Source organism: Schistocerca piceifrons, chromosome X (genome assembly GCF_021461385.2).
Source record: "Schistocerca piceifrons isolate TAMUIC-IGC-003096 chromosome X, iqSchPice1.1, whole genome shotgun sequence".
Lineage (NCBI taxonomy): Eukaryota > Metazoa > Arthropoda > Insecta > Orthoptera > Acrididae > Schistocerca > Schistocerca piceifrons.
In genome coordinates, this window is record NC_060149.1 from 669404877 (window position 1) to 669549055 (window position 144179).

The following is a 144179-nucleotide window of genomic DNA, read 5'->3' on the forward strand; positions in this document are numbered from 1 at the left end:
ACATGGTGAACAGTGTGTGGAAGGCGAGAACACAAAGATGTGATTATATGGCAGTGATAAAATTGGTCGCAATACCAGCGCGAAGATCGACAAATCGTAAGTAATTAATTTTTTACAAAAAAATCGCGAAGTGAACTGTTTAATAATCTAAAACTAACAAAACTGTATCGTTATAGATCCGACTGATGATGCCTTAGAACAGGAGAAGGCGAAACGCGCATGGGATAAATAAAGTAACTAGAAACACGAAAAGGCAGTTTTATTTACTAAACAAGTATTTACATGCTTGCTGCGGCGGATGGACACACAAACAAACTTGTTAGTAATTACCGACTTTCAACATTCAATAAAAGCACAGAGAAAATAGGATTACGAAACCCCCATCTACTGGGGAAATGCAACTAAAGTGTCGAAATATCGATATTATTTCCACAAAATATAGATATTTCGCAAACGTGGATATATCGCTGCTATCTCCATTGCCGACAGCGGACCTAATCATTTGTGACGCCCCTGAAATTTCTATGACGGTACACTCAAAATTAGTCTACAGAAATCTCCGTCGTAAGTGCTCTGTGTAATATATTTTCTAACACTTGAATTCACTGCATAGAGATCAGAGCCATACAAAGCTAAAGGATAATTCCAGCGTATCAGACTATCTTATGTTTGGTTAGTGATGCTGTACATGTTTTGTCAACAAAAAATGCTACAGTTCCACAGCATAGCTGATCCACACGGAGCCTTACTCTTTGAGATTTTTATTGCCTTGGTGCTAAAGTATTTAGGGAAATTTACAGAATTTTAAGATATTAAAGTTCTCTGAAATTGTAACTTTTTTCTCTTTTGGCTAGGAGTAACTATCCAACTGAAATGACGGCCACGAATAACCCAGTTGAAAGTAAGTGATTAAGTTTTGTATTGAACTGAGAATAGTGCAAGTTTTACCTCCTTCGTCTTTTTCAGCGGCGTTCTCCCTCCCAGTTCCATCTCATTCAAGAATGCCTGGACTGTGGAATGCGAAGAAGACCCTTTGAAGCCTCACGTCTGACGGCAGAAAGAGCTACGCAAAACTTTTGGAGCAGACAAAACTTGAATGGCTGACTATAGAGGCCTGCTTTGTCTCGAGTCTTTTAATTTCGCGCTGTGTTTGGCGCCCCGCATACACCGCTGTCACTACGGAGAAACTGACGTCTTTCAGTCACCAATTCAAGGGAAGTACTAAACTGTATGTTGAACATAATTCATCACTGACACACTGCAACTGAAGTAAACGTCTACTAATTATAGAAGTAACAGATATTTTCTACTTACGTATCATAACTGCAGTTTTTGCTATTTCTGGTGAAATATTTTCAGCATCGGTTCCCGAAAAAGACAAGAGTTACAATCACTATCTGCTGATATCTCTGAAGAGATATCTTACAAATCTCCCTCCCACTTTTCCTTATTTACAGGCGAGATTGTTCCTTTGAAAAGGCTGCAAACAATTGCTGCCCCATCGCATATCGTTCAGCTCACTGTTGACTTGTTAAATTTTAGCCTTCCTTCCTTTTTTGAGTAATTTAGAATTTTACTGATATTAAAGACCTTTCCAAGCAAGCAGCAGAATAAGACTGTTACATGGATTGAGAACTAGCAGATGCAGGGATATTCAGGCAATATTTATCAGTATCTCAAGGACTCAGTATTTTAATATTCGACGAAAGTCTGTGAATCTTGAATGGCGTTGCTCACTATACAGTTTCCCCCAGACCGTAACAAAATGCTTGAAAAATGGTACGGCTTAAGCATTTGATTGGTGCCACCTACTTCTTAACAGGAATTTCTGCATACCATTACATAAAGAAAGTAAGAACAAACAATTTGTATAGTCCTAGAATCTCGCCACTACTGCAGAAGAAGGAAGATGAGAAGCATATGCTACAGTTGAACGAGAGACACTCACGAGACCGATATGAGGCGTAGTAAACAAAGTAACAGCTTACAGAATATCGGATCAGTTTTGAAAATGGACTGAGAACTTCCTAGCATATCCACCCCAGTACGTCATCCGTAACAACGAGAAACTGTCAGATGTTAAAGCAACTTATGTATACACCAAGGGAGTGTTACAGGGTCGTTGTTCGTCATACATGTAAGTGATCTGTTGGAAAATGCATGAAACAGCGTGAGGATGTTGGCCCATGATACTGATCTGTATAGCGAAATCGTAAAGCCAAAAAATTATAATAAATGCAGGAAGATCTGTACAGGATCGGCAGTTTATGGAAGGATTATTCATTCATTTATTTAACCCGCCGTGAATGAGGTGAGAAATTGTTACACCAGCTAGGAGGTGGGTATGAGATACCCAAAACTCTGATGACGAATTTTTGATACTTTAATCGTGTATTAAGTATATTTTTACTTGGGATATTAATAATTATGTCTATTAAACAAGATGAATAAGTAAAATACTATGTTTAAGGTATAAAACCTTTTTTTGTTGAAATAATGAAGTATCCATATTTCTCAGAAAAAGTACAAGTTTCAGACGTTTAACAGTTTTTCATAAAAATTCGAACAAAATTCTAGTTCCTTTGATTAATTAACATAATGATATTATCTTCTAATACCTTTTACGCCTGGAGAATTGGTAATAATATTCTCTGAACGAACACTTTGGCTAGGACAATCCTTCATCCATTTTGTGCCATCTTTGTACGTATAAAAAATCCCACGTCCCTCAGGTGACTGACTAGGAGCCGCTAATGTAAATTTTGGCTCTTCCTCGCTCTAGGAGTTACAGGTCCTAGGATTTGAACAGTTTTCTAAAACTACTTCCAGTTGTTCTTGTAGCAGACGTTCATTTTCTTCATTAAGACATCCTGAGAAATATAAAATCTAAAAATAAATTAAAGAATACTGTAAATAACTATGTATCTCACAAATATGGCGACAGCTCAAAAATGATACACCGACTACGAGGTCGAGTGTGACGTACCCTAGCCACCTTAGCACACGTGTCTCTCCCTCTGACGCTGGCGCAACAAGAAACTCAACACTGCTTCTTGTCCCCCTCTCCATACCTCCAGCTACTGTGACAGCAAGATTTGTGTGGCAGCCATGATGTTCAATAATCAGCTCCTCAAAACACCTCGACTATGACATATACGACCTCACTCACACCGGGTTAATTATTGCATCTGCAAACTAAACCTGTAATTCCGTAACCTGGTGCGCGTTGTAGAATACTCGTGACGGGCGGTCGCACTCTCCAAGCGGCCTGGCATAAACAGCATCAGTTGCGTAACACTACTTCTTGTTTTGGATGACTGAAGTGCTTTTCATATTTTAAGGGGAGTAGCTAGTTGATACTGTTGTTAAAATTATCGTACTTTTTTAGTTCTCATACGTTGCGTGCCTTTTGTGATTTAAACCTTACATTCAACGAGCATCTAGTGTTCTTATGTCCACCTGCGCCTAGAAATTACCTTCACAACTCACCAAAAATAACAAATTATTACTTTATTGAATATCAAGTGTGTGGTAATCCTTTTTATTTTACTGTAAAAGCAGCTTCATGCGTTAAAAATGTAGATGTTGCTGTAGGTTAGTTAGTGTGAGAGAAACATGTCAAGACTGTGGAATGATGTTTCACTGGGGTAATTGTAACGGGGAAGCCGAAAAGTGTCACATAAGGGTCTCTCGTGCAGTTGTAGATTATGCAGTCCGGTCAAGAAAATTGTGGAACAGGTATGAAAGATTTGTTTCAGCCAGAATTAGAAATGGAGTAAAAACAATTAGGTACGCTGGAGGGGGAAAGAGACAGTGAGAGTTGGGAAAAGTGACAAGTAATAATCAAAAGGAGAAAACTCGGACGTAACATTTCAAAGTCCGTCAGGAATCAGTCTGACTTTTTACCTGAAATAGCAGAAGAGGATCAATCATTCTTTGAGGAAGTTATAAGGCAATAGACTCGTAGGAATAACTTTAAGGCTGGGTTGGTATGAAAAAAAAAATGTTCAAATGGCTCTGAGCACCATGGGACATAACACCTGAGGTCATGTCCCCTAGAACTTAGAACTACCTAAACCTAACTTACCTAAGGATATCACACACATCCATGACCAAGGAAGGACTCAAACCTGCGACCGTAGCGGTCGCGCGGTTCCAGACTGAAGTGCCTAGAACCGCTCGGCCACAGCGATCGGCGGTTGGTATGAAATTCAAGTGGAAAGATGAGTGTCCTGCTGCAAGGTACAGTCACAGGACGAGTATAGGCCAAATTCTACACGGAAATCTAGATATAGAATACCAGGGCACAAGCATCACAAAGACCTACGCATTCATAAAACTGATTCGCCTCGATGGGTAATGAATCCACCACCTTCAGTGTGGATGCACCTCCAGGAATCTCAAAGTAACGAGCGTGGAAGACATGGAGAGGACTGTGGATACGTGGCGCTAGGTGGGAGGCTGGGGTGCCAGAGAGGCGCGCCGAAATAGTTCGCGCAATTCCGATAAACATTGTGTCCGGTGGCGCAGCGGTTAAGACAACTGCCTAATAAGCAGGAGATCGTGTGTTCAGATTCCAATCCGGCACACATTTTCACCCGTCGCCGCTGATTCCGCATTAAGTCCCGATGCAGCCCACATCAGAGTTTTCTTCCTTTCCTTTCTCTCCCCTCCAATTTACATGAAGTGAAGCCAATTGCCAAAGTTAGCAAGGTGACGGAGAACAGAGATTTTGATGGAGAGCATCAGGTACTTAGAGTAGGAGGAGCAGAAATGACCTGGCTAGCACTTTAAAGCGTAGTGTTAAAGGTGACTTGGAGGAAATACACTCGTGTGGCGTTTGTGGATGTTCCACTGCACCAACGCCAAAACCTCGGTTGACACGGCTGTTAGCCATGTAAGCAAAGTGCTGGTTGGAATGCTTTCGACTGAAACAAAATCTCATATCCCTGCTGCACCTGTTGCTGCAATTGGGAGGTGAGGAGGCCAAAATGAAGGTCTGCACAGGGATAGGAGGGGGAAGGACGGATTAGCTGAGCATCTTACAGAAAGTTTAGTGGAGGCCATAGACACACAAGACAAACTCCTTGTTATTTCTGGGGTGAGGGATACATATGTTTTATGTTAGAGTCAGTTTACAGACTGACGGAACTTAAAAAAGTTAGAGTAAAACAGAACCGTAATATATACAACAGTTTCTAGAAGACTGGTCAGTCAGTCATTGTACAAGATACCATAACAGTTAAACCAAATGACAATGTTGTGACTGATAACTCAGAAGTTGAAAAGTATTTTTAACAATCACATTCTAAATGTAAGAAGAAAAATAAGATTAAATAGTTCAGTTTAAGAAACATAAGAAGCAGAGAAAATATCAGAAATGTAGTTCCACAGAACTTTTTAGCAAATACAAGTACCATCAACATTATTTGTTGAAATTATTGTAAAATGTCGATATGCTGTTGGCGAAATTTCAAAAAGAATTCTGAATGGTTTTTCTAACTTAATAAGTAATACAGAAAATTTTATTAAATAGGGAGAAACCACAAAGGCATTCCCAAAGGGTTCAATTTTGGATCCACTTCTATTCCTCATAGATGTGAATAACCTTCCACTTAAAATACAGCTATTTGAGTGGGTACTTTTGCAGTCGATAATAATGTTATAATAAATATCATTAGAGAGAAAGCCACAAGAGAGATCTGTTAAAATGTTTCTCAAGGAATCATTAAGTGGATCTTTGAAAATAGGCTCTTCCTAAATTTTGAGGTAACACACTATCTTCAGTTCTGCACCACAATTAGTCAGACCAGCCTTTAATGTATCACATGAACAGGAGTCAGTAAACTGGGTAGAATTCTCCAAATTTTTGGGTGTACATACTGATGAATAATTTAAACGGAAGAAACATATTACTGAGTTTCTCAAATCACTAATTTCAGCCACTTCTGCTCTTCGTATAATTGCAAATCTTGGAAACAAATGAATCAACCTTCTGACTTAGTTTCCATATTTCTACTAATAATGTGTTATGGAATAATTTTCTGGGGTAAATCATCGCTTAGAATGTACTGACTGCACTAAAGCGGACAGTAACAATAATATGTGGTCTTTACCTGTAGTCGTCATGAAGCATTCATATGTACGTATAAAAATAAATATGTATTACAGGCCACTGGAGATACTTCACAAATAAAGGAAGCGGAACGTGTATGTCAATAAACAAACTGCCTTCAGTTAGTAGCATAAACATAACATTCAGCCTCGAACTTTTCAAGGAGTTGAGTAATTTAACTAGACTATCAAAACACATATATTCGTTAATGAAATTCGTCATAAATAATGCATTCCAATTTTAAAATACTAGTGATGTCCGTACCTACAACACTAAAGGAGAAAATGACCTTTATTACCCATTTTTAAAGCTCTCATTGGCTGAGAAAGGGGATAAATATACAACAACAAAATCGTTTGATTATTTCTACTTACAAACTAGTACCATGTAAAAAATAGCTTTTCGTATGAAACCGCCGATGCTATGGCAATACAAAAATATCTGTACTGAGGTACTTCTACGAATGTAGTACGCTGTTCCAATCACTTGCAGCGTTCAAAGCAGTAGTCTGTGCGGAGACTGTACTATGTGATAGGCTGACCAGACATCCCGGTTTTCGCATAAATGTTCCGGTGTCCCGAGAAAATCATTCGTGCAATAATATTTGTCATTTAATTAAATATTTGTGAAAAACAAATTTCGTAGAAGTAGAGCATACAGAAATATATATTTTAACAATATATACCGTATTTGGTTTAACTCGTCTTATGCCTAAAGAAAGAGTAAGAGATATGTTGAAAAGAAAAGCAGGTATTGTCTACCACCGTCGGTCGCCCCTAGCTTGCCGACCTTCCACAATATGGCTCTCGAGACAGGTAAAACCGAATGAGGCATAAAGTAGCACCACTTAAATCATTTCTCCTAATCGGAATGCAGCCATACGGTTGTTAATTTTTTGAAGAATGTGAGCGATACAGCATGTGTTAGCAGTGCTTATTGAATACTGTTCGGCATGTATGCACGCTGCAGACGCAAAAGTAATGCATAAGTTGACCGATTTCACTAACTCAGCGTCCAAACTTCAAGTCTATCGATTTTTGAAACAACTGACAACAGCTCTGAGTTAGAAGTTAAAGTCGGCGGATGTTCAGCTGTGAGGAAAAAGTTACTACTTGCTGTAGTTAGTAGTCAGTGAATGTGAATATTAACCTCAGAAAGTCTGGTGCCTGGAGAAAATGACCAAGCAGAAGTGTTCATTTAATGATACATTAAAGAAAGAATTTCCATTTCTAAAGGAAAGTGACATAAATGATACAGTTGATTGTATGGTATGTAGAACGGTGTTTTCAAAAGGTCACGGTGGAAGAAGCGACATAAACAATCACTTCCAAAAGAAGAAGTACAAGGAAGCGTCATCGGCGTCTACAGATAGCAAGCAGACGTTTTCATTTTTGAAAAAAAAATGGCTCTGAGCACTATGGGACTTAACTTCTGTGGTCATCAGTCCCCTAGAACTTAGAACTACTTAAACCTAAATAACCTAAGGACATCACACACATCCATGCCCGAGGCAGGATTCGAACCTGCGACCGGAGCGGTCACGCGGTTGCAGACTGAAGCGTCCAGACCGCACGGCTACACCGGCCGGCATTTTTGAAAGAAACACACCAGGAATGCTGAAGCACGTACGTACGCGTACCGTGCCATCTGTCACAATCACAGCTTTCGATTAAATGACTGTACTTCTCGCATGATTCGTAAGTTGTTCGACAGACCTAAATATTGTTGTCTTAGAAATAAAAGAAATGAAGCAATTGTTGTTAATGTGTTCGCCCTCCATGATTTTACAGTAACTGCGAATTAATTACAAAGAGCAAAATGTTTTTCTCTACTGACTGATGCATCAGATCACAAAGCAAAAACAAGATTCCAATAACATTACGATATTTCAGTATTAATCTCAACACAAAAATCACAATTTTGGATATGTGTGATGATCCAAACGGAACAGCTCGTACACAGATTCAATTTATTGAGTGTGATTTGTTTAGTGTGAGGGAATTTCATTTTCTGCAGGCAATACCAATTTTGTGTAACCCAAACGTAATGGAATACATAATGTTTACCAGAAACTTAAATTAAAATTAAATAAATCACGTATTAGTGTAGAGTGTGGTGTTCACGTTTTGCACAATAATGTTCAGTCAGCAAAAGATGGTCTGCCAAATTACAAGTATTTTGAAAGGTAGCCTATACTGTTAGAAAGCATCCCCTAAAAGACTCTTGTCACGTAACAGAAAGATACGTTGGCTGTCTCTTTTTCCTGTATTGCAGACGGCCCTGGATACTGTCGAGGGCCGTAAGTCATACTTTTTGCTCTTTGACAACCGCCTACAAAGTTTGCTAAATTTCCTCTCTAACAATTCTTTCCCATTATGGTTGAGTTTCTTAGCACATCAGTTTGAAGTTTTTGAGTTTATGTTGCTACTACGAAACAAATTAAGAGTCAAAATATATCACTCATTAGAACTTATAATCTGACTGACAGTCTGATACAACTCACTCATTGGAACTTCTTGGTTGACAATCCTACGCAAAAGTTGATTTCCAGGAAAGTCAACAGATTCATAACAACAGTAAAACAAATGTTGAAAACTCTTGTGGAAGAAGGAATTATTATAGAAAAAGTGTTGAAATCATTCCATAAATTTCTGATGACTGCGTGAATTATATAAAAAAGTGGACCTTCTGACAGTTTTCAGAAATTCAGGATCTATACATGATTCGTTGCGCAATCTGTCTCACTCCACTCATGTTCTAGGTTATCTTAGGGTTTTGGCTTGAGTACCACTCCTCTGCTGTTCGATCGTGTGTATCGGAGAGCACCGCATTACGTAGGGATCCAAAGGGAACGGTGATGGACCTTAGGTACAGAAGAGACTCGAACAGCACATTACGTCCACATGCTAACACATTTTTATTGGTCTTTTTCACTGACGCACATGTACATTACCATGAGGGGTGAGGTACACGTACACACGTGGTTTCCGTTTTCAATTACGGAGTGGAATAGAGTGTGTCCCGACATGTCAGGCCAATAGATGTTCAATGTGGTGGCCATCATTTGCTGCACACAATTGCAATCTCTGGCGTAATGAATGTCGTACACGCCGCAGTACATCTGGTGTAATGTCACCGCAGGCTGCCACAATACGTTGTTTCATATCCTCTGGGGTTGTAGGCACATCACGGTACACATTCTCCTTTAACGTACCCCACAGAAAGAAGTCCAGAGGTGTAAGATCAGGAGAACGGGCTGGCCAATTTATGCGTCCTCCACGTCCTATGAAACGCCCGTCGAACATCCTGTCAAGGGTCAGCCTAGTGTTAATTGCGGCATGTGCAGGTGCACCATCATGCTGATACCACATACGTCGACACGTTTCCAGTGGGACATTTTCGAGCAACGCTGGCAGATCATTCTGTAGAAACGCGATGTATGTTGCAGCTGTCAGGGCCCCTGCAATGAAGTGAGGACCAATGAGGTGGTCGCCAATGATTCCGCACCATACATTTACAGTCCACGGTCGCTGTCGCGCTACCTGTCTGAGCCAGCGAGGATTGTCCACGGACCAGTAATGCACGTTCCGTAGATTCACTGCCCCTGGTTTGTGAAACCCGCTTCATCGGTAAACAGGTAGAACTGCAACGTATTCTCTGTTAATGGCCATTGACAGAATTGCACTCGATGATTAAAGTCATCACCATGTAATTGCTGACGTAGCGACACATGAAAGCGGTGACGATGCAGTATGCGCATGGCACTACTTTGACTCAGTCCACCGGCTCTCGCAATGTCCCGTGTACTCATCTGTGGGTTCATGGCAACAGCAGCTAACACACCAACTGCACCCGCTTCTCCTGTGACGGGCCTGTTACGGACCCGTTTGCGTGCTACGACCATACCTATTGTATACAGTTGGCGGTAGATGTTTTGCAATGTGCGGCACGTTGGATGCTATCTGTCCGGGTACCGTTCTGCATACACCCTGCAGGCTTCAGCTGCATTTCGTCGACACTCACCATAAATGAGTATCATCTCCACCTTTTCAGAGGTCGAATACACCATGGTCACAGTTCCTACAACACTACATTATCACAGACGTCTGGTAACACGGTGTACTACAGTTGGTCTGCGTGCGGAGACGAATGCAGATTAACAATAGCAGCAAGCGCTACATGCGGACACTGCGACAGCTAGAACAAACCACAACAGTGCACTACAGCCACACTCGTAAACACGGTCGTCATCGTAAACATGTCCCTGCAGATGCTGCTCGCCGACCGTGGCCCGTGTTTGTTACCACACGCAACTGAACGTCGGAGGTTTCAAGCGTCAACTTTAGGTTACAATATCTCCGGATGTAATTAACATTTTACAATGCAACAAACGGCACTAATTACGTATTTGTTTATATGTTCAGATGTGCTAACAAAACTAACGTGGTTCCATTAAAAAAAACGTAGGTTTGTGTTAAAAAACATACTTCCTTATATTTGTATATTTTTGTATGGTTTGTATTAAACAATTACACTAGCCCCTCTCCTCACGTTCGGTCTGTGGAAGCGGTTCGTCAGTATTTGATGTGGTTTACGAAATACATCCAGCGGTAACGTTAGGTGACTCACCCTGTATATTCAAGATAACACCTCCGGGCCATGTCACTATCCACGTGGTTTTAAACTCCTTTATCGGAAGAATAACTGATATCGCAACTAAGATATGTAAAGTGTTTTACTTGTGCTTTATTTTCATCGTTAACAACAACTTAAGTGCGAAGAGAGCTTCCGCATGTGAAAACCATAGTTTTTCTTCTTTAGGGGTCAAAATTTTCATTTTATTTTGGGCACATATATTCTGAAATAGAAAGAGACTCATTTGCATATTTACAGTGTAAAAGCGTCAGCATCATTCGGCATTCAGGAATCATTCAGCTGCATCCCCACATCAGTTATAGAATAATATCTGTGTTCTGCATCTCCTGTTTATGTAAATTACCGGAGATAGAGTGCTGCCTCACCTGTAACATTTGTTTACTGGTGTTAGCCCAGTTAACTTCCATCAACACCCACTAAATTGTTGTCTTTTCATAAATACTATTCACTGATAAATTGACTGCTCATATATTTTAAATACTTCTGCTGCAAATTCATCTACTTAATCTTTGTTTGCAGTTGGTATCACGAGGAAGGTCTTATGTATTGCAGCTAACAAATAAATAAAAAAATAAATAAAATCAGCCACCTGTCTACAACACCTATCAACAGTAATGAAGTACTTCCTCAAACAGGACAAGTATTCCCTTCGAAACAACACGAGAACTTTTGAACAGGGTAGTCACCGGCGTTTGTGGCCGAGCGGTTCTAAGTGCTTCAGTCTGGAACCGTGCTGCTGCTACGTCGCAGGTTCGAATCTTGCCTCGGGTATGGATGTGTGTGATGTCCTTAAGTTAGTTAGGCTTCAGTAGCTCTAAGTCTAGGGGACTGATGAGCTCAGATGTTAAGTCCCATAGAGGTCAGAGCCATTTGAACCATTTGAACAGGGTAGTCTAAAAGAGATGGAGGATGCTTGTATGCAGCTGGTCTCACGCCTGCGGGTTACGTATGCTTCAGTAGCACCGCCTCCTAGGCAGGTGCTGCAGTTTAGAAAATTGATTCTCGCAGCTGGATTGTCTCTTAATAGATCCACCTAGTTCATTATCAGCTTCTGCTACGCATTATCCGTGTTAACTGTTTTGTGAACTGATTTATTTTCTTGTGCGACCGTAGAGATTTAAGTTATCCTTGGGTTCTTTAAATCCCTTAAGGCAAATGATGGAATGATTTCTTTAAAAAAAAAAGACGTTCGATTTCGTTTCACTGTCCTTATCCTATCGGTACACATACTCAGTCTCTAAGTGCCCGTCTTCCTTCCTTCCTCTGCAGTGACAGAAGGAAATGCTCCTAGATTTCCTAGTACTAATGTTACTCAAATGATCCATGATTATATCGAAATCTTTGGATGGGGATGCCGATCTGTCTCTGAGACGCACTCCATTTGTGTGGCGATAGTGTCCGTAGTTGCTTGCCAATTGTTAGAGTTATTTAGCGTCAAGTAATGAGTAGCGCTGTAAGCTAACGTGAGATTATTCAAAAAAGAGCAGTGCAAAACAAAGGAATCTCTCAAACGTGCAAGCAGATAACGCTTCTTAATGTAAGCGAAAATCAGACTTTGAATTCTTCTCCTTCTTCTTCACTTCATGTATCAGGCAAATTGCCTGTTATGGTATCCCATCTCTAGTATGATCTTCCTACATTTCTTCTAGTTCATTTATAATTGAGAGCGTTTACTGGGAGTATTTCTCCACCCATATGTCTTCATGTTCGTTCTATTTTCTCCTGTTTTCATTTATGTTTTAGTTTAGGTAACATATTGGTAGATCTTTCCTTATATCTTCCTTTCTTTTACGATCTCCCCTTGCTCATCCCTCCACTCTTCTTAGAAACCTCACTTCTTGAGCTCGTATTCTACATTCTTAGCGTCTTGCTGTCGACTGTGCTTCACTTCAATAAGTAAGCGTTGATGCTCTTATGGTTTTATAAACCTTCAGCAGAGTTTCTTTCTTGGAGTTATTCTGCAACTTTTTACCATTTTTCCACATACTGAATTAAATTTATTTAACTTTTGGTCCACGTCACGGTTGTATTGGCAACTGATGTCACATCCTAGAAATTTAAATGTTTTACGTGGTGCAATATTTAATTATTTACTACAATTTTAGATATTACTGGTTATATGCCCTGAAATGCTATCACTCCCGTTTTGGATACAATCTTAGGTTGTAATCTGAAGGTATCTGCCACAATCTATAGCACCTACATTCTCTGCAATTAGAGTCAAGTCATCTGCATATAAAGTTAGCTTTAGTCTAGTGTCACGATCTGAACACATTCCTTTTTTTATTCAATATTTCCCATTTACTGATCACTTCATCTACGTATAAAGGGTGTCTCTCCTAAGATTCGTCTGGCAAATTTTCTATGGTCTTCCAGCAGATATTTGCAGTTTAGAGTTTGCGCTGTAGCGCAAATAAATAGTGCTCATCACGTTCTTTCATGCGACGTCCAGTGTCGAAGGGAAGCGACGGTTTCTTCTCCATCACAAACAAAATGATTTTTAAAAATGAAATTTTACGCGGCCATTCGATAGACCGGTCCCAATTAATCTAATGCCTTATTTGTGTTATCGATATGTATTAACAGGGGCAGTAAAACTCGAAGAATAGTGAGTGTTCGAGCAGCGACAGCACTGCACTGGCCCTCACTGACTGCTACCCTCAGGCAGGCAGCGGTACTGAGTCGCTGCTGGACTGCTATCTATTCTTGTTTTACTGTCCCTGTTGAAACATATCGACAAAACGAATATCGGAGTAGACGAATTTTGGAGCTCTCTATCAAATGGGCAAGTAAAATTGCGATGTAAAATTATTTTGTTTGTAACGGGAAACAAACCGACTCTTTCTGGTTATACAGAGCGTCGCATGAAAGACGTGACAATCAGTAACTGTTTGGGCTGACTCCAGTTACACAATGCAAAAGCGATATTGCAAATATCTGCGGAAACACCAGAGAAATTGGGTCTGACGACTCTTGGGACAGATACCCGTTATATTGAAGAATGTCGGGAAAATACAGCATCCGTGTAGTTCGTCTTTGTTTTTGTTCAGTAGCTTTGAGGATGTGTTTCCCATATCTATAACTGTTACGGTGTTTGTGTATAGACTACCTATAGAATTTATGAGGTGAGGTGGATAATCCCGTTCTGTCTTTGCTTTCTATATCGTGTTTCACATTGTCACATGCTTCTTCAAAATCTATAAAGGCTCTAGGTTTCCCTATTGAATTCTGGTTTCTTTTCTATAACTTCTTGTAGTCTAGAAATAACGCGAATTGTTGATCGCCCCTGTCTGAAACCGAATTGTTCTTCAGATACTATGCCGAGCGGGGTGGCGCAGTGGTTTGCACACTGGAGTACAGCGGTTCGAACCCGGGTCCGGCCATCCTGATACAGGTTTTCCGAGATTTCCCTAAATCGTTGGAGCAAATGGCGGGATGGTTCATTCGACAAAGGGCACGGCCGATTTCCTTCCCCACCCTTCCCTAATTCCAGCTTGAGCTCCATCTGTAATGACCTCGTTGTCGACGGGAAGTTATTCTCCTCTTCTTCAGATACTAGTTTTTCCACGCTGTTTTTTACTCTTACATTCAGCATTTCGGCATATAATTTATAGGCTGAATCCATGAGCTTACACTTCTATTGTTTCTACATTTATCTAGTCCGCCCCCGGTAGCTGAGTGGTGCCGACACGGTAGCTCAGCGTGTTCGGTCAGAGGGTTAGCTGCCCTTTGTAGTTAACTGATCAACAACGAACTTAAACGGATGTCTTACGACGTCTGCCCTGAGCAGATGCAACGAACAAAATGAACAACATGAGATTTTTTAAAAAAAGTGGTCAGCGCGCCAGAATGTCAATCCTATGGGCCCGGGTTCGATTCCCGGCTGGGTCGGAGATTTTCATCGCCATCGACGCGCAAGTTGCCAAAGTGGCGTCAAAGCGAAAGTCTTGCACCCGGCGAACGGTCTACCCGAAGGGGGACCCCAGTCACAAGACAGTTATTTTTACTTTTATCTATATCTCCCTTTTCAAGAACGGTAGTTACTTCGGCTCTTATCCAGTCTTTTGATACCTTCTTATTTCTCCAGCACTGATTAAAGATGTGAAGAAGCCTTAGATGCAGGAATAGCCTACCACATTTCCACAGTTCCATATTAGTACCAACTAAACCAATGGCTTTCCTGTTCTTCCTAATTTTTAAATCTTCCGTCAGTGCTCTCATATCAGTATCGTCCTAGTCTTTTGTAACATTTCTGTGTCATTCAGACATCAAATACCGTATGTAAAATTACAATTTAAAATTTTTTTAACGAACTGTTTTTAGATCTAGAAAGCAAACTATAAATTAAATATGTTTTATTATAGACCACTGATGCTGTTTTAGGTCAAAACGGAAAGCGTTTGATACGTCTAAGCTCTTAAGTAAGTTCACCTGTTCAATTACCGTAACGCGAAGCACACAAATTTGCGAGATAGACAGTTTTGTCACAGTCGGATCTAAACCGCGCAGGTGGGTGATGCACCGAACAAAGTGAGTTGGGATTTTAGACTATTTCCCCCGCTCTTTCAAGTTGGTCATCACTTTCCGTCTTAGAGAATACGATACGCAAGCCGTTACATTACGATAACATACAGAACAAAAACATCACAAATCGGACAGGTGGTGCACACGACTACACTCCCGCGGGTGACTGACGACTGCGGCAACAGGAAGAGCATCCGGCGGAAAAGTAAAGTATTTCTTCGACAAATTCAGTACTCCGGATCCCGTAGCTAGGTAGGGTAAAAGAAGAAGAGACTATTGAAGTTTCGAGAACCAGCATTTACGACAGACTGCAGAACAGTTCTACTGCCTCTCGTAAGGACCGTACGGACAATATAAAGGAGAGTAAGGATAGTACAGATGTAAGTGGAACAATTAAGTAAAAGACAAGCAGCGGTACAGAGTAATCTGCGGCACGTATCGTAGAATGGCTTGTGGGATACGTGTGAGATGCAGTACAACAGAAATAAGACCTCTAGACGACGTGAAATAACGTTCAAAACTACTATTGAAATAACTGATGAGATTGCCAGCATATATAAATAGGGTTCTGAAACTCGTTAATCACGTCACTGATGAAATGAAACAACAATCTTGAATAACATCGCACGAGCTAATCACCCTGGTTCCATAAATTTTATAACGATTTCGTAAAATACAACGAAGTCTTTCCTCTTGTTTTAATATACCTCGAGACGCCATTCTGCGTAAAAATGAGACGAGGGATTTTCAGTTTTAAATCGTTTCTGGTTTTTTGCGGACAGGCGGCAGTGGCGCCTTCGGCGTCGTGGCGGCAGCGCGCAGCCGCATCGGATTACCCCGGCGGCTGGCGGGCCGCTGCTATTAAGTTTCACCCAGGCAATTAACTGAATGGCTCTACTTTGTACCGCGCCCGTGTCGCCTTCGCTTTATTTGCTCTGTCTGCCGCTGGAGTCGCTGCGATCGGAGAGACAGCTGAGAGCCGACGATGATGCAAATCCCTGGAGGGAACTCTGCTCTGATGTGCCAAGAGTTACCACTCCATCTCGAGGGAATTCACTGTGTTTTCTGACACGTATTGATACAGACCTAACAGGGTAACCTTACAAGTTCATTACTTTGAGATTATCTGATAAGAAAGTTATTGTGCCACCTTCTTCACTTGCAAGTTTTCTATACTTTTTTATCGACAACCTCTACTTGATGGCTGGCGACGGTGCACACTAATTCAGCCCTACAGATACAAAGGCGATATGGATGACTGCGATATCGCGAATAAAACTGACACTACAAACACTGAAGGAGTGAGAGAGAGTGTTTTTCAACAATTTAAACAAGGAAACAAAAATTACGTTCAATCATTCTGATTTTACCAGCGGAGTAGGCACTATAGCTGCCATTCATACCGTTAAAATCTTAATGGAAAAATAGAGAGATCTCAAGAGAGACCTCCATGCTGTGTTTACTTACCTCGAGAAAACCTACGACCATGTACCAAGAAAGCTTATATGGTAGGCTGTCTGAGCAGAATGTGGCATAGAATACTGTACCTGTGTTTTCAAAGAAGTGTATGAAAACATAAGAAAAGCTGTAAGCCTTGCAAGTGTAAGGGTAGAATTCAAAGAGAAAGTTGGGGGTCCAGTAAAAATTTACTTTGAGTCTATCACTATTCGGTCTGGTCATGAACTGTGTCATAGAACGTCTGCGGAAACCAACTCTACGAACACTTCCTTGACGATATAGTTCCAATAGCGGAATCACTACCACAAATTCAAGACGAACTTAATGCTTAGTGCCTGGATCTAGAACGTAGAGGACTTACAGTAAGTAGCAGCAAAACGGAGTATATGTACTGCAACTTCTGAAGAATACCAACTACATCCCAGCTACATCTATGCATTGCGCTTATAGCACCATTCGATCAGTTCAAGTACATCGGACCCGTAATAATATCCACAGCTTCCATGGATAAAGACATTGAAAATCGTGTTGTTGCGTCCCACCTGGCTTGTATGACGGTGTGGCCAGCGGGGCGCAATCAGGACGTTGACGACACTGTGAGCTAAGAGCGGCTAATTCCCCTTTAACAGAGTGAGAGGGAGACATTCCCCAGGATATTTATCAGGGCTGAAGCTGAAAAGGAGAGAAATTTGTAGAGGGTGTAATGGCGTAAACACTTCTTAATAGGACTGAAGAACACATTTTTCAGTATTTCAACCATACCCGGAGAGGCTTTTTATCCATCGGTGATTACATTCTACCCTCATGCGACTCCCAGTTCCTGAGTACTACCTTTTACTACCAGAGACGTGTGCTTTGCTAACGACCGCTTCCGATGATACCATCAAATACTGTAATCAAGGCAAGAGACGTGTGCGGGACAGCATTCATTCCTTACTATACACAGAAAACTACCAATTATTCCCACACTAGGAGAGAAGTGTAAGGCGGCACTTTTTGCGCTGTGTGTTATGATACACAGAAGTACTATTTAACTTCGCTACTACAACACTGCTGCTACGGTCGCAGGTTCGAATCCTGCCTCGGGCATGGATGTGTGTGATGTCCTTAGGTTAGTTAGGTTTAAGTAGTTCTAAGTTCTAAGGGACTGATGACCTCAGATGTTAAGTCCCATAGTGCTCAGAGCCATAACTTCGCTACTTCTAGAGACAAACTCTACAGAGCTTGTCCTTTACAAACACGTAGAAAACACAGTGTAAGAACGGTGGCTGGATGCTTTTCAGAAAATCAATGCCTCCCTTGATGGTGAACATCCTTAGCATAATTTACTGCAGGATCATCGACCTGTCACTTTAAACTGACGGTTCCCGACAACAGCTGCTCCCTGGGGATGACTGCAGCTCTAACTGTGTGACTCAGTCGCTAACTTTCTCACTGCTTAAGTCACCTGCTACTGTCGAGAATGCCTCCGAGTGAGGTTTATACAATGTTTTCTCAGGGTCTTGGGGAAGATTCCCCTGGCTGTGTTGCTTTCCTGTGATTCCCTTGAAGGTCCTTTTAGTGAGTGAAATCTTTACATAAGCTTCTCTAACCTCCCTGAACAGTCTAGAAATGACCCACCTGGGCCAACACTTCATTGTTTTGGCCCCAGTCATCTGGCCATGGCTATTTCCGTTTCTTGCAGCATGTTGTCTTCCTGGCAGTGACCACGACTTCGGCGGCATAGCACTTTTCCGTGGGGTGTGTTAACTATTACGCTCACTTGATCTACTTCCTGCTGGTCATACGCAGCACGTATCTCTAGTGTCATGCCTACGACTTACTACTGAATAAAGTTTCAATTCTTTTCATAGTGTCCATGACACCTCTTCTATCAATAACATTCGACCTCTTGTGGTAATTAACCTTGACAGCCATGACACCTGCCCACAAAACTTAATTCATGAGCACTGATCCAGTGTGCCATCAACTGCTTTGAATTTACAGATGCATTTATTCTCTCTCTTTTTTTTCTTTTGCGTGATGTTCTTTAGTATCTAGTTACACGTTATCCATATTTTTTTATACACTTTATTCTTTAAATACACTTATCTTCTTCTTCTGGGGTATTTCTTTAATAACTGACAATGTCATCGGCCCTTCTCAATCGAGTAGGCTTGGGTGTATTAACTGCAGTATGACATGCATTATGACTGGCAACATTTTCCACCGTTAAAACAGTATGTAACGAAGTTAAATGTACAATATGGGTAACGCAAGCAACTGCAACCTATAACTATTGTTACATTTAAGATTAAGCCTCTGTAAGTAGCTATAGAATAATCTTGGGCTTTTCTCTCATAGTTCTTCTCCATTTCCTGTTTATCAGTCAGCTGTTCGCCACACTCCAATCATCTCCAGCTACCCAAAGTTCATCAAGCGTAGTCAATACTTGTCTTAAAGGTAATTCTAATGGTACCTCTCATATGTTTAGCTTGTGATCCAGTTCTTCACAATAATCAATTTCAATTGTAATGATATTATTGTGTATTATTCTATTCTAGATGTACATCTGCGATCCGTAACCTTTGTATCGAACATCGATAGTCCGACATCCTGTTAGTGAATATCACCGGAGGTCTGCTTCCAACACAAAACGGTCATACTTTCTTGCTTTGAGCTTATTTATAGCGATTCATTATCACTAATATGTGTTCACAAACTTTTTTAAGGTAATTAACTTTTGGTCTCAATTCCTTGAAACACCTCTACTTTGTATAATTCACTTCACACTCATTCTGATGGAACATCGATAACATTGCAAAGGTCTGTTTACATATCTGTGGTATTCCGGGCCAATGAGGTTGAAAGCTCGTCAGAACGCATGGACCTAGACGAGAGCCACTAGGCGGCACCTCTAAAATTCGCGAGTGCTTCAGTCACCACCTCAGAGCTATTTGCGGGCCACGGCGCGAGCGCCAGCCTATCAGTGCTAGTGGCTGCGCTATAAAGATAACAGCACAGGGGCCCGTAACTCAGCCGTGTTCTGACTGCGCTCTCTTATTGTTCCTTGTACTCAATGTTGTTTGGTTCCTGAAGTTGTTACGTTTAGGCTTTCGATTCGATTCACTCCGCAAACTTGTCGTTCTGCCGTGTTATCTTCATTGTCCTACCATCGCTGTTGTTGTCTTTCTGTGATTTTTCGCAATTCACCGTCGACTCCCTCGGCCGGTGGGCTATTTGTCACCTGGTTGGGTCCGATTCCGGTTATCATAATTGGCGATGAGGTAAGAGATTAACAGTGACTTATGGATGTGAAACTTGGGCAACTCGTGGAACAGCAACAGGAAAAGCTGCTCCTACAACAGCAATTGCAATAGCATTTCCAACAGCAGTTACAGCAGCAAAACGACTTGTCGCATCAGGAAATTCAGCTTTCGTCAGAACGCTTGCAGGTTCAGGGTGCACAACCCGTCCAGGCCGTGGTCACTTCCCCTAGATGGTGTCCCGCCCATGCAAAATTCCGCCATTTAATAACACCAAAGAAGATTGGGTCACGTATTTGCAGCAGCTGAAACAGCACTTCGCCGCTTTTTGGGTTTCTGATGACGTTCTTCAACGGTCACTCTTCCTTTCTAGGGCTTTCCCAGACACATTTTTCATACTAAAGAAGTTGGCTCCTCTCTCAGATCTGGCACATTCAGGGAGATATATTCGTTGCTGTTGAACTATTTTTCACAGTGATTCCATGTGCTCGCGTTACGCCTTGACCTCCTTTAAGTTCAAATGGCTGTGAGCACTTTGGGACTTAACTTCTGAGGTCATCAGTCCCCTAGAACTCAGAAACACTTAAACCTAACTAACCTATGGACATCACACACATCCATGCCCGAGGCAGGATTCGAGCCTGCGACCGTAGTGGTCGCGCGGTTCCAGACTGTAGCGCCTAGAACCACTCGGCCACTCCGGCCGGACTTCTTTAAGTGATAGAGAGTTAGACACCACATATGCGGCGAGCAAGGATGAGCCATAATGCTAGGTACTCACCCTATACATTCAAACAGGGATGTAATACATCTCGGGATTACGAAATTTTAGAGAAACCTCATATTATTCAAAATCTCAAGTCCTTCCAAGTATTGAAGGAGAAACATACGTCAAACAATCATATATGACTAACGCACATAGGAAAGGCAACAGCTCAAAAGGGTTAATAAGATGCTATAACAGGAAGAACTGAAATAATATTATTAAATCTGCTTTAAATGTTATATGTGGCACAGGCGATGGCATTGACATTCAGCATAAAAGACTGAATAGTGTATCTCTGGAAAATATATACTACGACTATTATAGATACATAATGCAAATTTGCCTGGGTCCTCCCTGTGAAGCTAAAGACAGTAATGTAAGCAGTTTAGATGTCTGAGCAATTGATGCAGGAAGAGATGAATTGATGTCCTGATAGTCTTAAAACTGCCGATGGAGGTAAATTTCACAACAGATATTTCAAGCCGACAGCGGAACAACACGGGATAAACCACTACTTGACATTCTACCACATGAAGGCAAATATTTTGGAACGTTCGAGCAGTAGATAAAAAAAGTCATATGTGGATGAAATTTAACCTTAAAGGGTCATACAAATAGCGAGACATTCTTCCAGGAATAATTAAACAGTATAACTGTACTAGACATATTACAATTAAGATGAAAGCTATTGATGTACATGATAATCGCCTTCTGAAGTCAGTATACAATGTCATTAAGATGGTGGATCTGTGCAAGTAGAAATTTAATGTGGGTAATTTGGTACGTGTTTCGAAATACAAAACTGCATTTGGGAAGTATTACTTCACTGTTTCAAAAACCTAAGGCACAAACCTGGGAAGTAGTATCTTAAAGGCCAGCAATGGCGAAGAAATTACTGGAAGTTTTTACATAGAGAAATTACAGAAAGACTCTGAACCACATGTCTTTCTTATGGAGCGTGTTATCGGACATCGAAGAAACAAACCTTTAGTTAAGCGGCTGGGTGGCCATAAAGGAATAACAGAAGGGTGAACATTCTCAGTTTGATACATAAACAGGACACAAAACCTGAAGTCATACAATAGCTTGACAAGAGTGCTATGAAACAAATCAGAGGCTTTGACGGTATTCCCTTCTTTATAAATTACTAGTGGAATTGCAATTCCATGGATGCAACTACTGTGGACCTGGAACGAAACAGAAGCAGCATTCAGCTCATGGTGATAAGGGAATTAATATACTGGATGATGTTTGCAAGAACATGATATTGCTCACACCACAAATAAAGGTTGTCGTGCTGCAAATCAAATATTAGCTGATAAAGCCAGGCAAATATGTGGAAAAAAGGACATAGCCATAGGACGACGTATTGCAGCATTCATATTTGATTAAGCAATGAATGCTAAAATTGAACTGAATGCTGGACAAATTATGAACGCAGCCCATAGTACACTAAAGAAGAGAGAACCTGTAGGATGTATCAAAAAGAAATTGTATCTAGTCAGCACTGACAGTGGCTAGAAGTGCTTTGAAGGAGAAAGAAGGGCGGTAAAATGTTTCCTGTATAATTCCTATAGAATTACTGTAGAATAATTCCTGTATAATTGTTCCTAATTCCAGCGCTCGTGGGGGTTTCAGCAGTCGGTTCTTTAGCTGGAGGGGCTTCCCCCTTAGCTCGAACAGTGAAGAATGTCCAGATAGTAGTGGAGCAAACGCAGGAAGCTAAAAGGCATATTACGACAACGGAGACCAGGAGACCATCGCTGTCAGTAAAGGACTATATTTAAAACCATACGAGAAAGGACTTGGATTGTTTATAAAAAAATCTAACTATTCTACCGTACAAACCATTTACTAATAAACACCTGTTTAAATCCATCAAGAAACTCAAAGCCCCAAGATTTTGTCGTGTATTTATATGAGATTCGTTGTCAAAGATGATGTGGAAATGACGGGAATGTGGAATTGTCAGTTTAGATGTTGTAGGTGGATATGACACTCACTGGGTTGCATACGTTAAAAAAAGATGAAAATACTATCTACTACTTTCACTTTTACAGTGATTTGAGACCACATTAAGAATTACGTCAGTACTTTGCTGACAAGAACCTAGTGTTCAAACAATTTCGACGGTACCAAGATCGCAGTTCATATCTCTGCTGTCATTTTCGTTTAATGTCTGTCCTGGGACACATATTAAAATAAAAAGCATGCATATCACTACATCATTTGAGACTTAGGTGTTATGTTATACACTCGTTTATATTAAGATCGAACGACTTTTTCCTAGTAGATTTAAGAAGGAGGGAGTGCACTATTATCAATATATCTATGGAAGAGGGAGTGGAGTATTGCATTGATAGGTCCTGAAACATATAACAGCATACTTAACTTCACTGAGGTAAATAATAAACTACACCTATGAAGTGGTGATGTTGTGGAAATACATCCTGGCTAATCTGATACTGACATTTTGCATGCATATATAAAAGAATTTGTGAAAGGCCTTACGTTATGTGTAAACGTAAATATTCTTCAGTGAGAGGCAAAAACAACAAAATGGACAATAGACATAACCCACAAAGGTTCAATAGGATCGTTACTAGATTTCATGAGGAGACAAATGATGGTAGATAATGGTGATGAAATTTACGATTCTAATCAATAAGTGAATATTCTGCCCTTTGGCACGATCATTGTTGAATGTAATATTCCAACGAATTCATATCCTAATGATAAATTAATTCACAGTATCCACAGATTTTTTTCCACGGAGGGTCCAGATTACAATACTGTGGAGATGCCTGCAATCCAGTATATCTCCCAGTGACTTTTCTGACATTAGACCATCCCAAGTTGAATATCATGGATCAGAAAGGGAATGTAGCAGATTTTTGTTTTGAGGAAATTACAGTATGTTTTCAATTATAGGTTTAGAGAATAAATATAGGGGATACAACCATTAGAAGACCACTTTACAGTGGAAGTAGAACGCGCTAACACGTGAGAATCGATAGGGCTGAGATCTTGCAATGGCGACACTCGATGTAACAACTCCAGTTCAATATGACGACCGAATCACTCATCAGGGATATTTCTCCCACAAACCGTTTGCTTCAAAAACCTTCAACAATGAAGGTGAGATAAGAAATATTACTCAATATCAAATCGAGCTAACACTACCAAGTAACAGTTTATTATATTTGGAAGGAAGATTCATGACCATTAAGAAGGATGGAAGCTCTTTGCAAACAGCAACACTGCAACTGACACGTAATCCATTTGCCTTTTTGTTTCAAGAAATAATGTATGAACTTATGGAATCAAAGAATGAGATTTTCACTCTGCAGCGGAGTGTGCGCTGATATGAAACTTCCTAGACTGCCCTAAACCTGGTAACTTCCGACCCTAGGCGCGCCTTTTGTACTCCGTATATTGAAATATATCCTCTTTATTGTACTAAATTTCCTGTTTTGTCATTTAGCGGCAGCCCTGGATGCCCACTATCAAATCCTGGCCATTCGACCTCCTGCACACTGCCGCCACGAGGCATATTTAACAACCTTCTTCCCTTTTCCCTGCCATTTTATACATTAACATTGGTGTCAGAAGTTTGTCTTCCCATCCCCAAACCACGTACTCTTTTACAATTGGTGCTAGAAGTGGGATGTAACAATTATATACCCCTTCCCGCCACGTACTCTTTTACAGTATGCAAGATTCCATTCTTCTTCGTATGAGTGTGATGAATTTGGATGCATGCTCAGTCCTCAGAAGCTTAAAGAATTAGCTCCCATAGTGGTGACTGATTGCTCCAAGAAAAATGAGGTCATTAAAAGTGGTACTGCAGATATGCGTATTGAATCTGAATCATTTCAAAACTTCCCTTAAAGCACTACAACGCATGCGTTATTGCTGCATGACTGTATAGTAAAAGACTCACCTGGTACAGGAAACTTGCAACGTGTGGTATAAATGAAAAGATACTCCACCATCCGTGTCAAATCTCACAATGAAGTCTCAGAGTGCAAATATCATTGGGAATATGGGGGGGGGGGGGGGGGGGTTATGATGAGTGTAGGGAATTTGTGTTTATAGATCTTGCATTTATGGCTTTCTACAGTGCTGCACAAGTATTAATGAAGTATTCCGCCATCATTGCCTCGCCCAAACCATTTAGTACAGTACATGTGCTAAGACTCGTCAAAAACCTGCATGGCTTACTCTCTATCATCATGAAAAATGGCGGGATAACGAAGAAGTGTCGTATGAAGATGTGGTGTCATCAGTTTGAAAAAAATGGTTTAAATGGCTCTGAGTAATATGGGACTTAAGTTCTGAGGTCATAGGTCCCCTAGAAATTAGAACTACTTAAACCTAACTACCCTAAGGACATCAGACACATCCATGTCCGAGACAGGATTCGAACCTGCGACCGTAGCGGTCTTGCGGTTCCAGTCTGAAGCGCCTAGAACCGCTCGGCCACACCGGCCGGCCATCAGTTTGAAGTTATGGCCATAGAGACAGCATAGTTTACATCACAGGTCATTGAAATATATTGTGACTGCATGATTTCTTAAGAGTGCATCAATATGCAATCTCGAGGAGTTCAACTGCCAATCAATTCGAAGACTCAAGCAAATACTTAGTGATAATAACAGCAGCAGTCATATGTGTGCTTCAGAAAATGTACAAATACTTTTAAGTTGGATTATCAGTAAACAAGTTGTTTTTTCAAAACAAATTTTCTCTTTATTGATTCACTTGATATTTTTCCAACACCTTACTTTCAGGCTTCGAGTAAGTATTTAACAAATTCCAGCTATGCTGCCCGTGAAGAGTCGAGGAAATAAGTTTCAAGACTTTGCCTATATGATGTTGAAATTGGAGGCAGTCCACGGTAGCCAGCTGCAGTATTCCAATGTAGGCCCCTTTGTATGCAGTAAAATAGTAATCTCCAATCCATTAATCTATGGACACACCTCATCTCTAAAGTGAACTCTCTTCGCCATGCTCTGTACTGACAGGTCCGAGCAGACGTACAATGTGTGCTCAGTGCAGATAGTGCGGGACGACTGGGCTCCTAGATTTGCGATATCGGATGAGGAATACAATCAGAATTGCTCCGAATTTTCTTCATTTTTCTGTTTTCAGTAATTCTTTGCAATAGAGTTTAACACTTTGATATTATTCTGCAATGTATCGACATCAGTTTCTCCGTGATGCAATTCTGACGATTCCTCGAATTAATCTGGATGCTGTTCGTTCCAAAGGGACGCACATCGCTCAGTACGCACCAAACATTATACGTTATGCTAAGAATTACAGCTGGATATCATCATGTTGCTGGTTAGACGACAAATATCTTAGCGAAACGAACTACAAGTGTGTTTCGTAACAGTCAGGCTGCGGAGAAAAAGTTGAAGGTCACGGGTTCTAATCCCACCTTGGGCGCGGGTATGGGTTTTAAATTATTTGTTGCGGTATATCTGCCTTCATTAGTTGCTGCAAGAACGAAAGAAATAATGATACGTGAGCGCTTAGCTGTAGTTGTCTTTGGTTTGCTAAGCACAAAACTAAGCAGTGGGGGCATTTTTATTGGACAATGTCATGATCATCTAGCCCTTGTACCGTGTGAACTATTCCGAGACAACGGGGTTAGCTGTTGTTCCGATACACGTTAAAGATTTCCTTGAAACTGCTCTTTAGGATCATTCGACAATCAGAGGAAGAGTATAATAATTCCGAAAGGATGACGCTTAATCAAACACTATGCAGTTGAAACTAAACTCTTTTTTCAGTAACTAAGTTAATTACTTTCCTGTACGAGTCTAGCTTCATCCATCTTACTCTGCAATGCCGCATTTAGGGAACCATCGAAACTTATGCAGTAGTCTTGAACTTCTCCCCTATGAACGTGCTGAGAAACAGAGGATACCAGCCACCTCGTTTTTGTTGGCTACATCAGTTTGTTCCAAACAGTAGAGTACGGATAGTGGAAATGCCAGACGAAACTATCAGTGTTTACCGAAGATGTGTGTAACACTCGATTGGTTGATCGGGTTACTTTTTCTTATACCCAGTTACCCTGATTGGCTTTAGACAAGTGACGCACTTTTCACACACTCTGCATCTTATTTACTGGGCTCCCCAGTATTTTTTCATATCAGATACCTATCATGATCCAAAAACTGTAATATAAAGTCTGAGACGTGCAACATCTTGGCTGTATGTACTCGTAACTGTAAATGTATCTCTATCTTCTTCATTTGATCCATATGTGTGTGAAAGAAACTACCCAGTAACCTACGTCTAATCCAGATTTACACTGCATTCTTGTGCAGATTAAAACCTTTCCTGTTATCAGTGGCACAGCTTTCCTCTAATCAAATGGCAGCTGTCTTTCTACTACCAACAACAAATCCAGTATCTCTGTCGCACTGTCAGCATCCTCCCTCTGAGATAAAGAGCCTGGAAGGTAGCCCGCGTGACGTCACAATGTGAGTGTCGAGCCGCGTGGTAATTCCTTAGGTTTCTGGCTTGGGATTCATGCGTTCGGTAAACCTTTAGCGACAGTGTGAGGATTATCGAGTAGATCTGGGCTTTTCTTGTGTTGAATATGTCTCAAGATTTGTGTGTCTTAATACTAGGAAACATTCCATCAGCCGACGGAGGTGCTAGGTAAGTACAGCCTTCGATTAATCGTGAGTTGCATGTTTTTCTTGCTGCTGAAAAGGATATATCAATCTGTTACTTACTAGTGTTGGAAACGGGACGTACTTGCTGTTAAGCAGGAAGTTCTGTAACTTACAGGACGAACGAGGAAAGTAGTATTTCAATATTTCTATTCCCAGAAGACGCAAACATTCGGGCTAAGTGCTTGCGGGCAGTTCATCGCGCAAATTTCACACATGGGAAAAATTCTGTATCTTGTGCTAAGCATTTCGCCGAGCAGCACATAGTTACTGAAGATAAAATAAGGACAAAAATGGTTCAAATGGCTCTGAGCACTATGGGACTTAACATCTGAGGTCACCAGTCCCCTAGAACTTAGAACTACTTAAACCTAACTAACCTAAGGACATCACACACATCCATTCCCGAGGCAGGATTCGAACCTGCGACAGTAGCGGTCGCGTGGTTCCAGACTGAAGCGCCTAGAAACGCTCGGCCACTCCGGACGGCTAAAATGAGGACAATGCCGGCCGGTGTGGCCGAGCGGTTCAGTCTGGAACCGCGCGACCGCTACGGTCGCAGGTTTGAATCCTGCCTCGGGCATTTATGTGTGTGATGTCCTTAGGTTAGTTAGGTTTAAGTAGTTCTACGTTCTAGGGGTCTGATGACCTCAGATGTTAAGTCCCATAGAGCTCAGAGCCATTTGAGGACAATAGATGGACTCGTGCTATAACAGCTCGTAGGACAATTCCTAAGATGATTTCAGACGCTGTTCCTTCTTTGTTTCCTGGACAACCATCCTACATATCTGTTCACATTTCTGCCGAAGGAAAACCGCCGGAGAAAGAACTAAAAAGATTTTAGTATAAGGTGCGAGCAGGATGAGATCACAAACTGTGATGATTTCACGAAAAGAGAAGAAGAATTACGTTAGAGTTAAATTTTCTTGTAGATTTCCATGGATATCGCATTATTTTACAGACTTTGTGTCGAAGTCATTCAATTTGGTTTCCGTTCTATGAAACCTTTAGGAGACTTCTGTATAGAAATACAGTACACTGATCAGCCAGAATATTATGACCACAGACCTACTATCAATACAAACCCATCCAGGCAATAGCAGCGTGAAGTGGCGAGGAATGACTGTTAGACACACGCACGGTTTGTGTAATATCAGGGAGCATGCTGTCTGTGTGTAGAATGGGGAAGGCGCGCGATGCATGTGAGTTTCACCGAGGGCGGAGTGTGACGGCCCGGAAGCTTAGCACAAGCATTTCGGAAACTGCACGACTTGTCGGGTGTTGAGGAATGCTGTGGTGATTATCTTCAACACGTTGCGAAACCAAGGTGAAACCAAGTCCAGATGTCTTGGGGTTAGGCGGCAAAACAAGACAGGCAGCGAACTGTATTGGAACTAACATCAGATTCTGATGCTAGGCAGAGTACAAGTGTGTCTGAACACACAGTGCACGAAATATTCCCGGCGATGGGCTTCCGTAGCCGATGACCCATGCATGTCCCAATGTTACCATCACGATATTGGTAACTACGACTGAAATGGGCATCTGACCATCGGCACTTGACGTTGGTGCAGTGGAAAAGCGTTGCATGGTCTGATGAATCCTGACACCTTCTTGGGAGGGCACGAATCCTTCGTCCTTCAGAGGAACACCTCTTAGACACCTGTACCGCGGGACGGAGACAGGCTGGCGGCGACTCCATTATGCTCTGGAGTATATTCACGTGAGCATCCATCGGTTCAGTGGGACGTGTACAAGGATTCGTAATGGCCAAGAAGTCTTGTACAGTGCTTGTAGACCACATACCCTCTTCCATGCTGATGATGTTTCCCGACAGCAGTGGAATTTCTCAACAAGATAATGCACCATGTCACACGGCCAGGAGTGTGATGGCGTGGTTCGAGGAACACAGTGGCGAGTTCCAATTGATGTGCTGGCGCCCCAACTCGTTAGACCTGAACCCAGCCGAACACATCTGGGATGTGACTGAATGTAGCATCGGAGCTCACAGCTCTCCTCCCCCCCCCCCCCCCTCTTTTCCACGGAATTTACGGGATTAGGTGACTTGTGTGCGCAGATGTGGTTCCATCACCGACCAGCGACCTTCCATGGCATCGCTGCTTCAATGCTTCGACACATCGTCACTGTTATCCATGCCAATAATATACAAATCAGGTATAAGGTAGGTGGTCACATGTTCTGACTGATCAGTGTATATCTGAATAACAGTAAGGTGCCTTCCAGCCACTACAGTTGATATTAATTGATTCTCTGCTTTGATCATACGAGTAGCTTTCAGAACGGTGACTGTGAGGGTATTAAAGTCAAACTGGACAGTATTTTCTGCACAACGGATCACTGCATTAGTGACTTAAAAAGTGATAGTGATGAGTTAAGTATTACTTGAAAGCTACAGTTTGCGAAGGAGCAAACTGAAAACAGTTTACGTGCAGTAACAGCAATTGAACTAAGTTGTATTGATACAGCTAAACGTGATTATCACTTTAATTCATCCTTCTCCAGGTCCTCTACAACTGTTACTTAATCTACGTGAAATATACCTTGTATGACAGTTTAGACATTTGCACCAACCTTTCACACTAGAAATCATACAGCGAACTGCTAGCCCGTCACATCTGTGTCTGTGCCTGTGCGTAGCACTCACGCTGAGATTTCACTGTAAACATATATAGTTGCAGGCCAGAGCGCATTAGTAGCCAGTGCCACACTCTGCCAGACTGTACTGGTAGGCCTGCACTGGCACACCTGCGGTGCGGGGTTCAATGCCTGCCGCCTGTCAAATGCTTGTTTCACGCGCGCTTTTCTACGTCCGTTAAGACTGAGAACAGAGAATTCTGACGACATTGGGCTGCCTTTATCATCTACGCCTTCACACACTTCCAGCAGAAAGCCGCTTGCCCAATGCATTCTCCCCAACACCAGTGCAAGTGAGTTAAGGACTATTCCACCCTCTCTCGTTCTCGTTAAGAATTCCGCTTTAATTACATTGTCCAGCGTCGTCTTTTCACATAGTATTGCGCCATTAGAAAGCTTTAGCGGGTCGAGGTATAGTAGTAAGACAATTTGTCCTTATCACCGTATTTGTACCAAGTAGGGTTGAAATTGCTCCAGGTGTTTGAGAGTTCTGAGTTCTGCTTGATCACACACACTTTTTTATATAGGTAGACAATTTCTAATAGAAGCCTGGAAGGCCCTAATCGTGCAAGGTGAAGTAAATGCATTAATAACTAGGGTAAGTTCGGAAGAGTTGCACCACTGTTTTTCTTAAGCATGAAATGTATGTGTTTTTCAATCTGTTTTTTTTTTTCTGGCGGCCTCTTCGTATAGTGTCATATAAACATAAGTGCAATATATTAGCCGGCCGTGGTGGCCGTGCGGTTCTGGCGCTGCAGTCCGGAACTGCGGGGCTGCTACGGTCGCAGGTTCGAATCCTGCCTCGGGCATGGGTGTGTGTGATGTCCTTAGGTTAGTTAGGTTTAAGTAGTTCTAAGTTCTAGGGGACTTATGACCTAAGATGTTGAGTCCCATAGTGCTCAGAGCCATTTGCCATTTTTTTTTTGCAATATATTATTGAGGCACTGTCACTTAAAATACAATGAAAGTACAGATGAGTGGTGCATCTCATTCAACGGTGTATGTGTAAGATGGACCAGTGTACTGGGAGAGATGGACCATATAAAAATAGCTATACATGAAGAAGAGTCAACTAAAATTTCATATTTTTATTTGGAATACAGAATTATACTATTAAATATTTTAGTGCAAAACAGTTTCATAAGTTTATATCATAAATCTTGATTAAACATTGGCTTTTCTAATGAGTTGTTGGTTTTGCTGAAGCATCAGCCTGTCTTTGTCTCACAGCAGCAGTTATACTTACTACCAAATATTGAATAAGATCCATGTGACCACCATGAATATGAAACACACTGAATCCAATTGTCAGTTTTGTAAATTTTGTAATAGATTTCACCTATCCCAATACAATCATGCTCATCCCATTCTTCAAAGCTATTTTCATGATCTTCTGCAATATCTGCATCTGATGAGCAGGGTGAGCTATTTGCTTGTTTTTCCTTTTTCAGCTTCTTCAATTTGCTTTTCCCTTCACTAGTATTTCCCTTTGGTGATCTGTTTTGTGCCTTTTTTCTGTTTCCTTTCTTTTCTGGTCCTCCCTTTTTTTACAGTTTCAACATTTTCAGCAGAGTTTGGCAATTTCAATACGGCTGCTGCCTTCCACACTTACCCCCAGTGTGTAGGGCGAGCCGGTGCGCGCTGATGGCACAGCCTGCGGGCTCTCCAGTCGCAGCTGGGGAACACTGTGTTCCCAGATATGGTGGCAGGCTGCTCCAGGGTTTCCACTCACTTTAGGTTGAGGACTTCCTCTTTCCCAAGCAGCGACCGTTTGAAAAAGCGATCTGGAGAGTTCTCTGGAATTTCGTTGTTGCTCCAGGGCAGTTCAGTCTTTCCTTGAAATACGTTTAACAAATTGCATGAAGTAACTTGTTCTTGTCTTTTGTCTATGTGTGACTGATCTCCACAGACTGGAGACAGTATACCAATGCAACCAGAAGGATCTCTTTGTGGACCGTCAGCAGCAAGATACAACAGACCTCTATCCCTGCCTATGGTGGGGAGAGGGATGGATGAGAGGTGGAAATGGGGAGACGGTAAGAGTACCTTAAAGTTGGTTGGTTCGTGAGGGCCCATTGGGGAGGACACAGTTGCAACTGCTGCTTCTCTGCAATCTTCCAGGGTCGGTTTTCGCAGTAGTTGTGTTATTACAATGATTTTTTCCCGATCCCCAATACATGTGTAACATTATGGCCCATTGATTACGAGTGTTGGTCTTATTCACGACAATTTCGATGTGTCATTGGAAAATTTGATGCATTTTCCATCAGTTGTGGTGGCGTGTATTGTCGAGCATGCGTCGGATGCGAACTCACGTCGAACAGCGATACATACAGTCCTCAGCTGTATGCTTACTGGTAATACACTTATTAAAGTCATCTCCGTTCAACACCGGCATCTCGTCGGTTGAATATACACTCCTGGAAATTGAAATAAGAACACCGTGAATTCATTGTCCCAGGAAGGGGAAACTTTATTGACACATTCCTGGGGTCAGATACATCACATGATCACACTGACAGAACCACAGGCACATAGACACAGGCAACAGAGCATGCACAATGTCGGCACTAGTACAGTGTATATCCACCTTTCGCAGCAATGCAGGCTGCTATTCTCCCATGGAGACGATCGTAGAGATGCTGGATGTAGTCCTGTGGAACGGCTTGCCATGCCATTTCCACCTGGCGCCTCAGTTGGACCAGCGTTCGTGCTGGACGTGCAGACCGCGTGAGACGACGCTTCATCCAGTCCCAAACATGCTCAATGGAGGACAGATCCGGAGATCTTGCTGGCCAGGGTAATTGACTTACACCTTCTAGAGCACGTTGGGTGGCACGGGATACATGCGGACGTGCATCGTCCTGTTGGAACAGCAAGTTCCCTTGCCGGTCTAGGAATGGTAGAACGATGGGTTCGATGACGGTTTGGATGTACCGTGCACTATTCAGTGTCCCCTCGACGATCACCAGTGGTGTACGGCCAGTGTAGGAGATCGCTCCCCACACCATGATGCCGGGTGTTGGCCCTGTTTGCCTCAGTCGTACGCAGTCCTGATTGTGGCGCTCACCTGCACGGCGCCAAACACGCATACGACCATCATTGGCACCAAGGCAGAAGCGACTCTCATCGCTGAAGACGACACGTCTCCATTCGTCCCTCCATTCACGCCTGTCGCGACACCACTGGAGGCGGGCTGCACGATGTTGGGGCGTGAGCGGAAGACGGCCTAACGGTGTGCGGGACCGTAGCCCAGCTTCATGGAGACGGTTGCGAATGGTCCTCGCCGATACCCCAGGAGCAACAGTGTCCCTAATTTGCTGGGAAGTGGCGGTGCGGTCCCCTACGGCACTGCGTAGGATCCTACGGTCTTGGCGTGCATCCGTGCGTCGCTGCGGTCCGGTCCCAGGTCGACGGGCACGTGCACCTTCCGCCGACCACTGGCGACAACATCGATGTACTGTGGAGACCTCACGCCCCACGTGTTGAGCAATTCGGCGGTACGTCCACCCGGCCTCCCGCATGCCCACTATACGCCCTCGCTCAAAGTCCGTCAACTGCACATACGGTTCACGTCCACGCTGTCGCGGCATGCTACCAGTGTTAAAGACTGCGATGGAGCTCCGTATGCCACGGCAAACTGGCTGACACTGACGGCGGCGGTGCAAAAATGCTGCGCAGCTAGCGCCATTCGACGGCCAACACCGCGGTTCCTGGTGTGTCCGCTGTGCCGTGTGTGTGGTCATTGCTTGTACAGCCCTCTCGCAGTGTCCGGAGCAAGTATGGTGGGTCTGACACACCGGTGTCAATGTGTTCTTTTTTCTATTTCCAGGAGTGTATTTCCCACAAAAGAAAGTAAAGATAGAACCGTACTCCCCAGTCTTTTTCCTGACAGCTTGTATGTGAAGGGTAGAGTTTGAGAACATTTGCCACTAGTTTCAAGCCGTATTGTGAAATTTTCTCCTACCAGGATAATACCAGTTGTACGGCATCGCCAATTTTTGAGCTGTATTGCAATTTTAGGTAGTCATTGTGTGGTGCTATGCATATAGCTATGTAATTAGGGCCGATTTTTTTGATTCATTATCTAACTAAAATGAATAAAATACCCTGAACTAACCTTCCTCTCCTGCATCTGGGCAGTTTCCATATGTTGGAGGGGTGCATTTTCGAACAAGAAGTACCAGGCTGCGAGTCCCGGAAAGGGCACAGTCATTTTCTATTTTACCCCCAATTCCAAGCGCCTCTGCTGGTATAATTGTGTTAGGGGGTGCACTTGAACTTACCATCCAGGAGGACCAAGATTTGAGTCCCAGAAAGGGTATCGCCATTTTGAAAAAAAATGGGACTTAACATCTATGGTCATCAGTCCCCTAGAACTTAGAACTACTTAAACCTAACTAACCTAAGGACAGCACACAAAACCCAGTCATCTCGAGGCAGAGAAAATCCCTGACCCCACCGGGAATCGAACCCGGGAACCCGGGCGCGGGAAGCGAGAACGCTACCGCACGACCACGAGCTGCGGACTATCGCCATTTTGAATTTCCCACCAATTTCTGTGGGATGTTGGGGGATGAGACGTTAGCAGAGCCTTGAGACAAAGGAATTCCCGCCAAAATTCTAAATTCCCGCCAATAGGGTATGTGTGGGAGATGTAGGTGGAGAGGTTGGGAGTGGGGGGGGGGGCGGGGATCCATATGGAGGCTGAAGAAAACACGCGGCAACATGGGAGATGGGGGTGGGGGTGGTCGGGGTGGTTATTAATTGATCCATTTAATTAATCTGCACATCAATTTGATATCAAATTTGCTCTTGTGCTGCTCCTACCCTACTACTCAGGTTGGCTTCAGAGTAGTCAGTTTTTAGGTGCTGATCTGTGAAGTCTTAGCCGGCCGGGGTGGTCGAGCGGTTCTAGGCGCTACAGTCTGGAACCACGCGACCGCTACGGTCGCAGGTTTGAATCCTGCTTCGGGCATGGATGTGTGTGATGTCCTTAGGTTAGTAGGTTTAAGTAGTTCTAAGTTCTAGGGGACTGATGATCACAGCAGTTAAGTCCAATAGTGCTCAGAGCCATTTTTTTGTGAAGTCTTAGGTTTAGTAGGAGTGGATTCAGAAGTTGTGACAGTGAATGAATTAGACTTGTGCAAGTAACTCTGCTCTTTTGATACTCCTGGGATTAGTAGATATTTTGATGAGCGTTGAAATGCTTGATTGGCCTGTGTGTGAGGTGTGTGAGGGTGCTCCATCTCTCCCAAATAACACTGGTCGGTTGATTGTCTGGCAGAGATGGACCACTCCGACTTCCATCTCTAGTCAGTAGTCCAACTCTCCCGGACTTACGATAAATATGTTTCCATGATGAAATGTCACTTCTTCTAGCTATCTTTCACGTATACTTTATTACAATAGAATTACCGCGATTTAATGGTTCTATACGTACTCACGATTTGTATACGTATTCACCTGTAACAATAAACAAAACCTATTAATTTTGGAACAATATCAGTTCACGTACTGTTCACGTGTGTAAGGTTCTATAATAAGCAAGACAGAATGTGTGTGAGAGAGAGAAAGCAGAGAGAAAGACAGTGAAGGAGCGGGTATGTGTGTATAGATATATACGAGTACAGTGAGTATAGAGTTAACTTTGCGAGCCTCAGATGTGAAAGACCTAAATTTGAAACACAGAGTTTAGCAATGTCTAGTGTAATATTACGTGTTTTATGTTGTCAAGGAAAATGTAGCATGCTGCAAGGTTGGACGTCAATCATTTTGTAAAAGTAAAAGATATACAGTTCTCCCGAGTATACCTACAGCGATTTACTGGTCCCTTATGACTCGGTAATCTCATTAAGCGTTTCGCTTAAATAACCACTACGTGACGTTAACCGCTTAGAAAGATAGTGTCTTTCACGATCAATTCCTTGCATTGCAAATAAAACAGACACAGTCAACAGCTACACAAACAAATGAAATGCTAGTAAAAGATTTCTGTTCCACAAAATTAAATTGCCAGGAATTCTTTGCGTAGGTCTAATTTCTTTATCTGTCTTCTGAATTTAACTTTTGTCATAATATCTAACCGAAACTGGGAATATAGGAACTTTGCTCCTTTTTTAGAAAGATTTCATGTCCCTTTAAAATTGTGGTCTTTAACGACAGACCACGTGATATATCATATATGACTGGAAAACTCTCCTACACTTTCCGTATTTCCGTTTTAATAAACATACGTAAATAAGCTATTTAATCTTTATTTTCAATTATAGATGCAATGTATGTGTATTTGCAATAGTATTCTGTAATACTATGTAAAATGATGTGGAAATCTGATATCTCCTCTCTCGTCAGCTGGGCTATTTTTGTGTCTATCTTCTCGTGTGTGCTTTGTATCGTATTTATCTTACATGACTTATTGTGACTCCATTTGTTAATTTTTGTATTAGATCGTGATACAAGCACTGACGGAATAATTTTAGATTTGCGTCTCAAGAGTGAGATTTGGTGCGTAGCCGAGGTGAGTGTGGTGAGTATACATGTAGATAATTCCGCAAAGAAAAGAGACTCACTGAACACAAGATAAGAATTTGCGACTTTCAAAGGCGCAATGAGAATCAGAGAGGTTAAAACTGAAAACAACGGCTGTGTGAAATGTGAAAAGATGAGAAGTAAGCGACGGAAAGTGAACAACATTAAAAAAGTTTCGATCTTCTAGTAAAATTTAGCTGCTACAGAACGGAGAATTTGATCAAGCTGTAGGAGAAAGTACGGCGCAGCAAACTACAGGGAAATAAAGTAAGAACTATCAGGACTGAAAATAAAGTATCGACAGCCCTAAAGAACTTTACCCCGTTGACAGTAGTTTCACATGCCACTCGCTTTCTGTATAGCATACAGAACACCATCACTCATAGCTGTATGTATTGCACTGAATGTTAAGAATGGAATATTAGAATTTAATGTCCCGTCTACTGCGAAGTAAGAGTTCGAAATGGCTAAAGACAGAGTAGGTAGTCAGCTGTATTCTTGTTACAGGAACCATCCTAGCATTTGTGTCGAGAGATATGGGGAAACGCTGGAAACGTAAACCCGGATGCATGAACGAGGATTTGATCCCGGATTCTCACATGCGAGACCATTGTCTTACGAACCACTTCGCTTGGGACGTCCATTTGTTACATTGCAAGTCTGATGTTAGTTCGAAAATGAGCTCTTGAATTATATTTTCTTGTCATATTTATGTCGCATTACGTCTTCGGCACTTTGGCTAATTATCATTACATTCGACAAATAACCGTTTGATTGGCCAGTAACATGATGATTTCATCTTGATTTGCGGGAACCAATGTATTTTTTCCGTGTTCTATTCGTGTATTTTGTGTCAACTAGTTTCTCGCTTGTCTGAACCTTATTTTACTTACGTCCAATATCTGTAGAGTGTTCCTACGGATTAGATGTCTACAACCAGCACAGCTGCTTATTATGTCAGTTTCAGGTAACTGCCAAAGATCAGACTGCAGGTTCGCAACTTCAACGATGTTAACATTGAGGTTTGGTTCTAGTAAGCGATAGTGATTCTGCTGAAATACTCTATCAAGTAATTGAGTTCACTGTTACAGAAAAGAAACACTGTGAATCATTGGAAGACAGAGTAAACGTCTCACTTATCACATACATTTTTATGAATATTAGAGATACGATTAGATGTAACTTTAATTCCAATTGATCCAAAGTGAAGAGATTCTCTGGGATGTGGAACAAGTCAGAAAACAAGAATACACAATAAATATTTGCGAAATAAGAAGAGATACGCTGATATACCTTCCACAGATCCCAAATGAAATTGCTTTGGGAATGTGGAATCGGTAAAATAAAAACAAACATTTTAAGAAATTAGGCATATTTACATTAAAAGAATATAAAACTTGTCGCCAAACATTAAATGTTCAATACACTTAGATACATATGATAATTCTTAAGTTACTATAGCTATAAGCTATAGTAACTATAGCTAAAGTTATACACTATATACTATAGCTTAAGTTATACACTAAACAGATTCAGAAGGATGTAGGTTGCAGTAGGTACTGGGAGATGAAGAAGATTGCACAGGATAGAGTAGCATGGAGAGCTGCATGAAACCAGTCTCTGGACTGAAGACCACAACAACAAAGTTATTCTTATTTATAGTATTGTTTCCATGAACTGAGCTATTGGTTTAAGAGAAAGATATCTTTTTAATGAAAAATTTCATTAAGGAATAAATATATTGCGAAGCAATAGTAGCCTCAGGTCCTTAGACAGCCCTCTGCAGGACGTTCTTGTGTTCACACCACAAATAATTCGTATTCCACGTTTCTGGGCTCGAAAAACTTCTGCTTGGCTTGATGATTTACCCAGAAAATAAACTCATATATCATTACGGAATGGAATTACGTATAGTACGCTAGATTTTTTACTTTTGTGTCACCTATGTCTGATAACATTGACATATCAGATAGAGGTTTGTTTAGGCGCCTCAGTAGTTCTGTGGTATGCTCCTTCCAGTAAAATCTATTATCAAGCTGTAATCCCAAGAATTTAACACTGTCAACTTCTTCTATCAGCCTGACGTCATATTTTCGCATATACTGGCAGGAAACATTTTACAATTTCTGAACTGCACATAGTATGTTTCTTCAAAGTTTGGTGACAGAGAATTGGTTAGGAACCATTTACTGATGAAAATTTCAGTAGCTGATCATTCTGAGGCTACACTTGATTTATTATATATTGCGGTGTTTGTATTATATGCAAACAAAATAAACTTGTCAGCTTATAATGTTACCGACGAAATATCAGTGATATACACAAGGAAAAGCATGGACACTAAGACCTTGGGGGACACTGTACGGTATTGGTTCTTAGTTGGATAACGCTTTAGAGCTTAATACCTGTTTCTTTATTTGACACTTTTTCTGTCAGAGATATAGGATTTGCACTATTTTGCATCATTTCGTGTTGCACGGAAGTATTCTAATTTACTTGAAAGAATATTGTCGTGCATTTGACAGATCACAAAATATACCATTAGCCCGTAATTTACTGTCTAATGAATTAAGTACATTCTCACTGTATGTGTAGATAGCCTTCTCAATTTCGGAACCATTTAGAAATCCGAATTGTGACTTGGATAATGTTTTATTTGTGGTCAGATGGTTAAGAAGACAACTGTGTGTTATCTTTTCTATAATTTTTGAGAATGTAGGCGAAAGGAAATTTGATGGAAGTTTGATGGTATTTCTTGATCTCTTTTCTTGTACAAAGGCTTAACGTCAGCATATTTCAACCATTTAGGAAATGTTCCCCCGATAAAAGACTGGTCACACAAATAACTTAAAAAGTCGCTGAACTCAGACGCACACAGTTTAATCACATTTGTTGATATATTATCATTGCCACTAGAATATTTTGATTTTAAGGATTATATGGTGGATATTACTCTACTGCTATTGTGAGAGTCATACTCAAGTCATTGTAGTTATTTATAGTGACTAGTGTGAGATATTTCATGGCAGCATCTACTGAACTTGACAACCTAATGGTTTCAGTAACTGTTATGAAGTACTAATTGAAAAGTTTAGCAACACTGCACACATCTGTTACGCATGTATCATTTACCCTTAATACTATGTGCCCCTCTTCATCTCTGGTTTTACATGTCTCTTCCCTCACTATATCCCATATTGTCTCTGTTTTATTGTTTGATGTGAATATGATTTTCTGATAATACATTTGCTTTGATGTCCATATTTCTACCTCCAATATTTTGCAGTATGTTTTGTAATGATCTACAGCATTTACATGAGAGCTGTTTCTGACTGATAGGTATAGTTCACTTTTTGTCTTATGAGATACCTTTATTCCTTGACTAATCCGTGGCTTTTTTATCGTCTTTGGTCTAATCTGGGTTAGGTTTGGGGGAAAACAGTTAAAATAAGTTAAGTACACTAGTAATAAAAGTGTTACATTTATCATTCATGTTATGAGCATTGTACACAATTCCTAAAACAATTTTTGCCGTTTACCCTCTTCAACTCAGGTTTATTAGAGTTTATATCCTGACCAGTATTAAAATTTAGTAAAAGGATCTGCATTGTCTGAGAGGCTACTTATTATTGGTTTTATAGTATAATTTTGTTTATTACGCATTTCTATAAATTTATTATCGGTGTCTGTCTTTCAACTCTTAACTGTTGTGATAGGAACGTTAACAGTATGAACTAAGCTGAATGACGATTCTGCTGACTGCAGTAAGTTCTTTTTAAATAGTTTTCAAGAAAATATAAATTAAAATCACCAGCAACGACTAATTCTTCCTGTTTTGTAGTTAACTACGCCAAAGAGCTTCAAGGTGATTTATGAACACGCTAAAATTACTCGCTGGTACTCAGTGTACACTTACTATTATGAATGATTTATTATGAAGTTATACTTTTGTGGCCCATGCCTCTGCACGCTGCTCTAGGCAAAATTTATGAATGTCTGTATTAGGGGCCCGGGTTCGATTCCCGGCTGGGTCGGAGATTTTATCTGCTCAGGGAATGGGTGTTGTGTTGTATTCATCATCATCATGATCATAATCATCATCTCATCCCCATCGACTATCAAGTCGCCGAAGTGGCGGCAACTCAAAAGACTTGCACCAGTCGACCAGTCTACCTGACGAGAAGCCGTAACCTCACATTTCATTTCATTAAATGTATGGCAATTCCTGATGAATGTGGCAACTCCTCCATCCTCCATTTCTGTCATACAAAAGTGAGAAACTGACCTAAATTTTGCAACACTTAACACTTATATATCAGTGGTCACATGACGTTCAGAGGCAGATTTTGTCAAATGAGTTGGATGACTAATTCATCAATGCAGGTAAGTGGTTTATTAAGTTTACTAATCAGCCGTGGAGAATTTTGATGCACCAAACTGACAGCACACTGAATGAGATAGAACAGCCGGCCGGAGTGGCCGAGCGGTTCTAGGCGCTTTAGTCTGGAACCGCGAGACCGCTACGGTCGCAGGTTCGAATCCTGCCTCGGGCATTGATGTGTGTGATGTCCTTAGGTTAGTTAGGTTTAACTAGTTCTAAGTTCTAGGGGACTGATGACCTCAGAAGTTAAGTCCCATAGTGCTCAGAGCCATTTGAGCCTTTTTTTTTTTTAGATAGAACTGGGTGGAAATAAAATTTCTGGTGACTGGAGAAAATTTTTAAAGAACAGCTGTGTTCGCTGATCCAGTGTTCCATAATTATGCTGATTAGTTTCTTTCTAAAACTGAAGGTTAGTTTCAATCCTGACCTCTTTTAGAACCTGATATCTTTCTGTCCTACCTACCCCAAAAAAGATTTTGCACCAACACCTGCAACCACTGGTATTTTACCTGTTATGTCCTAGCCAGTAATGCCACCCGAGCCCGCTGCCAAAAGGTTGGCAGCATCACAGTCCGGACGCCATCCGCATAAGCAGCGCCAGCGAGAGAGAAAATCGCCGCAAGTCTGCGCGCGCCACCGCTGGCTTCTGGCTTCTTAAGCGCTGGAGTCGCGAGCGCTAGGACAGTTCTGTATTCGCCGCTCAGTTGTATACTCGCCACCGAATTGTGTACTTGCTAGTCAGTTGTGTGTTCATCGCAGCAGAGTTGTTGTTTGTCGTCAGCCGACGCTGACCTAGCCGCTCCGACTCGAACTAGACAGATTTCTGTAGACACCGAGTTCACTACTGTGTTTCTGTATCTTCATGAATAAAGATAAGTACCGACTTTTATTTAATCTGAGTGTTTGGGCTTTCATCTTTCTGTTCACTGTTCCAGCGGACCGGTCGGCCCGCTATTAAAAGTGTGGCGGTGACTTCGTAAGCCATTTCTACAGCCAAGTGTTTGTCGCTACGAACACCGCCACAAAACTGGCGACGAGGTCTTCCGAACTCGTGTGCAGGGCTGGTTCAACTTGTTCTTGTTATACTAATTATAGCGATAAACTTTTGGGGGCTGGTTTAATTTGTGTTCACTATGTCTGCCGAATTACAACAGTTGATCTTGTTACAGAGTCAGCAAATACAAAGTCTGGTAGAAGCAATCGCCAAACAAGCGTCTAATCCTCCAACACAAAAGGAACAAGCACAGGCAGCACCACAGTTCCGGGCTTTTGATGAATCCAGAGAAGAATGGCGAGAATATTTCGCGCAGTTGCAGGCGCACATGACAGTCTACAAAATCACAGGTACTGAGCGGCAGCTTTATTTAATTTCCACTGCAGGCGTGGAAATCTATCGACTACTTTGTAAGTTGTTCCCGGAATCCCAGCCAGAAGCTTTAGACTATGACGTTGTTGTTAACAAGCTTGCTGAGTATTTCGAGTCGCGAGTTCATGTGGCAGCAGCCAGATTCAAGTTCTTCAGATTAAAGGAACTGCCACATCAATCTAATAAACAGTGGTTAACAGATTTACGGGGCCTCACCCGTCAGTGCCGGTTTAATTGTGTGTGTGGAGCTTCCTACAGTGATGTCATGTTACGAGACGCTATTACTCAAAACATTGCAGATTCTCGTATTCGTGCTGCTATCTTAAAGTTGCCTGACCCGTCATTAGAGACTGTGATGAACATCATTGAAGCCCAAGATACTTTTGACTATGCTGAGTGTGAGTTAGATCAGCCATGTATTTCTCAAATTGCCTGTGCTAAGCAAGTTACGTCACGCCCGCGGCCCCACCGGCAGAGTCAGACTGTAAACACTAGCCGGCCGCGTCATGTTAAACACATTCGTCAGCCGCGTGTGCAAAATGATAGAGTTAAGTCTTGCCCTAAGTGTGTTCTTGCTCATCCTCGTGAACGTTGCCCGTTGAGAAACGCGGTTTGTCACTTTTGTCAAAGGAAAGGACACATCCAGACTGTTTGTTTGCGTAAATGCCAGAACAATTCTAGTGCTGCCCAGCCCATGGATATTCATGTTCTTCAAAGCCAGCCCGCCCAGAAGGTCGCGTTTAAAGACTCTTCCACGGTTCGTGTGGGTAATAAACTTGTTCGCAATAAGCCACCCACCCAGCCCTCTGCTATGCGACCCAAGCGTAATTCCAACGCTGTAAACAGTAATGTACGGACTGCAAGTGAAGCGGGAGTTGTTGTTCCACCCGCCCAACCCACGAGTTGTCGTAAGCAGCGAACACGCGCTAAACGCGCTGATTTTGTGTCTTCCGCCTCCACTGCACCGATCCAGAGACAGTGTAATAAACTATTTGTGAAGCTACGCATCCAGGATAAGACCTTCAATTTTCAATTAGACACTGGTGCGTCTGTGACTCTCATCAATAGTGCTACGTATGCGGCTATCTGCCCCCTAAACTTTCAGCGGCAAAACATTCTTTGGCTACTTACAGTGGCGAACAAATTCCTGTGTTAGGTGTATGTAGCGTGCCAGCCACATTCCGTGGCAATACAAAAACAGTTTCATTCACAGTGCTCCGCGCTACAGACAGTGTAAACATTTTCGGATTGGACTGTTTTGACTTGTTTGGCCTGTCTATCCAAGACAATGTGTTGCAACTTAATTCTGTTGTTGTTCCTCAAGACAGCATAACCGATTTGTGTAAACGATACAGTGACATATTTAAAGACGAACTAGGTTGTGCTGCGAACTTTGCCGCTCATATTACGTTAAAAGATAATGCTCAGCCTCGATTTTGTCGTGCTCGTCCAGTGCCTCACGCCCTCCGGGCACCTGTAGAAGATGAACTTCGTCGTTGGCAACACAACGGTGTTATTCAACCCATTTCAGCGAGCCAGTGGGCTTCTCCCTTAGTTATTATAAAGAAACCGTCTGGCAAGTTACGTTTGTGTGCTGATTTTAAGTCGACAGTTAATCCTCAGACTGTCATTGATTCTTTTCCTTTGCCTAGACCGGACGAGCTGATGGATAAGTTAGGGGAAGCTCGTTTCTTTTCCAAAATTGATCTCCGTGAAGCATATTTGCAATTGCCCCTCGACGAGCAATCACAACAGTATTTTGTCATAAACACGTCGTTGGGGTTGTTCCGTTTTCTGCGTTTGCCTTTTGGTTGTTCGTCAGCTCCAGCTGTTTTTCAGCGTTTTTTGTCACAACTTCTGGCTAATGTGCCATCGTGTTGCAACTATTTAGACGATATTGTTGTGTCCGGTCGGACGCCTGCTGAACATTTCCGTAATTTGGAGTGTTTGTTTAAAGTGTTGTCTCAGGCAGGCCTACGTTGCAACATCGATAAATGTTCATTTTTCCTTACGGAGCTGGAGTATCTGGGACATGTTATTAATGCTCAAGGCATTCATCCCTCCCAGTCACATTTAGCAGCTATTCGTGATTTGCCTGCCCCTCGCAATCTGCATGAATTGCAAGCAGTTCTTGGCAAATTGACGTATTATATTAGGTTTATACCTAATGCATCACAGATTGCTGCACCGTTGCATCGTCTCCGCCGTAGGAATGTTCCGTTTGTGTGGTCAGCTGATTGCCAATCAGCCTTTCAGCAGCTTAAAGAGGCTTTATTGAATGATCGTTGTCTGGTCCATTACGACCCTCACAAGCCTCTGGTGTTAGCTTGTGATGCCTCTTCTTTCGGCCTCGGTGCTGTGTTGTCTCACCGAGTCGGTAACACCGAACGTCCTATTGCGTTCGCATCTAAATTGCTAAACAAAGCTCAGTGTAATTATAGCCAATTGGACAAGGAAGCGTTGGCTATTGTGTTCGGTGTCACAAAATTCCATCACTACCTCTATGGTAGACCATTCTATTTAGTCACAGATCACAAGCCCCTGACGTCACTGTTTCATCCGTCTAAACCAGTTCCTTAGCGGACAGCTCAGAGACTACAACGTTGGGCTCTTTTGTTATCACAATACCAGTATGAGATACTGTATCGCCCTACAGCTCAGCATGCAAACGCTGACGCGCTTTCTAGATTGCCGATTGCTGTGGATGATGTCTTCGATTCCTCTGAAGACTCGTGCCATCAAATTGACGCCGATGGGCATCAATCCCTCCGGGATTTTCCGATTGATTATCGTCAGGTGGCACGTGAGACAGCTACGGATCCTCATCTGAGTTTACTATTACGTTTTGTTCAACTTGGTTGGCCGTCCAAGGCAAAGGACATATCGGATCCTGTGGTTCGTCGCTATTATCCGCAACGTCATCTGTTGTCTGTTTCGCACGGAGTTTTGCTGTTACGCACCGAGAATGACCAGCTTCGTGTAGTGGTTCCCCAAGTGCTCCAATCCAAGGTCCTCGACTTGTTGCATCAAGGTCATTGGGGAGTGGTCCGCACCAAGCAGCTTGCCCGCCGTCATTGTACATGGATCGGCATTGATAAGCAGATTACGCAGATGTCTACAGATTGTTCGACGTGTGCCGAACACCAAGCTGCTCCGCCTCAACGCTATTTTGAGTGGGCACGCCCTGCCGGTCCCTGGCAGCGAGTACATATTGATTTCGCTGGTCCATATTGGAATTCTCGTTGGCTCATCGTGATAGATGCATTTAGTAATTTTCCGTTTGTTGTGCCCATGCAGTCTACAACGTCTGCACAAACTATACAGGCGTTGACTTCAATTTTTTGTATTGAGGGTCTTCCAGAAGTTTTAGTGTCTGACAATGGTCCACAATTTACCTCTGCTGAATTTGAACGTTTTTTTTCTGCCAATGGCATTCGCCATGTTCTTACTCTGCCGTTCCACCCTCAATCGAATGGTGCAGCGGAACGTTTTGTACGCACATTCAAGGATCATATGGACCGCCTTCGTGCTACGCACTCTCGTCAGCAGGCCCTCATCACGTTCCTGTCGTCGTACCGGACCACGCCACGCGACGGCCCTTCGCCTGCGGAGCTTCTCCACGGCCGTCGTCATCGCACCCTACTACGGTTGTTGCACCCCCCGGATCGACCCGCCGCTTCTGAGCATCGCACGCGTTTTCAGCGCAACGACGCCGTTTTTTTCAGAGTTTATCACGGTCGCCATCGTTGGGAACGTGGTACCGTGATAAGTGTCCAGGGTCGCGGTTTTTATACTGTTCAAGGTGCTACTGGGGTGCACAGGAGGCATCAGAACCAGTTGCGCCGCGCTGGCCGCCCGGATTCTGCCGCTCGTTCTTTGTCCACAGATTTGGTCCGCGGCGGGTTCCAGCAGCGCCTTCCGACTTCGCTGCCGCCCCCAGGGCAGCAGCAGCAGCCATCGCCGCTACCACGCCGACAGCCCGTCCCGTTGATGCCTCCCGCGCAGCTTCATTCGGGAGCGCCCCGGGTGGTCGCTCCGGCGCCTGCGGTCCCTCTTCAGTCGCCACCGCCTTCGGAGCTGATGGACGTCGACCCCTCAGCCGGGCCGCCTTCCCCAGCGGTGGCTGTGCAGCCTGTCCTGCAGCCGCTTTCCTTGGGCACCCCCAAGGAGTCTGACACCGCAGCGCCTTGTCCGGCGCCCACTCAGCAGCCGTCGACGCAGCGTCAGGAGACGCTGCCTCTCTCCGTGGGTCCCGACGCCCCGTCGCGTCCAGTCCCAGAAGCTGCGCCCGTGGTCACAGGCGTGCACCCTGACCTCGGTTTTCAGTCGGTGTTTCCCGAGGCCCCGCTCGGCCAATGCTGGGGTGCGGACCGGGGACTGCCACCGACAACAGTCTCCGCCCCGGTCTCTTCTGCTACGCCTGCGGCCAGACCCCTCCCCCGCCGTCGACGCTCGCCACGTCATTATTCAACGACGGTGCGGCGATTTAGGGGGGAGGAGTGTTATGTCCTAGCCAGTAATGCCACCCGAGCCTGCTGCCAAAAGGTTGGCAGCATCACAGTCCGGACGCCATCCGCATAAGCAGCGCCAGCGAGAGAGGAAATCGCCGCAAGTCTGCGCGCGCCACCGCTGGCTTCTGGCTTCTTAAGCGCTGGAGTCGCGAGCGCTAGGACAGTTCTGTATTCGCCGCTCAGTTGTATACTCGCCACCGAATTGTGTACTTGCTAGTCAGTTGTGTGTTCATCGCAGCAGAGTTGTTGTTTGTCGTCAGCCGACGCTGACCTAGCCGCTCCGACTCGAACTAGACAGATTTCTGTAGACACCGAGTTCACTACTGTGTTTCTGTATCTTCATGAATAAAGATAAGTACCGACTTTTATTTAATCTGAGTGTTTGGGCTTTCATCTTTCTGTTCACTGTTCCAGCGGACCGGTCGGCCCGCTATTAAAAATGTGGCGGTGACTTCGTAAGCCATTTCTACAACCAAGTGTTTGTCGCTACGAACACCGCCACAAAATTACCAGTCATGTTAACGCCGCCTCCGCTTAAATTTCCTACTATTAGCACGGCGAGTTTACCCCTCCCTCTCCCGTTGAGGTGTAGGCCATGCCTAGCGTAATTCCACCCACTGAGGGGATCAACATGAACAACACCACACGACCTGAACAGGCGTTCCGCCTCCAAATTAAATCTCCTGACAGAAGAGTTAAAATGAGATCGGTCACGGCGTCTCAGAACAGACACAAACTCTACACCAGTATCTCTCACCAGTACGTCTCACCAGTATGTCTCACCAGTATGTCTCACCAGTATGTCTCACCAGTACGTCTCACCAGTTTTACCAGGTCACACACTACATTGTACCCAGGATCTCTGTCAGTACTGTTGCACGGCACACCCACAATAAATGGTTAAATTGCTCTAAGCACTATGGGACTTAACATCTGAGGTCAGCAGTCCCCTAGACTTAGAACTACTTAAAGCTAACTAACCTAAGGACATCACATACATCCATGCCCGAGGCAGGATTCGAACCTGTGACCGTAGCAGCAGAGCGGTTCCGGACTGAAGTGCCTAGAACCGCTTGGCCACAAAGGCCGACCACCCAAAATAATCGCCGTGTCTTCCTTGGTAAATTCTTTACAGAGCAAACCTAAATCCTCTATCACCTGAGCCAGACCGTCACTTCGTTTAAAAAAATGGTGACATAGTATTCTGATCCTAGTTCATCCTGCAGAAGTTGACCTACACCTCTGGCGTGAGAACTACCTAACAGCTAAAACTTTCTTTCTCTTTGCTGACTTACCTACATTCTTACTCAGTTTTCTACTGAAAGTTGTGAGGCTCATCAGTTTCTGATTGAAACAAGAGGTCAAACTTTTTTCACATTCATCACAAAGCTGACTGACGAAGTTCTAAGCGTGTTCCTTTTGTTACACGTTGCCAGTTCCCTCCTCTCTTTACCCTTCTCCCTTCGTAACCTGTCTAGATCTTTCTTAGCCTGATCTAACTCAGCCTGAAGGGCAGCAATTTGCCCCTACTGTTCCACTATCTTCCTATCTCAGCTACATTTCCTACAGAACCACTGATGAGTCTGATTCACTTACCCAGTTCCCACACCACTACAGTGACACCAGTGGAAAGAACTACTGTATCCATCACACGAAACCCCGGAGGTAACAATTCTGCGGCAAGTCAAGCACCTTCCACTAATGGTAAAAATAATACTCTAGTGAGAAAAATTCAAGTAAATTTCCGAAAAACAAGAAAACTCCGTTCCGAAAACTAGGCCTAATCACAACTACATATAAACAAAGTTTCTAGATCCAGCAAATGAAATATTCGCTGCGTTTCGAAAATGCGAATTAAAACCATGAAGGAATACCCTGTACCTAACTTGCTAAAAGAAGAAGGAACAACCGAATGAGATTCTTTCAGTTTACTGCGCAAAAACGTAATCCTCTTTCCTGGAATAATGCGCAAACAAAAGTGAAACCTTTTATGGTAATCTTGAAAAACACACTAACATACGTACTTAATTAGTTAACGGCGTTAAACTAAGCTTTATTTCAGTGTAAATCATTTAGGTGTAGAAGAGCACAAAACTCACGCGTCTTGCCTGGCGCAGCTCTACACAATCCAGGGCTTCACCCACAGAAAGTAGAATCGGTGCCCGATAAAAATAGAAAAAACGACAGCATAACGTCCATCATATTGTTCATCACGTATGGAAAACTTCCAGAGAACGAGATAAAATAGGATGTTACTCTGTTGAAATATCGTGCAGTCAATAGATGACGTTACCCAGCCACACTTCCGGCAGGCGTTTATACAGATCCCCCTTCGGCCAAATTAACAATCCACAACAAAATTGTTGTCCATCGCCTGCTCTGTATAAACTAGCAGTTACTAGTCTCTCTGCGGGCGGCATCGCTAACATGCAGAACACGACGGCGCTCCAGTGCGAGAAAGGGCTCGAATCCTATTGTCAGCATTCGCTGACAGAAATGGAAGTGTTACACCAAGAAGCACCAGTCCGATACTTACCAAACTTTGTGGAATTGTTCTTTACAAAACGAGTATTATACCGTTGAGCTTTCATTCCATTCCGTTAGAAGCTAATTCCCATCATCATCAGCACCAGGTGTGACACCCACGAGCATGAATACGCACTTGTAGCTATTGAAGCAAGGAAGCACACAGCCTCTGAATGTCATATTGAGGAACTGCTTGTCACGCCTGAAACGGGTGTTGCATCAGTTCATAAAGATCTGCATCTACATACATACTCCGCAACCCACTATACGACGTGTGGCGGAGTGTTCTCTGTACTACTAGTTCCTTCCTCTCCAGTTTCATTAGAAACAGAGTGAGGAAAAACCGACTGTCTCTGTGCTCCGTATGAGCCCTAATTTCTCTTATATTCGTAGTCCTTACCTGAAATGTGCATTGGTGGCAGTAGAATCCTTCTGCAGTGATCTTCAGATGCCTGGTCTCTAAATTTTGTCAATAGTATTACTCGAGAAGTATACGTCACCTTTCTTGTAGGGATTCCCATTTGTGTTCCCGAAGCATCTCTGTAATACTTCCCTGTTGTTCGAAGCTACTGGTAACAAATCTAGCAGTAAAACCCAGAACTATCTGAACTGCTTCGATGTCTTCCTTACCCATTTGCCACGTTAAGCCTCGATATTTAATCGAGGTGATTCAAAGTACCCTCCGCCACACACCGCAGATGGCTTGCAGAATATGGATGTAGATGTAGACTGTCAAGCAGCACACTACTAACGCTTTATTCATGGGTTTGTTTTTCCTACTCGTCTACATTAACTTACATTTTCCTACATTTAGAGCTAGCTGCCATTCATCACACCAACTAGAAATTATGTCCAAGTAATCTTGCATCCGCTTACAGTCACTCAACGACGACACACTCCTGTACACCACAGCATCATCGGTACACAACCGTAGTGAAGTATCTGCGATAGCAGAATAGAAATGCGGAAAACACAAGTCCGAAAACAATTTATTGGACTCACCAAAACGAAACAATAATACAACCTCCAAAATAACAAACGACTCGATCCGAACTGCGGATCGACACAAGTACAAAATAACAAATAATAATAATAAAAGAAAACACCCGACTCTTCACTGGGAGCGAACACAATAAACAATTCTCCAATGTCAAGATGTTCATCGACTATACCAAATCCACCTACAAGAGATTGGCCAGCTGGAACAGACGTCTGGCCATGGCTGCCACGGCGGCAGCTCTGTGTCCTTTTGTTGCCAGTGCGCCGCCTTATAAAGCACGTTGGCGGATGTATCTGACGGAACTATTTGCTATCACATGCCTGGGGTATCAAAGTAGTTCCTGTGCTAGCTGCGACCTCCAGTGAAGCTGTTCTGTAGTCTCTGCGAACGGGTAGCGGTCCCTGGCGGCCGTTGGTAGAGACCTGGTGTTGTGTTGTTTGTTTTGACAACAGACGACATAGGTTTTCCTGGTGAATATACTCCCTGTGATGCAGGCAACCCGTGTTTGTTGGACTTGAGGTGGGATGCCGATGCAGTAGGTGCTATGATGTATGAAGTGGGCTGCCACAGCACATAGATTGTTGCTCACCCTGTCTGCCAGATCATTTATGTAGAAAACATCAGCGATCCTATCACACTTCCCCGGAGCGCTCCTGACGATATTCTTGTATTTTATGACCACTGGCAGTCGAGGACAGTGTGCTGTGTTCTCTTACTTATGAAGTCGTCGAGCCACTCACATATCTGGGAACCTATTCCCTATGCTCGTTCCCTCTTTAACAGTCTGTAGTGGAGGATGGTGTCAAATGTTTTTCGGAAATCTAGGAATATGGAATCTGCCCGTTGCTCTTCGTCCACAGATTGGAGGATATCATGTTGCCCTGGGCGGGGGATTCGCCATAACTGAAAGCAGAGCAAGGGGTCAATGCCATAGAGTACTTTGTAAAACCGAATTGGGATTCCATTCGGACCTGGCGACTTACTTGTTACCAACTCGTTCAGTGGTTTCTCTACACCACAGATGCCTGTTACTATGTCATCCTTACAGGAGTCTGTGTGATGGTGAAACGACAGTATGTTTTTATGACTCTTCTGCCTGAACGATTTCTTAAACTCAAAATTTAACACGTTGGCTTTCTTTTTGCCATCTTCTATTGCCACACCAGACTGGTCAGCGAGTGACTGGATAGAAGCCTTAGAGTCGCTTAGCGATTTTACGTAGGATCAGAATTTTCTCGGGTTCTCGGCAAGATCTTTTGATCAAGTACGACGGTGGTAGTTTATTCTTAGCCCGTTGATCTCTTTACAAACGTACGCATATCTGCTGACTACATTCTGCAGTCATTGATTCGTTCTCTATTGAACCAAGAGTTGCAACAGCCTTTGCTTCCTTACCATTTTCCAAATTTCGTTGTTAACCCACTGTGAACTTTTTCAGTCATTAATCCTCTTAATCAGCACATACGTCTTCAGAGCACGACTTACAATCCGTTTAAACTTTGCCCATAATTCCTCTATATCCATTATACTGGAACTAAATTATGTCAGTTCATTGCTAAGTGAGATGCTTAAACTACTAATTCGCTCTTTCTAGCAGAAATACCCTCCTAGCCTTCTTGATTGGTTTATGAACTTAAGTAGCCGCAGTCGCTATGATGACATCATGGTCACTGATCCCTGTGTCTATACCGATGGTGCCGATAAGGTCAGGCATGTTTGTAGCTACAGGGTCTAAAATAATTTCACTGCATGTGGGCCGTCGAACCAGCAGCTCAAGACAGTTTTCGGAACACGTTTTCAAAAGTACTTCATACGACCGTCTGTACCTCCTACAAAGAATCCATAGACGTCCTAGTCTGTATTCCGTAGGTTGAAGTTGATCTGGGTATTTCCGCGCTACTCACCGTAAATTATCTTTGAATGATTCAAAAAGTGTCAACATAGAATTTGGTGGCCAGTAAAAATATCCAACAATTAACTTGATTTCACCTACACCTGTTATACGTGACCAGATGACATCACTGTCAAACTCAAATTTAATCTCAGTAAGGACAATACTTTTGTCAATCTGTAGTGAAAATCCCCTGTCCTGTGGCGTCTAATCTTTCTTTTCGATATGCGAACCATGGATCGCTAAATATGTCAGAGCTTTCTGCTTCGGGATTGAACCAGCTCTATGTCCCGAGAATAACTTGAGCTCGAAGACTACTGTCTCGGGGCTGTATCAAAATATACGTATTCCCATCGCATCCCAGCTTTATCAGGGGACTGGGAGGGTAAGTCAAGGATCTGTACATTCCTCAAGGCGTTTGTGCTGTGAGCTGTTGTGTGGTGCTTTTCATTATCGTTCTAAAATATGCCATTTGGTACCCTGGGCATCAAGATTATGACAACAGGGTTTACCGTTCTTGCCACTTACTCGTGAGGATTCAGCCTCCCTTCATCAGCTGCTAGATCAGTCCTGTTGTCATACCCAGTGGCTCTCCACACCATCATTCCAGGGGTTGGAGACGTGTGGGTCTCGAGAATCGCTGCTTCCTGTGACTGTTCCTGTTTCCTGTGTCCGCTACAAACAGAAGCGAGACTCATCGCTGAACACTACAGAATGCCACTCTACATCCCAGTTGACTCTTATTCTGAACTGTTCTCTATGGAACTGTGTCACTAGTAAAGGACGTAAGACAACTCGGGATCTGAACACGGCTTCCAGTAACCCGTTCCTGATGACTCGTGATGACACTCTGGCTGTAAGCTTTGCCCGGATATCAGCTGCTGTTATCAACCATCTACTCGTCAGAGCCAGTCGAACAGACATAAGTTTTCTTGCGGTAGAGTAATTCTGGAATGATCTGTGTCTACTCTTCTTGCCACACTGCTACCCTGAGTCAGACTCATCACCACTCATACTACAGGCATTGCAATGCAGACTATTGCCTGTGTGGTCTGTCGGTATGGTGCTCTCATGTACCTTATGGCAGCGATTCGACCTTCCTCAGAATCCGAAAGATGGGAGATAAGCTGCACGAGCATGTCCCCGGGGTATACTGCATTACATACATGCACACGCACACGCACACACATTCCACTCAGGCGCGTGCCTATAGAGAAAATCAGCTCGAATAAGAGTAATATTTTAATCAAAACATACGACAGTCTGACTGCATTCAGTCAAACTGTTCATGGTGTAACACTTTTAGTTTCCGTTTGTATAACGGGACATAGCTTGCCTTTCCTGTCTTTTCTTCATTCTTTCTAACCTGCTCTTAGCACAACTGTTTTTAGAGGGCGCCTAACCAGAATTAGTTGTAGGAAAGAACTTAGGTTCTGAGATTCAGATCAAGACAGAGTCTAGTAAGTTAATTATTTACTCTAAGATCTCGACGCATTCCAAAAAAGAAAAAAAAAATGGCTCTGAGCACTATGGGACTTAACTTCTGAGGTCATCAGTCCCCTAGAACTTAGAACTACTTAAACCTAACTAACCTAAGGACATCACACACATCCATGCCCGAGGCAGGATTCGAACCTGCGACTGTAGCGGTTGCGCGGTTCCAGACTGAAGCGCCTAGAACCGCTAGGCCACACCGACCGGCGACACATTCCACATAAGATGACAGAGAATAAATTTCCAACGAAATGAACGTAACATCTCGTAATCCTGAGAAATTACTCCAACACAATAAGCACAAAGTCATCTAAAATACTGAAACACAGATCTCTCTAGAAGCTCAATTTAATCATCAATGTCCTGCTAACACTATGGGAAGGTACCTCATCTACATGAAAGCCTCCTTGCAAACTGCTATAAGCTTTACTAATCTGTACAGCTCGTAAATGCAAAGTAATAGAGTTTAAGACCATGAAACAGTATAATTAACAGAACACCACAATTTGTAAAGCAAATCCCACAAATTGTGAGCTGCTCAGAAAATGGATAAAACTAATACAAAATGCGACATTTATTCAAAACCCGGCAAACTTGCGTCCCCAATCGGCACCAGGGCCATAAGTTTCTTTCCCTGTGGCAGGACTGTAAATTTATCTCCCTCAACGGCAGGACAGCAAGTGCCCAAAATTATCCTCCTCGAAACCAAAAACACAACTTTTTTAAAATTCTACACGGGGGAAGGATACCCAGCCATTTCCACAGTGACCAGCTAGAATTTCGCTTTATTTGCACGAAAACCGGGGAACCGTGCAAAAATTATCCATTTTCGGCAAACAGCATGCATCTTAAGAAGCAAGAGATTGATATCGGCTTATAGCCACGTTCCACTCATTGGTCGAGGCATCCAAACATAAGCACAGGTGCGGGCATGACTCATTTGATTAGATAACAAGATTTGGAGGGAAAAGCAACCAATTTTCGCACGTTGGCTGAGCAGCGCCGTGGTAGTCCGTTCTTAGATCTGCGTACATCTAGGTGAATTCGTCACAAACAATTATACTTCAGAGATCTGTAGCGGCTAAGCGGCAGCTGTTTAAAAAAGAGAAAACCGCATTTCCCGCGAAATTGTGGAGCAGGAGCTTACCACCACTGCTTCCCCTGACTGTATTGCCCTGGGGAACCACTTCATCTTCTATGGGATGAACACCTGGGCCAACCCGTTTCTTAACAAGATAATTTGAAGCCTTCTTCCTGAATCAGCAAGGATGGCACTTTTCTTAAAAATAGCCTATAAATGAGCAGGAAAGTAACCAAATATCGCTCAGCGATCTGTAACTGTCATGTCACGTATTTTTTATGACAAGAGGAACTTCCTGTCTGTGCGACGTTATAACTGGGGAAATCAGAAACCTAGGCTCTGTCTTTTACAGTGAGGGCGTACGACGATATTTATGACAATCCGTCTGACGGATTGTGACATTAAGCTCAACAGCCTCATTCCTTGTATGCTACATGCCAGCTCCAGGTACTACCCACTACCTTCTTTCGTGACCATCTCCAAAAAACACTAAAAATACTGTAAACAACACGTATTGCAAGATCCGTGAGTCGTCGTGTTTCACACCTAACTGATGTTAATGAAACAGTTACAGAAACAGATCGCTCCCTAGGAGCCAGTGCAGATTAATTAAGTTACGCAACGGAATTTAATAAAACAAGATCTATTATGGAGCCATTAGTACTGTATCCTGAATGAGTCTCTTTGAAATTTCTATTACTCCTTCCTATGGAGATGTGATTCATGGACTATGAAAGGAAACTCGTCGAGTAAAGTATATTTATAATTTATTCCACAATTGACACATTAATTCTTGAAGGGAATAAACATTCATTGCTAACACTTTCAATTCAAGTAGTTCATGGATGGTCGGATTAATGACAGTACTTGTTGTTGGCAAGGTTCTCAGACGGATAGGGGTGGCAATTTGGTTACAATGATTAACTATCATTGGTAATAATTCCAGAAGTTATATGATAGACATGCAGTGATTGGGAGGTGCAAGGATGACAACTACTGAAGACAACTGGCGCAGAGTGCCCGATAATTGGTTCGCCGTTTCTTTAGAAATTAACAAGTTATCACTATCTGTCGCTGCCATGGTGGTGCTGCAGTGAGTTCTTACCGAATGCAGCGGTGAACGGTGTCGAACCTAGCAGCGAGGAGGCCCTCCATCTCTGCCGGTTGGACGTGCACTCCACTGATTCCGTCCGTCTCCGAACCTCCGGCTCAAAAAATCTGACCCAAAATTTATCTTGTTCCAAACTCGAAGACCGGATGTATGCAAATGTACTAATCCAAACTGCTCAAGCTCAATGCCTACGACTGTCCTGTTTTGCACTCTGTACCCGAATGTCCCTACAAAAAAGCACTCCTCCATGCCAGGTGACAGTTTTCCGCGTGCCCAGAACTCCTGACCAGTCACCCAGTGTGCCATCAACACTGGCCAATGGTATAATTTTGTAATGCCTTTCATCCTGCCTCCAGCAGTTCCATAAAAAACTGCTCTTCTAATCAGTCGTCTTCCTCCAGCAGTTCCGTAAAAAACTACTCTTCTAATCAGTCGGTTTATTTTTGGTACACTTTCTAAAGATGCTATCTGCAGCTGGAGCCTATGATTTTGCACACAAAAAATGGCTCTGCGCACTATTATCAGTCCCCTAGAACATACAACTACTTAAACCTAACTAACCTAAGGACATCACACACATCCATGCCCGAGGCAGGATTCGAACCTGCGACCGTAGTGGTCGCGCTGTTCCAGACTGTAGCGCCTAGAACCCCTGGCCACTCTGGCCGGCTTTTGCACACACAGATTAACATTTCTCTGAATTCTCTCATACCATAAGGCAAGTTTTTCTCGTTAACCTGAGGGCGCGTTGTACGGCCCATGGAATGGGGAGGGGGGAGGGGACAGTCGGAGTTGAAGTTTTAGCACCGCGTCTGCGTCCTCGCTGCTGGTGGTATACAGACTGTCTGGGGACTTTCCAGTCTTCTGCACAAAGCCCCATTTCTCCGCTTTCCCTTGGCCATGGGCTCACTGTCTAGCTTGTAACTCGACACCATCTTCTACATACTTAGGGAACGCCGACGTGGCACCCTCTTGCTCTTACTAGCATGCAAGTTTGAAGGACACTGCATAGTAGACCGTTAAACACAAACACTGCAAATAGTATTTAGATGCCTAGGCAAAGGGTGCGGAAACAAAAAAAAAATAAGTCTCTTCCTGTGTGTGAAGAACAGCGATTGTACGAGTAAAATATGTCGTGTGACTAGGGCCTCCCGTCGGGTAGACCGCTCGCCGGGTGCAAGTCTTTCGATTTGACACCACTTCGGCGACTTGAGCGTCGATGGGGATCAAATAGTGATGATTACGACAACACAACACGCAGTCCCTGAGCGGAGGAAATTTCTGAGCCAGCCGGGAATCGAAGCCGGGCCCTTAGGATTGACATTATGTCGCGCTGACCACTTTTTTTTTTCCTCATTTTGTTCTATATTGGTCGTTGCATTTGTCCGGTGCGGATGTCCCATGACACCTGTTCAAGTTCAGTGTTGAGCCGTTGACTCAGTTTTTTATTGCAGAGGGCAGCTAACCCTCTGACCAAACACGCTGAGCTACCGTGCCGGCTACCACTCAGCTACTGGGGGCGGACATTGTACGAGTGCAGGACGTGAACACAGGGTGACATTAGGAGGTTTTGGTCAGGCCTGTAAGTGCGCTCGAATAGACGAATGGTTGGGCGCAGCCCCGAATCCTCCCGCGGTCAGAAAAATGGTACCGAATCCTCCCAAGCCCGCAAGGGTCTGAAAAACGATGGGACCGAATACTCCCGTTTGAAGCAGGCAGCAGTTCTAAACGTTATGAATGCTCCAAGCAGGCAAAGGAAAGCACATGAAGTTACAGTAGACGATGTAAAAGTTTTTCGCGTGTATTGTATGCTCAGAAGTTTTGTCCTTTATCTTATTGAGATATAGTCCAGTCTGCACAGCGCCAGCGACGAAGTCCCGCTCAAGATCATAAGTGAATCAATATTTTTTGATTAAAACATGGGAAGGGTAGGGGAAGGAGATAAGGAATATGGCAGAGATAATTATATTATTGTCTATAATACAACATACAATGTGTCAGTTTGAGAGGATTCGGTCCTGTTACCTGCTTACCTACCTGGCTTCGGGAGGATTCAGGGCTGCGCCCGAATGGTTAAGGCGACTGTTCACCTAAAGTGGGAAATCTAGGTTCGAGCCCAGCACAAATTTTCATATGTCGCCAATAAATTGTACACCTGGAGTCTCACCGAATTAGCAACTGTGAATACATTTCTCGTGTCATCTCTGTCAACCTGTGTCTGTCTCCTAAAGTTAACAAAGTGTATCTTGGCCTTGTACTATCAGTGCATGTTAAAACGACATGGGCCATATATTTATGCTGTTGTTCTTAACTTCATTGTATCCCTGAATTCGTTTTCATTTCGAATATTCCTCAAATTGAAACTGTTTTACATTGAGGCGTGCCATGACACTCAACACATTCAACAGCTGATTAATAAGCCTTCCTGGAAGTACAACGTAGCCATCTGATGATGAACAATATGTAATATACCGGTAATGGAAGGAAATAATAAGACATTTTAAAGATAATTCGTCAATTTAGTGGTTAGTATCCGTTCGTAACGTATCTTACCATAGAACTACAGTGGTCTAAAAACGGCCATTTACTGGCAAAATAGATTTTTGTTTCATGCATATGTCAGTACATCAGGTGTCTCGTTAGTGGTTAAAAGTTTTACATTGAGGCGTGCCATGACACTCAACACATTCAACAGCTGATTAATAAGCCTTCCTGGAAGTACAACGTAGCCATCTGATGATGAACAATATGTAATATACCGGTAATGGAAGGAAATAATAAGACATTTTAAAGATAATTCGTCAATTTAGTGGTTAGTATCCGTTCGTAACGTATCTTACCATAGAACTACAGTGGTCTAAAAACGGCCATTTACTGGCAAAATAGATTTTTGTTTCATGCATATGTCAGTACATCAGGTGTCTCGTTAGTGGTTAAAAGTTTTAGTTTGGTATGGATCACTTATATGTTAAAATTTCTAACTACTATGGTAAAAAACAGTTATATGTGCCATATGCAGAGTAACTACCAGTGTAAACTTCCAAGACTGTTGTTACTTTCCACAACAAAAATTTCTGGACATCTGGTAGCGTCTGGTTGTTATAGGGAACAACGTTTCCGCCACTGTTGTAGGTAAACTTCAGCAGCATGGTATTACTTACAATGGAACCACTGATATTTCAACTTTTTACTTTTTTTATTTCAATCTTCTCGGAAGAAGGAAGATTAGTTTTTCAAATGCCGTTTCAAATAGATGTGGAGCAAAACTTGCGTTAAGAAAGATCAGGGAAGGAAATCGGTAGTGCCCTTAGAAAGGAACTATCCCGGAATTTGTCTAAAGCGATTTAGGGAAATTACAAGCAATCGAAGTCAGCACAGCCAGAGGGAGATTTGAACCCTCGTCCTTCCGAATGCGAATACGTGTGCTGACCACTGTACCACCTCACTCGCTCGTTTTACTTACACTAAAAAGTTGAATGATGTGCTCTGGTGAAAAATGCATTTCACCTCATACTTCTATGTAGTAATCTTTCTCTCAGCTTCTATTAATACTTGACAAGGATGTTACAAAACACGAGTTACGATGAGATAATGAGGAAGGGGAGAATTGTGATCCCTCTCTACAGCCCAGGACGGAAAGCGCTGTAACGGTGGGACGCTTAGCTATCTTAGTCGCCTGTCGTACCTTCCTCTTGAAGGTAAGAGGCTGCCTAGCACGTGAGGTTTCCCTGAAGCCTATAGGCCTGGCGCAGTAATACTGGCGTTATGCCGTCGCAGATTTGCTGTGCTTTTGGAACTGTATGTGGCGCTTGTGTTCCACTGTGCAACATGTCGCATCGTTTTACCAATCTGCACTGATGACCAGGAAATTAGAGGCGTGCGTCCCAACATGGTGATAATTTCCCGCTGGGCGTAAAATTAAATTTTCTCAGTGGGTAAAAACAAAAATGATATGATTACAGTGCAGTCATGACACCAAATTAATTTAAGAAATGTATACTGTAACTAATTATTATTTGACCGTAGTCATCGTCATCGTCGTCGTCAACGTTATAATCATCAGATTTGACATCTACTCCTGAATAAAGGTTTCTTCCAGAATTTTTCATGGATTACGGACTTGAGTGATACTCACCCACGTTGATCCTACATATTTTCGTTAGGCGTTTCACATTATGTGGTGGTCTCAAATTTTTCTTTTGTATTGAATTGCAGCAAAGAACTTCCTTAGCCCACCAACTATCAATTTTTATGCCTACTCACTTTCATTTCATTTTCACTGCGGTCATAATTAAGTATTTCACTTCAATCTGTTCCATGATTCATGTTCTTTCACATCTCTGCTAGTAACTGACATCATGCATCTATATCTATCCATTGCTTGCTAAGCAACCCTCTGCTTTGAATGGCTTCTGTGTTTTAATGTCTACTGCTTCATAAAAATAAACTTTTTTTTATTGCGAACGTGCGTCTACAGACTCGCTGGAAGTGTAGAAGATATGGGTGTTCTCTGGTACAGGTTCATAAGGCACTTTGTGACATAATCAGTTCTATGACAGCATAAGCCTTTTGCTTATTTCTCAACAGTCTATATTAACAACTCGTGGCCCCACCCGAGGGGGGGGGGGGGGGGCGGTGGATATCGGACTGGGCCAAGAAGAGCTGTCGTGAAGATGCCAGTAGCTGCAATGCCAGCTCGGCTCAATGACGGGCTGACCTTGTGACGCTAGCATTCTTGGCCAGGCAGCTGAGCTACCTCAAGAGCTGACGCGGCATACAGGTACGGCTAGGCCAAGCAAAGGACGTGCCGAAAGCCTGCCCTGTAGTGATAAGCGACTGTAAGTAGGCCTCCAGATTACGAACCCTGGTCCGGGGTCTGGCTGGTAGCTTCTGGCACTCGTGGGCGCCCAGCGGCTCGGTGGCTGCGAGGGCCCGATGGACCCTCGGGCCATCAGTGCTGCGGCTGGATCCCTAGGCTGACGGATTTCTCAGGATGATGGCTGAGCTGTGGCTCCTTCCCAGCAGAGGGCCACACTACAGCAGACGCCAACTCGATGACTCGGCGATGCATCACAGTCAGGCCAGATGGTCACGGAGTGACCACCGAAAATGTCACGTACGTAGTGTGCCGAAGCGTGCCTGGTTTCAGCAACTCGCTGGTCACCAACAAGGCATGCGGGATGCGTCAAGACGAGCAGGGTGGCAGAATACGCCCCAAAGTATTACGTCAGGTGGCTCTCCTTTGACCACGAGCCCTTGCGTTTGGCTGACGCCTTTACACAAGCTAGGTTCTGAAAAATATTTAGTTTGTCGGCGGTAATTCAGAAAATGAGTACTATTGCAGTTACAATGACGGCAAAAATATCACAACACCAAGAAGGAGCTGTACTGCGCCTACCAAATTGGTAGGCGTGTCTCCACATCCTAAAGATGATACCTGTTCAAATTTCGCGCCAATCGTATAAATGAGGAGCTAGTAGCGAAAGTACGAACATGCAAAACAGGTTTGCTTCAAAAACACGCTGAATCGGTTTTGAGCGTTAGTTACCTCTGAGACTGAAAGTGGTGAGCCGATGTTAGTCAAAAAATCTTTAAGGCGGTAAAGACGCCATTATCAGTACCTTACTGAGTTGGAACGAGGTAGTGTAATAAGACTACAAGAAGTCGGATCTTCCTTCTGCGATACTGTAGAAATACTTGGCAGAAATGTAGCCAATGTACTTTATTGCTGGCGGTGGTGGTCACGGGAATGTTCGGTCGCAAGGAGAGTGGGCTCCAGACGGGCACGTGGTACTGCCGAGAAGGAAGACCATCATGTTCGGCGTATGGCTGTGGCACATCGCACTGCATCTGCAGCTGCAATTGGAGTAGCAGAACAGTTGGCCATACAGGGACACAACGAACAGTTACAAATCGGTTACTTCAACGACAGCTCCGAACCAGAAGCCCTGTAGCGTGCATTCTGTGACCCCAAACCACCGCCATTTGCGATTTCATTTTTGTCAAGCGAGAGCCTTGCCGGAGAGCAGGGTGAAGGTCTGTAGCGTCTTCTGATAAAGCTGGTTCTGCCTCGGTGCCGGTGGTGAGTTGGTTACAAAGCGGTCAGTTGAGGGCCTTCAACCCACCTGTCTTCGTGCTAGATACCCTGGGCCTTCTTCTTGAGTTATAGTCTGGCGTGCAATTTCGTATGACAGCAGAAGCACTCTCGTCGTTATCCCACGCACTCTAACTGCAAATCTGTACATCACTCTGGTGATTCAACATGTGGTGCTGCAATTCATGAACAGCACTCAAAGGGGTGTTTCCAACAGGATAACGCTCGTCCACATACCGCTGCTGTAGCCCAAAATGCTCTATAGACTGCCGGCATGTTTTCTTGGCCTGCTCGATCACCAGGTCTGTCTCCAGTCGAGCACATGTGGGACAACATCGGACGACAACTCCAGCATCATCCACAACAAGCATTAATCGTCCTTGTACTGACAGAGCAAGAGCAAAAAGCACGGAGCTCCATCCAACAAACTGACACTCGGGACCTGTACAACACAATGCATGCACGTATGCATGCTTGATTTCAACGTTCTGATGGCTACACGCTTATTAATGTACCACCATTTAACATTTGCCGTGGATTATCTCGCACTTAATATTAATCTGCGATCTTACCTAGACAAACACAGCACTGGCCATTAAAATTGCTACACAAAGAAGAAATGCAGATGATACACGGGTGTTCATTCGACAAACATCGTCTCCGAACTGATAGTCCATGCTGCTGCAAACGTCGTCGAACTGCTCGTGCAGATGGTTGTCGTCTTGCAAACGTCCCCATCTGTTGACTCAGGGATCGAGATATGGCTGCACGATCCGTTACAGCCATGCGGATAAGATGCCTGTCATCACAACTGCTAGCGATACGAGGCCGTTGGGATCGAGCACGGCGTTCCGTATTACCCTCCTGAACCCACCGATTCCATATTCTACTAACAGTCATTGGATCTCGACCAACGCGAGCAGCACTGTCGCGAGACGATAAACCGCAATCGCGATAGGCTAGAATCCGACCTTTATCAAAGTCGGAAACGTGATGGTACGCATTTCTCCTCCTTACACGATGCATCACAACAACGTTTCACGAGGCAACGCCGGTCAACTGCTGTTTGTGTATGAGAAATCGGTTGGGAACTTTCCTCATGTCAGCACGTTGTAGGTGTCGCCACCGGCGCCAAGCTTGTCTGAATGCCCTGAAAAGCTGATCATTTGCATATCACAGCATCTTCTTCCTGTCGGTTAAATTTCGCGTCTGTATCACGCCATCTTCGTGGTATAGCAATTTTAATGGCCAGTGGTGTATATTCCCGACATTTTATTACTCTACATTAATAATTTTTTATCGTTGCGACTTTTTCCGTCATTCTACTTGTTTCGCTAACCAGTCAGTCTCAATTGTTAGAAGATTTTCATCAATAGTAAACTACTAATCACTATTTTTATGGTATTGAAAAGTGACACATAAATATCATTAAAGAAACTATTGCAATCAGCCACACTTCTTGGATGATTTACTTCTTCGTGACAACTTTTGTGTCTGAGCCTACCTTTAGACAGCAACGAGGATTTCATGTAAAAGTTTCACATTTTTGTAGATGCCCGGTTTCTAAGATCAATTTCAGAGAATAAAGCCATATTTCCTGCAGTAAAATTAAAGTTAAAACATAGTCCACATAGCACGCAGGCTGCCAATATTTTCTCAAATTGCTGGAGTCTATTCAGCATTTTTGTAAGCCAAAGTCTTAAGAACAGCTCTTTTAGTCACAGCAACTTACTGATGTAGCAATAAACTTGATACTGTGGCAGCAATGAAAGCAAAAGCGAGGAAGCGAGTGAACATAAAAAGTGTGCATCGGTTGACAGCAAACTGAATATGAAAACAGTAATTAGATATCAGCAGTACCAACCGTCTGGAGGACTCATTGTTTCATGGTTTAGTAAAAAAAAATCTACGAAAGCTTATGAGTTTCATTTCAGTAAATGTTAACTCCCTTTCGTAACATGTATCTCGTTCATGATTTGGTAACTTTATTTTACTTAACCTGGTTCCGATGCCTCTCCTGTCATCACAGTAGGAGATTAACAGAAAGGAAGGAAGTCGTGTCCGCCAACTGTTTGTTAACCGTGCAAACTTTTTTCTGTGTGTCATCGTGTTTTAACTGTTTGCGTGTCGTATTCTCTGTAGGGGAAGGGGGGTGCAGCAGAGTGTTTTCCTAAATGGGCGTGGATGGTGGTGGTGGTTAGTGTTTAACGTCCCGTCGACAACGATGTCATTAGAGACGGGGCGCAAGCTCGGGTTAGGGAAGGATTGGGAAGGAAATCGGCCGTGCCCTTTCAAAGGAACCATCCCGGCATTTGCCTGAAACGATTTAGGGAAATCACGGAAAACCTAAATCAGGATGGCCGCAGACGGGATTGAACCGTCGTCCTCCCGAATGCGAGTCCAGTGTGCTAACCACTGCGCCACCTCGCTCGGTATGGGCGTGGAAAACTGCCTAAGGACCACACTGTCTGATTTCTAACGCACCGCTCTGATTCGGTACGTATCTCGCTTACCTCATTATCTCGCAGCCTAGCACACTGAGCTTTATTCTATATGAGCATGGCTTTTGAATGTTAACTGAATATTACTTATCATTCGACACTTCAAAAATAAAAGTATGAATTGCAATTTAGTCTGGAGCTAAGCTATGTTGGGAGGACTGGCTGATATCCGATCTCGATCGGGCGTAATGGTCTTAATAACTTAATAAGCTTGGGAGGGGGGGGGGGGGGGGACGCTGAATTACAGACACAAGTACCTACTAGCGTGCAGGAGCTTTCTACGTCCTGAAGAAGGCAGTGATGTTTCGTGACATGGAATCCATGTGAGACTTAAAGCGTTAAGCCCATAACCGCTCAACCGCCGGCAATAACACACGGAACTTGGTCTGAGCGCCGTTTCTTCAGGGGCGCAAATTAGTGACTGGCGGGAAAAAATTAAGAAGGTTAAAAGAAAAGAAGAGTAGGGCGACATAGGAGGAGGAAGAAGAAGACTGGAATGTATTGGAGGCCATTAAAATGGGAAGAGGACCGGGACATATGAAAGGAAATCATGAGGAGGTAATACGACCTAACTTTCTCTGGTACGGAGACGACTGTTTCTTGATTTTGGCGACTGGACGAAGCCACTCTAGTCACACTAAGTGAACCAACGTAACGAAAGTGCAAAGACTATATTTTGCATTAGGTGTTTGGTTTCTTACGGCTTTGTATTAATTTACTCCTGCCAGAAGCCGACGTTTACCACACACCCAATATAAATACATATTTACGAAACAAAACAAAAAATAAATCAGAAAGTAGGTTGTCCTGAGAAACCGCACGGAGTTACGTTTCAATACAATCTCATAAATATGCATTTCGAGTACATTGACTGAACTTACGTTACATTTTTTTCTCGTTTCTGTGTATTGTGGTTGTGGTTGTAAAACTTGTTTTAGATCGGTATCAGTTCTTTGTTAAACCTATGTAACTTCGTACCATGGTACGATTTAAACAGATGACTACTTTGAACAGTCAAACCGTAATGTGTAATATAATATTTCCAGTGTTGAGGTTGCTGTATGGGCACATACCGAAAGCGAATAAATCAATAAAAAAATACATCCGTTGTGATTCTTTAATTCAGATAAATCATTGTTTCCAAAATACTTCTAGAGTAATGGCATAGCCCAAAATTATATTCTTGAAAACATGTTAATGGGAACTTAACATTGTTTACTTGCAAACTGAGTTCACTGAACATGGGTTAGCATTGACTTACTACTGTTTACTTGCTGGGCGAGTTAAAGAAACATTAGTGTGAAACTTCACAAAAGACAAATATAAGAGGACCGAATTATTTCAGTTTATGATTCTAAGATTTGCATTAGCAATTTTTTCAATAATATAGCGTAACAACCTCAAAAATTAATCCATATTTCAACACAATACAGAATTAATTTTAATATCGTCTTGCTACAGAACGTAATGAATGTTAAATATGGCACTTAACATTTATGCTATCACACTGTCACGTAAATTCAGGTTAACTATGGCAAGAGACACAAAATTTTTTGCTTGCTTAAATAATTATTCACATTTAACTTCTTAGCAACAGCTGTTTGAGCGGATTTGCGTCCAGGAACATACTCAATATCTCTCTCTGAGTCCTATTTATCCACATTATCTTCGGATTTGTACAAAGTATCCTCGAAAAGCATTATCCTCACTCGAACGCTGCTCGCGTTACTACTACTAGCAGCCACGTTTTAAGCACTTACCACTGTTTACATGCATACATCGTGACAAAGTTGCTGCTAAAGAAGATTTGAAATTAGAGATAGAGCTACCATTCCTCGGTTTATCGTGAAACAATTAGCTAATATAGATAAACCATATCACGTAGTCCGCAGCTCGTTGTCTCACGGTAGCATTCTCGCTTCCCGAGCACGGGGTCTCGGGTTCGACTCCCTGCGGAGTCAGGGATTTTCACCTGCCTCGAGATGACTGGGTGTTGTGTCGTCTTCATCATCATCATTCATCCCCATTACGGTCGGAGGAAGGCAATGGCAAACCACCTCCTCTAGGACCTTGCCTAGTACGGCGGTGCGGGTCTCCCGCATCGTTCCCCTACGCTCTGTCAAGGAGTATGGGACTTCATCATATCACGTAACTTGTTTAACAAGGAATAACCTTGTTTCTCATCGACTACCGTTTAGCAATGTTTGCAGTTGACGTCTTCAAATATCATCGTTCAGTTTTGCAAACAAGATTACATTTGTCCTGAATTGACTCACACCTTGTTCAGTATCGTTTGCAAGCGTAAGACCCTGCACTGAACAGGTAAATAGACATAAAGGGCAGTGGCAAAGGTGTTTCGCAGTTTGTTCTTCTCCACGCTCACATGTGTCATCCTCCGACACGAACACCCATAGTTTAAGGGTAGGCTTCGCCCAAACGACACCAGTTCTTAAGAGGTCAAGGGACTTCTAAATACTCACTTCTTGTGGTCTATTGGGAGATGTCCTCGCACATCCATCAAATCTTATTGTACGGATTCTCATCAAAAAAGTCTTGTCTTGTGTAGAGGGAGTCTCAAAGGTTCTGCTATTCGGAGGTAACTTTTAACTGGATTTTAGCCTATGCTAAGGTAATTAATGGCCAAACAGTGGGCGATAGTCAACGTCCTTAGCCTTCAGTCGCTCATAGTCCATAGTCAATGGCAACTTCTCGACGAATATTTGGAGTTGAGATACCGGCAAGATACCCCATAATCAGCCTACAAACCTCGTTCAGGGTAGGTTCCACAGTTTTGGCATGAGATGATTTATACCAAATAGGGGAGGCATACTCTGCTGCAGAATAGCACATAGTAAAAGCAGCAGTTCTAAGAACTTGTGGCTTAGCTCCCCAACCTGAGCCTCTTAGCCTTCTCAGGATGATATTCGGAGAGCCAGTTTTCTGTCTGACGTTAGGGCAATATTGCCTGTAAAGAAAATGGCTGGTCATTAGCATAAATATCAAACAGCATCGGAGCCAGCGCGCTTCCTTGTGGCAGACCATTTTTCTAGTTTCCCCACTTATTTTGTTGCACTTGAAAATCTACAAGAAACCTATTATTATGCAACAGTGTTTATATCAGCCTGGTAAGTTTTGTATCCTTGGTGAGAGCCATATATTTTAAAAGAACATGATGGTTAACCGTACCGTATGCAGCACCAAGGTCAACGTAAGTTACTCCTGTGGTTCGTCTGTTCTCGAAACCATCTCCATTTTGTTGAGTTATGCTGAGGATCTATGAAAGAACGCTGTTGCCTGGTCGGAAACCTGCTTGTTGTTGGATGAGCTGTTGGTCAACAGCCTGAATGACTAGGACGAGTTCCGTTCTTTGGAATTTCTTGTAGAACTGACACAGGAGAGGTCTTTAGTTCATGAAGTGCCCGCTATGTTTTCCAGAATATAGAACTGCTATAATCCGCCATAATTTTGGGATACTGAAACTCCTTAATCAGTTATTAAAATGTTGTATCAACCATTCATAGGGGCCTTACCGATGTTCTTTATTTGTTCTGCTGTTATATCATCCAGCAGCTTTCTCTGGTTTGCAGTGGTTTATATCATTCCCCAGAACAGTGATGTCAAAATCTTGCATAAGTTCAGATGTTTCCCCATTCTTCTCTGGACGTATCTGACGTGCAGGTCTCTTCGTTTGTTTTGATGCTTTGTTTTATTACTTATGAGAAACTGATGCGTAATCTGATTAACCGTTACATCCGAGTGGATGATGCTTAAGCTGCATCTCCGTTAAGCTGCTCTAAGAGCCTCCAGTCTTTCTGACTACTTCAAGACATGTCCAGTTGTCTTAGTAGTTTTCCCCAACTTTCGCTATTTAAAGAAGCTGTTAAATAAGTTCGGATGTGTGCTGCACTAATCGTTCAAAATGGCTCTAAGCACTATGGGACTTAACATCTGAGATCATCAGTCCCTAGACATAGAACTACTTAAACCTAACTAACCTAAGGACATCACAAACATCCATGCCCGAGGCAGGATTCGAACCTGCGACCGTAGCGGTCTTGCGGTTCCAGACTGCAGCGCCTTTAACCGCACGGCCACTTCGGCCGGCGGGTAGGATTTCCAGGACCTGCTCGGCATATTCTGAAATTGCAGTATCCGGGAGTTAATCTCTAGGTTCGTTCGCGTGAAGGTATCACAAACGATTGCAACTGTTTTCAAACTGTCTCTACTGCGGAAATCGCTAAATGAGAGGCGTTGTGTGTCACAGAGAGATTTTTTGTTGAGCTTTCCAAGTACGTATATTCGAAGTAGGCTCAAGCAACATATTACTTTCTCCCACAAACATCCCGTGAAATGACAACGACGAGAAAATCAGGAAAGAGCTGAGACAGAGGCTTACCAGCGGTCGGTCATTCCACTCGCCATTCGCTACTGGAACAGGAAATGATGCAAACGGCAGTGTTTATTCTCCAGACACCGTACCTTGTGGAATATAGATGTAGATATCAATGTCAAGATGAACGAAAATTTTGACTTGCTAAGACGAATACAGTTATGCCCTATAATTTTCTGCATAGAATCACTTAAAAATGAAAAACAGCCCCCATATAGAAAGAGCTTATTTCCCCGAAAACAAGCACTTTCTAGAGGCCTGGGACCGGCGGCGCACATTTAGGGTAGCGACTAAAAATACAAAATCGAGCACCAAGCTTTAACAAGCTTTAAGTTCGTCGTGCCTTAAGTGAATGCGAATGCCGGAATGGTTCTTCAGCAACTACTCGGCCGACATCTTGCAACATTCTTGTCCACTGCGAGCTTCTGTTCTGGCTCTACTTACGTCAACATGGGCAAATTACTCAACTTGACGTTTATTAATTTTCCTGTTAAAAAAATCAGCTTAGCGGCAGTTAGAGCGGTGCTACTGTTTCATAACGATGTTTTGAAAAACAACGTTGTCCCAATAACCTTTATCACGATAAATTGTATTTCTTTTTTTACTTGTAAAACCGTACACACACACACACACACACACACCATTTCCATGTGCAGCTGTGTGGTGACAAAGGCCAAAATTTGTTCTGTGTTGGATCAGCGGCGAGAATAGCAAATAACACTTACCTAAAACAATACACTCTCGCTTTTCGGTGTCCAGGCTTTTCGGTCAATGTTAGCAGTGAGGACGTTGTTTTCCGCTTTAGCTGAAAATTTTTTCTGGGTGACTACCGTTCACAATCTCCTCTATTTACTGACCGATGCGTATTTCTGGTTTAATCTTCTGTGCAACGTCCGATTTAATGTGTGAGTGAAACGCAAATTATATATAAGGCCTCCGAAACATTCAAACACAAACCACAGTTTACGTTACGCCTGAGATACAAAATCTCGCTTTGTTCGAGAGAGAGAGAGAGAGAGAGAGAGAGAGAGAGAGAGAGAGAGAGAGAGAGAAAGAAAGTAAGAGAATCTTCCAATTTTGGAAAAACGAGGCCTTAAGTATGACTAACTTCTTCTGTGAGGAATGTGCGTCTGCCTAGATTATAATGCAGCTCAAAATTTAATTTGCATTTTGCTGTTCACAGGAAACAGAAGACAGTGGACTTTTCATTGCTGAGATGATGATAAAAAAAATATTATGAAGTCTGAAAATATTATTTGCGAATAACAACCCTAGTTGCGCAACTGCCCATGAATTTGGCATGAGAGAAGCTGCTGGTATAGTTTAGCGCGGTACAAGCTGGCTTACAAGCCAGTGAGATAAAGCAGACATGCACTGAATCTGTGTAGCGGCTGGAATCCACGTGGTGGAATACGATCAACCATTTTCACGGGCGTATCATGGCCATTTCCTTCACCAACCTATGTTTCGTTCCCCCTTGTCGTACTTAAAAACACCTCAGACACAAAACACAATCACACAGTCTAGGTTTGCACGATTCACAGACAGCCTACATTTGCCCTCCCAATATGGAAGTGGAAGAGGATGTACATGAAGATGAAATGGAAGATATGATACTGCGTGAAAAGTTTGACAGAGCACTGAAAGACCTGAGTCGAAACAAGGTCCCCGGAGTAGACAACATTCCATTAGAACTACTGACGGCCTTGGGAGAGCCAGTCCTGACAAAACTCTATCATCTGGTGAGCAAGTTGTATGAGACAGGCGAAATACCCTCAGACTTCAAGAAGAATATAATAATTTCAATCCCAAAGAAAGCAGGTGTTGACAGATGTGAAAATTACCGAACTATCAGTTTAATAAGTTACAGCGGCAAAATACTAACGCGATTTCTTTACAGACGAATGGAAAAACTGATAGCAGCCGACCTCGGGGAAGATCAGTTTGGATTCCGTAGAAATGTTGGAACACGTGAGGCAATACTGACCCTACGACTTATCTTAGAAGAAAGATTAAAGAAAGGCAAACCTACGTTTCTAGCATTTGTAGACTTAGGGAAAGCTTTTGACAATGTTGATTGGAATACTCTCTTTCAAATTCCAAAGGTGGCAGGGGTACAATACAGGGAGCGAAAGGCTATTTACAATTTGTACAGAAACCAGATGGCAGTTATAAGAGTCGAGGGGTATGAAAGGGAAGCAGTGGTTGGGAAGGGAGTGAGACAGGGTTGTAGCCTATCCCCGATGTTATTCAATCTGTATATTGAGCAAACAATAAACGAAACAAAAGAAAATTTCTGAGTAGGTATTAAAATCCATGGAGAAGAAATAAAAACTTTGAGGTTCGCCGATGACATTGTAATTCTGTCAGAGACAGCAAAGGACTTGGAAGAGCAGTAGAAAAGAATGGACAGTGTCTTGAAAGGAGGGTATAACATAAACATCAACAAAAGCAAAACGAGGATAATGGAATGTAGTCGAATTAAGTCGGGTGATGCTGAGGGAATTAGATTAGGAAATGAGACACTTAAAGTAGTAAAGGAATTTTGCTATTTGGGAAGCAAAATAACTGACGACGGTCGAAGTAGAGACGATATAAAATGTAGACTGGCAATGGCAAGGAAAGCGTTTCTGAAGAAGAAAAATTTGTTGACATCGAGTATAGATTTAAATGTCAGGAAGTCGTTTCTGAAAGTATTTGTATGCAGTGTAGCCATGTATGGAAGTGAAACGTGGACGATAAATAGTTTAAACAAGAAGAGAATAGAAGCTTTCGAAATGTGGTGCTACAGAAAAATGCTGAAGATTAGATGGGTAGATCACATAACTAATGAGGAGGTATTGAATAGAATTGGGGAGAAGAGGAGCTTGTGGCACAACTTGACTAGAAGAAAGGATCGGTTGGTAGGACATGTTCTAAGACATCGAGGGATCACCAATTTAGTATTGGAGGGCAGCGTGGAGGGTATAAATCGTAGAGGGAGACCAAGAGATGAATACACAAAGCAGATTCAGAAGGAGGTAGGCTGCAGTAGGTACTGGGAGATGAAGAAGATAGCACAGGATAGAGTAGCATGGAGAGCTGCATCAAACCAGTCTCAGGACTGAAGACCACAACAACAACAGCAACTTGGACTTGGCAGGAAATTAATCCGGTCATAGAAATAATATAATTGTCAAATGCACAATAAGTTATTTCTCATCAGTCATCACTTATGGATCCTGAAAAAAGATCGATGTTCCGGAGGAAAGATTGTCATATGAGTATTTTTTAACCTGTGGATGCTTTCCAGTTCATTGACATGCTGCCACTGATAGTGTTTCAGATGCTACAACTTGATTTTCTTATGGAATGTGTATATGTTTAACATCTCGCTATTGTCAATCTTTGTAGTTATTTCTGTCCTATAGCAGACAATCGGTTTTTAACTAATTTTTACTTTTCATAAATATTTCTTACGTGTCTGAGCAATAGTTATGTATCTTTTAGGAAAGTGTGCACTACAGCAGTATTAGTCAGATCGGAATAAGAAAATATAAAAAAGGTGCACCTAGAACCTAAATCGAACTCTCTAACTCGACTATACTGACGCAAAACTCTGTCCGAAGCACTAAGTGCCCAAGGCGGCTGCGCACCATGAATGGAAATACTTTTGCATATGATTTCAGTTTTGCCAGATTTCCTTTATTTAATGTCCATTTTCTACCGAAAATATGAACGGTATGAAATTTTAGTCCATTCATTTTTGTGCTATTAGTATGAGAGGAATCGCATTGTGGTATCAAAGGGCTCAAATTTTGGTTTACCCTATATAATCTACTTTGTCTGTAGATGTCATTACGAAGGTTACATGTAGGCAATATAAGATATGTTATAGAAACATCTGACAACTATTAAACTGATCATATTTTTTTAAACACATTTTGTTGTTCCCTGCCATTATCGGTTTCTGACAGATGGTTGCATTTTATTTACAAGACGAACTGTTAATCTAATGCTGATTTTTTAAAATGCCATTGTGTCCTACGATAAAAGCCTTCAAAATGATAAATATTTTAAAAGAAAATGAAAATCGTGTATAAAAATTTGTAAATTGAATTATAAACGTATATTATATATTCTTCAACGAATGTGTCCTAGTCCCTTTTTTTCATATAGCACGAAAATCTGTCCTAATAAACGTATCACTGTGTTGTATGTTATTCTAACCGCAATCCCGAAGGCACAGAGTAAAAGTGGAAATCACTAATGGACTGATAAACTGATCAACCTGATTTTTCATTAACATCACAGCAAACGCGCTACAAAGCAAAGATACGTGTTGTGTACATTAGGGGTCAAAGATGATTTTAAAGACTCCCAATAATATCAATATGTTCTCGGCAATAACGAATAGATAACATATTGAAATTAACTAAACATATACACTCCTGGAAATTGAAATAAGAACACCGTGAATTCATTGTCCCAGGAAGGGGAAACTTTATTGACACATTCCTGGGGTCAGATACATCACATGATCACACTGACAGAACCACAGGCACATAGACACAGGCAACAGAGCATGCACAATGTCGGCACTAGTACAGTGTATATCCACCTTTCGCAGCAATGCAGGCTGCTATTCTCCCATGGAGACGATCGTAGAGATGTTGGATGTAGTCCTGTGGAACGGTTTGACATGCCATTTCCACCTGGCGCCTCAGTTGGACCAGCGTTCGTGCTGGACGTGCAGACCGCGTGAGACGACGCTTCATCCAGTCCCAAACATGCTCAATGGGGGACAGATCCGGAGATCTTGCTGGCCAGGGTAGTTGACTTACACCTTCTAGAGCACGTTGGGTGGCACGGGATACATGCGGACGTGCATTGTCCTGTTGGAACAGCAAGTTCCCTTGCCGGTCTAGGAATGGTAGAACGATGGGTTCGATGACGGTTTGGATGTACCGTGCACTATTCAGTGTCCCCTCGACGATCACCAGTGGTGTACGGCCAGTGTAGGAGATCGCTCCCCACACCATGATGCCGGGTGTTGGCCCTGTGTGCCTCGGTCGTATGCAGTCCTGATTGTGGCGCTCACCTGCAGGGCGCCAAACACGCATACGACCATCATTGGCACCAAGGCAGAAGCGACTCTCATCGCTGAAGACGACACGTCTCCATTCGTCCCTCCATTCACGCCTGTCGCGACACCACTGGAGGCGGGCTGCACGATGTTGGGGCGTGAGCGGAAGACGGCCTAACGGTGTGCGGGACCGTAGCCCAGCTTCATGGAGACGGTTGCGAATGGTCCTCGCCGATACCCCAGGAGCAACAGTGTCCCTAATTTGCTGGGAAGTGGCGGTGCGGTCCCCTACGGCACTGCGTAGGATCCGACGGTCTTGGCGTGCATCCGTGCGTCGCTGCGGTCCGGTCCCAGGTCGACGGGCACGTGCACCTTCCGCCGACCACTGGCGACAACATCGATGTACTGTGGAGACCTCACGCCCCACGTGTTGAGCAATTCGGCGGTACGTCCACCCGGCCTCCCGAATGCCCACTATACGCCCTCGCTCAAAGTCCGTCAACTGCAGATACGGTTCACGTCCACGCTGTCGCGGCATGCTACCAGTGTTAAAGACTGCGATGGAGCTCCGTATGCCACGGCAAACTGGCTGACACTGACGGCGGCGGTGCACAAATGCTGCGCGGCTAGCGCCATTCGACGGCCAACACCGCGGTTCCTGGTGTGTCCGCTGTGCCGTGCGTGTGATCATTGCTTGTACAGCCCTCTCGCAGTGTCCGGAGCAAGTATGGTGGGTCTGACACACCGGTGTCAATGTGTTCTTTTTTCCATTTCCAGGAGTGTATGAGCGCTGTTAGCGCGATATCGACAGAATTTTTTGTTATAAGCTGTAATATAGTACTCGTGTATCTTTCTAGCCACAGTGACTTTGATGTGGTTGTTGTATATGTGAAATTGCGAAATGTATGTCGCTATTTCTTTATTGTTGCTTTTGATTTACATTAGGTATTACATATTATTTTCTGGTATGAAATTTTTCATTGTAGGCCATGATGGCATTCCAAGTTGGTTAACAGGTCGTCAAGTAAATTCAGTACAACTATGCTTTTGACATTCTTTGAATCAGACGTCTAGAGGTGATAGAGCATGTGATGGGGAACAACTGTTGTTAAAGACAAAATGTTCGGTGACTCTTCCCGGTAAAGCTAGGCGTCCTTTAGTATTCCCCAGTCCTGGGACGACGTGATTTCATAGAACTAACAGGGTCTTAAACCCAGGTGGGCTGCTTACTACGTACTCCAGAAAACTGATGAAGTGATTTTCAAGAAGAGAACCTAAAGAATGAGTGTGTGTAAAAGGAGAAAGGTATTTTAAACGTGAAATAGGATCGTTAACTTGCCTGGGTCTACCGCCTCTCAGGGCCATAGCCAGTACAAAAAGATGCCTAACGGTCCGGAAAGTGTCACCGAACATTTTGTCCCTAGCAAACTTTCTTCCCCATGACGTTATTTATCGCCTCTTGACGTTGGATGCAAAGACTCTAGAACACCCTGTATATTTGCGACATGTGAGTTTCTTCACAGGCGACTCATTTAAGTACATGGAGGTGATATCGTTGGAAACATACCTACAAAATCCAGAGAGACCAACAGATGGTCGCTGCCTGGTACAAATATTATCATCTGCGCATCAATGTAAATAAATGTAATGTAAAGAGTGTAAACACCTGAAAGTGTCCATTGCCGTTTGACAACGTGATCAGCGGCCAGCCTCAGGAATCAATCACTACCTCCAAATATGTGGGGGATTCCGTTCGGTGTGGTTTGAGAGAACTGCTACATAAATGTAATGTTAGAGAAAGTAGTAGTCCCAAGGCAGTGCTATTCATGCTTGAAAGAGGTCCTTACAGAACCCTTGCTCGACCAGTGCTTACCATTTGGATTAACGAATGAGACAGGTAAGATACAAAGAAAGCTGTTAAATTCGTCACGGATTTGCTTAGCCAGCATGAAAATGTCTTGCAGACACTCAACAAACTGCATCGACATGTGTTGCGATAAAGGCGTTATAATTCGTTGTTCAAATGGTTCAAATGGCTCTGAGCACTATGGGACTTAACATCTGTGGTCATCAGTCCCCTAGAACTTAGAACTACTTAAACCTAACTAACCTAAGGACATCACACACATCCATGCCCGAGGCAGGATTCGAACCTGCGACCGTAGCAGTTGCGCGGTTCCGGACTGCGCGCCTAGAACCGCTAGGCCACCGCGGCCGGCTATAATTCGTGGAGAGATTTACTGACAACATCCCCAGAGTTCGTGGTCCAAAATGAAATAAGACACGTATTACTTCCTCCAACAGATAGTTCACGTAATGACCACGACCCTAAATTTAAAGAAATCCCGATTCACGCGGAAGGGTACTGATTGTCTTTCTTCCCATGAAACACCCATTAATGCAACAGTAAGGGGGAAAATTGTTATGGTACACATGTACTTGTGAACAATATCTACTGGATTCTTCATTCCGATTTGAAATTGACTATTTATCACTTAGAATCACACTTAATTTGTTCTAAAACTTGAAAGCTGTAACTATGCAGAGTGTTTCACAGTTCCTGTTACAGACCTCTAGGGGTTTTCAGAGAGTAAATAAGGGTTTGGTAAGAAACCTATGTGCGGAAATGTACCGTTCTGATGTAAAATAAATTTGAAGATCAACTCACTCTCAAATCTCCGGCTTGAGCAGCACGTGACGATAGTGGTGGTCGTTACACAAGGTGCATCTGCGACGCGTGATTTCATACAGACGATCTACGAACCCTGGTGCATGTCCGTGGAGCACCTCATAGTTGCGAACGTACCGATTTCTCGGATGTTGTTGAGGTATATGATGGACTGAGGGGATCCTGAAAACGTTCTCGCTACATGCGTTTTGTAGTTCTACCATTACGTGAAGCCGGAGGTTTGAAAGACACACGATCTCCAAACCTATTTTATATCCAAACAGTAGATTTCCAGATCTAGATTCCCTATCAAAACTTTATCTACCGAGAGTCATCTACAACTCTTAGTAGGCTGTACTAGTAACTGTGAGACACCCTGCATAGGAAGCGAGGATTGTTTTAAAGATTTGTGGTATGAGCACTTTTTCCTGTTTCTCTCATAATGATGTAGGGTATTTCTTTGTTTTCCTTCCTGTTTTTATACAGAAAAACTAGTGTATCGATATTTCAGTATTGACGCTTTCGCACTGTTTCCTTTGCGAAATTGACATAATATATAGAAATAACTGAACACCACAGGGGAAAAGAGCAAATGTCAACATCGCTGTAGAGTTGAGCTTGCTGTGTGGACTGAGACAAGTTACGATTGTCAGCAAAATGGCAACAAAAGAGAATGTGAATTCTGGAGTGTACGACGTACTAATGTGGATAAACGCCAGTTGGCTCCAACTCCTTCGTCTCACGCGAGTTGCTTGCTAGACTAATGACTATACTAACTCACACTCCTTAAAGTTAGCGCCATGTACTTTATGTAACGTGCTTGCACGGATCCAGGCATACAAGTAAGTACCTCTATAGTCTCCCCAAATGTAGACTGAGAAACATGTTTCGCCACTGTGTGAAGACAGGTGAGCCGTACTTTTAAAAAAGGAAGATAAACATGACCAAAAACATGCCCATACTCAGTATTATACACCAAATAAAAAAGCTATTACGTTGATGTGTTATCAGATACTCGTTTGGTTTGATACTAAACTAACTACGTCATTTGTAGGTGAATCCGTATATTACTTATGTCACATTCACCTTTGTAATATTTTTTGCCTGTATGTGGTAGAAGGTGATATCTGATACGTCCAAAGAGTCGAAAAATGTATGTTGCCAGTGTAAATTGTGATTTATTATGACTTTCAGATTACATGAGTGTTAACCTTAAAATCGTCGAGTGATAATCGCTGGTCGTAGCTTCAATTCATAACTAGTTCTTTTATTAACCCGTGAACGAGATACAACGGGTGTAATGAGTTCTCGTATTAACAGTTGTAATCAAACCTTAATTCGCAAAGCCAAATTATCTTATTACCATAGAAAAGATTTATATTTTCAATCAGCATTAAATCTCGTTTGGTACTTCTTAATGCGCAGCTGAATACTAGAGCTTTATCTTTGTTTTTACGACATCGCGGCACAATATTTTGCAGACGAAATAACTTTTATCTTTCTCTTTTATGGAAAAAATACTGGTTACTTGTCTATAATATAACGCATCTCATGTACCGCTTGAACTGACACTGAAATAAAATTCTTTCCCTTAAAAAATATTCCATGTTAAAATCAGCGTCGGTGACAAAATAATTTCCTCATCTAAGCCTAGGCGTATAGTGGGAATGAAATAACTCTGTTAATCGGTGTTTTAAATTTCCTTTTTTGCGAGTAATTAATTAATATTTATTATTATCTCATTTTTTAGACGTCTGTCAAATTAAACACGTAATATAGTGGAACGACATGCATTATTTGTTATGCGAAGTCATGCACTGTTTAGCGTGGTGTTGAGTCAAGAAAATCCCTTTAAATTCAGTTAATTCCCTAGTTGTATCTAATCCACGCTCAGTACTCAAAAGAAATAAAACAAAAATTGCAGCAAAGTCCCACTAGGCTCCCCCACTTTTTCTCCTACCAGACACATACATAGGCCTTTTACTCCGTCTAGGCATTGTCTTGTACTCTGTACCAAAATCTTCCTTACTATTACTTCACAATTTTCCGCAACTAAGACACAAGCATCCACGCCAACCGGATGTTTCTTCGCATACGTTACCGTAGTATAAATTACAGTACCAGCTCCTCGTACATTCTTGATTAACATGAAATCTCTCATGTAACTACTAAAACGGATGAAGGAACAGTGACTTTATTCTCTATAATGATGGCCTTCAGTTTTAGCGGTCAGCTTACTTACATATTTTATTATTTTAGTTTTGGCTGCAGCTATCGAGCGATGTCGTTGTCAGGCAGCATCCCTGGCATATTTTAAAAACACCCTCGTTAGATGACATCACCATCCTGTCTGCTGTCTTATGCGTCGAAATAAACCTCCAATATAACATATAACGCCAACGGCCTTGCCGCAGTGGTAACACCGGTTCCCGTCAGATCACCAAAGTTAGGCGCTGTCGGGCTGGACTAGCACTTGGATGGGTGACCATCCGCTCTGCTGAGAGCTGTTGGCAAGCGGAGTGCACTCAGCCCTTGTGAGGCAAACTGAGGAGCTACTTGATTGAGAAGTAGCAGCTCCGGTCTCGGAAACTGACATACGGCCGGAAGAAAAGTGTGCTGACCACATGCCCCTCCATATCCGCATCCAGTGACGCCTACGAGTGAGGATGACACGGCGGCCGGTCAGTGCCGTTGGGCCTTCATGGCCTGTTCGGGAGGAGTTTAGTTTTTTTTATATAACACATAACAATAGTGAATATACATTTGAATACACAGTCGTGAAATTTACATAGGTTTGCTCTGGAAAAGTCTTTAATGAGTTTTTCGACATTATAATGAGTGGAAATGTGTAGCAGGTTCAAAAAATATCTCTCGCAGCTAATGTTTTTATTTTCCATAGTGACAGAAGATGATAGAGACGTCAGCTGCTAAGAACATCGCGGGGCGTAATTAATACACTTTGTTCTCTTCTTTTTATTTATATATCCTTCAAATTGTATTCATTGTTTCGAAACAACAAGCCTCCGTCTTCAGGGATAAAGATGCGGAATCGATGGACATCCGCAACATACATCACGCAAGGAAAGCATAAGGAAACTACTGATCAATCCATGTACGAATGCACTTCAACAGACAGCAAATGCGTCGATTTCCAAATCCTTGTGCCCGGATATGGAGCCTTGCGGCTTAGAAATAGATGACATTGAAACTAAATACAATAAACATAGCTCAAATAAAAAGGAAAGAGAGGGAATGCAATGAAGAACATTCAGTTTCACCTGGTGAAAACGATCAGTTTATGGACTGAAGAGAATTTATCGACTGTAGTAAAATATCCTGTGTAATACGCACCCATTCTGTATTAGGGCCATTCCCTCTCTCAAAAAACCGGCAATCATGTTGATGATGTACAAGACAAAATTCAACAGATTTCATAGCATCCTGATTATCGAAGGCAGAAGAACATACCATTCAATCTGCGAGGATAACCAAACATGCCGGTTTACACAGCTCATGACGGGTATTTCGATTCAGTTACCTCAAATTACAATAGCGGTTTATAGGTTGTAGAGCCAAACACCGTCGATAAGTTCGCAACTAGACAACAACAATGAAAGCAATCATGCATCCAGCACCACCTTGTCAGTATGATGTACGAAATCCTCCATCCCAACAGACAGGAACAGAGCCTCAAAACACGGTTCTTGTGCTACTATAGTGGGCATATTTCAAAAGCACATGTTTGTTTATCACTACGATAAAATTATTAGTTTAATGAAATACATTGTTCTGATACTATACCACAATGGCTTATTAAGTCGACGTATACGTAATAAGCAGTCGTGTTATTAAACATATATGACTTTATCTCTTCAATTGATGTATGATTTTACTTTCAAGCACGTTATTCATTTGCTGATCAAAGGAGATAATTGCTAGAAAACCGATCCGAAAGCTATTTTGAGCTGAGAAAAATAAAAAGGTAATTATAAATATAGTGAAAGTATCAGCCAGCTACGCTGGTAGTTCCTGCTCACCTATACTCCCACACCGGTTAGTGTTTCCGTGTTTCCACTAACGATTTTGAAATCTGTGAAGTTATTTTAGCCACAGACGTAATACTGCTTGAACTATTACTAGATTTTGTAGTATTGTGTGTTTGAACTTTGTCTGCTGTTACCTAGCATATTAGTAATTGCTTCATTAAAATATGAAAGCTGCTTCAAAGTGAACTCTAAGAAAACTGGTAGGCAATAATATTAGAAACTGAAATGTCATATGTTCTAAGGGCCATACATCACATTAGTCAGGAGAATCTAAAAACAATTTATTACTTTTGATACACAATTTCTTTGTATTCAAAAGCCGGCCGGGGCGGTTCTAGGCGCTACAGTCTGGAACAGCGCGACCGCTACGGTCGCAGGTTCGAATCCTGCCTAGGGCATGGATGTGTGTGACGTCCTTAGGTTAGTTAGGTTTAAGTAGTTCTAAGTTCTAGGGGACTGATGACCTCAGAAGTTAAGTTCCATAGTGCTCAGAGCCATTTTGTATCCAAAAAACTGAGACGTACTTTGATACCACAGAAGTGTTCTGTTCACTTAGCCATTGTGAAAATTATGAGACAGATTAGAGAATAAATAATTTATTAAGAATGTTCCATGTCCCAAACCAGGCAACTTGCTCGTTCAAAGTACCAGTCAGAAATTTTTGTCTCCAGTGCTATTAACAAAATGGCTCTAAGCAGTATAGGACTTAACATCTGAGGTCATCAGTCCCCTAGACTTAGAATTATTTAAACCTAACTAACTTAAGGACATCACACACATCCATGCCCGAGGCAAGATTCAAACCTGCGACCGTAGCGGTCGCGCGGTTCCAGACTGTAGCACCTAGAACCGCTCGGCCACACTGGTCGGCCTTTGAATACAATTTTGATGTACTAGTTACATTTCATATGCAGCAGTGCAAAATCTAAAGTGAACCAAACGCAACGTCTATGGTATTTATTTTTACCACTGCAAACTCTTAAAATTTCTTGCAATGACTTTTTAATTATAATCTGTCATACACTGAAGAGCTAAAGAAACTGGTACACCTGCCTAATATCATTAAGGGCCGCCGCGAGTACGCAGAAGTTCTGCAACACGACGCGCGTGGACTCGACTAATGTCTGACGTAGTGCTGGAGGGAATTGACACCATGAATCCTGCAGGTCGGTCCATAAATCCCTAAGAGTACGAGGGTGTGTAGATTTCTTCTGAACAGCACGTTGCAAGGCATCCACCAGGATGCCTTGTTCAGTGATGATCATGTCTGGGGAGTCTGGTGGCCAGAGAATTGTTTAAACTCTGAAGAGTATTCCTGGAGCCACTCTGTAGCAGTTCTGGGCATGTGGGGTGTCGCATTATCCACTTGGAATTGCCCAAGTACGTCGGAATGTACAGTGGTCATGAATGGATGCAGGTGATCAGACAGGATGCTTACGTAGGAGTAACCTGTCAGGGTCGTATCTAGACATATCAGGGGCCCATATCGCTTCAATTGCACATGCTCCACACCATTACAGGGTCACCACGAGCATGAACAATCCCCTGCTGACATGCAGGGTCCGTGGATTCATGAGGTTGTCTTCATACCCGCACACGTCCATCCCCTCGATACCATTTGAAAAGAGACTCGTTCGAACAGGCCACATGTTTCCAGTCATCAACAGTTCTATATCGGTGTTGACGGGCCCAGGCGAGGCGTAAAGCTTTGTATCTTGCTGCCATCAAGGGTACACTAGTGGATCTTCGGGCTCCGAAAGCCCATATTGATGATGTTTCGTTGAATAGTTCGCACGCTGACACCTATTGATGGCCCAGCACTGAAATCTGAAGCAATTTGATGACGCGTTGCACTTCCGTCACGTTGAACGATTCTCTTCAGTCGTCATTCGTCCGTTCTTGCAGGATCTTTTTCCAGCGTCAGCGATGTCTGAGATTTGATGTTTTGCTGTATTCCTAATATTCACGGTGTGCTCGTGAAATGGTCGTACAGGAAAATCCCCACTTCATCGCTATCTCGAAGATGCTGTGTCGTGCGTCGACTATAACACCACGTTCAAACTCATTTAAATCTTGATGACCTGCCATTGCAGCAGCAGTATCCGATTTAACAAGTGTACCAGACACTTGTTGTCTTATATAGGGGCTTCCGACAGCAGCGCCATATTCTGCCTTTTATATGTCTCTGTATTTGAATACGCATGCATATACCAATTTCTTTGGCGCTTCAATGTGGATCCCTTGACAAGGAGCGGTGCGCAGTGGTTGGAAGAGAGCACACCTCTTTGAGAAACATATCAGAAGTGAATCACAAAACTTGCATCCAATATCCTTGAGACCCATTTGCTGTAGAATCTTAGAGCATATTCTTAGTTCAAACGTAATGATATATCGAATGGATTCAGAAAACATCAAACACGTGAAACCTAACTCGCAATTTTTTCACATGACATCCTGAAGTCCATGGATAAGGGAAGTAGGTACAGAGTTTCGCGACTTCCGAAAAGCGTTTGACTCAGTATCACATGTACGTTTACTACGAAAGTTACGATCCTATAGGGTATCAAGCGAAATTTGTGACTGGACTGAGAATTTTTTTGCTTGGGGCGGCGCAGCAGATTATCTTGGATGAAGAGTCATCAACTTATGTAGAAGTAGCTTCGAGCGTGCTCCAGGGAAGTTTGAGATTCCTGTTGTTAATGATGTATAGTGATGACTTTTCGAGGATTATGCATTTACCTCTGAAAACAGCTGCACAAAGATTCAGTTAGATCTCGATAAGATTTCAAAGTCGTATGAGAATGGGCAAATAGGTTTAAATGTTCAGAAATGTAAAATTGTGCACATGACAAAACGAAAACAGTGTAGTACCCTACGAATACAATATCAATGAGTCAGTATTGGAATCGGTCAACTCAGTCAGATACCTGGGGGTAACAATTTGTGTGGATATGAAATGGAAGAATTACATAGGCTCAGTATATAAAGCAGGACGTAAACTTGGCTTCATTGCTAAAAAATAAATGTAAATGTCGTGTGACTAGGACCTCCCGTCGGGTAGACCATTCGCCGGGTGCAAGTCTTTCGATTAGACGCCACTTCGGTGACTTGCGCGTCGATGGCGATGAACTGATGATTAGGACAACACGACACCCAGTCCCTGAGCGGAGAAAATCTCCGACCCACCCGGGAATCGACTAGGGTCCTTGGGATTGACGTTCTGTCGCGCTGACTACTCAGTTACCGGGGGCGGACGCATCATTGGTAGGATGCTGGAGAAATACAATCAGTTTACAAAGAAAACTACAGACAAAAAGCCCGTGCAACCCATTCTAGAATATTGCTCAGGTGTGTGGGACGCGTACTAAATAGGACTAGCAGGGCATATCCGACGAAAAACAGAAATGCACACTAATGGTCACAGGTTTATTTCACCAGTGGAAGAGTGTCGTCGAGACGCTGAACCTCGACGCAAACTATTCCAAGGAAGCCTAGTTAGTAAGTTTCAAGAACTAGGATTAAACGATGAATGTAGGAATGTACTACATACTCCACAAATTGTTCCCCTAGGGTTCACGAGGACAGGTTTAGACTAATTACAGCGCCCATTGAGTCGTTTAAGCAATCATTCCTCCCGAGCTCCTTACGGCAATGGAACATTAAGAAACATTAATAACTGGTACAATGGGAAGTACCTCCATCACGCACTTCACAGTGGTTTGCACAGTATGGATGAAGATTTAGAATTATTATTATAAGGAACATTATTCTTATGTTTTTAAGTCCCCTTTGGAGCACGCGCACACGTAGCTCCATGAGTGGGAGAAGAAGCCCCATACAGCTCATAGCATCTATGCAGGAAGAGCCAGAACTCCGTCAACAAAACTTCGGAGGTTGTTCAGAGATACTTTCTGAGTAATTTGGTGTAAGGGATCCGCGGTCTGCGGTGGCTCGTCACAGCGTAATAATGTTATTATGACTTATTTGTCTTTATCACCAGAATTATTTTTGTTTCTGTAAAAATACTTTCACAATAGTGAAAGAGCCTGTGCTATCGAAACAGCAAAACATAATAACACGTAAGAATCCCGTTTTTCGTCGACGCCTATGCGCAGATGCAAAACTTGTTTTACATGGTTGTCGTCTCTGCAAGGACAGCCGAGCATATCATCGTTATCTACATCTACATCATACTTCGCAAGTCACCTAATGGTGTGTGGCAGAGGGTACTTTTTGTACCACAAACTGAGCTCTCCAACCCTGTTGCACTCGCGAATAACGCGTGGGAAGAATGATTGTAAGCTTCTGCATTGGCTCTAATTTCTCGAATTTTCTCCTCGTGGTCGTTACACGAGACATAGATGGGGAAAAGTAATATGTTGTCCGACTCTTCCCGGAAAGTTCTCTCTCGAAATTTCAATAGTACGTCTCTCCGTGACGCACAACGCCTCTCTTGTAACGACTAAGTTGGATCGTCTGTATCTTTTCTATCGGTATATCTGGTAGGGATCCCAGGTAGAGCAACAATACGCTATAATCGGTCGAACAAGCGCCTTATAAGCCACTTCCTTGGTGGATGAGTTACATTTCCTTAAGACTCTGCCGGCCGGTGTGGCCGTGCGGTTTAGGCGCTTCAGTCTGGAACCGCGTGACCGCTACGGTCGCAGGTTCGAATCCTGCCTCGGGCATGGATGTGTATGATGTCCTTAGGTTAGTTAGGTTTAAGTAGTTCTAAGTTCTAGGGGACTGATGACCACAGATGTTAAGTCCCATAGTGCGCAGAGCCATTTGAACCTTAAGACTCTTCCTATGAATTTGAGTCTGGGATCTGCTTTTTCCACTATTTCTATCATGTGGTCATTCCACTTCATATCGCACTGGATAGTTACTCCTAGATATTTCACGCCAGATACAATTTCCAGTGGTTTGTCGTCAATAGAGTAACTATAAAATAGTGGATTCCTTTTCCTATATATGCGCACTATGTTACATTTATTTACGTTCAGGGTCAACTGTCACAGCCTGCACAGTTCATCTACATCTACATGGTTACTCTGCAATTCACACTTAAGTGCCTGTCAGAGGGTTCATCGAACCATTTTCATACTGCTTCTCTACTATTCCGCTCCCAGGGACGCGTGGGAAAAAGGAATATGTAAATCTTTCCGTTCGAGCTCTGATTTCTCTTATTTGGTTATGATGGTCATTTCTCCCCACGTAGCTGGGTGTCAACAAAATATTTTCGCATTCGGAAGAGAAAACGTGATTGAAATTCGTAAATAGATCTCGCCGCAAAGAAAACCGCCTTTGTTTCAGTGACTACCACCCCAATTCGCGCATCATATCAGTGACCCTCTCACCCCTGTTGCGCGATAACACGAAACGGGCTGCCCTTCTTTGCACTTTTTCGATGTCCTCCGTCAATCCTATCTGGTAAGGATCCCATACCGCGCAGCAATATTCCAGCAGAGGACGGACAGGTGTAATATAGGCTGTCTATTTAGTGGGTTTGTCGCGTCTTTTAAGTGTTCTGTCAACAAAGCGCAGTCTTTGTTTCACCTTCCCCACAACATTATCTATGTGGTCTTTCCTATATAAGTTGCTCGTAATTGTAATTCCTAGGTATTTAGTCGAATTGACAGCCCTTAGATTTGTGTGATTTATCGCATACCTAAAATTTATCGGATTTCTTTTAGTAACTATGTGGATGACCTCGCACTTTTCTTTGCTTAGTGCCAATTGCCACTTTTCGCACCATACAGAAATTCTCTCTAGATCATTTTGTAATTGGAATTGATCGTCTGATGATTTTACTAGACGGTAAATTATAGCGTCACCTGCAAACAATCTAAGAGGCCTGCTCAGATTATTACCTAGGTCATTTATGTAAATCAGGAATAGCAGAGGCCCTATGACACTACCTTGCGGAACGCCAGATATCACTTCTGTTCTACTCGATGATTTACCGTCTATCACTACAAACTGTGACCTCTCTGAGAGGAAATCACGAATCCAGTCACACAATTGAGACGATACTCCATATGCACGCAATTTGATTAATAGTCGCTTGTGAGGAACGGTATCAAAAGCTTTCTGGAAATCTAGGAATATGGAATAGATCTGAGATCCCTAGTCGACAGCACTCATTACTTCATGGCAATAAAGAGCTAGCTGTATTGCACAAGGACGATATTTTCTGAATCCGTCTTGGTTATGCATCATTATGTCATTTTCTTCAAGGTGATTCATAATGTTCGAGTACGGTATATGCTCCAAAATCCTACTGCAAATTGAGGTCAGTGATGTGGGTCTGTAATTCAATGGGTTACTCCTATTTCCTTTCTTGAATATTGGTGTGACCTGTGCTACTTTCCAGTCTTTAGGAACAGACCTTACGTCAAGTGAGCAGTTGTATATGTTTGCTAAGAAAGGCGCTATTCTTTCTGCATACTCTGAAAGTAACCTGATTGGTATACCATCTGGACCGGAAGACTTGCCTTTCTTAAGTGATGTGAGTTGTTTCGCAACACCTAAGATATCTACTTCCACGTCACTCATGCTAACAGCTGTTCTGGTTTCGAATTCTGGAATATTTACTTCGTCTTCTTTCGTGAAGGAATTACGGAAAACTGTATTTAGTAACTCCGCTTTAGTGGCACCATCATCGGTAACATTTCCATCGCTATCACGCAGTGACAGTATTGACTGTTTTTTGCCACTGGTGTACTTTACATACGACCAGAATCTCTTAGGGTTTTCTGCCATATTTTGAGACAATGTTTCATTCTGAAAACTATTAAAAGCATCTCGCAATGACGTCCGCACTAAATTTCGAGCTTCTGTGAAACTTAGCCAGTGTTGAGGATTTTGCGTTCTTCTGAATTTGGCATGCTTTTTTCGTTGCTTCTGCAACAGTGTTCTGACGTGTTTTGTGTACCATGGTGGATCAGTCCCGTCAATTCTCTGGGGGTAATTCTGCAAATCGTTACTATCTTATGGCGTTGCTACTTTCTTATAGACAACCGCATCACCTGTGAACAGCCTTAGAGAGCATCCGACGCTTTCTACTAGGTAATTTATATATATTGTCATTATTCCATTTCATTCAGTGGACCCATAGGCGAGATGCATATCGGCCGATTCTTCGTCTGTAAACCTATACATATTGTGGTGTATCACTGCTAACATACAACTAACACTTCCGGAAAAACTATCCCGAGACTGGACCGAGCAGTACTGAGCTCAAGCTTGTGGACCAGGAGTAAAGCAGGTCATACTGCTGTCAGCAGAAAGTACGCAAGTTTGTTTCGAAACAAGACACATAGCGCACGCCGTCTACATTTTCACTGTTGTGCAGATATTTTCAATGCTGTACCGATACAAGGGGTAAGAATTCAAACGAAATGTAGTTACTCTTTAGTGAGCTACCGTAGACCATGTCTCCCTTACACAAATTACTCGTAAAAGATTCCCGGACAACATCTGAAATTTTGTTGGTGTAGTTTTCGTTCACTCTGTGTACACGCATAATGGCATTTTCGTTAGAATGACAACGCACCTTATGCATTTTACGTGTTCAGTACCGTGATCCATGGGCATGCACAATATTTTACTTTAAAGTATGCTTTGTCAAATAGAAGAGATATAATTTTTAATATTCGTCTTTGTAATTCGGTTTTAATTTTTTTACAACGTATTTTCTGAAGATCTGGTCGTAGGTTAAAAAATTATAAGCACTTCCGATTGTAACAATTTTGGCGTTACAGTTCTTGTTCGAGTCTCTCCAGTGCTCTTCACCAGCACAGCACTTACGGGCAGGCCGGGGCGGGCCTTCGGTTCACTTACCTGCAAGGCAACTCACGGGGTTGGGGAGGGGGTTAGTGGGCCCTTCTTCGACCTTTTATGGGTGCAAGTTTCACTGAGTGCAGATTTCACTGGGTGCAGTTTACAGGACACCCCGACTATATGTCAGCATACCTTCTCAACGAAAGGTGCATGAACCTGTAGTGGTGTGAAGAAGGGATTGAGCGGGGTTGTGAGTGTGGGGTGGGGACTGGAGGACGGCGGGTTTTCTGTCGATAGGGTATAGGCTAGAGGGGGCTGGTGGAAGGTAAACACTCCGTCTACCTTGCTGCTTGCAGCATGCGCTCTCCACGTCTTTGTCTGTTAGCCCGTTTCCCAAATGTCTCTTTTTCCACGACCAGCACACTATCATCTCGACCTGGCACGAAGCAGGGGAAAAAGAAAGGAAGAATGGTTAAGTTTAAACGGGTCGTCGACGAAGTAGTCTTCAGAGACAAAAGCACAATCGCGAATTTGAGTAGGAAACCGGCTCGGCCATTTCAAAACGAACCATTCGACCATTTGCCTTAAACGAACCCGGGAAATAATCGGAAACCGTATATCAGGACGGGGGAAGAGCCAGCGTCCTCCCGAATGCGAGCCCAGCGTTACCTTGCTGGGTGGAAACAGCGAATTCCCTTAGCAGATTGGCAGATCAGTATTTCCAAAAGTTATTCGAGTACGTCAGCTGCTCTGAGAATCGTTGTTCATACTGCGCTGAACTCTTAGGAGAACATCACACTTAAATTTATCTTCTGCCGTTTTTCTTGTTTGTGTCGCTTATTAGCGGAATGGAACGTTCTTATTGTGGTTATTGTTCTACCGATTGCTTCTGAGACGCCCGGTAAATCACGCAGGTCTAACAGATAGTTAGGATTGTGGAAAGGGCCAAGGGGGTTGCGGTCGGATTCTTTTCACAATTGCAATTTATTTTCATTTAGTTCACAAATACACTTTTGAAAGAATTAGATTTGCTTCGCTGCTGAAGGCCTCCAAACAGAATAAGTTCAGTTTTGAAAAGACGTGACACACAGTTAAATTTACGAATAAGATAAGTCGTATACATATATGAGATAAGTATGTGGAGCGTCTGAAGGCCGCCGGATTAAATCTTCAAAATTCCAAATACACTATGATGATTACTGAAGGCAGAAGGCCACAATGTTTGAAGATGCTAACAGGGCTGATGGCCCACAAGTTGCACAGAAAGAGATAAACAAACGCAATAAGATGGCTGAAGGCCGCAAAGTTAAATTCTGCAAATTAGGGAAATATATATTGCAACAATCAGTAAAACAATACATTAAGTTTAAAATTTCCTTTTTGCAACACCAACCTCGGAAGGCCCCCAATAACGTGTAAAATCTTTCAGAGGAAATTACAATAACCTTTCGAGAGCAGAAAGAGATAATGTTTGGACTTGAAAGAAATTCTGAGAACATGTTTCCAGGGCTAAAGGCCCACAACTAACCTTGCCGAATTAAAAATATAAACTAAAGTTAAATTACAACAACATTAAGACTGCCATAAGGGTAATTGAGAGAACGGCACTCAGGAGTGTCCAGTGGATCGTTCTGCCCTCGTTCACTTAGGCAAGACTACACTTCATTCATGCGAATCCAACCGAGGGACAGCCACTGACCAACAGACACAACGACTTTCTTCCCATCAATCAGTAAATGAGAACTCAAACACAGAAGGTTACGAACGTCATAATCCACAATGGAGTATGTATCAGCTGTCAAAATTACACACCATGTTGGACAGCGACAACAGGTGAGGAAAGGACGCTGCCTGAAATTACGTTGGTGGCCAGGGTAGGTAACCGGAACACTAACGCACACAAGGCAGAAAATTCCGCTGGTACACTTGAATTTGGTTAACTCAAAATAGTTAATTGCACCGCATGGCGGCAAAATTTCATCAATCCTCCCCATCAGCAAACCACCGAAACGAACCACCACAACATGAATGGACGTGGCTTGGGTAGTTGAAACCACTACTCAGCTTTGACGTCCTGGGTCGGTGAACCACGAAGCTTGTAGCGATCGGACAGCTCCACACACGCTCCGGCACTGCGCAGGGACCGGCAGCGGACCCAGCCGATCGCGCCGCATGGAGATATTTTCCCTGGTCCGCAGCAACCGACCGACTGCCTGCTGGTCCGACCGCGACTGCTGTTCCGTCGCGACTCCACTGCTTGTGCGTCTCCCACTCACATCCAGACACACGACGGCAAAAATATTGGCTCGGACCCAACCATGCAGAGGAAACACGTCAACTGGCCTAAACGGCATGCCTGCACCAGGAAAGGACCGACCCAAGTTCTACAAGATGGTAATGGAAGGGGCCCAGAAGCGCTCGGAGAACCAGTTACACGTCGCCAGATGAGACGACCGACCTTTCAGAGGCAGTATGCCGACAACATTTAAAATAACTTGTCAAAGGAAATAACGCCAACTACACACACAACCTGACAAACACTTGCACGAAGACCTGAACGATATGCAACAGTAACTAAGCACACAAGAAGACAAAACGGGAGTCAATACACACACACACACACACACACACACACACACACACACACGCACACACAGCCGACTCATGATCGATCGGCGAGCCAAAACGTGTCGTCCGGCAGGACGAGCGACCGACGATCCTCCAAGACCGTGGCCCGGCTCAAGTGATGCGTGGCGGCAATGGTCGGGCGAGCCATGTCGACACAGACCTCACAGCTCCAACCTGACTGCACCAGTGCCGCATTACAACTCCCCGACTGGCAGGTCCGGACTGCGCTCCACACGCGTTCCAACTGACTGGCAGACCCAAACTCGCGACCCGAAATCCCAACCCGAACTGTAGTGATGGGGAGCTCGCGAAAGAGTCGTTCAAATGAACGCTTCACTCCAGTGAACTGTGAACTAACCACTCAATTTCAATGAACTGGTACTTCAAACTTTTCACAGATAACACACTCCACACTTTTTTCTAGTTCACTCACTCTCTTCCCCTCTCCCTCATCCCATTGCATCGGCGCTAAGTCACTCATTCTCCCCTCTACTGCCTGTCGACGAATCGCGCGGCGTTTGTGGGAAACGATACGTTTGCGATGGGTTGTGGATGTGAGGGGCGAGGGGAAGGCAGCGTCAGCTGCTTCCTGCAGTGCTGACATCATTACCCGTGACTTTTTGTGCAGTTCAGTTATACTTCGCGTCTACCGGTAGCCTACCGTTGGCAGCGCTTGCGGACAAATGAATATTACAGATACAAATGAAGAGGCTGACTGTGTGAGCACGCACAGCCAACACGAAAATAAAAGGTTTGTTAATAACACTCAACGAGGGATTTTACCTGAAATCGTGATAATGACTACAGGTGACAGTTTACGTTTTGAATCTGGAGGGTTATTATTCTCAACAAAAATAAAATCTACAGGAAAACTTGTGAATCATTACTTAAGGTAGATATATAGACTTTGTGACAGTGGTAACCATACTCATTCTATTTTGGATTAAATTTTAAAAGGAACATAAAATTGGACTGCATTTCGTTGGTAGCCCTAGTTTTCAGTCCATGAATACAACAAATAATGTTTCACTTTGCAGATAAAGACTTTTTTGGGCGCTTCATGAGAAAATGTCGAGCAAAATTAAATGTAATACCTTCTTTATATGTGACAGGCTTCTCTGTTTATCTTTCCTTTGTCCCCTTCGACCGTCCCCTTCGACCATGCTCTATTTAAGTTAGCTCAGACTCTGTAAGAGTGTAAAACGTTTCGTGCACGTTACTGCATAGTTCGGCCATCTGTTGGTAAAATTATGAAGTATTACGAAGCTTTATTGTACGAGCGAGGCGAAGCGAGCGTAGCCGCGGCGAACTGGGCAACTTCGCCAGGCTTCCGTACTTCATGAATGAACTACTTCATTTAAACGCTTCACGGCAAAGAGTGAAATGAATGAAGTAGTTCACGGGAATGAACGAGTTCGACCCATCTCTACCGAACTGGCTATTCGCACTGGCTTACGACAGACAACGATCAGGAAGTAACAGCAGTCGAGCAAAGATACTACGAGAGGGGATATATCAACGAGTTAAAATTTCATAGAGTGGCTGAGATACTAGTTACAGCGCTCCTAGCGGCAACCAACGCTAACTCGGCCGCCATGTTCTCCTTAGTCAAAACATTAGGAAAGCGTTACTGTTGTTTGTGTTGGAAGTGTGTCAGCTGTTGTGATATTACAGCAATATTTAACTTTTCTAGTTGACTTTTTTGTTACAAAATATAAAGTCAACATGCCTGCAGTGTGTTCAGCGTTCAACTGCACAAATCGCAGCGATAAAACAACAAATATTTCATATTATAAGTAAGTATATTAGTACCGAAATACGGCACACGTTTTTTAATTTTTATTAAAGAGTCATTTGCATTGGAACTGTAATAATGCTTAAGACAAATGCAGGAAAGTAATTTATTTATCGTTGATTACAGATTTCCTTTAAAAGATAAGGAAATTACAAAAAGATGGGTTATAAATATGAAGCGAGAAAACTGGTTTCCTACTACAGCCAGTTACCTCTGTTCAGCTCATTTTGAAGAGAAATATATGTACCACACAAATGTCCAGAGGCGCCTTTTGTCAAAAGCAGTACCTACTATCTTTAACTTTCCATCACATTTACAAAAGCAAGATAAAGTATTACGACCACAACCCAGAAAGCGATCTTTCGACAATTTGCAAGATAGTGCTATTACAGTGACATCATTAGCACAAAGTAAGTCAATAATTTAATTTTACTCGGTGTTCTTATTACTTTGAATTACATACTTTCTATTATAATCTTATGGTGTAACTCTGTTTTAAACTTATGATGTAACTGCATTCTTTCAGTGCCTGTCGGACTCACATCTGTTTCTGCTGACCACAATTACTGTCTACCAAGCCCTAAGAAGTTGAAAACACAATATAACAGAGTACAAGTAGAGAATGTGCGACTAAAGAAGCGGATAAAGCAAATGAAGCAACTTAGCGTATGACACAAAAGAAGAATAGTGCAGTTACAGACTTTAGTTGCTGGTTTGAGAAGAAGGCTATGTAGTTCAGTTTCTGATATGTTAAACAGTGAACATGTAGTTGGTTTGTTGAAGGAGCTATTGGAACTTCAGTGCATTGCTAAAGTATGCCATTATTCTCAGCAAATAAGGAAATTTGCCCTGACCCTACACTTTTATTCTGCCAAGGCATACAGCTACTTACGAAAATTTGTGAAATTGCCCCACCCAAGAACGCAGTGGGTGGCCATCCAGGTTTTACTGAGGAGGGTTTCACTAAAATTGCCTCTGAAGTTGAGAATAGCACAACCCAAATTTTTGCAACATTGATGTTTGATGAGATGGCTATTAAGAAGGACCTTGTTTGGGATGGGGAAAAAATAAGAGGCTGTGTATAGTGAGACAGGTGACAAACAAAATTAACTGTACTGACTGCTTAGAAGGTATTTTTGCTTGTATTGAGGCTAAAAGAACTGGATTGATTGCAGTGAAAGATGTGGAAACCAGTTTAATTAATCCAGCTAATGATGATGTTAAACTTTGTAATGTTGCTGAGAAGGTTTTCAGAAATAATGAAGACATAATCCTGAAATGTCAGAAAAACGATTTGTTGAGGTTCCAGACAGAAGTGTTGCAATTGGTGAGAGGCTCCTTATTTATAAACAATGAACTTCTTTTTACAGAAAATGAATTTGGTGAAGAAACCCATTATGTTAAACTGATAAAACTGCTGCTCAAACATTTTTTTGTATGTCGAATAAATCACTTATGCAAATCAAAATCATCTGAGCAGAGAGGTAAAGTTGTGAGACAACTATACACGAAGCTTATTTTATTTAAAGGTCAGTGAAAAGACCGAAAAAATACGAATGTCAGTTAAAACATTGTAAAAATTAAATGTAAATAAATTATTTTACTTTTCTTGTAGATTATTATTATTATTGAATTACTATGCTTGTGTTAACTACTTGTAACACATATTTCAAATAATATTCTCGTTCACAGTGTACTGGTTTTTGAGGCTTTGACTGTTTACTTTGAAATAGCGACAAAAATATCGCATTTCTGCACCCGTTACTGTTTCTAATAGTTAACCACAGCGTGTTTAGGAGTTTCACCGTAATATTCTGGTGGTACCTGCTCTAATTGCATTAATTTATGGGCAACAAGTAACGTTGGACGGACTTATTTGAGTTGTCTTGTAGTGTTATCTATATCGAAAAGTTTAGGCATATTTCGACAAAAACATCCCTTTTTGCTGTCAGTGTACACTGAAATCACTGCTGTCTATTGCTTGTTTTAGAAAAAATAAAGCTAGTAGGGGCTATTTCAAGTAAGTCAAACGCAGTTACAAGGGGGCGGGACACAGCAGACGAATGCCTTGACTAAAGAAAACATGGCGGACAGAACTTCAATTTGCTTCAAACATGGCGGTCCTATAGCCACTCTATGAAATTTTAACTCGTTGGGATATATCGATACGAGCTGCTAACGCCGCTCACGGTCAGGCAAAGCAGCAACTCAGTGACAGTAGTAATTCAAATTAAAGTAGTGAGGTGGAAGTACGTTAAAAACATGAAGACAGAAACTTTGGATAAATTTTAACTTAGGCATAGGACTACATTGTTTTTACTTTCGTAAGTAGGCTGTTTAGGTTTTTATGTTGGTAACGCCACGTAGCGCTCTGTATAAAAATCACTGACTGTGCTGTGTGCAGTCTGTGGCTGGTTGATATTGTTGGAATATTCGCTATTGTACTGTTGGGCACGAGTAACGAAGATTTTTGTGAGGTAAGTGATTCAGGAAAAGTATAGGTCAGGGGTTAACAACTGGCCGGTTTTGAACGCGAGTACTCGCGTCTGCTCAGGCACGTGCTTGCGAGCAGGTGCAAGGTCGCTGAGTAGGGAGGGAGGGGAGGGAGGGGAAATGCGCGCGCACGTTTGAATAGGGCCGCAGCGTGCCTATTGAATTCGCGCCGACTGTGTAAGGCCGGTATTACACTATCAAATTTCTTTGTCCAATATCTTTGTCAAAGATATTTGATAGTGTAATAGGGACTTTGTCAAATGTCGTCCAATATTTGATCAAATCTAGGGCCTCGCTGTATATTTGATCAAAGAAACCGCTTGTCTTCTGTTCACTGCAATGTGAGATGTTACCACATGGAGCGCTAGCATCGCTGCAGCGTACTGTCGTCTGTAGTGTTTTTATAACCATTGCCGGTAAATACAATTGGTGTGTGCGAACAACTACAAAATTAATAGAGATGTATGAAGCTGATGAGGCGCTTTACAACGTGAGGCACCCTGAATACAAAAATAGATTAAGAAGATTGGAGACCTAACCTGATCTAACCTAACCTAACCTAACATAACCCTCTCCTGTAGCAAGGAATGGGAGTGTTATAGTGAGCCTGTCTTCAGAAGATGTAGCAGTTCTTAAGTGAATATTGTGCTTTGTGATATGAGGATACACTTCATTGAGCACATACAGAAATGTATGCTCATCCATTCTTAAGTAATTGATGTACGACTTGACGTCTTCCACTGTAAGCTCACGTAACAAGTTTTGTTGAATGCTTTTATCGTGTCGTCGTAAAACCCACGGCTTCACCCAGATTAGATTAGTTTTTCGTTCCATAGATCCGTGCTGAGGAGAGCCTCGTGGATGTGGAACATGTCGATTTTTTTAAAGCTGAAATAACAATACTAATAGTATGAATAAATACATCATTTGTTTCTACTAAAAATTTCGCCAATGGAGTAGAAGGAGTTGGCCAGTAGTAAGTCTTTCAGGCTCCTTTTAAACTGATCTTTAGTTCTAACTAAATTTTTTATGTTTCCTGGCAAATTATTGAAGATGAGTGTTCCTGAGTAGTGGACCCCTTTTTGAACTAAAGTAAGTTGGTTGGTTTGTGGGATTAAAGGGACCAGACTGCGATGGTCATCGGTCCCTTTTGCCAAATACTAAAAACACCCACAGAGAATAAAAACTAGTAACAGAATAGATCACAGACGCTTTTAAGTCCTTGTGCAGATCATTTTTGTTCCTGGTATTGTATGTATGAACTGAGTTGTTTGTTGGAAAAAGAGATATATTATTTACGACAAATTTCATTAAGGAGTAAATATACTGAGAGGCAGTAGTTAGTATACCCAGTTCTTTGAAGAGGTTTCTGCAGGAGGTCCGTGAATTTACTCCACAAATAATACGTATTACACGCTTTTGGACCTTGAAAACTTGTTTGACTTCAAGATTTACCCCAAAATATTATCCCATATGACATTATGGAATGAAAGTATGCAAGCTTTTTCATTTTTATGTTTCCTATGTCTGCTAACACTCGAATTGCAAATACAGATTTGTTAAGGCCTTTCTGCAGTTCTGTGGTGTGCTCCTCCCAACTGAATTTATTATCAAGTTGTAATCCCAGGACTTTTGAGACTGTCAACCTCGTATGTATGGTTCCATTTTTTCCCCCACTTCTTTTCCGCATGTGCACACAATGCAATTGGAGTACGTAGAACTGCTGTGGTTGTAACAAGTTGTTGTCAGCCATCTTGAACTTTGACGAAAAATTTGATGACAGTGTAATACCCCCTCTAGCGCTACGTCAAAGATCTTTGTCAAATATATTGGACGGAATATTGGATCACATCTTTGATCAAATCTTTGACAAAGAAATTTGATAGTGTAATACCGGCCTAACGTTTAAAGTACTAAGATCAGCTCTAACAGTCACTTCGCTGGTTAAGAATCATGTCAAGTCGCCGTTGTGTAACCCCAACCATGCTTTCGCAGTTCAACCCCTATTGGGAGGAAATGTATCTGTTTACAGAAAAAGATGGTGTTGCAAAATGTTTAGTATGTCACAAAACGCTTAATTCTTTTAGGAAATTTAATTTGCAGCGACATTATATGTCGTACCACGCGAAAGACTACGGAAGTAGAAAATGTGATGGACCAGATCGTGCACAGGAAGTTATTAAACTTGAAAGGAAGCATCCGAAGAAGATCTGGACGACGAAGAAAAATCAACTGAGGCAGCTCTCAGAGTGAGTTACAAAATTGCTTTGCTTTTAGCAAAATCCCTGCGCCCCTTCACTGATGGCGATTTAATAAAAGAATGTTTGGTAGTTGCAGCGGAACATTTGTGTCCATCTCAAGTTGAACAGTTTTAAATTGTGCCATTATCTAACATGACCATTATGCGTCGCATACGGGACATGACAGACGACGTCCAGAGCCAGCTTGCAAATATCTTTAAAGATTTTATGGCCTATTCTCTAGCTCTGGACGAAAGTGTTGATATCACTGGAACAGCGCAGCTTGCCACATTTATTAGAGATGTTAATAGAGATCTTCAGGTGAGGGTGGAGCTCCTCGATGTAGTAGCCATGAAGCACACTACAACCCGAGGTGATATTTTAAGTAGTGTTGAAGAAAGTGTTGAAAATATAGGATTGTCGTGGAATTCTTTAGTTTCAGTGTCTACAGGCGGTGCACCAGCGATGACGGAAAAAATCAGGTTTCGTTGCGCTGTTGAAGGAGAAGATGCAAAAACTGACCGTGCCGAATGAAATAAGGGGTGTTCACTGTGTTATCCACCAGGAAAACTTATGTGCAAAGAGTATCACTCTAGAAAATGTGATGGGTGTTGTTGTTCGTACAACCAATTATATAAGGAAGCATGGGCTAGAACACAGACAATTTAAAAGCTTTCTTGAGGATGTAGAAAGCCGGTATGGAGGTCCGCTGGCTTAGTCGTGGCGAATTACTAAATCGATTTTTTTGCCTATTAGATGAGATAAATATGTTCATGGAAATAAATAACATGTGTGTTCCTGAATTGAAAGAGCCTTCATGGAAATGTGATCTCGCGTTCTTAGGAGATTTAACTAGCCATCTGAATGCTTTGAACATTTCACTACAAGCTGAAGATCTGCTAATTACTCATTTCATAGATCGAATACGAGCTTTTAAAACGAAATCGACACTTTGGGTGAGTATGCTGGAAACAGGAAATCTAGCTCATTTTCCTAAATTATCATCCATGCAAGATGTTCACAAAGACTGTGAACGTTATTCACATAGTTTAGTTGCTCTTAAGGAAGAATTTGATCAACGCTTTCAAGATCTAACAGCACTAGACAGTGATTTTGATCTGTTCTCCTCTCCATATTCAGCGAATATTGAAGAAATTCGTCCTGAGCTGCAACTAGAAATTATTGACCTGCAGTGTGACAGAGAATACAGAGACAAATTTCGGAACAAGAAAAACATTTTGGAATTCTACAGACGCTTCCCTCAGGATAGATTTCCTCGTTCGCACAAACTGGCAGCTACAATAATATCAATGTTCGGTTCCACGTATGTTTGTGAACAACTGTTCTCTGCAATGAAATGTAAGAAGACGCGCCTGAGAAACGCATTGTCTGATCGAAATTTAAACTGCACGCTGCGCTTACAATGCACAAGAACAATTACTCCGAACATAGACGCAGTTGTAAAGGGTAAAAAGTACAAGATAACCGAGAATCCCACACTTCAGTGACACCTTTTATTGTGTAACAGTTCACAAATTAATACGAATGTAGAGGCATACACTAAGCTAATAAAATTATGTGGCACGTGTACAATCTCCTTTATTTGTTTCATTTGTCGCAGTAATAACTCGTGAGTGATATCCCTGCAGGTGGCCGCGGATTTACATTGACTGGCGGCAGCTGTTGTGTGCCCCACGTGACTCTCCCCACTCTCCGCTCTGATCCGGTAGTGGGGGCAGCGTGCTCGCGCTGCTCCGTGCTCGCGCCTTGCTGAGCACAGCTTGCTCCGCGAGCACGTATGTTGTGAAGCCCTGGTATAGGTTATTGTTAGTCAGGGCCATTCTTTTGTAGGGATTATTAAAAGTCAGATTGCGTTGCGCTAAAAATATTGTGTGTCAGTTCAGTGTTGATCAGAATAAGTAAAGAGAGAAATGTCTGAGTACGTTCAGTTTTGCTCAGCTGTTTGAAAATCAAATAATGTAGAGGTTTTCCAGCACTGACATTTATAATTTTTTTTAAGGGGATGTTTCACTTTCAAACAGACCATTCGATTTTAGAAAGATATACTTTGCATATGCATGCACATACAGCCGTTGGGTACCTTCCGCAATTACGTTTAGGGTCAAGGTTTTCATCTTTCACAAATGTTCACTATGTCCTCCATCGGTCGCACGACAAACACGAATATTCACAATCGACTCATACTGGTCAAGCATGTCTGGAGTTACTTACTTCGTTGTTGTTGCTTTGTGGCGTCGCATTTCACTCAGAGTTATTGGAAGGGGAAGAACGAAGGCAGAACCTACGGATAAAAAACTACACATATCTTAACATTAGACGACCATAGAAAAAATGGTGCACAGCAAAATCCGTGCACCCCTTATAGGACATATACCGTCGAGGCAACACATTGTCAAGAAATGATCTTATACCCAGGTGCCAGTGTGGAGATGCTCCTTGTGGTTGAAACATGATATTTTCGGCATGTTTTCACAACCATATATATGAGTAATAATCTTTGAAAGCTGCTGATCGCTTGTGAAGTATGTAAATAACCATGTGTCCGTTCATCAAAGTCCCTGCGTTGTTTTTGGATGGTGGGTATCACAAACTTCGTGACCTTTTCATTTCCGCTACATCAATGCAATGATCGCAAGTCTCCTTCGCAAGTAAGACCAGATCTCAGACTATTTCGCAGTTGAATCTGTGAATCAATGTATCAAGGTAACCACATATACTTTTTCAGAACCCTACCAACAACTTCTGAGTTTGCCATTCGACTTCCCTGCTAAAGATGTTACATGTTCCTCTCATTTCATATCGCTGTGTTCGGATTACGCTACCTATTTAACCGATGTGGCAGACTCCAGTGGGTCGGTGCACATATAACTCTTGCAAAATCTTGTCATTTACCGTCTTGTAAAGTTATCAGATGATCAAAACGACTTGCAAAATGATTTAGATAAGATATCTGCATGGTGCGAAAAGTGGCAATTGACCCTGAATAAAGAAAAGCGTGAAGTTATTCACATGAGTACTAAAAGAAATACGCTATATTTCGGTTACGCGGTAAGTCACACAAATCTGAGGGCTGTAAATTCAACTAAATGCTTGGGGATTACAATTACTAATAACCTAAATTGGAACGATCACATAGATAATATGGTGGGTAGAGCAAACCAAAGACTACGATTCATTGGCAGAATACTTAGAAGATGCAACAGGTCTACCAAAGAGACTGCTTACACTACGCTTGTCCGCCCTATTCTGGAGTATTGCTATGCGATGTGGGATCGGCATCAGGTGGGACTGACGGATGACATCGAAAAAGTACAAAGATGGGCAGCTCGTTTTGTACTATCGCGAAATAGGGGAGATAGTGTCACAGACATGGTACGTGAATTGGAGTGGCAATTACTAAAGCAAAGGAGTTTTTCGTTGCGACAGGATCGTCTCTTGAAATTTCAATCACCAGTTTTCTCCTCCAATTGCGAAAACATTCTGTTGGCATCCACCTACAGAGGGAGAAATGATCATCACGATAAAATAAGAGAAATCAGGGCTCACACAGAAAAATTTAAGTGCTCGTTTTTCCCGCGTGCCATTCGAGAGTGGAACGGTAGAGAGACAGCATGAAGGTGGTTCATTGAACCCTCTGCCAGGCACTTTATTGTGAATAGCAGGGTAATAACGTAGATGTAGATGAGATGTTTCTGCCGTTAACCGATTTTGTTTTCCACTGAAATTATTTTCCGTTCAAATTCCGTTCAGATTCAGTCAGTTCTCTGCTATACCCTATCAAACATTCCCAAATTTGCTGCGAAACACTTGTTGCTAATTTCCTTACCGTAGACGAATACGATTATCGCTGTGATTCTGTGAACAGTGCAGCACATGACAACTCAGCTTTGCGTTTGTCGGTGAGGTCATTAACGGCAGACCTATTGTGTTTCAAAAAGAAAGGCCTCGTGCATAGTTGAAATGAAAAAGGCACCTTCAGGCATACAATACGGACACATACTGCATAAAGCGCATTCACACAACAAAATCAAACCCTTAATGGTCACGCAAACTGCATTACCTATTACGGAAGAAAGAAAAAGAGTAAGAGATAAAAGGATAACTGGGAACACGGATAGCTAGCGTCATTAGTCATTCTGCGAGTTCGCTTGTAATAATAGCCACAGTAATTACAACGTCTCAAGGATGGCACCATGATGCAAGCGAATGAACTTAAAAATTGGTGAACTAATATAAGTAATACTAGCATAACTATCAGGATTACTTAACGAGAAATGCGTTTGTCATGTATTGTGTTCCAGACCAGAAAATGGATTTCCATGTTAAAATAATAAGGTCGAGAACGAAGACTTAAATTCAATTCTAACGACTGAAATATCATGTACTGTACTCAGACAAAATTCGTTCCATTTACTGATCAATCTATGTACTGCTGTTGCACACAACTGATTCTTTACAATAGATGTAAAACACGTAACTAGCCGTGAGAATATTTCTTGATATAAGTAAAGAGGGAAACAAACATCAAACAAAAAACGATCAAAAAGTCTTCTAGTAAACGCTAAACCCCACAATCCGCTCATACACTGCTGAACCAAAGCTCAATGACCACCTGCTTAATTGCTTGTTGGTCCACTTTTCGAACGCAGTACTGCAGCGATTCTGCATGGCATACATTTGACTAGTCGTTGCCAAATTTCTGGAGGTACATGTCATTGTATGTCTGTGCATACGTCACAATATTTCCTTAAAATACGGACCAGTGGTTTGTAGTTCAGCTGGTTTAGTTCAGATCGATTGCATTTGGTGTCCAAGACATCAATGTGAAATACATTATCATGCTTCTCAAACAACTGCTCACGATTCTGAAGTTGTGGCACTGACAATTATCCTGCTGGGAGATGCCAGCGCTGTCGACGAAGAGGTCAAACATTGCAGGAGGCAGGTTCATGTAGTGCATAGCTGACGTTGTGTCTTCCACTACTTCAGCATGTCCCATGGAGGCCACAGTGAATGTCCCCCAGAGGACAATACTATGTACCATTGCAGTGCGTCCGTGTTTCAGTGCTGTTTCGACCATATTCTAATATTTTGGGGTCAGTTTCCATTAGATCCGTTTAGGCGACTACCCCCTTGCTAAAATGAGGCTATTGTGCATTTTTGTTACCATAGGATAATCACTTAATACTTTAGATCATAAAAATATAGGCAATTGTTGCAGTGATGCTGACTGGACCTCTAGAGTGCCATTTCCTTTCACAGACTAAGCGATCGTTTATAAAGTTTCTTGTGCAATAGGAATGGGATATCATTTCGCGTGGTCCCTTCTTTCTTAACTACCATAAATAACTTTTGGCATTCTCGTGCCCTGTTACATTCTTTACCACAATTTCTACGATGTGTTTTCTGAGGAGCAGTGCCCACCTGAGCTTTGTTTGTTTGTAAGGTGTTAGTACGCCATGACGGTCCACCCTTCCTGTCTGGAGTTAGAGTTTGAGAACCACTTTTTCTCACGAGATGGTAATGAAATAAAGACTCATCTAGACCGGGCCCGACATTTGCTCCAGAGTTTGCTTACTGTCGATTGTCTTAGATTAACAGACATTCACTCCATAGACACGTATTATACCTTAAGATTGAGGCTTTTTTTGCCAGTCTCACGATCCAGTCAGCCACCCGCTCTCTGACATACACAAAGTCCAACCGCCGCGCCTCATGGTGGTGATTGAAGCATGTCCAGAGTACTGGTACTGTGTACCAGAGGGCTGACGGTAATGACCAGCCAACATCTCATGAACCATCGAATACATTGGTCCGTACCCATTCCTAAGTTCAAGAGTGCAAGAGTGGATGCTCAGAACAGTCAGAGGTAGCACTTCCTGTACAGAAAGGGAAGTAGTACTGCGAACACTTGAGGCCTTGTGTCCGTCAGTCACACATTCACAAGAGAATTAAAAAATGGTTCAAATGGCTCTGAGCACTATGGGACTTAACATCTGAAGTCATCAGTCCCCTAGAACTTAGAACTACTTAAACCTAACTAATCTAAGGACATCACACACATCCATGCCAGAGACAGGATTCGAACCTGCGACCGTAGCGGTAGCGCTGTTCCAGACTAAAGCGCCTAGAACCGCTCAGTCACAACAGCCGGCACAAGAGAACTGTAAGCCCTCTAGTGGGCTTAAGATACTGGGCTTGCATTCGGGAGGAATAGAGTCAAAATTTACACTCTGTCATCCAAATTTAGGTTTTTTGTGATTTCCCTTAATCGAAAATCGCGAAGGTGGGATGATCCCTTTAAGAAGGCTGCGCTAGTACTCAGTCTGGACGCCGACTAGTCACTGGAATCTATTGTTTTTCATTCCTTCTGAAGATATTCGAAGAACGATTGGTACCACAGTTTCCCTGATTTGTAAGCTCACCTGACATGTCGGCCGCTGAACATGTCTGGGGCATCAATGGTCACCAACTTCTTCGCTATTGTGTGCCATAAAATATTGTTAGTCTTTCATGAACCCTTAAAAGAGGAAATTAAGAACAGTGTGGAGGCAGATTCAGCGGAACCTACCCTACCCCTCAGTGAGTTCATTTGAGGTCATTTAGAGGCTCTGAGTATAGCACGTGAGAGTTTCGTGTCATTCTCAAAGCCAGAGATAACATATTGTTGTGTATTACTAATCATGTATGTGTTGTAATCTACTTAACGTGTGATATGGACTTGATTTCAGTCGTAAATATATCTTTCATGTTACAGTTTTCAGAAACGTTGGTGTACATGTAAGTGCAGTCACGCGCCATACCGAGCGAGGAGGCGCAGTGTTTAGCACACTAGATTCGCATTTGGGAGGACGACGGTTCAAAGCAACGTCCGGTCATCCTGAATTAGGTTTTCCATGATTTTCCTAAATCGCTTCAGAAAAATGCCGAGATGGTTCATCTGAAAGGGCACGGCCGACCTCCTTTCCCATACTTCCCTAATCCGGTGGGACCGATGACCTCACTGTTTAGTCCCCTCCCCCAAATCAACTAACCAATCAATCACTTTCTATGATGTTCATGCACATGTTTTCAGTTATGTTTTTCTTTTGGCGTATCCGTGGCCAAAACGTCTGTTTCCCGCGGAGAGTTTCTCTCAGCATCCAGTTTTACGGAACAATCATTTTGATTCTCATTATGAACAAAATTTGGTCATAATTGTAATTTCATGTGCCCACCCATGGAATAATCCGAGATCAGTCTGATGCCATACAGGGTGTTACAAAAAGGTACAGCCAAACTTTCAGGAAAAATTCCTCACACACAAATAAAGAAAAGATGTTATGTGGACATGTGTCCGGAAACGCTTAATTTCCATGTTAGAGCTCATTTTGGTTTCGTCAGTATGTACTGTACTTCCTCGATTCACCGCCAGTTGGCCTAATTGAAGGAAGGTAATGTTGACTTCGGTGCTTGTGTTGACATGCAACTCATTGCTCTACAGTACTAGCATCAAGCACATCAATACGTAGCATCAACAGGTGAGTGTTCATCACGAACGTGGTTTTGCAGTCAGTGCAATGTTTACAAATGTGGAGTTGGCAGATGCCCATTTGATGTATGGATTAGCACGGGGCAATATCCGTGGCGCGGTACGTTTGTATCGAGACAGATTTCCAGAACGAAGGTGTCCCGACAGGAAGACGTTCGAAGCAATTAATCGGCGTCTTAGGGAGCACGTAACATTCCAGCCTATGACTCGCGGCAGGGGAAGACCTACAACGACGAGGACACCTGCAATGGACGAGGCAATTCTTCGTGCAGCTGACGATAACCCTAATGTCAGCGTCAGAGACCCGGGTTCGATTCCCGGCGGGGTCAGGGATTTTCTCTACCTCGTGATGATTGGGTGTTGTGTGCTGTCCTTAGGTTAGTTAGGTTTAAGTAGTTCTAAGTTCTATGGGACTGATGACCATAGATGTTAAGTCCCACAGTGCTCAGAGCCATTTTTTTCAGCGTCAGAGAAGTTACTGCTGTACAAGGTAACGTTGACCACGTCACTGTATGGAGAGTGCTACGGGAGAACCAGTTGTTTCCGTACCATGTACAGCGCGTGCAGGCACTATCAGCAGCTGATTGGCCTCCACGGGTACACTTCTGCGAATGGTTCATCCAACAATGTGTCAATCCTCATTTCAGTGCAAATGTTCTCTTTACGGATGAGGCTTCATTCCAACGTGATCAAATTGAAAATTTTCACAATCAACATGTGTGGGTTGACGAGAATCCGCACGCAATTGTGCAATCACGTCATCAACACAGATTTTCTGTGAAAGTTTGGGCAGGTATTGTTGGTGATGTCTTGATTGGGCCCCATGTTCTTCCACCTACGCTCAATGGAGCACGTTATCATGATTTCATACGGGATAGTACCTGTGCTGCTAGAACATGTGCCTATACAAGTACGACACAACATGTGGTTCATGCACGATGGAGCTCCTGCACATTTCAGTCGAAGTGTTCGTACGCTTCTCAACAACAGATTCGGTGACCGATGGATTGGTAGAGGCGGACCAATTCCATGGCCTCCACCCTCTCCTGACCACAATCCTCTTGACTTTCATTTATGGGGGCATTTGAAAGCTCTTGTCTACGCAACCCCGATACCAAATGTAGAGACTCTTCGTGCTCGTATTGTGGACGGATGTGATACAATACGCCATTCTCCAGGGCTGCATCAGCGCATCAGGGATTCCATGCGACGGAGGGTGGATGCATGTATCCTCGCTAACGGAGAACATTTTGAACATTTCCTGTAAAAAAGTGTTTGAAGTCACACTGGTACGTTCTGTTGCTGTGTGTTTCCATTCCATGATTAATGTGATTTGAAGAGAAGTAATAAAATGAGCTCTAACATGGAAAGTAAGCGTTTCCGGACACATGTCCACATAACATATTATCTTTCTTTGTGTGTGAGGAATGTTTCCTGAAAGTTTGGCCGTACCTTTTTGTAACACCCTGTACACAGTTTAAGGACATTATAATCATATTACGTGTATTGACGGTACAAGCAAAATATGAAGAGTAATTCACGCTTTCAAAAAATATCAAATTCTCTTACGCCGTCCTGTTTTCAATGGCATATTCAGCTGCTGGATAATGGGGGTTGTGGGGTTGTGTCTTTAGTCATCTTTACTCCACGGAAGCCACATCACAAAAGTTTTCGGAAAGATCAGAGAAACGTCTCTTTCGAGGAACACTTTTTATATACACTGTCTGATCAAAAGTATCCGGACACTGAATTGAACACTAGATGTCACGACAGACGGACCTGCCAGTATAAAAGGAGGCTGGGAGCACTTTTGTAGTGCCAGACTATAAAACCACTTGACACATTCGCGGCTTCCCTGTAATGGTTCCTAGCAAATCTAGATTAAGTTCTGGAGGAGTTTGAGCTGATACTACAACACACAAAAAATATTAGCTCACTTTATTGAAGTTTGAACAATATAAAATACTTAACTTGGAAACAATCCAAGTCAACAAGACTTCCTATATACTTGTAACTGAACATTATGACTCATCGCTTGATACAGTACAGAATGACAGTCTCTTCTCATTGTTCAACTGACTGTAAAAATCGATATAGTTTTAGCTTCCAATACAACTCGCGGTGCTGGCTGTGACTAAGGCGATGATGTCGTCGTAAGCAATGATTGCAGAGTTGGGTGAGCGCACTGTGCTCTGACATAAGCAGTCTTTCGGCAGCGGCGGCGTACGAAACCTTTTGAGTGTGTATTTACACCGATATCCCTCATTCGTTGCTGCGTCAGGCACCGATCGTCCTTCTTTGTGGTTCCCTCGTGAGGTACCATCTTCGACATTGACCTCGTTCGTAGGACGATACCGCAAATTTGATGTTATTAGCGAAGCAGTACCAACAGGGTTGGTAGGTATGGAAAGCTCAGTGATTTCGAACGTGGGCTATTCACACGATGTCACCTACGTAACAGAATCACCAGAGATATTTCAACTCTTTTGAAGCTGTCCAAGTCGACTGTTAGTGATGTAATTGCGAAGAGGAAACGCGAAGGAACAACCACGGCTAAACCAAGATTGGACGGACCTCATGCACTGACGGACTGGAACCGCCGAGCATTGCAGAGGATGCTTGTAAGAAATGTCTTGAAATTAGCAGTAGGAATTATTCGTGAGCTCCAAAGTGCTACCAGCAGTTCAGCTAGCACCATGACTGTACGCAGAGAGTTTAAAAACTGAGATACCACGGTCGAGCAGATCCTCATAAGCCACAAATTTTCTGTGGTCAGTGCTCAGCGACGCTTCAGCTGGTGTAAAAAGCAACGCGACTGGACAGTGCATGAATGGGGCGCAGCATCACGCTGCACCATGTGGCAATCCGGTAGAGAGGTTTGGGTTTGGCGAGTACCTGGAGAACATTACCTGTCATCACGTGTAATGCCGACAGTGAAATACAGAAGAGGTGGTGTTGCAGCAAGGAGATGTTTTTTGTTAGTATCATTGTGTACTACGAACAGTAGAGGAACAGTTCGGAGAGGATAATTGTATAAACGTGACAATACATCCTGCCATAAGGCAGCATCTGTGAGGCAATGGTTTATGGGAAATAACATTGCTGAAATGGACTAGTCTGCCCAAACACCTGATCTGAACCCACTGAAAAACCTTTAGGATGAGTTAGAACGTCGAATTCACTCCAGACCCTAGAGTCCAACATAATTTTCTTCTGTGGTTATCGCTCTTGAATAAGGATGGGGTGACATTCCTCCACTGGGCCACTGACATTCAGATACCTCAATGAAAGTGTCCTCAGCTGAGCTCAAAATATCATAATGTGAAGAGTGGAAATCTACTCTGTAGGAGTCAGCATGGGTTTCGAGAAAGACGATCGTGTGAAACCCAGTTCGCGCTATTCGTCCACGAGATTCAGAGGGCCATAGACACGGGTTCCCAGGTAGATGCCGTGTTTCTTGACTTCAGCAAGGCGTTTGATACAGTTCCTCACAGTCGTTTAATGAACAAAGTAAGAGCATATGGACTATCAGACAAATTGTGTGATTGGATTGAAGAGTTCCTAGATAACAGAACGCAGCATGTCATTCTCAATGGAGAGAAGTCTTCCGAAGTAAGAGTGATTTCAGGTGTGCCGCAGGGGAGTGTCGTAGGACCGTTGCTATTCACAATATACATAAATGACCTTGTGGATAACATCGGAAGTTCACTGAGGCTTTTTGCGGATGATGCTGTAGTATATCGAGAGGTTGTAACAATGGAAAATTGTACTGAAATGCAGGAGGATCTGTAACGAATTGACGCATGGTGCAGGGAATGGCAATTGAATCTCAATGTAGACAAGTGTAATGTGCTGCGAATACAGAGAAAGAAAGATCCGTTATCATTTAGCTACAAAATAGCAGGTCAGCAACTGGAAGCAGTTAATTTCATAAATTATCTGGGAGTACGCATTAGGAGTGATTTAAAATGGAATGACCATATAAAGTTAATCGTCGGTAAAACAGATGCCAGACTGAGATTCACTTGAAGAATCCTAAGGAAATGCAATCCGAAAACAAAGGAAGTAGGTTACAGTACACTTGTTCGCCCACTGCTCGAATACTGCTCACCGGTGTGGGATCCGTACCAGATAGGGGTGATAGAAGGGATAAAGAGGGCCCAACAAAATGCAGCGCGCTTCGTTATGGGATCATTTAGTAATCGCGAAAGCGTTGCGGAGATGATAGATAAACTCCAGTGGAAGACTCTGCAAGAGAGACGCTCAGTAGCTCGGTACGGGCTTTTGTTGAAGTTTCGAGAACATACCTTCACTGAGGAGTCAAGCAGTATATTGCTCCCTCCTACGTATATCTCGCGAAGAGACCATGAGGGTTCAGAGAGATTAGAGCCTACACAGAGGCATACCAACAATCTTTCTTTCCAGGAACAATACGAGACTGGAATAGAAGGGAGAACCGATAGAGGTACTCAAAGTACCCTCCACCACACACCGTCAGGTGGCTTGCGGGGTATGGATGTAGATGCAGATGTACCCCATATTAATGCTCACTAATAGGTGACAGAATACTTGAGTAGTGTATTTGAATGGGTGTCGTGTGGCTGTGGGCGAGTGATGGTGGTGGTGGTGGTAAGTTCCTATGGGACCAAACTGCTGAGGTCATCGGTCCCTAGACTTACACACTAATTAATCTAACTTAAACTAACTTACGCTAAGGACAAAACACACACATCCATGTCCAATGGAGGACTCGAATCTTCGACAGGGGGAGCTACGCGAACCGTGGTAAGGCGTCCGAGACCGCGCGGCTACGCCGTGCGGCTGTGGGCAAGTGCGGCTCTGCATGGGTGGGTTGTTCCTTACACTCCTAAGTGACCGAAAGAACAAACTAGCCGAGAGCTGGTAACGCGGAGATTAGAATGATAGGTAAAATTCTGAGCTACAATAGAGATACTAACTTGGTTACTCAGATATTAATTTGTTCCGTTTTCTTTACATTAATACAAGCTAATAGTTTCGTCCACCGCATATCACGCACCAAGTTATTCACGGGCTGCATCTTGGTGAAAAAAAGTATCAAGTTTCTTCTAGTTTTCTTTCCGTGTAGTAATAGCTCCTTTCTTGGAAGACTGATCAAATTTGTCTCATGCTTGTGTACCTTTATTTGCTACAGGGTCATCTTTGTACTCACGCGTTAACTAAAGATTCGTAGCTGGCTTATTTGGTTATTAATAATCAGTAAAGCCGAAAATTTGCTACATTACTTACTTAAAATCTCTTACTTACTAACGGAAAGTTGTTAGTTCAACGAATGATAAAATTTATTCTGATGTATGCAGACGTTTTACGTGTGTCTAATGACTGCTGTGCACATTGTGAATTAAACTTCCGACATCCTTCAGTGAAAGAATTTTTTCGTAACACGTTATATAAAACCAGTGTGGTGATATTTAACGTCAGTTTACTGGAAAGAGTATTCTCTCGATTGATTCTGTGCTATAATAATTTTTATTACATTGTTAGAAATCTTACAGATATATGACGATTTGTTTCCTATAATGTGAAAGTGTATAAACTGTGAGACTTGAAACGCATAAATGCTTAGGTACGGATTCGAAGTTAGAATTCGCTCGCGAAGATGTTAGTGCAAATATAACAGCTATGTTATAGCGTAATCGTTACCTCAGTAATCGTTACGTCTGGCAAATCATCTCATGCTGTACGAGGAGACAGATATGCTCATTTCGAAAGTACTATTTACTGCGTTATCTTGCTTTGCATGTTTGTCATCAAACAGACGGCACCTGCTATTTGCTCAACTAAACTGTACAAACAGTTACCTCTGCATGGTGCTTCTGGAGACTGTCTGAAATGTGGGCTGCTGAGACTGTGTACTGTTGTCATGCGCAGTATCCAAAGGAGCAACAGCCTGCTATAACACACAGTGATAAAGAGTCTGTAGTTTTGTTCAGATAACCCAACTAGCAGCAGCTTACAGATATTAGCGGTTCTGGCAATCAGTTACGAGGCAAAAAAGTGGATAAACTTGTTATTTATTCAGTTATTTTACAAATTACTCTGCTGAATTAGTAGATTGATAGTGCCTCTAAAATGGCAGTTAATTGCCGTTTACTGGATGGCGACACCGCTTATTTGTGTTTGTCCGAAACACACATTTAATTGTTGGAATCTTTCGACATTAGTACAACCTTTAATTTCTTTCGGTAAATAGCTCTCTGCCATATGACTAGATGAAAGTACTGCGCAAAATTCCGTCATACTTAATCGCAGCATATATGCACAGAATTTTTTCAGCATTTGTTCTTCTCATTATTGTTTAAGTTATTCTATATAGCTTACTACGCTTTATTTACGGAATGTTTTTCGTTATCGTCGAAACTAAAACAAGATCAGATTCTTCACCTTCGGTTCCTCACCCACTTATGACTTAATAATCGTTAAAGGCAAAGGTCCGCCGGCGCTGTGAGCTTTTGTTAAAAATTAAAATTTGCAGTACATCATAATTGCCCAGTTCGAAATTGTAGGCCATTTCTAGGTAATAACAAGAAGCTTCCAAACATAGTAGCTGCGAAACACGAAAAAGTAAGTGTCTTTATGTTCATATAGCTGAAGCCATTATGCTAGCTGTCTTATTCTTTAGAATCGTCACATAGCACAACTTACCGTATACTGGTTTGTGCCAGAGATGTGTGTTATGTCCTGATACCCAGGAACGTGAAAGTTGATACATTTTCTGGAATTAAAGGATGTTTAGAATCATCAGAGCATAACGTAAGCAGATGGTAAAGGAACTCAGTATTTCACACGGTCAAGTCGATTAAATGTCTATATCAGAAATGGAACGAGCACGTAAGATCGGTTGTAGACAATGCGAATCTCCGTCTTCTGTTAATTGGAAGAATTGACTCATCTGCAAAGGAGACAGTGCACAGGCAACTTGAGTGATCCGTTCTTAAGAAATACTCAACTGTTTGTGAACACCACCATGTCGTATTAAAGGCAGGCATCGCAGCAATTCAGAGACGTCACAGATAGGTTCAGTCAACATGCGAGTATTACGGATATGCTCCGATAACTCAAATGGGAATTCTTGGAGGCGTTCTTTTGCGTAACACTGTGGAGAAAGTGTACAGAACCGGCATTTGAAACAGACAGCAAAACGATTCTGCTGCCACGAACGTACAAGCAGTGTATATGCCACGTATGCAAAGTAAGAGAAATGAGGTCTAGCACGAAAGCATATGGACTGTCGATTTTCCTTCGCCCCTTTTGAGAGTGGAATAGGAAGGGGAATGACTAGCAGTGGCACAATGTACCCTCCGCCATGCACCATATGGTGGCTTGCTGAGTATGTAGATTTTAGACAGGGAACCAACGGCTGGAAACGCATAATTCTGGTGGTACGATTTCTTGAATAATCAAACGCGTAAGAAAAGTTGTTATAAACCGTTCATATTTCTGCATCGACGTTGATAGCGCTATCTTGATAAACAATACACAATTGCCTGTGATTTGTCCTTGGTTCAAATGGTTCAAACGGCTCTGAGCACTATGGGACTTAACATCTGAAGTCATCAGTCCCCTAGAACTTAGAACTACTTAAACATAACTAACCTAAGGACATCACACACATCCATGCCCGAGGCAGGATTCGAACCTGCGACTGTAGCGGCATCGTGGTTCCGGAATGAAGCGCCTAGAACCTCTCGGCCAAAACGGCCGGCGAGTTTTAGTTGCCTGTCTCATTGCACAAGTACCAATAGGCGTACTTGAGAGAGCGCGATAAAATTTTATCACGCATTGCAAGGAATGTCATTGCTTTGCCGTGAGCGTAGGTTGTTGCAATAATGTGCGAGTTACTTGTGCCACAAAAAAAAGAAATAAAGGTTTTCACTTCCACCCACTGGCTCGTTCGGACTCGCATTCTGAAATAGAAAACTATTAGTAAAGCCACCTGTGCCACGTTAATGACCACGTAAAAAACGAGCGTCCTTTTACGATTGCAGCAGAAACAAGACTGATTCTGCTTGTTCGTTCCAAGCACGTCTATTTTTGGCATCCGCAACGTACAGTCACTGCAGTCACCCACAACCCGTGATTTGCGTTAAACATCCCCGAGCGCTAGGAAAGGAAGAGTCGTATTCCATGGACCGCCGGAGAACGGCGTTTGGGACCTGGAAAGAAGGCAAGTATGTTTATAATAGAAAGTTCTTTTAGTCAGTGTTAAACAACACCACATCACCCATAGAACATTTAATTTACTCTAGTATGCTGTTGAATACGCGTATTCAGATATGTAGGTCATTACTCTAACGACGCTAAATACCTCAAGTTTTTGTAGAGGTTGTTTTTGTTTTTGGTCGTAATGTAACACTCATGCTTGGTCCGTTTTTCTTTTTTAAGAAAAGAGAAATAGCCTATTGTAGGACGTTACTCGTTACTACACTACTGGCCATTAAAATTGCTGCAATGCAGATGATAAACAGGTATTCATTGGACAAATATATTATAATAGAACTGACATGTGATTACATTTTCACACAGTTTGGGTGCATAGATCCTGAGAAATCAGTACCCAGAACAACCGCCTCTGGCGGTAATAACGGCCTTGATACGCCTAGGCATTGAATCAAACAGAGCTTGGATGGCGTGTACTGGTACAGCTGCCCATGCAGCTTCAACACAATACCACGATGCATCAAGAGTAGTGACTGGCGTATTGTGACGAGCCAGTTGCTCGGACACCATTGGCCAGACGTTTTCAATTGGTGAGAGATCTGGAGAATGTGCTGGCCAGGGCAGCAGTCGAACATTTTCTGTATCCAGAAAGGCACGTACAGGACCTGCAACATGCGGTCGTGCACTATCCTGCTGAAATGTAGGGTTTCGCAGGGATCGAATGAAGGGTAGAACCACGGGTCGTAACACATCTGAAATGTAACATCCACTGTTCAAAGTGCCGTCAATGGAAACAAGAGGTGACCGAGACGTGTAACCAATGTCACCCCATACCATCACGCCGGGTGATACACCATTATGGCGATGACGAATACATGCTTCCAATGTGCGTTCACCGCGATGTCGCCAAACACGGATATGACCATCATGATGCTGTAAACAGAACCTAGATTCATCCGAAAAAATGATGTTTTGCGTTCGTGCACCCAGGTTTGACGTTGAGTACACCATCGCAGGCGCTCCTGTCGGTGAGGCAGCGTCAAGGGTAACCGCAGCCATGGTCTCCGAGCTGATAGTCCATGCTTCTGCAAACGTCGTCGAACTGTTGGTGTAGATGGTCTTACAAACGTCCCCATCTGTTGACTCAGGGATCGAGACGTGGCTGCACGATCCGTTACAGCCATGCGGATAAGATGCCTGTCATCTCGACTGCTAGTGATACGAGGCCGTTGGGATCCAGCACGGCGTTCCGTATTACCCTCCTGAACCCATCGATTTCATATTCTACTAACAGTCATTGGTTCTCGACAAACGCGAGCAGTAATTGCGATAGGCTACAATCCGACCTTTATCAAAGTCGGAAACGTGATGGTACGCATTTCTTCTCCTTACACGAGGCATCACAACAACGTTTCACCAGGCAATGCCCGTCAACTGCTGTTTGTGTGTGAGAAATCGGTTGTAAACTTTCCTCATGTCAGCATTTTGTAGGTATCGCCACCGGCGCCAAACTTGTGTGAATGCTCTGAAAAGCTAATCATTTGCATATCACAGCATCTTCTTCCCGCCGGTTAAATTTCGCGTCTGAAGTCCGTCATCTTCGTGGTGTAACAATTTTATTGGCCAGTAGTGTATATTACGAGTCGGCTGTCAGAATATCACGTATTTTAGGTCTCCACATGACGTTCTAGAAATGACACGGTATATTAGTCTTGCAACGCCCTTTTGTATTGTGAATTTAAAATTCCTTTAACTTGAGTGTCTATCAATAATGACAGGTTATCGAATAGAAATATGCTGTGTAATCTGCTTTCTTCATTTTTTTATCAGCTACAGCACTACTCACGCGAACTGCTAATGTAAATGAACCACGGCACTTCGCCGGCCGCGGTGGTCTAGCGGTTCAGGCGCCCAGTCCGGAACCGCACGACTGCTACGGTCGCAGGTTCGAATCCTGCCTCGGGCATGGATGTGTGTGATGTCCTTAGGTTAGTTAGGTTTAAGTAGTTCTAAGTTCTAGGGGACTGATGACCACAGATGTTAAGTCCCATAGTGCTCAGAACCACGGCACTTCACTATTTCTATGGTGTAGGTTTTCTAATTACGATTGTGATCCAGTTCCAAAAACACAATTCTATTAACTTCTTGTATTATATTGTCTGAGTATAGAATTTTTTAAAAAATGGTTCAAATGTCTCTGAGCACTATGGGACTTAACATCTGTGGTCATCAGTCCCCTAGAACTTACAACTACTTAAACCTAACTAACCTAAGGACATCACACACATCCATGCCCGAGGCAGGACTCGAACCTGCGATCGTAGTGGTCGCGCGGCTCCAGACTGAAGCGCCTAGAACCGCTCGACCACACCAGCCGGCGAATTTTTAAAGCTTAAGGTGATCTATGAAAGATACAAAACCGTGTATACTGAGTCCATTTGCCCTGATTCCCTAAATCACTTGAGGCGAATACCGGGGCTCCTCACCTAACCCATCTGCCCCATATTTGTATGAACTGAGCTAATGCTTCGTCTCCAGAGACGTCGACATTAGCGGCACGTCAAAATTTAGCCTTCTATCCTTTCGATACGACCACGCTTGAACAGAGCGATGTTCATACCAAAATCCCACTTAATAACTGCTTCCCCATGGCGTATCTTGATTCCATATCTGTGCCATTTACAGTTATGACAGAGTAATTCATCCTTAGAGAGGATGTATTCGTAGAATATGCGAATAAAATCTGATCAGTCTCTTGTTTATAGATGACACAGTTAACCAATAATCTGGACGTATTTTCTGTTCAAATCAACGGGCAATGAAAAAGGTATGATTCAGGATCTTCCTCGCCATTGATAGAGTAGGGGAGACCGGAGCGCGTTTATTCAAGGGGAACGTTTGAGCAAAGCACTTTTCTCGGGAACCAATGTTGCTAGAGCGCTACCGACTATGTAAGATTAGTTCTCCCACCAAGTCAGGGCTCTCATGAAGTTCACGGCAACAGTTGAGCGAACGTCTTAGCGCGAAGAACATGTTTGTGTTTTTGTGCAAGCTAAGCACATTTTTTTACTGATATATCGAACCTCCTAGGAAGGTTACCTCTTAGAATTGAGAACAGGTAAATATAGTTCGTTTATAGGAGATTACGCTGCATTACAAGGTACTTTTGTACAATCTGAAAGCCTGAATTCTGCTCCTGTAGGTTCGACAATAATACAAAAATAGTGATGGGGCATGTCCACGCTGTTCTCTGGGGTCACTTGGACGCGCCATTCTGCACTGTGTAAAAGAGGAAATCAGCCATCCTAACTGATAACCTCAGCAAGTAAACCTTAACCCTTTCAGACCTGAATTTTTTTGTGGAGGAAGGAAAGTATTTCATTAAGTGGTAATGCCCTTAGGTGACTTTTTTAATGATTTTAAATGTAAGATTTAGACACAAATATGTACCCGTTTCCAAAACATACTTTGTACATTTTGCTTTATTTTATGGTCTAAAATAACTAATTATGAAATATTCTCTGTTGTAATAAATAGTAAAATAATCGTTCAATCATTATCACACAAAATGACAATAACAATAATATTCAGTTATATAGTGGAATATAGCGAACCAACCACATCCGTGTGTTTTGGTGATAATGAGATGCACTTCAGCCAGCGGTGGCAAGACTTAAATCTAGGAAAGATTTCATAAAAGTTGAACGTCCACTAAACGAAAGTCAATCTACAACCAGAGAATCAATGTGGAAATAGAAATTGTGTAAAGGTAGCCTGAAAAGTTGGAAGATTAAAGAAAAACTTTTTGCTCGATCACAATTGGAATGGAGAGTCTGGAAGAGCCTAAACAGACTTAGGTGTCAAATGGGAGATCACTGGATAACCTGTTCTAGTGGGGATACGCCGAAGAAGAGCTCTGCCAATGTGGAGGAAAACAATGACACACTGTTCACATGCCCATTCTTGCTGGCTCCATGCACTTTTCAAGACCTATGATCGGCCAACGATACTGCAATGAAGTGTGCCGAACACTGGAGAGTGAGATAAGCCTTGCTATAGACAATAATGACGACTTACGATATGTGAAGATCATAAAAGTATGTATGAATGTATAACTATTATTTGGCTGTATTTGTAATCTAGTATATATAGCATATTAATCAATTACAGCTGTATCTCAGACACGATTAAATAAAAAAATAAGTTGCTGCCACTGTTATATTGACTTGCTGGTATTTTCATAGTGATGCCCGACAGCTGGCAGCATTTGCGCATGATGAAAAGATTGAACATTCACAAATGTATACCTCAGGTTTCCATTGGAAAAAAAAAACTTCTGTCGCAGTTAAGACACAGTAAAAGTTAATGCACACAGTTGTAGTCAGAGGGTCTGAAAGGGTTAAGACACCAACAGTTGAAAACGCACTCTAAAAACAATGAAGATAGAGGAGAATAAAAGAAGGAAAATGCAAAAAAAAACCTGTTTGAATCTGATAAATATGATGTAAATAAATTATACACAACTGCAACCAGTCACTTTTTTCATTAATAATGCTTTATTACATTAACCGGTTTTCGAACCCTTTCAGGTTCATCTTCAGATGATTTCGGGAGAGTCCGTGAAGTTACATCATTACTGGTAGTAGCATAATGCTGGGTGCTGGTTCTATGGCAGAAAGATGGATCACACTTTAATGTATCGCCATGACTATAGATTATCTGTCGATATGGATGTGAATTTAGTTTTTACTTACTGCGACAGTATAGGCGGCTTTTTTTCGTAACTGTCTGCCTCCATTTTGATGTCCAGAACACTTTCACACGAACTATATTAGTTCACACTTTAACAGTGACACTTCACCAGCATCCAGCATGCGCTTTACAACTGTTGCTTATAACAAAGATCTTGACAGAGAGATATGGCATAAGCCTACTTTGTACATGTAAAGAACAACAAATTGCATCTCTGGGACACTATTACTTGTACATACGGGGAATAGTCTTCGTTGATACATCAACAAAACCGACTATATCATCCACGGTGTTGTCAGAAACACGTCGAGTTGCAATACCTCTTTTCTGCCATTCTGTCATGCCGCCACGTCGGCCCGCTTCACTGGGCCCATTCCATATAACCGATTGGCGCACACAAGCCACTTTGTTTCCACGACTTATGTCAGCGGTGGGCTGTCACGAACTCTGCATCACTACCAAAGTGACTAGTGTTATCTTTAAAAGGGAGATTATTGTTGTGTCCAGTAAGCTTATGTTCAATTTTTTGTGATAGCCTTCAAAGTAAGGGCCATTTAAGTCCACGCACAAACCCGTACATTCCAACTACTGCTCAAAAACAGTTCAGTGTGTCATTTTTCGTGACGCTGTGCGGGAACTCTGCCATTTTTGGTCCCCGTCGAAGTGCAAGAATACAGCTGCAGTAAACTGCTCATCCACTGCCGCTAAGATGATTAAGTTTTATGGCACGTGTTACTGGACGTAGTTCGGGACGAAAAAGGTCTCATCTATTCAGCAAGACAAGTAATCCTTTAGTAATGCTAAGATCGTCGTTTCGTTTTTGTTAAAGCACATATATATTGAAAATAAATTAGAAGTTTAACTATAGCACAAACACCCCATTCTTACCTACATAATTACCATCATTAGGCAATGACCATATGTTTGGGGGTAACGGTCTGAAAAATACGTCACAGCTTCGAACGTTATATAGAAAAGAAGGAAGTGTAGAATGTAATGTCTCGTAGAAAACGATATGATAATTGTAGAAGCAAAAGCTCAGTTTCACACTGATGGGGAACGAAATTTGCCGCTGTCCTATTTCAAGAACCAGTCCTTGCGTTCATCAAAAGAACTGACAATTCAGAGAAACCAAGTAATCCGGACGAGGGCCTGGTTATCGCTTCTCTCGATTACGACTTTCACGTAATAACTCTATTATGAAATACTTGTCTCAAGTAAATGATTGTTGCGACAGGCATGTCTTCTAAATAGACGCGGTAAACAATAACAAATACCACGAATTTAAGCTATTCTGTCTGGTTAATTTAATTTATCACATATCTCGCTCTCCCTCTCTATCTGTGTGTGTGTGTTCGTCCCATCGCTTAAAAACCTATTTAGAGCGTCGACTGCACGTACATGCAATGGTCTGAAAACGCAATGAGATAATGCCGATTCAGACAAATGATTTAGTCCTTTTTTGCAAATGTATTATCTCCTGTGATTAAGCGTGTAGAGAAATCTCGTATCGTTGTACGTGAAACCACAATTCCACTGCTCGAAGATTTTTATATTTATTCTTGTTACAACAGAAAAATACGTTTATATTTTTTACTGTAGCTGTCAGTGGCTCAGAGATCAATATACAGCCACGAAAATCTTTGATCGTTTGCCTATTAACATAAAATCTCTGAAAGGAAGTAAAACAAATCTTAAATTTAGCCTAAAATCATTTCGTATGAACACCAGATTTTATTCAGTAGAAGAATTTTTGTTCAAAAGCTGGTAGCATGTGTAGTTAACAGAAATAAGAATAAATATCTCGCTAGTTATGTGAGTAATACTAAGGATTAATATATTTATTCTTAGTAAATTTTAGTCGGTGCACGAGTCGGTAACGTGCAAATTGCCAGCATGTAACCACACTGACAAACATATCATATGTATGTTGCCCTTAAGCTGGCTCCTTCCTCAGCAATTCCATTAAAACTGTGCAAATGAGACACATGACTGAAAACTCCTGAAATAGATATGAAACAATCTTGACTTGGGAAAACGTATCCCGTGGAGCACAGTTCTGTAATTAATCTTACTAATAATGTGGGACCAACCATGAGTAAACATGCGTACGTCTCTACGAAGGCTGGTCTCCAGACTTTATTTTGTATGAAGTACATGATTAACATATATGCAGTCCTGGTCTCAAGAACGTTGTATACAGTAAAGGTAATAAATCTCGTATATCTTTGTGCGATGTTACGAAACAATGAGCAGAAACAGAAGTTAAGAAATGGGAGGCTAATAGCTTAAAAATAAGTTTGAAATTAGGTCTGAAAATAAATGTCAGAATGAGTAAAACAATTTATAACTAACATGTCAAAAAGAAAACAATAATAATGAGTAGAATCAGCTGATGAGTTTTTGCATTTAGGTCAGATGAAAATAACGACTGGAAATAAATAGAAAAGTAAAACTGGCTGGCATTGCATTTGGTGAACTAAATAGGGGTTCCAAAACAAGTGTACAATGCTTCTGAAAGGCGAAGCTTACTATCAATGAGTATTACAAATTTTGAGTTACCGCAGTGACACATGGGCTTCTGATGGATGAACTATTCAAAAACTGGGGTTGTCCAGCGATCAAAGGAGAGATCCTCGTTGGTAATTAGTAGGAAGGACAGGAAAGTAAACAAATGAAACAGGAAACAAACTACGTTGGGAGGCGTAATATTATTAGCTTAACACAAATTAGATGAGGTAGGCAAGAAAAGGAGCCAGGTCGGTAGGTGAGAAACGGAACGAGGACATTTTTTCCTGTATCCAAGGGATAAGGAAAGACCGAGGCGATGACATACTGGAAGGTGGTTCTAAGACATTCGAAAACATTTAGGAGCAACAAGGATGTGAATATCCGAAGACCGTAACCATGCAGAAGGCTGAAAGAGGCCCTTATCCTGCAGTGGATTTCAATTGGATGAGGTCGATGATGATGATGATAATGATGACGATTATGTATGACTTAACTGGGTTGATGGATAACAAAAGTGATGCACAACAACAAGCCCAGAATCATGAAACTGAAATTAAGACTTCGTGACACACTGAAGGATTGTAGGGGAGAGCAGGGTACATTTACGTGGATTTCTTTTCTCAATTTTTAAAATTATTTTAGCTAGCTTTATCTTCTTTAAAATTGTTTAGACTTACAACACGTTTATTAAATTAAAATTTGCTGAATATTTTTCTAACTCAGCATTACATTTAAGAGCTTAAAATAATTTTATATAGGCTCCAATCGAGTGCGTAAATGTGTCTAAGGTATAGGGCAAGTTTGCGCACCTATGAAGGATATGTTTACGCATATCACAGAACATTGTCAGTGACAATCAGTTTCAAACTCGAGAGGAATAGTAGATTTCAGTGACTGGAGAGATCCTCTCAACCAGTTACCCAGGCTACATTGCGAAGGAATTTGATTCAATGGGTATTTTGAGGCGGCAAACACGCAAAGATCCATTGCTGAAACCGGCACTTAAAGCAGCTAGTCTTCAACGAGCAAACAGCACAGAAAATGGGCAATAGTTGAGAGGACGCGCGGGTTGGCTTCTCTCTAAACGATGTAAGTCGAGCACACCGACGACCAGATGAGTCGCTAACCTGCAGTGTGAGGAGCGCGTAGTTCAGGCCAGGCGTGGTTCTGTGGGGTTTTGGGTGCTGTTACATGGCCCCACAAATTTAGATTGCCGTTAGCAAGAACCAGGATGTTTTATTAAAAATTCTCGGTGACTAAGTGTTGTTAGCTACATGTTGATGGTGAATTTGTTGTGAACACTTCCATCTTCCATAGTGACAACAGCCGTGTCCTTGTTTTGAACGCTTCTCAGGCACCCTATGATCCGCTGAATCACCCGATCTTAATCCTATAGAAAGTATCTAGAATTATTTGGAACAGCGAGTGAACGTCACGCAGCTATCATCGTTTCCGCCATTTCACAGTTCTTCAAAAAATGTTCAAATGTGTGTGAAATCGTATAGGACTTAACTGCTAAGGTCATCAGAGCCTAAGCATACACGCTACTTAACCTAAATTATCCTAAGGACAAACACACACATCCATACCCGAGGGAGGACTCGAACCTCCGCCGGGACCAGCCGCACAGTCCATGACTGCAGCGCCTGAGACCGCTCGGTTAATCCCGCGCGGCTTTGGCAGCTCTCCTTGATCTAATCATCTCTGTGTGGCCTCAGCGGAAGAAACTTGTGGGCAGTCTTCCTCAGATAATTAAATTCATTATAAGAGCTACAGGCGTTGTTACACGGTATTAGCGTGATATATCTTGTGGGGTGACTGATTTTTTTCTTCGGTGTGCTTATTTGGTAAGTGTACAAATTTCCAGCATAGATCTCTCCTCCTTTTGTCAGATATCGTACAGGTCGAAAAAGACTCGTGTATTAATACGTAACGATGAATGGCTCCTTTGCACTGTGTCGTACTTCGTCTCATATTTATCAGATGGAATTAATACACGACATCAGAAGAGCCTTCAGATATGTTAGTATTGTACTTGAGTTGTCTGGAGAGGCTCGAAGAAACTCCGCAGTTTGGTTTATACTGGTTATGCAGACTGCTCTTTCTAAAAAAAAAAAATCTCTCTCCAACCCCCTCCCCCCCTCCACCCCCCCCCCCGCTATCACCCCTCTTTTTTTTCTTATGACTCTTTTTCTTTTTCAGGGAATATGATTCCGTGTTGACAAAGCGTTAGAACTCATAACAAATCAAGTGATACGACTTCAATAACTTGATTACAGGACGAAATATCTGAACCCTCTGGTATTATAATATGAACCCGTGAAGGATACAAACTGTTCATCTAATTACTGACTGTTTTGTTTCTATAATGCTCAGGATCTATGAAGAGAAATTGAACACTTATTCAGTGTTTTGACCCTGATGAGATGGCCAGGAATCTACAGTAGAAACCGATATCTAAAAATCAAAGTCGCCGAAGACTATCGCGCTCCATAAATACAAATGAGATGAATTTGGCAAAATATACAGATGAGACGAAACGTTGCGTCCGCTTCCTACTACGACACTTAAAGCTGCCTGGTGATTTTGTGGTCACATGACGCGGTAATAAAAGTACGAGTATATAACCGTAGCAGAGACGAGAAGATGATTCATTCTACATTTGCATCTACATCTACATAGATCCTCTGCAAATCACATTTAAGTGCCTGGCAGAGGGTTCATCGAACCATCTTCACAAATCTCTATTAATCCAGTCTCGTATAGAAAGAACGAACCTCTAAATCTTTCTGTACGAGGTCTGCTTTCCCTTATTTTATCGTGGTGATCGTTTCTCCCTATGCAGGTCGGTGGCAAAAAAATATTTTCCCATTCGGAGGAGAAAGTTGGTGATTGGAATTTCGTGAGAAGATTCCGTCCCAACGAAAAACGCCTTTCTTTTAATGTTGTCTAGCCCAAATCCTGTATCATTTCAGTGACATTCTGTCCCATATTTCGCGATAATACAAAACGTGCTGCCCTTCTTTGAACTTTGTCGATGTACTCCGTCAATCTCGTCTGGTAAGGATCCCAAACCGCGCAGCAGTATTCTAAAAGAGGACAGACAAGCGTAATGTAGGCAGTCTCCTTAGTAGATCTGTTACATTTTCTAAGTGTCCTGCCAATAAAACGCAGTCATTGGTTAGCCTTCCCCAGAACATTTTCTATGTGTTCCTTCCAATTTAAGTTGTTTATAATTGTAATTCTTAGGTATTTAGTTGAATTTACGGCCTTTATATTTGACTGATTTACCGTGTACCCGAAGTTAACGAATTTCTTTTAGTATTCGCATGGATGACCTCACACTTTTTGTTATTTAAGGTCAACTGCCAATTTTCGCACCATTCAGATATCTTTTCTAAATCGTTTTACAATTTGTTTTGATCTTCTGATGACTTTATTCGTCGATAAACGACAGCATCTTCTGCAAACAACCTAAGAGGGCTGCTCAGATTGTCTCTCAAATCGTTTATATAGATAAGGAACAGCAAAGGGCCTATAACACTACCTTCGGGAACGCCAGAAATCACTTCTGTTTTACTCGATGACTTTCCGTCAGTTACTACGAACTGTTTTAGATTAGATTAGATTAGATTAATTATTGATTCCATAGACCCATAAGAGAGGGAATCCTCCTGGGTGTGGAACAATAATAATAAAACGATTTATATTCTTTTCTCCCGATATATAATCCTCTCTATAATAAATAACCAAAGAAGAAATATACATAACAAAAGATATAAAAATAAGAGACATTCAATCCAAAATTAAAGTCATAACAACCATAGAACCATTTAAATTAAAAAGCTCTCATTCAACAAAAACTCTATAATCAATTATTAAATAATAAATACCCAAAATAAAAATTATAGTTCTAGAAAAAAATAGAGAAAAAAAAACTCAAAGAACAAATAGAAAACAAATTCACGGCCTAAGATGAAAAAAATTCATATCATTGATTCCACAAAACAACATTTTTAATTAAAATACTTAAGCAACCTAAACAAAAAAATACTCACCCTTTAAACACAGAATATTTAAAGGCAATCAATGTAAAAGTAAAAGATGATATTCACGAAAATAACCAAGAGAACAAGTATAAACACCAGAATAATAATTACCATGCTGAGAATAAGAATACATATATAAAGTATAAACAGCTCTAAAAAAAGACAAAAAAATTAAAGCAAGAAATCTAAAAGAAGATCAAGACATAATTCTATTTAATAATCTAAGTTCACCTACCAAATTTAAAGAAGGAGGAGCGGCTATATTAGAAGATCTCAAAAGAAATCATCATAAAGCCATTCTTGGCATTAAATTAATTATACCCTTGTTAATTAATAATCTTCGTCTACCTAAACGCTCATAAATAATATTAGATAGACAAAATAAACCAGAAGAACACAAACCATGACCAACCATTAAAGAAAGAGAACCTATACAACCTCATCAATTCATAGTTATCAATCCTCCAATAACCATTCTTAAATGAGCAACAGAAGAATAAGCAATTAAAGATTTTAAATCAACCTGACGAAAACCAATAAATCTAACAATAACCCCACCGGATAAACCTAAAGACAATCAAAAATAATTAAACTTTAAACCCAAATAAGAAATAACCTTTATAACACGAAAAATACCATAACCACCTAACTTTAATAAAACACCAGCAAGAATTATTCTACCTGAAATAGGGGCCTCAACATGGGCCTTAGGAAGCCATAAATGAACCAAAAATATTGGCATCTTAACTAAAAAAGCAAGAATTATAAAAACATAAAACATAAAATAATAAGAACCAAAATCAACCAATAAAGGAAAATATAAAGTATTAGAAAAATCATAAACCCTAAATAAAACTAATAATAAAGGCAATCTAGCAACCAAAGTATAAAAAATTAAATAAACACCAGCCTGCAACCGTTCAGGTTGATAACCCCAACCCAAAATCAAAAGTAAAGTAGGAACCAATCTAGCCTAAAAAAAAATATAAAAAGAAAGAAGACTCAATCTAGCAAATGAACAATAAAGCATAATCATTAAAATTAAAACTATAAAAACAAAAAAATTAGAATGATAAGAACTTAAATAAACTGAACCTCTAGCAGTAATTATTAAAGAACAAATTCAAAAACTAAGTAGAATCAAACTAAAAGAAAAATAATCAATACCAAAATAATATCTAATCATATTTAAATCTGCATATGAATAAACACAAATCATAAAAACAAAACTAGACAGAAACATTAAAGAATGAACCAACCATCAACAATTATTAACTAAACAAAGAGGGATCAAAAAAATAGTTATAAATAAATACTTTAACATAAAGATAAACCAAAAGAATTAAAAAAATCATTACCATGAGAACGAATTATTGAAACTAAAATAGAAAGACCTAAAGCACCTTCACAAACAGAAAAAACCAAAAAAATAACAGGAAAAAAATAATCATAATCAAACTCAATAAGAAAAACAATAACCAACATAAATAAAGAAAGAACAATATATTCTAATCTCAAAAGAACCATTAATAAATGCTTACATTTAGAAGAAAAAACATAAACACCAGCAAAATAAATCAATAAAGAAGTAAAGACAGAGAATATAAACATTAGTTTTAATAGTTTAAAAAAAACGCCGGTCTTGTAAACCGGAGATAAGCCTGGCCCCCGCTTTTAAAACTTCAGAGGTGGAAAGCTTCCCATCATTGGTCCCCAAAACCGATATTTTAAATAAACTAACCCCTGAAATGATCAAAATAATAATTATATCACTATCAAACGTAATAAATATTAATTTTATTAAATTAAGACACCCAATATCAATAATGCTTTTCATTATCCTACAAACTTTTTTAGTTGGGCTAATAACAGGGACAATAATGGAAAGATATTGGTTATCATATATTTTATTTTTAACATTTCTTGGTGGTATATTAGTTCTATTTATTTATATTACGAGAATTGCATCAAACGAAATATTTCAACCTAAATCAATTACAATAATTATTACCTTAATAATATGAATATTTATCATATCAACATTAATTATTTTAGATATAACAATATTTATAGACTTTTTCAAAAATACTGAAACTATAAATATTGATAATTCAATCAATTATCAAGAAATAACAATATCTTTAGAAAAACTATATAATAGACCAACATTCATTATTACAATAATAATAATAATTTATTTATTTTTAGCACTATTAGCAGTTGTTAAAATCACCAACATTAACCAGGGACCTATTCGTAAAATAAGATAATTTACTAATGAATAAACCCTTACGATTGAGACATCCTTTAATTAAAATCATTAATAACTCTTTAGTTGATTTACCCGCACCAACAAATATTTCATTTTGATGGAATTTTGGGTCCCTACTAGGGCTATGTTTGGTAATTCAAATTGTAACTGGACTATTTTTAGCTATACATTATACATCAAATATTGAAATAGCATTTAGTAGTGTAGTTCACATCTGCCGAGATGTAAATAATGGCTGAATTATTCGAACCTTACATGCAAATGGAGCTTCTATATTTTTTATTTGTATTTATTTGCATGTAGGACGAGGAATTTACTACGGATCTTACATATACATACACACCTGAATAATTGGTACAGTAATCCTATTTTTAGTTATAGCAACTGCATTTATAGGATACGTTTTACCTTGAGGTCAAATATCATTCTGAGGTGCAACAGTAATTACTAATTTATTATCAGCAATCCCATACTTAGGAACAGATTTAGTTCAATGAGTGTGAGGAGGATTTGCTGTTGATAATGCAACATTAAATCGATTCTTTACATTCCATTTTGTATTACCATTTATTATTGCTGCAATAGCAGCAATTCATTTATTTTTCCTTCATCAAACAGGGTCTAATAACCCTTTAGGACTAAATGGAGATATTGAAAAAATTCCATTTCACCCATACTTTACTTTCAAGGACTCTATTACATTTGTATTAATAACATCATTATTAATTATATTGTGCTTGATCAATCCTTACCTCCTAGGAGATCCGGATAATTTTGTACCTGCCAACCCATTAGTAACTCCTGTCCATATTCAACCAGAATGGTACTTCTTATTTGCATATGCAATTCTTCGGTCAATCCCTAATAAACTTGGAGGTGTTATTGCGTTATTCCTATCAATTAGAATCTTAATAATTTTACCATTTTATAATAAAACACCATTCCGAGGTATTCAATTCTATCCTATCAACCAGATTTTATTCTGAATTATAGTAGTTGTTGTATGCTTATTAACATGAATTGGAAAACGGCCTGTTGAAGAACCTTATATTATAACAGGACAAATCTTAACAATTATTTACTTTACATACTTCTTAATTAATGTGCATGTTGCAAACGCATGAGATAAGCTAATTAAGGAATAATAAGTTAATTAGCTTAGGAAAAGCATATGTTTTGAAAACATAAAACTAGAAGTTTAACTCTTCTATTAACTTTTCTTAAAAAATTTCACTAAATAAATGAAATAAATAAAATCTTTAAACCAACAAAGAAAATAAAAAAATTTAAAGATAATGGCAAAAAACTTTTTCAAGCTAAGTACATTAACTTATCGTAACGAAAACGAGGTAATGTGCCACGAACTCAAATAAAACCAAAGGACATAACAGCAAGCTTAATAAAAAATATAAAAGAATAAAAATCACCACCTAAAAAAATTAAAGCTAATAACATTCTTATAAAAACAATTCTAGTATACTCAGCTAAAAAAATTAAAGTAAAACCTCCTGCACCATATTCAATATTAAACCCTGAAACTAACTCAGATTCACCCTCGGCAAAGTCAAAAGGAGTACGGTTAGTTTCAGCTAAACAAGAAGCAAAACAAGCTAAAGCTAAAGGAAAAGAAATAATAATAAATCAACAATAAAGCTGATAGTTTATAAAATCAAACATGTTAAAACTACCAATTAAAATAATTAAAGATAATAAAATTAAAGCCAAACTAACTTCATATGAAATTGTTTGAGCAACAGAACGAAGAGAACCTAGTAAATAATAATTTGAATTAGAAGACCAACCAGCAATTATAACAGTATAAACACCTAATCTAGTACAACATAAAAAAAACAAAAATCCATAAGAAAAAGAACACATATAAGTTAAGTAGGGAAAAATCACTCAAACAGCCAAGGAAATTATTAAATTAAAAACAGGAGAAAAATAATAAAGTAAATAATTAGATATAATAGGAATTGGCTGCTCCTTACAAATTAACTTAATAGCATCACTAAAGGGTTGAGGAATTCCTACAAAACCTAATTTATTTGGACCCTTTCGAATTTGAATATAACCTAAAACCTTACGCTCTAATAAAGTTAAAAAAGCAACACTAATTAAAACACAAATAACTAATAAAAGAAAATTCAAAATAAACATAAATAAATCATAAAGTATCAATACTATTTGTAGAAAAAATCTACATAAATGAATTCTAAATTCAACACATTAATCTGTCAAAATAGTAATTTAATTAGTATTAATCAATAAAATAAAAAATATTTCAACCATATGGTCCTTTCGTACTAATATGAATTAATAATCTTAGGATAGAAACCGACCTGGCTCACGCCGGTCTGAACTCAGATCATGTAAGAATTTAAAGGTCGAACAGACCTAATTACTGGGCTACTGCACCCAAAATTTTTCTTAATCCAACATCGAGGTCCCAATCTGCTTTGTCGATATGAGCTCTCAAAAACAATTACGCTGTTATCCCTAAGGTAACTTAATCTTATGATCATAAATTATGGATCAAAACAACAAACATAAATAAATGATATAATAATGAAGAGTTTATTTATTCTTCATGTCACCCCAACAAAACATCATCATTAAATATAGAAAGACAAACAAAAAACTATATAAAAATAAAATGTTAAGCTCTATAGGGTCTTCTCGTCCTAAAGAAAAATTTAAGCCTACAAAAATGTAACTAGAAAAACTTGAGTTTCATTTATTTTGATGATCCTCAGTCGATAAACATTAAAATTATGTACATGAATTAAATTTAAACTTGTAATATTTACAGGTTTAATACTTACATCTGCTTTCATTAAATCCATCATTCAGACATTTGTTAGTTTCTTGGCTATTACAATCAAGTATTGTCAATAATTAAAGTAAATTAAAGTAAATAAAAATACGAACTGTGATCTCTCTGACAGGAAGTCACAAATCCAGTCACACAACTGAGACGATGTTCCATAAGCACGCATTTTCATTACAAGCCGCTTGTGTGGTACTGTGTCAAAAGCCTTCTGGAAATCGAGAAATACGGAATCGATCTGAAATACCTTGTCAATAGAACTCAACACTTCATGCGAATAAAGAGCTCGTTGTTTCACAAGAACGATGTTTTCTAAACCTATATTGACTGTGTGTCAATAGACCGTTTTCTTCGAGGTGATTTATAATTCTCGAACACAATATACCTTCCAGAATCCTGCTGAATGTCGATGTTAATGTTATGGGCCTGTAATTAAGTGGGTTACTCCTACTACCTTTCTTGAATATTAGTGTGACCTGTGCAACTTTCCAATCCTTGGGTACGAATCTTACGTCGAGTGAACGGTTGTATATGATTGTCAAGTATGGAGCTAATGCATCAGCATACTCTGAAAGGAACCTAATTGGTATCCAGTCTGAACCAGAAGACTTGGTTTTATTTAATGATTTAAGTTGCTTCGCTACTCCGAGGATATTTACTTGCACATTACTCGTGTCGGCAGCTGTTCTTGATTCGAATTCTGGAATATTTACTCCGTCTTCTTTTGTGGAGGCATTTCTGAAGGCTGTAATTAGTAACTCTGCTTTGGCAGCACTGTCTTCGATAGTATCTCCATTGCTATCGCGCAGAGAAGGCATTGATTGTTCCTTGCCGCTAACATACTTCACATACGACTAGAATCTCTTTGCGTGTTTCGAGACAAAGGTTCGTTGTGGAAACTGTTATAAGCACCTCGCATTGAAGTCCGCGCTTAATTTCGAGCTTCTGTAAAACAATGCCAGTCTTGGGAATTTTGCGTCTGTTTGAATTTGGCATGTTTGTTTCATTGTTTCTGCAACAGTATTCTGACTCGTTTTGTGTACCAAGGAGGATAATCTCTGTGGTTTGTTTAATTTATTTGGTATAAATCTCTCAACTGCTGCCAATAATATTTCTTTGAATTCAAGCCACATCTGGTCAACACTTGTATTATTAATTTGGAATAAGTGGGGATTATCTCTTAGGAAGGCGTCAAGTGAATTTTTATCTGCTTTTTTGAATATGTATATATCTTTGGAGGATTTGGGGGTTACAATATTCAGTCTCGCTACAACAGCCCTGTGTTCACTAATCCCTGTATCCATTTTGATGCTCGTTATTAACTCAGGATTATTTGTTGCTAAGAGGTCAAGTGTGTTTTCAGAACCGTTTACTATTCGCGTGGGCTCATGAACTAACTGCCCGAAATAATTTTCAGAGAATGCGTTTAGCACAATTTCGGATGATGTTTTATGCGAACCTCCGGAATTAAACATGTATTTTCGCCAAAATATCGAGGGTAAATTAAAATCACCACCAACTATAATCGTGAGTCGAGTACGTGTTCGAAATCAAACGCAAATTTTCTTTGAACCTTTCAGCAACTGTATCATCTGAATTGGGAGATCGATGAAAGGATCCAATTATTATTTTATACCGGTTGCCAACAATAACCGCTGCTCATACTAACTCGCAGGAACTACCTACTTCAATTTCGCGACAAGATAAACTACTTCTAACAGCAACAAACACGCTACCGCCAACCGTGTTTAGTCTAACCTTTCGGAACACCGTTAGGTTCTTCGCAAAAATTTCGGCTGAGCTTATCTCCGGCTTTAGCCAGCTTTCAGTTCCTATAACGTTTTGAGCGTCAGTGCTTTCTATTAGCGCTTGGAGGTCTGGTACTTTTCCAACACAGCTGTGACAATTTACAACTGTTATACCGATGGTTCTAGTATCTACGTTTTTCCTGTGTTCGGCTTGCAACCTTTGTGGCTTAAGCCCTTCTCTTGTTTTCCCGAGACCCTCTATCCTAATAAACCTCCTGTCCACGGCGCACAGCCCCTGCTACCCGTGTAGCCGCCTCCTGCGTATAGTGGACACCCGATCTTTTCATCGGAACCCGAAACCCAACCACCCTTTGGCGCAGGTCGAGGAATCTGCAGCCTACAATGTCGCAGAACCGTCTGAGCCTCTGATTCAGACCCTCCACTCAGCTCTGTACCAGGGATCCGCAATCGGTCCTGTCGACTATGCTGCAAATGCTCAGCTCTGCTTTCATCTTGCAAGCAAGACTGGCACTCTTTACCACTTCTGTTAGCTGCTCGAGAGAATCTCTTCTGATCCAAAAGACACACATCATTGGTACCGACGTGAGCAGGTGGCTGCACCCTGTACTCTTAGTGGCATCCGGGTGGGCCCGTTCCCCATCTGCAATGACTCCACCCGGTATGCACACGGAGTACACACTGGTTTTCTTTCCCTTCTTGGCAGCCATGTCCCTAACGGGCCCCATAACGCGCCTAACGTTGGAGCTCCCAACTATCAATAAACCCACCCTCTGTGATTGTCCGGATCTTGCAGGCTCAGGGGTTTCCTCTGAAACAGGATAGGCGACAGCGTAAGCCACAGACAGCGCCTGGAACCTGTTTGCCAGACTAACCGGGGCGGCCTTACGTGCGGCCGCCGGGGAAGTCTTTCGCCGCCTGCTTTGCCCCGGGGCGCCCACCTGCTCCACCACAGGTGAGGAGTCAGCAGTCACTGGGCTGTCCACTAGTGAGGACCGATTGGAAGACTCGGCTGTGCTGGACGTCCGTTGGATCCCCACGGCCGGCCCACAACATTGGTGCCCATCCACTGCAACCTCAAGCTGTGTAACCGAAGCCATCACAGCCTGGTTAGGAACTCGTAAAAGTCACAAAATCGGTTACTTCCCTGTTGCTGCTCGTGTCGCGGCCGGCTACTGCTGCCTGGCTAGCGACGATGCGGGCTTCAAATGGGGACGCCAACTGGCATAAGAGATTTTGACAAAGGAAAGTTGTTACAGTAAGGGGCCTCGGAACGAGCGTCTCGGAAATGCCGATGCACAAGTGTTTCAGAGTAATTATTCACGGCACATTACGAACATGGCGCTCCACACCAGAGGACCCCTAGTTGTTCCCATGTTGTTCCAAAGCTATCGTCAACTACGATTGCGATCGACACGGGACCACAGACATTGGACCGTGGATCAATGGAAATGTGTCGGGTGATCGGATGAATCACGTTTATTGTTACACAATGTCGATGGTCATGTCCATATTCGGCGTCATGCTGGCAAACGGCTACTCAAAACATGCTCCACGACACGGACATAGGCTATTGGGGAAAGTATTATGCTATGGGAAACATTCACATGGGCTTCCCTGGGATCTGTGATAGTAATCGAAGGCACCATGGCAGCTGTTGACTATAGGAACATTCTAGCGGACCACCTGCTTCCCTTCATGCTTTGTCATCTATCAGCAGGATATCTGTCCATGTCACAAGATCAGAATCGGGCTGCAATGGCTTAAAAAGCATGACAGTGAACTGATGTTGATGTACTGGTTGCCAAATTCGCCTGTTACGAACCTGATGGAACATATCTGGGACACTGTCCGTGCCCAGTTATCAACGTCTTGTAATTTACATGAGCCGTATGACCTGTGCACTAAGGTCTGGTGCCGCATACCCCCGTGTCATGCAAAATTGTTTCTCTATTACACTGTGAAGGTGGATCAACATGCAAATCCATTTTCTGCTGCTGTCGCGTGCTGCACTTCTTGCACAAAAAAAAAAAAGGTTCAAATGGCTCTGAGCACTATGGGACTCAACATCTGAGGTCATCTGTCCCCTAGAACTTAGAACTACTTAAACCTAACTAACCTAAGGACATCACACACATCCATGCCCGAGGCAGGATTCGAACCTGCGACCGTAGCAGTCACACGGTTCCGGACTGAAGTGCCTAGAACCGTCTTGCACAGATGCTCACGCTTTGTGTTGTGTGAGTTGTACAGCAGTGCTGCATAGACCAGTTGTTTAAGGTGCCGCGGAGATAAAATCCAAAGACTGAAGTCGGGGAAACGTGCAGGCCTTGGAACTGGTCCTTCTCTATGGATTCATCTGTAATTGTGGATACCAGCCAGTAAATCTCGAACACTGAGACTGAAATGTGCTGGACTTCCATCGTGCATAAACCACATGTTGTTCTTATTTGCAGGGGCACACCTTCTAGCAGGTCTTCGACGATGTTCTGAATAATGTCCCTGTAGACAGCACCTGTAAGGCATGCGGGAAGAACGTGTGGCTCTACCAGACGATCATCTACAATTTCAACCAACACATTAATCTAAAACTGATGTTGATGTCTAGCCAATATTGTAGCAGGAGGATTGCGATCGGCCCATGTGTGTTGGTTGTGGAAATCTGTTTTTTCATCTCTTCCATATGTTGCCTCGTTTGTAAAGAAAACTGAAGAGACAAACAACGGATTAGCAGTTTGTGTAACAAACCTTCAGCATAAGTTCCGCCATTGTGGACGATCGGCAGGCGTAAGACCCTGCACACGTTGTAGATGATATGGATACATGAGTTACTCGAAAAGTATCGTGTGTAGTAAACTTGGAGATGTACAACATGCCACGGCTCAAATGGTTCAAATGGCTCTGAGCACTATGGGGCTTAACATCTGAGGTCATCAGTCCCCTAGAACTTAAAACTACTTAAACCTAACTAACCTAAGGACATCACACACATCCATGCCAGAGGCGACCGTAGCGGTCACGTGGTTCCAGACTGAAGCGCCTAGAACCGATCGGCCACTCTGGCCGGCTACTTGCCACGGCTACTCGTTGTGCGCTGGTACCTGGCTCTTCTCTACAGCCTGTAGAAATTGCTTTTCCTGGTCAGACGCACATGCAACACTTGGTCTTTCTGTGATGCCACTGATCCTGTCTCGTCTACACACCAAGCATTGGATGACTCGGCTGTCGTCGGTCTGGAAACGCTGTCTGATACAGCCGTGTAGATTCGAGTCCATTTCAATTCATGCGGCCGTACATAAAAATCATGTCTACCATGTCTGAACGGAACACTTTCAGCTGATTCACTATCTATAGTAAATGTACAGAATGGACACGTTGAAGACAGACGAATCACGAATGTGGAAAAGTCTCTCTAGCAACACAATCCCTGATACGCGGGCCAAATGAGTGCATTTATGAATAAAGTTGTTGGCTTGTACCTGGAAAGCCGTTGAAAGTCAACTTTCATTAATAACTCTAAAACGAAGGATCTTTCGACACATGTCTACGTGAACACTTTTTTTGTATTTGTGTACGGAACCTGCCCCAAACTTTGTAAAAGTATGTTTGAAATATACAGTATAACCAGTGGAAAAAACATATCAGATTACATGTTTCGAAAACTAAATTATCATCATATTAAATATGTAAGAATTTCCACGTATTACAAGTTAGCTAACATTAAAGACGGAGGGTCATTCAGCAAGGCTGATCGGGAGAGCGGAACCATCCAACATAAACAGAGTGGTAGAACAGAGCAACAGGGCAGCTCCAGTTGTCAGTGCACCGAGATATGGCAGACGAAGCAAGCTGCTCTAATAGCAAACATTCGATGCTAATTGTGTTTAATGCTACATGGGAGGATATGCACCCTTTTGCCTCTTCTGATGGTGATGTTATGATCTGGGTGAGAGACTTTTGGCACCTACTGTGCGATTTAATACACAGCTGATGATATTACTGAAGCACTGACTGTCTTCCATAGTACGACCACCTTACAGTAGCTCAACGTACAGGGAGTCGAGTCAGCATGACGTCAACATTGCTGTCTGACGCTACTGCCAGCAGCAGCCAGAAAAACGATCACTGAGGCGCTATTTATATGTGTCACTCGATCCACTAGAGCATCGGGCCGGCGGCCACACTGAAGGTCGGTTCTCACTAGGGACTGACGCGTGGAAAAAGTTATCGTCTGTCGCAGGGCTGCGCTGCAAGAAGCCATCTACGGCGCCTCGCGGAAAGCTCCACGTCGCGGTTTGTCCTTGTCGAATAGCTGCCTTTGCCGTACAAGGCGCAGCAGGCATACGCCGCCAATCACAGAGCACACTGAGCCTGACGTCAGTTACACCGACAACTGCCATGTGTATTCTCAGCGAAGCGCTGTGGTGTATGAGTTGGCTCACTATGAAATACTCGTCATTCGATTTAAAGAAAACTATTCGGTAAAAAAATGATTCCTTTATTTATAACACCCTGACATTTTTAAGGGGCTGAATTTCTTTTCGTTATTCGTCATAGTTACTGTGCTGCATCAAAAGTAAGTAATTCATTGCAAGAAATTTTAAGAGTTTGCTGTGGTAAAACTGGATACCGTAGACGTTGCGTTTGGTTCACTTTAGATTTTACACTGCTGCATATGAAATGTCAGTAATACATCAAAATTGTGTACAAAGCTAAGTGAAGAGCAATATCTATCTCCATTCTCAAGAGATTGGTTTGTATGTCTATGGGAGGTTCCACGTGGTGTGCCGAATCCTATCAACGTGGATCAGGAATCATATAATCGTAACAAATGTATTTCATAAACGGTTCAAGGTATCGAGACGAGGTGTTTTGCAAGTGTTAGCACACAAAGAGACACATATTTTATGAAATGATTAACTCTCGAAACTTCTTTCTCATTGAGATATGGAAGTGACTATAGTTTTTTTTTCGATGGAATGATGCACCGTTTTTTAACAGATTGTAATATCTCATCAAAGAAACTTACAGTGGCATAGCACACATTAATATTTACGATATTCCGTGCGAGCTACTGAGATTCAATGGAATCTGTTTCTTGTTCTTTCACAAGATGTAATCCCTCTGTAACTATATTTTAAAAGTGTTTCAGTTTCTATCAAGAGCTTTAGTTTATGTGCAACCTTTGGAATACTTTATAGCCACATGTTATGACATCAGCTTACCAAATAGTCTTTCTAGCTACTGAAATGGTCGTTATAGGCAGGCATCTTATGCTCTAAGTTTAGCTCATTTTACCAACAGATCTCACATCACTGAAGGCATCATCATGTGCTCCAAAGCATCAGATAAAACTGCCTGCCATCACCTCCAGAATCTACAAGTCCTGGAGAAGATCATAGTATGCTAGATAAGCATTGGTTCAAAATGGTTCAAATAGCTCTGAGCACTATGGGACTTAACTTCTGAGTTCATCAGTCCCCTATAACTTAGAACTACTTAAACCTAACTAACCTAAGGACATCACACACATCCATGCCCGAGACAGGATTCGAACCTGCGACCGTAGCGGTCTCGCGGTTCCAGACTGTAGCGCCTAGAACTGCTCGGCCAACCCGGCCGGCTAGATAAGCATTCCCAATTATAAAACACTGATTCGTAGCTGGTCACAGTTGCCATAATAATTAGCTTTACCGTTTCCACTCCAAATGTAATGATACAACAGTAGATTCGCTGGTTGACTGCCAAAATCTACATCTACATGGTTACTATGCAATTCACAATTTAGTTCCTGGCAGAGGGTTCGGTGAACCACCTCCAACCTGTTTCTCTACCGCTCCACTCTCAAACGGTACACGGAAAAAACAAGCACTTATACCTTTCTGTGTAAGCTCTGATTTCTCTTATTTTATCATGATGATTATTTCTCCGTATGTAGATGGGTGCTAACAGAATAATTTCACAATCTGAGAAGAAAGTTGGCAATTGAAATTTCACGAGAAGATCTAGCCGCAATGAAAAACACCTTTGTTTTAATGACTGTCACCCAATTCACGTATTATGTCCGTGACACTCTCTCCCCTATTTCCCGATAATACACAACGAGCTACTCTTCTCTGAACTTTCTGGATGTTTTCTGTCAGTCCCGTCTGATGCGGAACGCACACTGCACAGCAGTACTCCAAAAGATGCAAACAAGAGTGGTGTAAGCAGTGTCTTTAGTAGACCTGTAGCACTTTCTAAGTGTTCTGCGGATAAATCACAGTCTTTGGTTTGCTGGACCCATAACATTATCTATGTGATCGTTCCAGTTTAAATTATTTGTAATCGTAATTCCTAGATATTTAGTTAAATTTTCAGCCTTTAGATTTGTGGGATTCATCGTGTAATCGAAATTTGACTGAATTCTTTTAGTACTCATGTGGACGACTTCACACTTTTCGTTACTTAAAGTCGACTGCCACTTTTTGTGCCATGCAGATATCGCACCATGCAGATATGGCTCCACACAGGTGTGACTGTACGATATTTTGAATTACCGGAAAAAGCTCCTCTCCACAAAATATATATGGCAGCATTTGCAGAACACTACATATATATGGAAGCATTTGCAGAATTCTACACTAATGTATATTTTATCCATTATGATATTTTGCCACCGATGACTCCTACGCAGTTGGAGAACTGCCAGTGCATACTAAAGTCATCGAAAATACGTAATTAGTTATCTGTTGTTGGTTCAAGAAGGAACTTATGGTGTACGAAATCCCACAGACTCTAACATGTCCTATGGATAATGCAACAGATTGTAGTAATTCAATACAGTCGTTTGCTGAAAGTAAACAGAATAAGTTACAAGTTAAAAAGGGTAACTTTTATACTCTGTTCCTAGTCATAACGTACTGCAGCACAAAAAAGCAAACTAATGTAACTGTGATCCGGATTAAGTACAGAACTGATTTTACATCGTGTCTTCAGGAGTAGAACTTTTATAACTACGCATGTTTACATAGTCAATAATATCACAATTAATTTTTGCATAGGAATGTGCTTAACTCTGCGTGGGACAGTACCTAAGGTGCAATTCTCTTTTGTATATTTTATTACAGTATTACCCGATGCACTTCTCTATGATAGTATATCCGGTGAAAGCCTCTTTATCTCTGTAAAAAGTACTGCAACTTATAGATATTTTAACCTGCTTGTTGCAGTCTAGCCTTGGTATACCTCAACTGATCCATTCGCTTAGTCAACGTATGTCAAAAATTTCTTTCTTATCTAATTCGATTTAGTATCTTTTCATTAGTTATATGATTTCCCCATTTAATCTTCGGCATTGTTCTATAGCACAACGCTTCCAAAGCTTCTATTCTGTGCTTTACTGAACTGTTTAATATCTATGATTCACTTTTGTACAAGGCTACACTACAGGTAAATAGCTTCATAACATTTTCCTTAACAGTTAAATTAATATTTGAAGTCAACGTATTTCTCATTTTCAGAAACATCTTTCTTCCTATTGTTAATCTCCATTTTACACTAAAGAGCAAAAGAAACTGGTTCACCTGCCGAATATCGTGTAGGGCCCCGGTAGCACACAGAAGTGCTGCAACATGACATGGCAAGGACTCGACTATCGTCTGCAGTAGTGCTCCAGGGAACTGACACCATGACTCCTGCTGGGCTTTCCATAATTACGTAACAGTACGAGGGGGTGGACATCTTTTCCGAACAGTACGTTGCAAGGCATCCCAGATATGCTCAACAATGTTCATGTCTGGGGAGTTTGGTGGCCATCGATAATGTTTAAACTGAGAAGAATGTTCCTGGAGCCACTCTGTAACAATTCTGGACGTGTGGGGTGTCGCATTGTCCTGCTGGAATTGCCCAAACCCGTCGGAATGCACAATGGACATGAATGGATGCAGGTGATCAGACAGGATGCTAACGTACATGTCACCTGTCAGAGTCATATCTAGATGTATCAAGGGTCCCGTATCACTCCAAATGCACACGCCCTACACCATTACAGAGCCTCCACCATCTGACATGCAGGGTCCATGGATCCGTAAGGTTATCACCATACCTGTACACGTCCATCCTCTCCAATTATTTGCTACCCAGGGTCCATGTTATCCTACTAGTTTCCCTTCTGTTCCTTTTCCTACTAACATATTCCAGTTCCTTGTCATACAATCTTTCTTTCTCTACATCATCTATGCCTCTATGGTGTTAGTTGACTTGTAAACTTGTACCACTGTGGGGTGTAATGGCTTTGTATCTACCTCGGCTACGATAAATGGCTCAAATGGCTCTGAGCACTATGTGACTTAACTTCTGAGGTCATGAGTCGCCTAGAACTTAGAACTAATTAAACCTAACTAACCTAAGGACATCACACACATCCATGCCCGAGGCAGGATTCGGACCTGCGACCGTAGCGGTCGCTCGGCTCCAGATTGTAGCGCCTAGAACCGCACGGCCACTCCGGCCAGCGGCTACGATAATTCTAATGGCAGTTTTAAGATGTAACTGAGTATTGCAACACCAGTTCATTGATAGTTTCACTATCTAACACTTTCAGTGCTGTTGAAATACACAATCTTGCTATAGCATACACTGAGGATCAACTGCCAGACGTTTTCAGTTGTCAATTAATGCTTACAGGATAAAATATAATGTACTATCATTATAGTAAACTGCATTTAGGTACCGTAAATTGAAATAGTTGAAGCTGTTATGAGAGTCATACCAAGATGTTCCTCTGGAGTGATCGCTTTTCTAATTATTGTCTACTACATAATGAGACAGGAAGCAATCATTAATGGTTATTCGTTGAATCTGTTGATGGTGAAATAAAAAAAGATGAATAATGAAATATGTGAAATGATATAAACAAAATTAAAGAATCGTATTTTTTCACTCATATGCCATACTTGTAACAGTCATTTACGTATAATGTCTAGACAACACAGACGAATTTAAAACTATTGCAGCTGTAAATTCCAATTCGTCGTTTCGAGCCGTACTGCTTTGTTTCCCTCTGTCTGAAGGGCCAGTTACTAACCACGTATCACTGGTTCCCCCACTGTAGCTCATTGCTGTCTTCCATTGCCTACCGCCAGCGTCTGCCGCTTCATATATGACCGCCAATTCCGTGTGCCGACGCCACTGTGCGGGAAACGCCTGCCGCTGCCGCTGCCGCGCGGCGCACTGCTGCCCTCTAGTGGGAACCGGCCTTAACCAGACGGCCGCCGCACGATGTCCAGTCAAGCTTTCGGCCGGTGCTTACAGCCCATACAACATCCGCTGGGCAGCCGACGCCAACCGCCGCTAGCGTGAGGCCAGGGTTAGGTGAGTTCCGAGCTGCCCAGTACTTCTGTTGCAGACTGCAGCGCGAGCGGGCTGCGAGGCCTTGGCCTCCAGCTGCCTCTGCCACCGTCTAGGCCGCGGGACTCCAAAGGCGACCCGTGGGCCGCTTCCGGCCCACGAAGGGATTTATTCCGCCCTGCGCTTTAAAGGCCGGTTCCCACTAGGGCTGCCGCGCGTCAAAACCGCGCGGCAGCGGCGTGGTTCCCATGAAAACGCCTTCAGCAGTGCTGCGCGGCGGGCTCTGCGTCGCGGTTTGACCATGTCGAACCGCTTCCGCTGCCGCGTGCCGCGCTCCAGGTCAGAACGCGCTGAGAGTGACGTCAGGGACGGAATCCCGGGCCACACGAACTTTCGCCGAAACGCTGGCGCGGACGCGGAGGCAGCTATGAAATACTTATCATCCGATTCCAAGGAAACTATTCGGTAGAAAAATTTGATTCTTGGGCATGTTACAGCCTGATATCTTCTCTCGATAAAGGACCGAATTTCTTTTCGTTATTCGTCGTGGTTACTTGCTGTATCGCATTTACGTAAACCTTTACACGAAATTTTAATGAGTGTCCAGAGGTAAAAACGCATTGCGTGGACTTTGCATACATTTCATTTTAGGTAATACATTATTGCGTATGAAATTTAGTCAACATATCGAAATTGTTTTTAAAGCTGAGAGCAGAACGATAGCTATAACAGTTCTCGAGATATTGAATGATATGTCGGAGGACGGGCTGTGCGGTGACCGCGCGGGTCGCTCCCGACGCGACAGATACTTTGTCCTGCTCATCGTAAACTATGTGGTTGTATCAACCGCAAATTTCGTAAACGGTTCAAGAAATCTAAACGTGTTTTTTTGCAAACGATAACTTGTAACAACTCATTTTTTCGTCGCATGATAAATCTCCAAAATCTATTTATCTACCGAGGTATGAAAGCAACTACAGTTTTTCAGAAGAGATAGATGAATTTATTTAAACAGCATTTAATAGCTTGTGAAATGAGAAGTTAAACCGAAACTAATTTGCTGGTATGTCATAAGATGTAATTTGCTAAGTATCTACAGCTATTGATTATTTCCTTTGGTAAGTAACAAATGTTTTTTTCTTTATCCACTGTACTTTATTGGTTCAAGACGCGTTTCGCCTTTTACTTTAAGGCATCTTCGGTGGAATCTAGAATGATTCAGTTTTGTTTTAATATGTGATACTTGCAGATTATAAAACAGTTCACATCTTTTTTTACGTGAATCGAGATTTAGCGGACATCTGCGTTTCTCCTCACCTGGTCACATGCTGGTGGTTGAACTAAAACTTAGATTATGGAACATAAGCACATTTTCATGTTCGCTCTTTTTTCTTCTGTCACTAGCTGTAGACATTTTACCGAAAACACTGATTTGAAGTCGTAACTACAGTGTGTTTACCTCATGTCCCTTCCTGTTTGGTTTGTTTATGTACATGTTGCCAACCTAAATAATTATATGTTGAAAACTAATGTTTGTTTATTTCTGTTCTCCTTATATCTGTATGTGTGTGTGGCTATCCAGTGATAGTTACAGAACTTTGAAAGTGAATGCAATAGTTGTCAGACAGTGGTTGAAAGATTTGGTGTTTAGCAGATTTCAGTTTTGGTTTAAATGTTTTGTGGAGAAGTGCATGAAAGAGTAAATTCACTGCTTACATTAATAGATAAAATAGTAGAATAGCATTTCAGCACATGATTATTATGAGAATACTATCACCCAACCCCTTTGTCCTCATTCTTTGAAGCCTCATAATATGTCCTGTCAACTTACACCTCTTGTAGTCAAAGTTGTGACGTAATTTCCTCTTCCTCCTCTACTTAATTCCGTACCTCTTCTTTAGTTACACGATCTTCATATCTCATCTCCAGCATTCTTACTGATCACCACGTTTTGAAAGCGTCCATACCTTTGTAAAATAGTACCCAATCATTAGAATTTGTATTCGATGAGAACAAATTTTCTTTTTCAGAACGCTTTTCTTGCTATTCACAGGTTTCGTTTTATATCCTCTCTACTTCTGCCTTCTCAGTTACTGCTTCCCTTTCAAGTCATTGAAGTCTTAGAAATGCAGTTTGGCTTCTGTACAAATTGTAGATAATCTTGTGGCCCTGTGTTTTATCGATGACATCTCCAGAACTTCAAAGAATGTTTCTAATTAAGACTGTCAAAACCTTTCTCTAAACATGCAAATGCTATAAACACAGTTTCGCAGTTCTTCAGTGTGTCTACTTAGCTAAGTAGTAGGATAAGTATTGCCTTGCGTGTTCACACATCTCACAGGAAACTAACATTGCGCTTATGTTAGTTTGTACAACTCCTCCCGCTCTTCTCCCTACATATTCCTTCCACTTTCTAGCCTTCTCTTATTTGCTTAGTTATGGCTTGCCAAATGAGTTCTTTACAGTTGCTTTTCCTTTGAGCAAAGTTTTTTTTTGCTCTTTGGCTCTGAGCACTATGGGACTTAACACATGTGGTCATCAGTCCCCCTAGAACTTAAAACTACTTAAACCTAACTAACCTAAGGACATCACACACATCCATGCCCGAGGCAAAATTCGAACCTGCGACCGTAGCGGTCACGCGGTTCCAGACTGAAGCGCCTAGAACCGAAAGGCCAAACCGGCCGGCCTTTCTTTATTCTTTCTCATTTTCATTCCCCTATGTATTCTAAGTGCAAAACCGCGTTGCAATTTTGGACTTTCTGTCAACATCATGTTTAGACATTTCTATTTCCCATGGCCTACTTTATCTGATGCATTTTTATACTTTTCCCTCTTTTCAAATTTAATATATCACATTTTATGTAACGATTTCTACTGTACCTTCTTCCCGTTCACATACTCTGCTGCATTCGCCACTTCTTCTCTCAAAGATATCCATTCGTATCCTAACGGATTCCTCCCTCTGTTTCAGTCAGTCGTTGCATTACGCTAACTTTAAGATTATCGAAAAACTGTGGGTTTTGACTTATTCAAGTTCCATTTTCTTAATTTGCTACCGTTTACTGTCTCTTTAGCTGTAAACTGCAGCTTGTAACGAATAAATTATTGTTGGTTTGCGTCTGCACCGGGAAATGTCTTATAATTTAAAATCTGGTTTCGAAAACTTTGTTCCAAATATGTATTATTCATTCATGATTCTTAAGC